Below are 144,179 nucleotides of genomic sequence, written 5' to 3'. Positions count from 1 at the left end.
CCTGCAAGCCCTGGCTGCTCACAGCCCTTGCAACCAGCCTGGCCTGAGGCTGGGGGAGGTTGGGGATTTGTGGCTGGGAAGGACATCCTTATAGGGCTCCTCTGGCACCCGCCCACCACTGGTGCACACAGCGTCACGGGGTTTTACCCACAATACACAGTTAAGATGTTTTTTGCCTTATCCTATCCTCTTCTTAGTTTTGGCCTTTCTCCTTTAAAGCTTAACAGCCTGCTTTCCTCTTGCCTTGCTTACGTAGGCATTGATGAAAAATAGACCCCCAGACTGAAGGCACTGAAGAGCTGCTGCTTTTGCAAAGCATGGAATGGGAATGTAAGATGCAAAGGAGAAGGGATTAGGGCAGCCAGAGTCCTCATTCCCAAAACTGAGCCTGGATGGCTTTACCTTGGCTGCCCTTTTGCAGACCCGCACCTCATTCACAAGCCATTTCCTTTATTCTTTTTTAAAAAGAACTGAGATCACATCAGCCAATCCCCTTGACACTGGGGCTGGGTGGGCCTACCTTCTCTAAACTAATTTATTTAGAATAAACTTCAAAACCATCAAAAAAGTCTGCCCTTCTTGCAAATGCGATTGTCGTTGTTGGCGGACATCGATGTGCTGTGAAGAACACGTGCCTTGACTTCAGAAAAGCATGAGAAAACCCTTGCAGCCTTCCCTGAGATAAGAAGCCACAAACAAATCAGAAACAACAAGCGAAAACTCAATTCAAGGTTTACTCCAGGATGGACGTCTTGCTACGATAAATTAAGGTGTTTTTCATTATTAAAAATAAACAAAGCAATGAAAGTGAACCATGTCACCATTCATATGCTTAAAAAACATCTTTAATCTGCTTGGGAAAATCTTTTTCTCCCCCTAACAGGAAAAAATATTAGTTGTCCAGATAACAAGCAAAACAAAATCAACCAAAGGGCATCGAGAGACTTCCTGAAACTGAAAAACAATGTTTTGTGTAACAAGTTAAAAAAAAAAAAACAAACAAAACACACACACACACAAAAACAAAACCACATACAGCAAGCAGAATGATTCCTCCAGCTTCTTCAGGTCGTCAGTGGTTTCAGGAACATGAGGAAGAGCCGCACAAGCATTCAAAAGTTTTATTTAACCTTGCAGCATTTTACAGCTGCCCTAAGCCTCTTCCCTTCTCCCTTTCCCCTCCCCAACCCCCCCGGAAACCATTTGTCTTTCTAGTGCCTTATTTTTAACAGCTCAGCTCGGCCCCAAAGGGACACTTGTAAAAACAACGAAAGAACTGAATCTGGCAGCTTTGGGGTTCCCAGGACTGAAATAGCAAGCCTGATGCAAATCAGGATAGAAGCTGCTTTGGAAGAGGGAGCAATACCTCCTCCTCTTGAGGGAGAGAGGGATGGAAGGAGGCAGAGCCAAGATGATGGGCAGCCCAGACACGCTCATCCACCGTGAGACTGGGAGATGTGGGCAGTGCTGGGCTGGGTTAGCAGGGATGCTCGGGACCCCATTCATCCTGCGGTAAATCAGCCCCTGGAGATGCACGGGGAAGTTTGCACAATGTCTGCCCAAACTCTGCCTGGATCCCTGCCAGGGCTGGGAAACTTTCGTTCTCAGGAGTTCACAAATTTCACCTACAAGAGCCTGATTTAAACAATACAGGAGACACTGTGGCATTCCTTCCCACATCCCTCTCGGCCACTGTGCTGTGAAACCGCAGGAAATCATTAGCTGTGCCTGCTAAGAACTTCTGGATCAAACAAATTATTCACATTTGATGAATTCAGAGATTTTTCCCTTTGTTTAAAGATATCTATGATTTTCACAGGTTCATTTGTGATGCTGGTTTATTCAGTTTCTAATGTTTGGCTGTGTAGTTTAAGTGTAGCAATACGGGGTTCAAAGGCCTCCCCTGTTGCAGTTACCATGGTTTTAAATATCAGCATTGCTTGCAATCAGGTAATTAAGGCATTGATGTGTATCTGCTCCCTAATAAATCCACAGAGTGGCAGGTCCAACCCTCACACACTTAGGACCTAGTTTCAAATGTGGCCTCTGAAATGCTGAAAGACCTTTCCTGTGAATATTTACAGCAGAAGTCAGTCCATTGAATGTTTGCAAAGAGTAATCCCCAGACAGGTGTAGCAGTAGCCAAAGCAAATTGCTTTAGAAATGTCAACATATATTCATGGATTATTTGCCCAGCTTAAGCATTTATAGTAAATGTCAACACATCTGGCAATAAGGTTCAAGTTGCCAGTAAAGAAACCCTTAGCCTTGCAGCGAACTCATGTACCACAACAGGAAAGCAACACAAGCCTCCTGACAGAAGGAAACCCACCGAGGAGGGCGATGGGAGGGAAAAGCTCCATGGAATGTACATCCACCTTTCCTGGGGCTGCTCCACCAGGGCAGGGTTAGCAATCTGTGGTGCTTTCAGCATATCTGATCCTCCTTGCCAGCACAAGGTCCCTTTGTTGAGCAGGGTGGTTTCCAGCAGCCCGGAGCTGTCCTCCAAGGCAGCCGCAGGGTGAAAGGGGCACATTTCCCATATGGGCGTGCAGCCTGTAAGCATCTGGGAATGCTCACCTGCACCCTTTGGCAAGGTGACACTCCCACACCTTTCCTCCTCCGCCAGACATGGCACTTGCCGGTGTTCCACCAAGGGACTGATTTACCACATCACTCTGCTGGCCAGGAGCAAGAAACCCTTTAACGGATGAGTCAAGCAACATTACGGCATGTTTGTGCTGCATCGAGTACTTCCACTCATGCAAACAGGAGAAGCCAGCCTCAGCACCTTTTACAAAAAACCTGTCTTCAGGACAGAAAACCATCCTGGGTTTCGATTTCGAAAGCTGTTTGCCCCAAAGCTCCCTCCCAAGGCAGAGCACGGGCGGCGACGTGCAGCCCAGGTCGGCTCTGGGCTGGCTGTGCACCACTGCATCCATTGCTGACCCTGCCCTCCCCGTGCAGCCTGTCCAGGGCAGCAGCAGCAGAAAGAGAGAGCCTGTGTGTGGAAAAGGTCCCCAGGCTCACTGCTGACAGCAGAGCAGCAAGCTGCAGGGTGCTCCTCTAGTAACTGCAGAGGTTCAGCCATGTCTGCCTCCAGCAGCTGCTAGAAGCCTTTCCATGAAGAAATAAGTGATTTAAGGAGTCATCATTAATAACAAACAATAGATTTATTTTTTTAATGGGTTTTCTAGACCTGTGACACATCCTGCCCTTGGGTACTGCTCCGGAAGCACAAAGCTGCCGTGCTCCCACTGTCCCTGTGGGCAGTGGGCTGGAGGCTGCTTCTAAGTAAACTTGAACACCCAGCAGACAGCTGCCTCTTTGTCCATCTCAGTTTTGTTATAGGAGAAAAAATACGACAGAGATCCCAAACCTCTGCAGCAGGCACAGTCCTGCAGTACCACTCTTGGCATAAATCAGCTCGGTGCCCATTGCAGCTCTTCCCTGGCTCAGCTCAGCCACAGGAAGGCTGATTTTTAATCCCACTGACACCCTGTTTACACCAGAGAACCTGCTTTGATTGCGGCTGGCTTCCAGCTTCCCTTTGCCAGGCTTGCCTCGCACCGTGCCCGACCTTGCAGACCTTGTGGGAAGCGTTGCCCTCTCCACAAGCCACAGCTGCCCAGGTGGACACCACAGAGCCATGGAACACCCATCCAGCCAGGAGATAAAGTGCACAGCTCTGCTGCCTCCATTTGCTCAGCGTTCCTGATCGAGAGCTTCTTCCTGCAAAGTCACCAGGCCCATCTTGAGCCAAAGTGCGCTCACTCAGCTGCACCATATCCTGACAGGATGTCAGCAGTAAACAGTAGGTAAATACTCATGCTTTATCATTGGTTAGTATTTGTTGTTTTTAGACAACTGGACTAAAATTCCCACCGAAAAAAAAAATGTGTACAACAAAAGTAGCTTCTATTTTCTGCCCACAGGAGAACCATGTGAAGAGAGCCATTTCCGCCATCATTATTCCCTCCCCCCAAAAAAAAAAAAAAAATTGATGACGTTTGTATTGGATTTTTAGATCTTTGGCATCTATCTGCTTTATTGTTTGGGAAATTATTTTATTTATTCGCACACTTATATTGTGGATCAATAAAGAGCTATCCAGTCCCCACAATTGTTTGCCCTTTGCAATGTGGACTTTCTTGGATCAGCGAAAGCCCTGCAACCCTCCCTCAGGTGCAGAGCAGCCACTCCTCAAGCATGACTATTCTCACACCCTTCAAAATTCGTTTTGGCAAATAATTGCGGGTGGAAGTGAGCTCTCGGCAAAAAGCACACTCCTTCAAAAATTAAGGGGTAAATGAGTACAGCAAGCAAAGCCTTATTCTGGCCTGACTAAAACACAAACAGCTATTTGCTGGAAATCACTGGCAGCATTTTCTCAGCAAAGGTTATTGTGAGAAGATATAATTGATATTAATGTCTAGGGTTATCTCATCTGATTGTATGAGCAAAATATGGGATCACTTGGTAATTACTTTTAACATGATTTTCGCAGGAGAGCAGTCGACGCTGGAGAACAGAGTTGTCTTTTTAAACGCAGCAAAATACTGCCTAATTATGAATTAAACCCCAGCCTGAGCCAAGTTAGCAGCCTCTGGATTGATTTTGAGCTAGCAGCACTTTCCCATTAAACTTTGGATGATTCTCATAGTCATTTTTCCATGGAAGTAACACTTTTCTTAAAAAAAAAAAAAAAAAAAAAAAAAATGTTGTTAGCCTGCAAAACATTGAAATGATACAATAGCTGCTTGCTTGGAGCTCACTCGCCACCTGCTTTTCCTTGTTTTGTTTTCTAGCCTCTAATTACCGAGCAGAGTCAATTCCTAATGAGGCAGTTTGATTTCCTGTTTTTCATACTTCTCGAGCTGCTTAAAGAGCCTGTCCAACATAAAAAGAGCCCTTTTCTAAACAGATTTTAAATTAATTATAATAACCTTGGTGGTTGTTGTTGTTGTTGCTCTGCATGTGTGCATGTGTATGTGTGTGAGTGAGCGCATCTGAGTTTTCCATGGCTGTGTTTCTCATTTAACATTTCCACGCGAAATAACCTTTTTTTTTTTTTTTTTTTTTTTTCCCCTCCTGTTTCCCTCTGCCCCCCTCCCCCCCAACAATGCAAACTGGAAACTCTTGTCCAGGAAATTGTAGCCACAGAAACACTGTGTCTGGGGCTGAGGAGGAAAAGGTGGTGATGTCATGAATAATTGGGCTGTGAGAAAAAACGGAGCGCGAATAAGGAGGGAAATATTCTGACGTCTGTCTTTAAAGCTGGAAGATAAACACTTGTTGTGAATGGTACGCGCTGCCTTCCAAAAGGGCTGGTAGGAAGAAGAGCGGTACTAAATGACTGCTCAGAAATACATGAATGATGCTAATGAGGTCTCTCGGCCCTCTCCGAGCCCGACCGAACACGCGCGATGCCTCTCGCTTCGTGTCTCGGCGCTTTCCCTGCGGATCGCAGCGGCGCCGGAGCGCTGCGGCGTTCCTGGGATTTCCAGCACCCCCGGCTCTCCTCCTGCCTCTGCTCCCTGCTCGGTGTCCCCGCCTGCTCCCCGGGGCCCTGCGGCACGGTGCCAGGCTGCTGCAGGCTGGGGCTGCTCGGGCTGCTCTGACCGTGCCCAAGGGCTTCCGCTGGACGCCGCTCCCTTCTGGCCGGCCGCACGAATCTCGCAGCGGTCTCGGGGCGCGGATGGTACAAAACACCGCCAGGCAGAGCCTCCTGGCACGGAAAAAAACCCCTGTCATCATCCACCTGCATCTTCCCAGCAATTCGACACCCCCTGCCCCAGTCCCAGGGTGGTGCTTGTGAGGCCACTCAAAAAAGGAAGCTAAGGACTTTGCTACAGTGCCCGTTCCCCCATCACCTTGCTCCTTTCATTCTCTAGCCAAGAACCTTTCCAGAGAAATTCCCAGTGGGGAGCTTTATGTGGAGCAGAGCCTGCCACCATGCCTTGGTAACAGGCCACAGGCTCTGCAGCACTGAGAAGGTGGCTGAGGATTGTTGTGTGTTTAAACAACAGCCACAACAACAGCCACAAGAACAGCCACAGAACTGTTGTGCTGGGCTGCTTGACAAGTGCCCAGGAGAAAGGCACTCCCTGTCCCAGAATGTCTGGAGAAAAACGCAACGGATTTGCACCAGTCAGCCCCTGGACCTACTACATTTGTGAGTGAATGAAGCTCCTCTGTGAAAACTGCATATGAAGCTCATTGAAAAATACACAACCTGCTGCTAGAAATGTAATGAAAGGCAGTCCATGCTATGGCTCTAAAAATTCTAGGGAGCCTTGGCTGGGGAGGGCTGCATTCCAGCCCCACCCAAATCAGAAAGCTGAGAAAACTTCAATGGGCTCTAGCTTCTGGATTATTATTATTATTATTATGACAGGGTTTTCCTCTCAGGATTCAGACTCTCTGTAAATGGTGGGAAAAAGGGTTTTATACAACCTCCAGTCTCCACATGACAAAGTGACTGCCTATTCCTACAGTCATCTGAACAGAATAGACGGAATAAGCTATTGTCTGTGCTCAGAAGTCAGCCACTGCACCGGCACTTGATTGGTCCAGGATGTAGAGGAACAAAAAGGTCATTGAATAAAAGAAGAACAATACTTTTCATGAAACAAATGAGCTTTTGCTAATTTATAACATGTTTGGATTGGGTATCATATACATCAAAATGATGTAATTAGTAAATGTCATTTTCTGGAGAGAGAGAGTTCAGCAAACCCTTAATGATGGGAATTTCCTGCCCTGGGCTGGAGTCTCTGGACTACCAGGGCATCATAAAGATGCTGTATTTCACTAATAATTAGAATGGGCACAAAGTGGGACCTAGATGTATGACAGGAGGAAAAAGGAAAAATTTCACCTACTGCGAAGGTTAGTTGCACTGCGGGATTAATGATAGGAATACAATAGGCTGAGAGTGATTAAAAACCATCTTGCACGTTTCACACTCAGTGTTTGAAACCTGGAATCTGAATTGTTCCTCCCTCCAAACACCCACATCTCTCAAACGTGTCGCCACTCGGGTGATGGTGCTCCTGCAGCAGGCACAACCATGGGCTCAACTCCCAAAGCACCTCAGTCAGAACAAGACAGAAGCTCTGCAGTTTGCACAGCGCTCTGCTGAACACATTAAACTGCAAGGGTGATTTTCAGTGGGACTTCCATATGTTCAACACCAGCTTCAGAAGTTCGGAGTGTGTTGCTCCCCTGCACGTACTCACATGCACACGTGGTCACATTCAGAGTGCAAGGCAGGATCACACCTGGGGTTACACTTTCCAGGTCTGAGAGAAAAACTGCTCTCAAGATGCTCTTCACTCAGAAGGGAGTCAAGAGTACTGGAGACCTTGTGTAGGAAGCATTTCTCAAGCAGTGTCATTCCAGGTTACTTCAGGCGAAAAACTCATGACATTAGCAAAGCCAGACCTAGTGCAAAACATGAGGAACAGGCAGAACCTACTTGTTAAGGAAAGAAGTTTTTTACCCTTTTTTTGCGAGTCAGGCTTGACACTAAGCTGAGGGTAGACTTGTCCAAGCCCACCTGAAAGAGCAGCTGGCTGCAGCAGTGAAAGCCAAAAGGTCTAAACTCGCTCTTTAGATGTGTCTGCCATCTTCAAATAAGCGTATCACCTCCATCAGAACCGCCTTGCATCTTTTCCTCCAGATCCTGAAGCCAGTCCTAAGCTGAATGTTGATATAAAGACAGAAAAACACTGTTTCTGTTTGCAATATAGAATCATGGGATAGTTTGACTTGCAAGGGACCTTTAAAGGTCATGTAATCCAACATCCTTGCAATGAGCAAGGATGTCTTCAACCAGATCAGGTAGTAAGGGAAAAAGAGAGGGCAAATAGTGAGGGGTCTATCAGACTCAAAGAGTCTACCAAAAGGCCATGCCCTGACCTAGCTGCTTAGACCTGGGGGATGACAGAAAATCCACTGACAGGTTTCAATTTCATATATTGCTAACTCTTTGCCTCCAGAAGTTTTGCACCAGTTTTTTGACCCAAAGCTCCTGCTGTAGCATGAAAATCCCCAGGATGTTTCAAGAACAGTGTGGCACAGTCTGTTCTTCAGGGCTCACAGAAGCTCAGCTGCTCTCTGAAAGACACCAAAAGAGCAGGGCACTGAATTGAGTTACCACCTAGAAATTTTTTTCTCTCTGGTGAAAAAACCCAATAGGTGGGTTTATGAACAGGAATCTCCTCTGGCAATGGCCTCAGCCTTCTCTGAGATATGCAGTAAGTATGTTATATTAGTTCATGTTTCCTTCTTTGCAGGAATTGCTCAGGCACAAATGAAACAATTACATGATTTGGAAAAACTTCCTTAATTTGTACTGCAACTTTATTATTCACAGCAAATGAAACGCATGTGGGAACTAAACCAAAGACTCAAAGGTCCGGTAAACACTAATCACAGAACCTCTTCTGCCTGTAATGGGCATGTTTGAGCAGGAAATATTTAACTGTTAAGGGATTTTTGCCTCTCTATTAGCAAAGGAAGGACACCTCTAAACGTGACATTCTTGTCCCCAGGAAATACCCTTACATTCTCTGCAAGTTCAGAAAGGAAAACACTCCACGGCAAATAATTTACTTCACACCCGCTTCTTTCCTTTACTTTAATTTTTTTCTTTTTTCAAAAATTCCTTCTGCTGCCAATTTTTTCTATCTCTTATGAAGGTTAACCCAGCAAGTCCCACGTTTGTGAGCATCTCCAATGGAAATCTGCTAAACTGATAATCTTGAGTCAACAAAACCACGTTCTGGGAGGCCCTGGCTGAGCCAGCTGCAATTCTGTGACTATGGGGGGGAAGAACGAAAAAAAGAAGAAGAAAAAAAGGGGGGGGGGGAGGAAAAGAGGAAAAAAAATTTTAAAAGCTAAGTGTGAATTTTCTCCTTGGAGGAAGAGCTAAAAAGCAGAAAACGTTACCACACAGAGTCACCATTTCTGTGCTCCCAGGGAAACAACATCAGCACGACCCTCTGTAGAGCTGCGAGAGGTACCTGCTGGCACGGGGGGTAGCACTTCATCATAACAGGAACAAGGATGCAGCCCTTCCTGCACAGTCCAGCAAATGCTAGGCTATGACACACCACAAAGGTAGGTACAGGTGTTGACTCACAGACAGTCCACCTTTTTTCAGCAAGCTTCTTATTTCCCATAAATGAGTGCATACAGCCCACTTTCAGTTCCTCTAAGTTGCACTGCAGTTAAACTCTGCTTTGTGTCCACCAAATGATAAGATCAGGACGATAATCTCAAGGTGATAGCAGCTCTCTACAGCTTCAGCTATTACTAGAACAGCTGTAGCAAGACAAAACCAAGATTCAAAGAAACCACGTTAATGGGCTGAGTGACAGGGCTTGTAGGTGAAAGTGAACTTGCTGTAAACATCAATAGCCCATGACTCTGTGTGTGGGTGGCAATGCACCAAAGAAATGGGCAGCTCTTGCCTATTCTAGTGGTTTCCTATAGTTTTGATTTCTGAATGGACAGAAGAAATAAAGATATAATTTCAATTAAGCATTCATGCGCTCTCTATGTGGAAAATAAACCACTGAGCTTACCAGCCTCTTCCCATTGTTATCAGCCCAAGGTCATATATAATGCCAGAAACTGCATTGCTCAAACTTTGTCTTCAGATTTCACAGAGCGTGTTCTCACAGACCCCTCACTCCACTGCTGGCAGATGTGGATGGAGCTGCCGCTCCACCTCCTCAAATACTTTGCAGTTCTTTCCTGTCTCTTTCCTGTGGATGGAAAGACCAGAGCCCCGTGCAAAGCTCCAAAGATGACAATATTGCAGATCTGAAGTACAGGCAGTTGAGTTTTATCCCCAGATCTGTCCTAAAATCCTTTGAGAGTCATGTCACCTGGGATTCAGGCCCTGCCTGTGCACAGAGCAAGGGAAGAACTTTTATTACCACGCAGTATCCAGTAACGTCCTGGAAAAGCAATGAGTTTTCAGCCTGGATATGTACATGGTGCCGATGTGGTAGGGTTCTCTGCATCCTTTTGGAATGAGGGTGCACCAAAACAGACAGATTCCCAGGGTTAGGTGTTACCAGCAGTAACCCTGTTACCAGTTACTCACTGCTAAACTCCACAGAAATCATCACATATCTATAAACCTCTAGCAATTTATTTGAGCAACTCCCTGGTTTGGGGAGAGAGAAAACATACATTAACAATAGGTCTAGTAAGAAATCTCACTTGAACACTCTCACACGTCCACACACCCAGTTTCCAGGGAAATGGCCAGGGCAAAACCATCATTGCTCCCAGAGTTTTCATACTTTGGTTTACTCTGATTTGTGAGCTGCTTTAGTGATAAAGAGCTGGCACAAATTATCAGCTGTTATCTCCACAGAAATAGCTTCCTTTACTAGACAAGCTTTCAGCACTTACTCACAGCCACTGGAGACCTGGGTCTCTCAAAAAAACCCTCTCTGATCAATGCAAAACATTGATCCCGATTTGCATGTTTGAATTAGGCTTACAGCCTGCTTGGTGCTGCTCTGCACCCTATTGCCCAAATGCTCTCTCTCTGCAGATATCCCAGCAGGCAATGGCAGCCCAGCACCCCAAAGAGAGTAAGAGCTCTCCTAGGCAAAGGAGAGGAAAGTAATAGTATCTAAATCCTGATGGACAACCCTGCCCTGAGCCCAGCTAAGGGAAATCTTCCCATTCCTGTGGCACTCTATTAGGACAGAACAGAGACAACTCTGGAGAGTCAGGTGCTTTCAGACCATCCCTACACAACTTACCAAATATAGCCACAAACTTTGCATTCCACATTTCAAGGACTGGAAATTACAAAGGACACAAAACCAGAATTTACTCTGTGACTTATTAACCTTTAGGTCAAAGCAATGTAAATCAACTTCCATCTGTCAGCAACAGAGAGCTCCACATTTCATCCGACCCTGGGACTTTTTAGACTACAATGACCAAAGTTAACCACTGCTGAAAAACAGCAGCTCAGCAGTCTCAGCAAAATCACCAGCAGGACCTGCTGGCTCAGGGACTTGTGGCTTCTCTTCAAGTCACCACCCAATGTGTCAGCGACCAAAAGACACTGCCACCCCTACACACTACCTGTCTTGCACACAGTGGATTGGATGGCTTCTGCCATGGATACCAATCCACAAGCAAAGCACACAAGCAACTTTTCTGATGGGTGTAGTACAAACTTTCTAATGCTACTGGCTACCCCTCCACATCTCCATGAAGGAGCACTAGATGATGTGGTGGTTTTGGCTGGGACAGACTTTGTTTTCATCATAGTAACCAGTGGGGGACTGTGTCTTGGATTTGTGCTGAAAACAGCGTTGATACCATGGGAATGTTTTTGGTACTGCACAGAAGTGCTTACACGGTGCCAAGACCCTCCCTGCCCTGTGCCCAATCCCACCAGCACGTGGGCTAGGGGTGCACAAGCTTTTTGGAGGAGACATGGCTGGGACAAGTGACCCCAGCTCACCAAAGGGATATTCCACAGCTTATGACATCATGCTCAGTATATAGAGCAGAGGGGGAAGAGGGAAAAGAGAAGGGAAGAGGATATTTGAAATAATGGCATTTGTCTTCCCAAGTCACTGTTATGTGTGATTGAGCCTTGCTTTCCTGTAAATGGCTGAATACCTTCCTGCCTATGGGATGTAGTGAATTAATTCCTTGTTTTGCTTTGCTTACACCTGCAGTTTTTGCTTTGCCTGGTAAAATGTCTTTATATGACCCCATCAGTTTTCTCACATTTGCCCTTCTGATTCTCTTCTCCCATCCCACCATGAGAGAGTGAGAGAGAGGTGGGAGTTAAACCACAACAGATGAGTGGCACAGAATATCTTGCACTTCATCTGCTTGTGCTGTAATGGATCCATTATCAAGAGAGACTTTCAGCCTATAAGGTTGCCTGTCAAAAATCTCCCAGCTGCACTGAATTCAAGAAAAATTAGTTTGGGGCCTCACGAACCTGGTCTGAACCATGACCCACTGACACAGAATTTGGTGGCTGCTTTCATTGGTTTAACAGTGTCTGATAGGATTATGGGCAGCACATTTCCAGGCTAGCTAAGCTCTACACAAAGCACTTCAATAAATATGGCAGTACTGAGTTCGTTGTTAGAGGTGCTTTGGTGTCCACAGCAATACAAGGCTTTGACTCTCCAGCACATTTCTAAGCAACAAAACTCGCCAATCTCTGTTATTTTAGAGGTGAACTGAAAACACTTTGGTGTTGATATACCACAAAACTCAACCATACTGTGAACATTGCGATGTTTTGCTAAGAAAATGTTTCTAAGTATTGTACTTGTGCAGCAGCTTTTATTGGCACTTCCTCATCCAGGCTGCAGCCACTCCGAGTGTGGGGATTTTTGTGAATTTTCTAATCACCCTTGCTGGCTGCCTCTGAATGACTGTGCAGATAAAAGTAATGTGAATGAAAGTAATGTGAACAGCAGTTTTAGACTTGAGCTTGATTTCATCCATTTGCTAATCTGGTAAATAAGAAGAGAAAGAGTCAGAGCTAAGAACCTGGTCTGAGAACTAATGCAAACCAATGCACAACAAAGGCACTCAGTTGTTGATAGTTTTTTTTCCAAATGCTTCCCTTCATAAGAGCAAATACACCCATATCTGGGATATCATGGTTTTGTGGGCTAAAGGAGACTTCCTGGGCACCTCTTTAAATCCAGTCCCCCTCCTTCTCCACACCACACAAAGAAATTACCTCCATACTTTTTCTCCTGTTTCTGTTTTCTTATGTCCTTTCTCATCCTTCCATCATTCTTTATGCTGAGATCTTAGCAAATATCGCCTTCAGCACCTATTGAGTGCTTGTTCTCCATCCAAAATATCCCACAATCTCTGGCCTCAGCTGCAATCTCCAAGCAAAATTGTACCAGCAATAGACGAAGGATAAGCGTCTTTCCTGTCACACAGCTTTTCTCTCTCTATTTCACCGCTCCTATCCTGCTGTAGTGGTGGCTAGCAGCAGAGCTCAGGCCAGTGCACATCACATGGAGCACCTGCCTCTGGGCTTAGGAAGAGCTTCCTGGCAGGGCTGCCTTGCCTCAGGTAAGAGTAGTGATGCCACCTTCAGTGAGAGCCTCATGAGAACCACAGAAGTACATTGGCAGGTGAATATAATTCCAATTCTTAACCATTTTCTCACCATTTTCTCACCATCTGTAGCAAGAAGAGATGCTTTGGAACAGGTTCACCACAGAGGATATTTTGCGGGATGTTATGGCTCCTGTGCCACCTTCCCCTAGCGTATAAGTGAAGTGAGCTCCTCCCAGGCAAGAGGAGCAGGTGGGAGACAGCAAGCAGAATTTGGACTGCCAGTTGCCTTCCTGGCAGACTTTTCTCTTCAGCATCTTCTGTCATTGCTTCCCTGTTAGGCCTCCACTGGAGGCAGTCACTGCTGGAGAGCTAACGTGGAGCGAGTTGTCATATAGACTTGGTCTGAGAAAAAACAGATATCATGGTGGTTAAAATTCAAGGCAATAGGACATGGACTACCCTCCTGTTGCAACTCCTCCTACCCTTCCTGAGGGAGGAAGGAATGGGAAAATATGAGGAAAAAGTCTCATAAAGGCCTTGCAAAAATTAAAATAAAAAAGCTACAGCTAGGAATACTTTGAGGTTACAATTAGTCCTTGCAAACAAATGCTTACTGTTTTCATCAGATTGAAGAGTTAGCAGAAATTAATTCGCTGTGAATTGTTTCTAAAATGGGACCAGGGGATCTGAAGCAAGAATGAAATGAAACACAACATGAAAATGTGGCCAAAGCTCTTAGATGGGGATACAAACAGGTACCAAAATAAGCATATAAAGTGTCTTTACTGATCAATTCATCATGAACAGAATAAGATGTCTCCCAGCACAAGAGTTAAAGAATCCAATTTGGTGATGCTATCCAACAACTTGAGCTGCCACCGTGTATGATTTGAGACTGAAGGCTAAAGCCTCTGCTAGACACTCGATAATAAACACACTGGACATCTAAATTGTTATATATCTTGGCACCTGACCAGCAAAGCATCCATGTAAAACCGTATGCCAGTAAATCTGCCTTCTGCTTTTAAGCTGATTATTCAAGGGTTAACTATGAGATCCCCTAATGAAGTAATAAAACCCAGACATATTTTAAAAGCTATTGATTCCTCACACGATCAGTTTTGGAGAATTCTCAATGTATAAAAAAGAAAATGGAAATGCTCTGTAACCTACAAAGAGCTCATTAATTTTGGTACATGTCATTTGAAAGATTCTTTGCGCTACCTTTACTGCAACAACCCCACATTTTATTAGGAATGGGCCTAAACCAGAATCCTGCATAAGACTCCCCTGCTCCCAAAGTTGAAAGGGTGCTCAAAATCTAATCCACAGTACACAACCTGATTTTACCAATTAATCCATTCAGCACCATGATTGTGGTAGAGATCCCTGGCTTAATCCAGATATCCCAGCTTGCACCCTTTCTGGGTTATAGTGATGCCTTTTAGTCAGGTATCCTGCTGTGGCATGAGGCAGGTTTCAATGGAAATAGTGCCAAAATGCAAGCAATCGATGAGACTGTATTTATTTACACCTTTTATCTAGTTCTGCAAGTTTTGTCGTAAGGATCGTGCTCTTGACAGAAATAAGACACTCCTGATCCTAATCTCAGCTAGACATTCCGAGCACTGGCCAGTGGCTGATGCTCAGATTCCACCTGGGCTCTTGTGCATCAGGGTAAGCCACATCATCCCTGCTCTACTCAGGCTCCAAGGAAGGGATCAACTTCACCTTGCTTTAGCTTTCTAAAAGAAAGGGGTCTCACCTGATCAGGTCGTGTAGGGTGCTCTGGAGTCAATGCAGAGGGAAAGGTTTCTGCAGATGGTGATTCCTCTTGTCTAGCTCAGAGTCCCCTCCCAGAATGAGCAATATGGTCCCACCTCTCAGTGTTGATTCAAGAGGAAAAGTAGGTAATAAATGTAGCCTGAGTGCCTATTAGAAGTCTGGTAAAGACACTCTGAGAAGCAGGGTTTCCACACAGCTTTTGTGTGTGTGTGTGTGCGAGAACCACACAGGATGGGCCCTTGCATCGCTCGAGGCTTTTAAAGAAGACAGTATGTCAGCCTTACCCAACTGTTTAATTTTTCCTTCAGGACAGCTTCAGGACAGCTTCAGAACAGCTTAATTCCCTTCAGGATGTGATGGATGTTGCTGTCTGCCCTCCCCCAGATGATCAGGTCACCTCGAGAGACTTTAGTGGCCAGCCTCTGACAAAGGGCACCAGGCGACAGAAGACTTCTTGATCCCTCTCTGCTGGCTAGGGGTGGCAGCATAGTCCTATATAAGGGCACTTAAGAGCCTCATGAGAAGTCCTTACAGTTGCTCAGTTCAAGAAAGGCTCCTGTGTAGGCTGCAAAAGACGACCTCTGTGACCATCCTTGGGCACAGACCAGGAGGAAGGGGTTGGTACCCATGCCAACAGTGTACCACTGCTTTACATCTTTCAACACTCACAAATGAAGCGTGTATTGCTCATCCATTTGAGGCTCACTATGTGGTCAGGTACCAGCTTTTTTCAGTCTGCTAAATTACCTGATGAAACTTCTGATTTAAAGAATAGAGCCGGGAGCTCGGGCAAGCTGGCCTCTTACCAGTCAACTAGATTTGCTGCCACATACGAGTGACAAGATATTTATGCTGAGAGGTCAACAGACAAACAGGCAGATTCGTTAATTTTCTTCTCCCTTGTCTCATTATCTAAGCCCCTGTGCCATCCACAGCCACTGGAGAGAACGTTCATTTCTATTCCACTGTCATACTAACTACTGCTCTAGTTTTAGTATTCTTTTGAACCCCAAGAACAATGTGCACAAGGCGCAAATCCATCCCGCTCCTCCATGGCTAAGTAGGGCCATTAGACAGGAGAAACAATAGAAACTCAGCGGGTGCTCTTGTTTGCTCCCTGCATGGCCGCACACAAAGACAAGAAAGCAAGGAGGGCTGGATGGTCCAGGGATGGGTATCGGATACCCCGATGCACTCATTTTCCCAGCATCCCCAGATCACAAAGGAATAGAGGTTTTGCATGGGCCTGCAGAGGCTACATCAGTCACTGGGCACAGGACCTCATTGTCTGGTTTGTTTTGTTTCCCTGAACAATATGTCACATATTTACTTCCCTCTTGGAAGGCTGAGGCTCACATAAAATCATCGCCACGTTACGCCAGAATGTCAGCGTGCCACATCTCCACATGAGGCTGCCTCGTGGGCCCCCGGTAGGATTTCTGCACCCAATCATTTCCCATAAGCAGAGTTTGCAGGATGCGAGGTCTTCTTAAAATAGGACAAACCCAGAAATCCTGGAGCCCTCGTTCAAGCCTCCGCCTTGAGTGACTCCATCTGGACAATCTAGGACTGCTTTTGATTGGCTGTGGAAGCAGCTGGTCCCGGTTAAAACCCTTTTTTTTTTTTACTAGAAATAAATATAAATGCTAGGGATATAAGTCAGGAAGGTCTTTCTCTCCAGTCATTAGCAAGTTTTACCTCTGGTGAAAGGATTTCAAAGTGGATTTTCTTACTTAAGTGGCCAGATGTATTTTAAATACCTTTAAGTTTTACCAGTGTGCAGCTCTGAGGTGTTTGCCGCTGCTGCTGCCTTGCTGCAGCTTATCCTGATGCACAAGCAGGTGCAACTCCACTGAGTCCCACAGACTTTTTCCTGCCAGTACTGGCCTACACATCTCTCCAGAAATTCAGCCCTGGACGTTCAACAGGTTCTGCTCAACACCAGACCGCCAGAAGAGTGAGGAAAGCAGAGCAGCTCAGCAAACCCTCGATGCAGCCACGATGCCTTGATGGCAGGACACCTCCTGTCACAAGGGATCAGCCCCCAGCCCCGCGGGGATGATGGCACCTCATCAGCCTCCTGTGCCTGCGGGGCTGTGTGCCATGCACCTCTGGCCACTCCAAAAGTCATTCCCAGCTCTCCTCTGCTCTCCTCTCTGTCCTCTTGCACAGTGGCTGCATTGAGGCCATACTCTGGGATTTGCTCTGCCAGCTCTCACATGCCAGAGGTCTGAGGCTTCCTCCTCTGACTGTCTGAAGCGAGCGCCACAATGCTGGGCCCCTACCAAACATCCTGTGGGCTCGGGACTGGGGGACGAGAGAGGAGGGACTGGCAACACAGGCAGAGTGTGGATCCACGCCGCTCCCCAGGGGAAGGGTTAAAACTGCCTCTTGCTGTTTTTCGCTGACAGATCTCTTTACTCAGTGCTATATAATATAGCCCCAAACATATTCTAAGTAGCCAAGGGCTGCCTGGCCATCTGTTTGAAGACACAGACCTTCTGATGCAGGAGTTCCCAAAGCTTGGCCCATGGGACATTTACTATGGAGCCTGCAAAGGGAATTCTTCCCCTTTAAGAAGGCAGCCTGTACTTGTTTTGTTATGCTGCTTCTGGCCACCGTCCCATCCATGAATGTTGATCCATACATGACTTGTATATGAAACAAAACGTGGGAACTTCTGCTCCAAGTGAGAAATCTCCCCTCCAACTCTCCCCTGCCAATCTCAGCCACAACTCTCAGACTGAAAATTAAGAGAAAGATTTGGTCATCTCTCAGGTAACTACTCACAATTCCTGCCATAGCTTCCAGGGTTGCTTTTTACTAGAAATCCCAATTTTATCCAACTATCTTGGGTGAAAGTGCCAAACAACTGCATGACTTTTTGTCTTTCAAAGCAAATTAGGCTTTTGCAGGTGCATTTACAAATGGTATCCATGGCCTGCACTAAATTAATTAAGAAAGAAACAGACCTACATACCTGAAATATGTGCATATCGCTAACTATTTTTGCATTACGTTTCATTTTATGTATTTATTCAAATTCAAAGCAAAGGCACCTTTCAAAGGCTGTAAGCACAATAAATTATACTACAAATGCAGTCAAATAAAATCCCAGCAGCACTGAAATCACTTCCTCTGGGGGAACGAAGCTGGCTCAGATCTGCTGACTTCCTCCATGAGAAGACAGTCCTGTAACTTCCCCATGCTATATCATATCACTTTCTCATATCCCCAGATGCTGTTTTCCTCCCATGAGACCCCCCTGACACCTGGAGAGATCCACTTTTCCCTCTCTGTGTCAGCTTAGCAGGGAAGGCGTTTTGGGGCAGCCAAAAGGAAACCCAAGCTTTGCCAAGGCAGAGCGGCACATGGGCAAGCACTCACCTCTCCTTGCTCTTCCCGTCGGGGACTGCAGGCTGGGGGGGCTCAACCTTGATGCCCATCAAAGTGGCCTCTCAAAGAGGGGCAACCTCCTGAAACAAGCAGAATGTTGGGGGTCTCTCATCCCACAAGTTCCTGTGAGGAACCTTGCCCCATGTCATGGAGTGATAAGCTGCATGCAGTGTCTTTGTGTCCTTAAAACACGAAATTCCCTGAAACATGCAAAGTATCTACTGGTGAGTAAAAAAAAAAAAAAAAAAAGGGGAACCAAAATGTCACCAACTGCCCTGATGCCTGTGACCCACAGGAATCCCAGCAGCACCCGTACACCTGCCACTGGCAGTGAGAACCAATTGCCACTTCCCCAGGCATACAGAAACCACGGCATTAAAGAAAAAGGCGAAATCGGTGAGGTTAGTGGGGTTTTTTGTTATTATTATTATTTATTTGTTTGTTTTTGTTCTTAATAAAGACGCTTTTTCATATTTCCTTTACTTTTCAACTCTGCTCCACACCCCGGCAGCAGGTTTCTGCCAAGGCACAGCCCCGTGCTGGGCGGCTGTGCCGACAGGGCGCTGGGCTGGGGTAGAGGTTTGGAGCTGCTGTGGCATCTGGCATGAAAAAATGTCCCGGGAAGCTGTTACATTAAATGGCCAAATCGATTTATTGAATGGCAGGTGTTAGCTACAAACAGATGGAGAACATAAAGGCATAAGCAGGCATTTGTATGGAAAAGAAGCCATCGATTTGTAGCCAGAGACTCAATGGTGATCGTTACAGCCTTTAACAGAAATGTGCTTTTATTTTTTTTCCCCTTTCCAGGGTCTGGGCGCGGGGCGGCTCGGGGTGAGCGGGCGGCGGGGAGCGCAGCCCGGCCGTGCCCGGGCCCGCCGGCGGCGGCTGCCGCGGGCTCCCCCGGCTCCCGGGCCGGCCCGGCGCGGGCGGGCGGGCGGGAGGGCGCTGCCCGGCGCTGCCGCCGCCCCAGTTGCGGCTCGGCGTGTCCGGGCCGCCCGTGGCAGCGCCCCGCGGCAGATGAGGCACGCGCCGGCCTCATTACAATGAGAATGGGCAGGCTGGAGGGGCCATGTGGCAGCAACAGTTTGCAAATCCCCCCTCCTTCTGTGCGAATCGGGAAACATTTCCAAACATTTGTACCCCAAATCGACCACATTAACACCCCTCCGAGCGGCGCTCCCTGGAGGGCTGCTCCACGCTACGGGCATTTAGGCAGAAACAAAACAAGCAAGAGAGATTCCACACACACCCACACCCCCCCCCCCAACCCACCCCCCCTTCTTTTCTAGCTCCCTTTTTTTTTTTTTTTTTTTTTTTTTTTTCCCCTTCTTCTTAGAGGCTCTCGGGGTGTGTCAGCGCTGAATCGATGCGCAACTTTCTAGCTAAAGGGTTTTAAAGCCATCGGGGAATCCCTCTCAAAAAGCGGGGTTGTGCACATGGAAGGGCTGGCGAGCGCTGAATAAATGGGCGAGTCTCTGACTAAGAGATCAAACTCACTCCGTGATCAAAAAGGAGACCAGCGAGGCCAGCCCCGAAGCAAACCGCAGAGCCAGGAAGCAGGAACGCTCTCGAGAAAGGCGCGCAAGGTGCACAGGAAAACACCGCACCGCGCTCCTGCGGGCGCTAGGGATGCTGCGCTGACCGGCAAAATCGTTATGACAAACTTGAACAAGTGTAGGGCAGCCCGCGGGGCTCTGGGGTTGCGAGGGGTTTCTGGGCGCCCCGCAGCCCACGACCCTGGCGGTGAGGGGGTCGGCTCCCGGGGAAAGGTGACTGAAGGGCTCCGAGGCATAAGAGCGCTGCTCCCGCTCCCAAATGAGTGCGGAGAAGGGGAGGTGGGTGGGCAGCGGCTGGCGCTGAGGGCAGGGGAGGGGTGCGAGCAGCCGTGCCCCTCGGGCATCCGCACCGCTCCCGGGCACAGGGAAGGTTCAGGAGCTCGCCCCCCTCGGTTAAGGAAAGGGGAAGAAGGTTCAGGACTTTCCCAGCTAAGCTTGACCCAGCCAGGAATCCAAGCCAATCTGGCTGTGGCTTTACGTTGCTTTAGGCGACAGTCTGGGACACCCGGGACATAGGGGAGGCAGGGGCAGCGTCGGGCGTGTCCCATTCCGAATATCCCGGGTAGCACCGCGGCGCGGCCGGGGCATCGTGCAGGTGCTGCCCCAGCCGTAGGTACGGGTGCTTTGTGTCTTCAGGACATTAGAAACAGCCCAGCAGAAGCCACGCAGAAAGCGCGTGGTGGCATCGACATTACCGGGAGCCGCTTTCTCCCGTGGGAGATTTCCCGCGTGGGTGAGGAGGGCACAGTAGAAAGCAGAAAAAGAGAAAAGCGGGGCTGATGGTGGCGATGCAGGTGCTGCTGGCCGCGTCTCTGCGGGCGATAGCGAGCCGCTTCCCCGGGGCTTGGCAGGCTGAGAGCAGCAGGACACGGGCGGCCGGGGGCGCGGGGGGGGCTCGGGCTCATCCCGCGGGTGGGGAGCGCTGGACATCCCCCCGGGAACGGAGCGGGGCAGCCTGGCACGAGGGCTCGGGGGGAGGGAAGGCTTGGGCAGGCTGGCAACTTTCACCCGCCCGGAATTAATTAACGTTGTCTCGTTAGCGAGATGCGTTTGGCCCGGCCACGCGTATGTTGAGCCGGGCCAGCCTGGAGATAAACCGGCAGCAAATGGGGCGCGAAAGAGGGGAAGAAAGCGCCCTGACCTCGAGCAAGTGAGCTGGAGAGAGGGTGAGCAGGGTGGAAAGGACGGGGAGGCAGCGACCACCGGGTGTGTCTGGTCCGGTCAGTGCCCAGCATCCCGACAGAGGCTGCGGGCACCCCGCCTTGGCAAAGCCGGGGGCTCTGCGGGCTTTCCCCCCGTCCCGAGGACAGGTACCCCCCCGAACTGAGCCGAGGATCTTAGGGGAGGTAGCTGGGCTGTTGCTCTCCAAGTGAGCCAGGACGGCATGTTGGGCACAGGAAAGAGTTTGCAGGAGTTGTGCTTCTACTCTGCTCTCGGCCGACTTTCAAGCTCAGCTGTTTGATTCTATTAGTGAAACTTTTTTTTTTTTTTTTTTTTTTTTTTAATCTGAACTCTCTCTGCGTGTGTGTCAACATGCAGCAGGTGGTTTATTATTCCCCTGTTATTATTTTATTACGAACTCTTTTTATAGCTGCAATCAAAATAATGGTCTGGAGTTTCGAGGAGGATTTAGAGTCTGTTTTGCGCCACGCACTCGATCTTCCGAAAATACTTGGTTTGGGGGTGGGGGGGACGGCACGTGGGGAGCTGGAGCGACTTGTGCTCCCGCCGGTAACAAGCAAAGCTAGGTGCAAAGCTTGGCTCGAAAAACAGTGGCCAGCCAAGGGCGGTTGAGCGGGCTGAGGAGTGGCTGGGGGGCTTGCACCTCTTTCGTCAGATTTGGGGAAGGCAGAGGTGGCAGCTCTTCTCCAGCCGCCAAGGCACACTCCGCCAGGATGGCAGAGAGGTTTGGCGGAGCTGTGAAAAGCAGAGATGAGCTTGTCTTGCTTTAACCTACATTAGCTCCGGGTCCATATGGTAGATGCTGCCTGTGGATCCTCAGCACCAAAGCAAGGCCCTATTCTTGCACGCCGCCCTGCTTGTGCCAGATGGTGCTTGGACCAAGTGGCCATGCGTGGGGTGGCTCTGGTTAGCCTAATAAACGTCCAATACAAGTCAAAAATCAAAACACACACATACTAACATCTGCTAGAGCCTGCAGTACCCAGCTAGCCTTTCAATACTGAATTAAAGAGCCCCACAGCCCTTCTGTTCCCCTAGGTTAGACACTCATTACCATTTATCAAGCACTGATGTTATCTGGCCTCTCATTTTATTTAGTACCGAAGCTATTAGCATCAGATTTGATTTTGACAGTTGACGCTGCTGCTGGTAAAGCCGGGATCTGGCCGGGTGGATCGCTGCAGAATTCCGAGTTCATCAGCGGCGACACATTCCTCCTTCCCACTTGTTTACGAGGCCGAGACAAAAGAGCTCCTCGCCTGTGCCTCTGTGCCTCGCGGTTTATCTCCACCACGGACACGGCTCCCGGCCGCACAAACACGTACCCCAGGCGACAGCCGGGCTACCCGGGACGGAGCCACGCCAAGGGGGCCCGGCCTCGGGTGCAGTCCCCCGACATTGCCAGAGTTTGTGCCTCCCGGCTCCGGCTTTCACAGGCGCAGTGGGCACCGGGAGAAGTTTTAATCCTATTTTGGTGGCGACACCGATTTCTAGCCTGCTCCTCTGCCCAAACCGGTGCCCGTGGCTTTCCCCCACGCTTTCTCTGAGAAGCCGTGCCGTGTTCCCCACCCCCTCACCGGCCCCCGCGGTGACACCTCGGGCGTTTGGACCCTGACCACGTCCTGGGCCAAAGCCGGTCTCCAGGGAGAGCAGCCGCTTGAATTGGACGAGGGAGCGCGACGGACTGGGAAGTTTGGCCGGAGTGCGCCCTCCCCGTGCTGCCTCGCCTCCAGACGGTCCAGACCCCCGGCTTCCCTTATCCCCCCACAAGAACTCGGAGCGGGGAAGTAACGCTGCGAGAAGAGACCCTTTGGGAGAGCAGAGGGGCGGAAGGGCACCGGCAGCGCTCTGCGCCCCGCGTTGCTCCCCAGGTGACCCACGCCGCGGAGGCCCACAGCCTGGCGCGCCGGGCGCTGGCAGAAAGGTGGCAAGACCTCATTACCATACAGCTGAGGGTTTATCTCTCCCTCCCTCCTTCCCTCCCCCCTCCGGCCTCCCATCCATTTAACAAGCTGAAATAAAAAGCCACATGAAAGGCCTTCTCTGTGCTTGGCTTTAATGAGGGACACGCGACCCAACAATAAGCGCACGCTGCAATCAGGCCAAGGGCTTTATGGCACACGCCAGACCGCAACCCGGCCGCGGCCAGGCGGCCAGACACGGCCCGCGGCCCCGCTCCCGCCCCGCTCGCCTGCAGGCGCTCGAGTTTTCCCCTTGCCCACGTTTCTGGGAGCCGGGCAACCTCGGGAAAAGCCAGCTCCGTCCCCGCTGTCGACCCCGGCCACCTCGCAGGAGCGCTCGGTCGCCACCGAATTCGGAAGGGCCACCGAGCGCCCGTCGATCCCCGCCGCTCCCGCCTCCCCTGCCGTCACCCACCCCTTCCCCGGTGGGCTCCGCTAGCCGGGGTCAGGTACGGGGCCGGGCGCGGGCGCCCCGGGAGCCGCCCTGGGTGCCCGCCTGCCGGGCAAACGCCGTTTTACTTTTGGTTTCTACCCGGGGCCAGCCCCCGCCGGGCAGGGCAGGGCAGGGCAGCTCCTGCCCGCCGGCCGGCCGCGGCTGCCGGGCACCGCACCGCCCCGTCCCGCCGCCCGACACGGCCCGGGAGGGGGGACACGCGTGGAGCTGTGGGGTGGAGGGCAACGGGGAGCAAACGAACAAACAAACGAAGTAACTAACAAAGCGTATTTTTGAAACATTTCGTCCTCTATTGTTCGGCCGCCGTAGAAAGCTGCCCTGTGGAGAGGCGTCTGATTTTCGAGGGAACTCTCTCTCCCAGTGTGAGCGCCGTAAATATCTCAACAGATGCTCGGCTCGTTCGTAATCAGCTCGGCTCCTCGGCGGGCAGCGCGGCAGCGGCGGCGGCGGCGGCGGCAGCAGGGTATTAATTCGGGATATGAGGGCTCTCCGCAACATTTGGTTCTTTTTTCCAGAAAGGAAAGATGGAAAAGGGGAGGGATCGCCCGCGAGTCTGACTGACAGTTTACATAATGAGCTTGTGAGGATGCGAGGCAACTATATAAACAGCTCGAAGCGAAGCAAGTTTTCCATTTACTGAGCGCTGTTAGCACCGGTTAAAGGAGGAGCGGTTCCACACTAAGCACTCCCCTCCGCGTCTCTCACCAAACCCACCCGGCTTTGGAGTTTATAAAGGCGACGACAGCGATCAGAGGTCGGCGGCTGGCTGCAGGATTAATTCCCAGAAGGGGACGGATCGACACCTGGATTTTACCTTACGATTTCTGCTGGGGCTCGGGGAATATTTGGAACAGCAGGTTGCTCCAGGAGAATCGCCGTGACTCCTCTCTTTTCTCCCTCGACCGAGAAGCGCTTGCTTGGTCCGTTTGAGGAATACAGAAGGAAAACTAAACCCACTAAGAACTGGAAGCTCGAGTAACACAAGGATGACAGCCTTGCGCATCTTTGGCTTGACGTTTCTGTTAACGATTTTGCAGCAGGTAATCGCACACACACGAAAAAAAAAAAAAAAAAAAAAGGGTTCGCGAAATGTAAAATGGGTGTTGGAAGCAAGTTTGCATGGCAAAGCCGGGTAAGGTCTGATTTGGCTATTTTGTGTGTCTCCCCTTTGTGCAGAGGGTGTCCGGCTCCGGCGTCTTCCAGCTGGAGCTACACGAATTCGTGAATAGCCACGGGTCTCTGGCCAGCGGGAAGCCCTGCTCCCCCCACTGCAGGACCTTCTTTCGCGTTTGTTTGAAGCATTTTCAGGCAGTGGTTTCCCCGGGCTCTTGCACTTTCGGCAGCATCATCACCCCGGTTCTGGGAATAAACTCCTTCAGCGTCAAGGATACAGAGATATTTGACAGCCCCATTAAGCTGCCCTTTAACTTCACGTGGCCGGTGAGATTCTACTTTAAACTCGATTGCGATGGTGGGGCAGGAGGGTGGCAAGAGCGGGCTAACTGCGGTGGGCTGATAACCTGTAACGTAGACAAACTACTTTCGCCTTTAGACTTTTTTTTCCCAGAACTTCCCTTTAAATAACGGGGGGGGGGGGGGGGGGGGGGGGTGTGGGAAAATAGCAATGAAAAAGCTCATCCAGATCAGAAGCACTGGGGCTAACCAATGTTATTAAGAGAAATAAAGCAAGGGGCTGGGGGGCTTGGGGGTGGGGCTGTGTATCCGTGGAGGGAGGGAAGAAGGGAAGAGCGTAGCCGAGGGGAGAGAGCGCAAACGCGGGGCCCGGCGGAGCAGGGCCGGGCCGGGCCGGGCCGGTGTGCGGTGGCGCGGCGGGGCGCGGCTCGGTGCGGCCGGGCGCGGTGGGTGCGGGGCTGACGCCGCTCTCTCTCCCGCAGGGAACCTTCTCCCTGATCATCCAGGCCTGGCACGCGCCGGACAACTACCTGCCGGAAGGTGAATACTGCGCGCGCCGCCGGCAGGGGGCGCCCGCGCGGCGGGGGCGCGCTCGGGCCCGTCCCGCGTCCCCCCCGTCCCGAACGGGCCCCCCCGGCTCAGCTGTTTATGCGATAACTGCGGGGCCGGCTTTATCCCACCATCAGGAGCCGGTCCCCCGACGATATCCATCAGGGGCCGCTTTGATTCTGCCCCGGCCTAATCTCCAACACAATTGCGTTTCCTCCGGTTTATTTTTGGCGTGGGAAAGCGAGGCGGGCTGCGGTGAGAAAGCCGGGAGCCTGCCAGCAAGCCCCGTCCGCCTTTTCCTGTATTTTACACCTTGCTCGAATTCCGCCCTTTGGAAAGGAATAATGGCTTTGGGATGTTTTTCTGAGAGGAGAGGAAAAGGATATTTCACAGCAGCCCTCCTTTCACAGGCCCCTCGGCCGAGTCCCTTTGGCCCGAGTTCGCACACCCTGGTGGCCGCCTTTTTGTACCCTTGCGTGCATCAGTATCCACACGCGTGCCCGTGTATATGTACATATATGCATGTGCGTATGTAGATAACGTATGCGTGCGCGGTGCTCATATATGTTGCGAGCGGGGCATCCCGCTCCGCTGGCCCGGCGGGGTGGGACGCGGCGGGCCCGCAGCCGCTGACCCTCGCCCGCTCTCCCGCAGGCTCCCGGCCGCCCCCGGAGGAGTGGCTCATCAGCCAGGTGTCGATCCAGCGGTCGCTGTCGGTGGGCGAGGACTGGTCGCAGGACGTGCATCAGGGCCCGCTGACCCAGCTGCGCTACTCCTACCGCGTGGTCTGCAGCGAGAACTACTACGGCGAGAGCTGCTCCCGCCTCTGCAAGCGCCGGGACGATCGCTTCGGGCACTACGTGTGCGCGGCGGACGGGAGCCTGGCCTGCCTGCCCGGCTGGGCCGGCGAGTACTGCACCGACCGTGAGTGCCCGGGGCGGCGGGGCGGGGGACAGCGCGCCGGGCGTCGGCTCTAAAGCTCACGGGGGCCTCCCGTGGCCCGGGCCGCGTTTTCGTGCCGACCTCTCCGCTCTCTGTCTGGAGAGGCGAGGTTGCGCGCTGAGGACTTTGCCCGCTTTGGCCGCAACCGCCCAGCGCTGTGCTGCACCTCTGCGAGCCTTAGCAGCAAAGAGCGAGCTGGCAGGGAAGGGACCTTGGCTGATGGCCCTGAATAGCAGTAGCGGTTGCAAGGTAAAAGGGTAGCAGCTTGCTCACGCGAAGTCTGCCACCAGCCATTCCTGCAGCCAGAAGACATGAGACAGGTGTTGCAGTGTAGTAGTGGGAATCTTTACTCCGGGCTCAAGGTAAAAATCCGTTGGGTTTTTTCAGCCTTTCAGCAGCACAAGCCGAAGCTGTTTTCTCTTGCCGCTTTTCTAGCAAGAGTTTCAAGAGTTCATGTTTGTTGCATAAACAGAAAAACTGAAGGACAGCTTGTCAAGTATTGGCTCTCCCTGTTCACTTCCTCCTGCTCCAGAACTCCCCGTACCAAGAAGTTTTAAAACAAAGCTTTGAAAGTGTAAAACTCCTTTTTAAAGTGTTTTTTAGAAGCCTTTTATCCTTTAAAAGTGTCTTCTGTAGCGCCATGTGTATTTACCTAAACATTTATGCTTTTTTATGTTCTCTTCACAGCCATCTGTCTGGCCGGATGTACCGAGCAGAACGGATATTGCAACAAGCCTGGAGAGTGCATGTGAGTAGATGGCAAATGCAGACTGAACATCAGTTAAAATATCACCTTGTAATAGGAACTTAAACTCTTCTCCGTGTCATTAATGTTTTAATTGGACTTTTCTTTCAGCTGCCGTCCTGGTTGGCAAGGCCGCTACTGTGATGAATGCATTCCCCATATAGGCTGCCGCCACGGGACTTGTAAAACACAATGGCAGTGCATATGTGATGAAGGATGGGGTGGCCTCTTCTGTGATCAAGGTTAGTTCTAAAGCTTGCACTTGCAGCTCTAGGTTGGGTACTCCTTAGTGCTGTGCTAAGGAATCCGACCCACTGGACCTGGAATTAAATATCCCCAAGGCACATCTTCACAGGCATCAGTTTAGTAGCGCTGCAGCCTTACATACCAGTTCTTGTAGTAATTTTGTTTGAAAATAAGGAAACCTTTCTGGTAGCTGCAGTTTTTCCTCTTGCAAAAGAAGTTTCTCTTGGAGAAACACCTAACAATCTGGATGAGTGTTGAACAGACAGGTTTTCTGCCTTGCTCAAGCCAAGTTTAACTTATTCCTTGTACGAGTATAGCAATTTACTAAACAGTTTCCAGCAGCAGTAAACAGCATCATTTGGGCCTTCCTTATTTTGCATATGAGGAAGTTAACTCATGTGATAAGTCTGGAGCATGAGAGAAAAATCATGTAAGCGAGAATGAAAAGTACAGGTTCCATTTTAAGGTACACCAGACCACTTCCACCTATTCAACCCGCTGAATCACTGAACCGTAGCCAGCTGAGCAGTCATGTCCTCAAGGCCATATATGCACTGCTGGCACCAAGATCATTAAGTGCTCAAAGCAGGCTAAGTGTTTCCAGGACAGTTATAGGATTAACAGGGTGAAGGCTGAATTAAGCAGGAAAAGTAAAGTTGAAGGGGTTTTTTTTCTGCTTATAGTTATCTATTAACCAGTTGCATTCAAATTACTCTATAATATTTATAGAGATAATAAAGCTTTTCTTGCTTACGTTCTATGAACTTATGTTTAACCTCTGTCTCAAATTTAAAGGAAGAAAAAACAAAACGGTCAAGCTTGGCAGAGCATTTGACAGTTTAATCTACTAACATCCATAACAAGAGAGCAAATAAGCAATAAAAGATTTCTAGTGTTTGTTTACATCTCAAAGCCAAAACATCTTTTATTTTTTCTCCCTGGCTTTCCAGAATGTGCCTCAGAGCACACCTTTTAAAGATGGAGCTCACTCTTTTAGTGTAACATGCTGTACGTGAAGTGTCCATCGTGCTTTCATGCGTGTTTTGGAGAATACACGCTTGTGAAGTACATTTTCCAGTTTTGTTCCTAAATCCCATTGCAGCTAAGAGTTTTATGTCCACAAAAAAGGGAGAATATACCAAAACGCCTAGAAAGTTATATTTTTGCCAGCTCTGTCAAAATTCAGAGCTCAAGTGATGGATGATAATCTGATTATGACTGATAATAACCCGGATAACAATCTCCAGTGTTTCCATCGATCACAAAATGAAACGCTTCATTGGAAATTCTGTCTTTTTTCTTGACTACAGCCTTTTTGTATCTATCTCTTTTCCCGGCCGCCAAAGACGTGTTCTCCTAACTCCCGGTATCTTTGCAGATCTGAACTACTGCACTCACCACAGGCCGTGCAAAAATGGAGCAACTTGCATGAACACTGGCCAGGGCAGCTACACGTGTGCGTGCAAACCCGGCTTCACCGGCGTCGACTGCGAGCACGAGATCAGCGAGTGCGACAGCAATCCCTGCAGGAATGGCGGTAGCTGCACGGTAGGGGCATTTTAAATGTAAAGCCTTTGTGTGAAGCAAGCCCCGGTGTACCTTTTCAGAAATGGTTCTGTAACAGCATAATGGGAATTCGATAGGACACAGGTTCATTACTGACACTCACAACTATCATACTGAACCCTTTCCGAGAGGTGTCAGGGGAGGAAGTCTGTTACAGGAGGAGATGTATCATCTAGATTAGAGCTGGTCAACTGATCCTTGGGTTTCTGTGGCAGCCATTATGAGAACTTGGCAAGATGCAGGGTTGGTGAAGGAGCAGATCTATTAAAAATAAGCTTGTCAAACCACCGTTCATGCAGAAATGCACCAAGTCTGTATTTTAATAGCACATAAAAGAAAATTTTGCTTTCCGCTATGAGAAGATAGTGTCAAACAATATGAGGACTATCAGCTGAAACTTTCTGTAAAACAGAATTCCACACTTTTAGATTCTTGTAGTTTAGTGTTTCAGCCTGGTTTTGGTCACAGTTAATGATGGATTCTTACCAATGATGGATTGATAAAGGCCGATTGATTACAGATATCAAATGCAGTCTGATGCATGTTTAGATTAAAGCCCATGCAATTTTTAAATTAAAGCACAAGACCCTACCTCCCTCTCCCAAGGCCTTGTACATACAGTACTTGGAAAGAAGAAACTGTTATGATTTAAGTGGTGGGACATACCCAAACCAAAGCAACTTAAACCCTTGTGAAATAAAAATGGGCTCTCACACTGAGGATAAACGGCCTGATCACAGCTGTGAGGTCAACACTTAGCACTCTGCTCTGGGACGACCTTTGGGAAGACCTCTGGATCCCATTAGACAGTAGTGGTGTTAGCAATGTTTTTGTCTAGCTGCCTGAGTGCTGCCTATAACTGCATCTGCTCTGCATGTGTGGCCGCACATTTACCCCGTACGCGGAGTACGGCTGAGCCACCACTCTGTCCCTCACTGTCCAACCCGCAGTTCTTTACTCTACCGGTGTCGCTTTTGCCACATCAGGCTACGGATGAGAAGGGACTGGACAGCGCTTGCTGCTGACCAGAGCTAGGCGTGCAGGGAGCTATCATTTGTTTCCATTAAATAACAGTGGCCTAATGTGTTTTGCAGGATATGGAGAACGGTTATCACTGCCTGTGCCCCCCTGGCTACTACGGCACTCACTGCGAGCACAGCGCTCTGACGTGTATAGATTCTCCGTGCTTCAACGGTGGCACGTGCTTGGAAAAGGAGCAAGGGGCCAGCTACGCTTGCGTTTGCCCTTTCGGCTTCACAGGGTCAAACTGTGAAAAAAAAGTAGACAGGTGCACAAGCAACCCGTGTGCAAATGGTGAGTCTTTTTATCAAAAAATCTCATGAGCCTGACTCATTTGTGCTTTTCAGTGCAGAAGTGATAGAAATCCAATCTGACCTCTACTCTTCCTCTAGAACATTAGTCCCTCTCCCCCGCTGTATTCCACGTCCACCCTAATTTTAGTCTCTTGCTGAGGCGGGACTTTCACCGGCATTTTCTATGCAACAAACCAATGCATGAGGTTTATCATGTGATGGGGAAGATGGCAGAATTAAATCAACTCTATTACATTTTCAAAAGGGGCATGATTTTAAGGCACGATGATACAATTAGGTAAAGTAGAATAATGAACTTTCAGATGTGCGGTTGTTTGGTAAAATAACATCTCTCGAGGTAGTATAGCATGCTGACCAGGGAAAGGTTTAGATTTCTGAGTGAAGCGCATTGCAAACTAATTTTTATTTTACTTTTTTCCCCTCAGATGGTAGCTGCTTTTACCTTGGGCAGATTCGCGTGTGCCGCTGTCGGGCTGGTTTCTCTGGTCAGAAATGTGAGATAAACATCAATGATTGTGCCAGAAACCCGTGTTCCAATGGGGGAACTTGTCATGACCTAATCAACAATTACACCTGCACATGCATGCCAGGCTACAGTGGCAGGAACTGTGACATCAAAACCAGAGATGAATGTGCTTCTGGGCCATGTGAGAATGGAGGCACATGCTACAGTGGACTTTATAGTGCCAACTTTGTTTGCTACTGTCCTTCTGGCTTCATGGGCAACCGCTGTGAGTTGCCAGTGTATTCAGTGCCCGTTACACTTCCTCCTAAACCAGTCCCCTGGATTGCTATATCCATGGGGGTGGGGCTGGTGGCTTTGCTCATACTGTTCTGCATGATAGCAATGGTCATCAGGCAGATGAGGATGCACCCAGAGCAGGAGTTGGAGACAATGAACAACCTGTCTGACTTCCAGAAGGACAATCTCATTCCAGCTTCCCAGCTGAAAAACACCAATAAAAATAAAGACCTTGAAGTGGACTGTGGGCTGGAGAAATCAAACTACAAACCCAAGAACCATAAACTGGACTACAATCTGGTGAAAGACCTGACAAGTAGAGGGACACCGGAGGATAAATATTACAAAAGTGAAAAATGTTTAGGAGAGAAGTCTCCCCTCCGACTACACAGGTGAGAATGCAGTCTTTATTACAGTCTTTCTTAAAGCCACACATCTGCATATCAGTCTAGAAGCAGGTGAGCATATGAGGGGAAAAGAAACCTCGAGCAGATAATATACAAAACAAACCACATCAAAGCCAGGAATCTTCATGCTGGAGTACGTGTGTCTCAACCAAGCTGTATACTTAGCTAAGTCACTTCATTTGAGTGTTTGTGCCGGGTGCCGTTGGTGCCAATACCGTGAAGGAACCCAGAGTGGCTAGGCCGGTGATGAAAGTAAGAAGTATCTCTCCTTCCTCAGTAGATCTTGGAGGAACAGCTGTTAAGGCATACAGTGATTAAAAATAAGTATTTCATTATGTAAGAAGGCAAGATGATCTGCTTACTGAGGGGAATGATGGAGTGAAGACAACTCATTTTCAAAAGGAGAAAAGGGCGGGTATTCAGTGGCTGATCAGTCTTCTGGGTCATATACTGAAGGTCTTGTCTGGGACCTGCGTGTGGTTGTTACAGCCAGGGCTCTGAGGAACGCGCTGTTAGGCTGGACATGGCAGGAGCATAGGAAGGCTTTCTCTGTTCCTTACTTCCACTTCTCTAGCATAATATCCCGACAGACACAGAACGTGTGAAACTTGATCCCATGCACTTCCCTTCCACACCTTCATGGCTATCTCGTTCCACCGCTCCATATTCATGGTAGATTTTGAGAGCCAGGCTTGTTGGTAGTCATCTAATGCTCTTTTTCTCCACCCTGCCTTAGTGAAAAGCCAGAATGCAGAATATCAGCGATATGCTCTCCGAGGGATTCGATGTACCAGTCCGTCTTTGTGATAACAGAAGAAAGGAATGAGTGCATCATAGCCACAGAGGTAAGTAAGTACAGAGGTGGACAGGCATAAATGCACAAAGTAAAAGGGTAAATTATCCTTTAGTGTTGCATCTGAGAAGGTTCCTTTATTTCCAGGGATCATGATGCTTCCCAGCGTTTTCCTCTCCTCTTCTGTGGCCCACACAGAACAAACAGTGGTGAAAAAAAAAAATTAGCTGCTCTGATTTTATTAAACCAAAGGTTTTGAGCATACATAAGTCAGTGGTAGATGAAAACACAGAACATCAGCCCATAAAAAATCAGCACATTGTAGGATTATTTCCTCTTAAATAGGTGGTCAGAAGAAATGGAAATAATAATCTTTCTTAGGCCCATTGATGTAAAGCCACGTTTTTTCCTGTGACTACAATGGATAATCTTTGTTCTGTGGAAACAGGCAAAGCTATAGATTTCTAGCTGAAGATGGAAGGTTGCAGAATCTGTTAGTGGATAGGCATAACAGCCATTTAGGAAGTCTGTTAAAAGGTAATTTCAACCTCCTAGCATTTAGGCCCCAGCTAAATATTATCTAACTGAAGTTAATGCTGTTACTGGTAAAAACGTCTCGATTCTAACGTTACATTGAAAAGTTGGAAACAGAAAAGCAGGAAAGGCCCACCACTGAACTTTAAAGACTTTAAAAAACAGGTATTGAGGAACCAGCTACTTCCTGAAGAATTACCAGTCTTTTGGAAAAAGTCTCAGTGGAGGTTAAAGGCAATTTGATGTTAACCAATAGTGTCTTCTTCGGTGTAGCCGTCTTTAGGACTGCTTTCGCCCTGTAGGAAAGAGAAGCTTGCTGTGCCATACAGCAGTGATCTGTGAAGTCAGATCTACAGGATTCAGTCTCCCTTTCCAAGGTGGAGAGGGATCAGATTTCCCCTTGAAAGCAAGCTGGAACACAAGTCAACCAACAATATTAAAAGTTTAAGACTAAGTGAAAGGATTCAAAGATACCAATGACAGCTAGACGCTTCATTCCCATTAAGTGACCTAAATACTGTATCTTCAAAGATCTTGCTGACCAAAGCTAGGCTCCCAAATTTACATCAGGCGTCTCCAGAAATGTTTCTATTTTCAGAATGACGACCCCTAGAATTTCTCTCCACATCATTCAGGCTTAATGCTTCTAAACACAAACTATTTAACTATACCATGTACTTTTTACAGATCCCTAATGTTAAGCACCCAGGTTGGTAAGCATTCTCCCCCTCAGGCCAGGTGGAGAGGCCACTCATCACACATTATTTTTTGCTGGTGATTCTTTGCCTCTGGACCCAGCTGAAAGCATTGAGTACTGAGAGTTAAACTGCAGTAATGTTTGGCTTCAATTGCTTTGGCTCGACATTGCTAATTATAGTTTGTTAGCAGCGCACTACTCTGCATGCTGTGATCCCTTCTCATTCCTGGTGTTATTTCATATCCTGACAGGTATAAGCCTGAGGATCGGCCCGTTTGCACCTCAGCTTTGGTGATGCCAGTAGATGGACATTCCTGCTGCATTGTTTACAATTCAGAACTGGATTGGACTGTTTTTAATTACATGCAACTTGCTGCTCTCAGGCGGAGGATGGAACTGAGTGAACTGGACAGACTGTGAATTTACTGAAAGATGCAATACACCTTTTTGTTCTTACTGCCCTTGTTTGAAGTTTGATACCAGAAATCTTATTTGCTATTGGAAAGGGGAGGCGGAGGGAAGAGAGAGGTTAAAAATGTTGGTGTTTTAAAAGATGCTGAGGCCAGTTCCTCATGGACAGACCCCTGGCTTTCCAGAACTCTGGTTATGGGAGGTGCTGGTAGATAAGGAGGCACATAACTGTCACAGATGTTGCCATGGAAGGTGCGAAGCAAGACACATTGCTATGCAGATAATGGATACAGTATAAATGAGGTCTCTCTTTTTTTTTTTTTTTTTTTTTTTTTTTTTTTTTTCCCTGGGTTTAAAAGTGCCTATAATGTGTCAAGAGAATCTAACAAACCCAAACAGAAACTTGACTGCTCTTTTTGCAGTTACCTGAACAGTACTGGGCAGAGGTGGTTGATACTTCCTGCTACACATCCATTTGCATCTCCCCTCTCCTGCTGCATGTACTGGAGACTGTGTAAGGGGGGAGAGGAGGAGGAAAGAAGAAAACCGAATTTACATGTCATCTCATTTGGTGATGCTTTGGAGAACTGATTGACTCAAGCCACGATGTGGGACATGATTTCTGTGGAGGTTGTGATAAGGAATGTGTACTGCCTCGTCCCCATTGATAGGGAGGAGGTGTGATCCCAGCTCTATATAAAGCCTTACAAATGCGTTTAAAATCAATCAGCTCCTAGAACCTTTGTATGCTGAGCTGTCTCAGCTGTTTTCATGCCCTTTGCACTACCAGTGATTGTGAATAGACATTGCTTCTTTTCTTCTCCTTCCTCATTCTCTTCCCCCTGCCTTATTTTGACACAAAATCGGGGGTTTATGTCGTGTTTCTGAATTAGGTGCCATCTTTTACTGCAAATAGTCTCAAAATTGCAGCTGTTACTTTCCGAAGAAGCAGCAGCAGTGTGACACAACCCACTTACCCCCCTATTTCTCCATCTGGTTGCAAAACTCCAACTCTCGTTCTTCATCCCGGTTCTAAGTGCCCAGTAGTGAAGCACCCACTGAGATGCCCTCTGCCAAGGCAGGTGGAGATTAGAGTTAGAAGGCTTTGGGCTCATCCTGTTTCTTTCATACCCACCCACTGCTACATGGAAAATACGCTCTGTCTGTCCCTGGAGAGCAGAGGCGGGCAGAAGCTCCTTTCTTCTATACATATTTACAGCAATAATACCGGACACCCCAGTGGAAAGTGCCGTGACACTCCTGCATGAGACCAGGGCAGAATGAGGAGGGAGAAACAAGATCTCTTAGAAGAAACCCGGACTGTGCTGTCTCTCTGACAGCGATATTCCTGCCCTTGTAAAGCCTGTTGTTGGACTAGCCCATCTACTCCCTTGAACTGTGCAGACAAGACCCCCCCCGTATTGTCCACTACTGACCTTCTGCTCTGACCACGTAGGACCGTTTTGAAGATGACCTTCAGAAATCAATAATATGGGTTTTAGTTTGTCTGTTTGTAGTTTATTTTGAAGACTAGTATTTCAGTAATTTAAAAAAAAAAAATCAGAAGCACTGAACTTTCTACGTTTTATAACATTATTTTGTATATAATGTATATTTATAATCAAAACAGAAGTGTAAATATGTTTATTACTTCTCATGTAATGTTTTTAATGTGATGACAAAGTTTGAATTTTATTTTTTTTTTCGAGCAATGAAAATACTTTCCTGCTACTACCAAGTTTGTTGTGGTTTGTCCTTTTACACGTGTCATTCTGTGGCAGCCAAGGTTAGCGAAGACCCCCAGAAGTAACCTCGCCTGCCTGGTCCCTGCAGTCCTACATTTACATTTTGCACACCAACTGATGTAAGCTGCTTTTTATAAAAACAGTTACAGTGTTAACACATGTCAGCAAAGTTATTCAGCTGAGTGGTATTCACCTGACATTTTGAAATGTTATACATATTTATATTGTGATAGGTAATATTTAAATTACATATATATATATAGATATACATTCTCTTGCTAGGGTGTGGGACTGAAGTGTCAGGAAAGTTATTTTTATTAATGCTTCACTCTTCCTCTCCCCTGACAACTCATGACATGAAAGATGCAGGTTTAATACTATTTCAAAGTGGCTTAATAAATGCATCGTCTTGGGGTTCACTTAGAGAACAAAGCACTATTACTAATTTTTTAAATCCTATTTCTTTAAAAACTTTTAATAAGATCCAAATCTTGTCCACAGGTTACCCTGGCACAGCATCTACATGTACACATGTAAGATGGTATCCTTGTTTGTTTGTTTGTTTGCAAGGGGTAAGATTTGTCTTTCACCTGTGGGATTAGAGGGAGTTTCAGGCTTTCTCCTCCTGAGTTCCCTATGCTACATCAGCAGCTGTGTCCTCCCGGGGAATCACAAAGTCATTATCCTCTACAGCCCTTTTGGAGGACATTTCCACAAAAAAAAGTGTAAAAAGCGCACTTGTATAAACACTCCCAGCAGGTTTAGTAGCTTTTGAAGCACATACATTTACAGGCAATTAAGTCTCTCACTAAACCAGCTAGGTGCAATACAGCCAACATCTGAGTGCACAAAAGCAAAACTATAAGAACAGGAAACTACTGCTGCTCTATTTTAAAATCAGGGGGTTTTGTTGTTGTTGACAAAGTGCCAAAAAATCATCTGAATATTGGATGCCTTTTCTATCTTCCCCAAAATAAAATCTAAGCAAAAATTGCTACTTTTTTTTCCAAAAAATGAAAAATTAAAACCCCCAGTGACATTTAAAAAGCACCATAACAAATTCTTTTTGTCATTAAAATACTGCAAATAATGATTCATAAGAGTCCTTCTGAGTGTATTATTAAGGTTACATAAATACTGTTTACTTTGGGTGGTTTTGTTTCTCCCTCTTTAGACCCTTTCACAGCGAAATTAACTTTCAAATCCCAGCCAATTTCCCCAGCTACCATAAAAAATAAATTTAAGACAAAACTCAGAAATAAAAAGCCACCTCCCCCTCCCCAAACATTCACCCTGTAGAGCAAATTATGAAAAACAAGCCATTGACAAAAAGCTGAGCAGATGCTCCCTGCTTGCAGTCCTTCCTCGGCAATGTGAAATAAACCCAACAGATGCCTCTCTTAATTGAGCACATGGATTACATACACACATGCACTCTGTCCTGCTTAAAACAAAACACACACAAAAATCAAACAGGAAAATAGACAGAGAACTCTTCCCAATGCCTAGGCAAGCAGGAATGCTAAGACCAAAAAAGACTCGGCTCTTCCTGCCCAAAACATGACAGGAAACCGTACCCATAGACAGAAGGGACATGAAATACATTAAAACCCGTGGACCTGATTATGTAGATCCCATGGGGTAGAGCAGGTACGACACATGCCTTTGTGTATCCAAACAGGAGAGAGGAAAAAAAGAAAAAAAGCATCATCTTACAAGGAAATCTGTGAATATTTACTGGAGGCAGCACTGCACGCTGCAGCTACCGGAATAGATCACAGATCCTACACAGGAAAAACAGGAGCGGTGCCTGCTTCCACACAGGGGGAGATGGAAAGCATATGTGAATCTATGCACGTGTGCACATCCCCAAGTCCCTGCCAAAGAAACTACAAGCAAATTAGCTGAACACATGATAAGACCTGGATTTAACACTACATCTTTGGCCAAAACCTTCCTCACCGAGGGCCGCTGTGCTCCGACTGCTCAGCAGCCTGGCTCCCCCCAGGTGAGTCCATCTCTGAGCCACAGTGTGTGGATTCACTAGGAGGAGCTGAGATACTTCTGGCTGTAAAGATTCCTCAACCTTAGTTTCAGAGATTCCCTCTTGAGGACCACAGAATATGTCAGGACCAAAATACTGTGATAAGCAGTGCCTTTTCTCTTAACAAGTTCTTAACAAACTTATAGACTTCTCAGATCAAACTGTACAATTTATTGCTTTCAGCATAATTTGCAGTGACTGTGGTAATATTATGGGTCTGTCTCAAAGGCTGCAGCTAAGCCTGGTATTCAGTTTTAAAAGGCTGAGCAAATTTGCTTGAAAGCCATGTGACAAAACAACAGTTATAAGAATGGGCTCTGCTTCTGAGAAATTCTGTCATGTTTCCTTGTATTAGCCCCTGTTAAGAACTATTCCAGAGCCACGGAGAGTCCTTCAGTCTAAGTGATTTTGGAGCTGGAATGAGTGAGACGGGTACTGACTGCCTCGGGCATCACTTTCCTCGGACGACTCCGCTGATGAAGGGAGACAGATGCCGGGATATACCCGTAGCTATAGCACCCACTGGTGCTGAGACAACATGCAGCAGGACACAGCACAGGGCACAGAGTTTACTTTAGTTGGTGTAGGTGAGGTGTGCATGTAGAAATTGGGGTCGATACAGGATGTGCACAAGACTTGACCAGCAACAGCTTTCAGCCTTGAAAGAGCTGCTGAGGAGGAGTAAATTAGTTATTGTGCAATTGCAGCCACCTAGTCCAGCAGATGAAACTATCTCTGTTAAAACACATACCAGGTATTTTCATTGCTCCTCAGTCTTTTCTTTCATTAATTTATGCTAAAATGAGAAAGGCACCCCGGGTCACTAACACACCTTCATGACAGCAGCTTAAGTGACAGTTACGTATCTGTGTTTGCCTGTCATTCCCTTATCTCCCATACCTGACCCATAAATACACACTGGTTTTGCACAGCAAATATGACACTCCCAGCACATTTTGCTCTCAATCCAAACTCCACTTGTGGAGAATTGACATCACTCAATGGCCCTCTGCCATGCTTCACTGTTTTCACAACTTCAATTTTACTCCCTCTCCCTCAAGATTCCCTGCCCTCCTTGTGCCTCTCCCTCCCTAAGCCCTGCTCTCTCTTATTAACTTTTGCCAGCTCAGCTCCCAGAGCTGGCAGGTTGGCCAGTGACACTCAAAGCAGTGAGGTTTCTCCTTGATCACTCTTGCGTCTGCTCTAAACCATCCTGTTCCACCCTCAGACCTTCTCTGAAGGGGAAAAGGTGTGACCCAACACCGTGAAGCTACCCTTTCTCTTTCTCCTGCCTCTGCTGAGCATTACCACTGCCGTCCTTGCTCCTCTTCCCCTGTACAGTTCTGGGGCGTTTTTCTGCAGCACAGTGGTCTATCATGCAGCAGGGGTGGGATGGAACTCTCTGGTCCACCAGGTGATTGACTGTATACACAGCACAGATTTCAGATGCCAAAGCAATTGTTCCACTCACAGCATTTGATTCCAAGGACCTTTGTACGTGGAACGCACCTTTGTTTCCTCCCTTTTAAATCTTGATGATAGACCATCACCTTCCCAGAGGTGCTCCATTCTCAGACACATCAGCTGTCCCCTCCAACGAGCTTTTCAGCCCTGGGGAGATGCAAAGGGGAAGACAGAACACTGATCTGCTTACAAAGCTCACCCAGCAGTTACTGCCACCCAGAGGTGTTCACCGCCTTCCAGCAGCACTCCTCACGTGTCCCTGAGGAGCTCGGTGGTGACAGGTTCTGTGCAGCTCCTCGCACTGCAGGAGCGCTCCCCTGGACAGGAAGAGTAGGTCAAGTTTAAAAGTGCAGGGCATGGAATAGACTGGAAAATAACTCCTGCTGCCCGTGTCTCTATCTCACCGTGCTCCCCTCTGACTGGGTCACTTCTGGCTGACATGTCATGTGAGAGGGGACACCTACAGCTAGGGCACACAGAGGGGTCTGTGCCTGGAGACAACACAGCCCCGGGCGTGGTGTGACCTGCCTAACACACGTGATCCCACGACTGCTCCATCTCTTACACAGACTGTAGAGTAGCGATGGATTTGCCCCTCTCAGAGATGGCAGCGTAGCGCACAACCACCATGGAAGGGCTTGATTCTTCTTCATTGCCTCTGCAAGCATTCCATCTTCCCTCTTGCCAACCCACCCTGCTAGCTGCTCAGCATGAGGATCAGGTCATCCCCAGGAAGAGTCCTAAGGTTCAAAAGGAGCACCTTGCTCATAGTCATGTTTTGCAAATACACATTTAATGGAGGAAAACATGCAGTTTGAGGAGAGGATGTTTGGTGAGGAGATCTTCCAGGTGTACTTTACAGCTTATTTTTTGAATTGTTGCTGGCTTTCACAGTGGTTTTGGTGATTATATTTTTAACTAACTGCCTAGAACATCACAAAAAAAAAAAAAAAAAGTTTGTTTTTATAAATGAAATTCAAATAAGTTGTATTTAACACCCAAACAGATCTGCTGAGTGTTAGGTTTATAGCAGGAGAGGCCTTCGCCAGTCAGAACCGGATTTGGCCATTCCTGGCACTGTGCAAGAGTTCTGATGATCCCTGTACTGGGGCACATGGCTCCCACGGAGGTTTGTGAGCAGGGCTGAAATTCCTGGTGCAGATATGAATCACTGTGCATTTGAAATTACTTTTCTATTAACACTGTTTAATATTTGCCTTACATTTTCTGCTTTGGCAGAAAATGCCAAAGCTTTGCCAAAGCATTTTGTTCTTGATCATAAACTCATTTGTTCTCTGGAAGACTGTCAACAAAGAAACAAAAGACAATCTGAACAAAATGTATCTGGGGGGTAAAAACCCACGTGAGATAAAAGCATGGTAATTAAAAAAGAAATGGCCCTGTTCTAATCCTCTCTTTCAATTCAGCCTACCAGGTCCCGGTGTTAGTTTCTTCATCAATAGCTTCCCATCCTCTTGTGTCTCTTCATCATACAGAGGCTCTTTTCTTCCTCCCAATCCTCCCCCTTCACGACGATTACACTGATTTTCACACTATTAATGGTATTTATGATTGTTGCTTAGGAGGAGGTTTTTAAAGTGCTTCAAAACTCTAGATACAATTCACAGTGCCTGTCCACATTTCTGGAGATAGAGTTTGCTTACATCCTAGGAAGAGGTAGAAATACCTGTGCGCTTATAATTCCAAAAATCTCCATTTTCGTGGAGACAGCAATGTTAAGGAACCCTTGCATCAGACACACATTTTTTCAAACATGAGGAGGAAGCATTTCCTTGCCTTTTTGGCAGTTGCTGCACAATCTGTTCTCAGTCCTCTCCAGCAGATGCAGATTCATCTCACCTCACTGCAGCCATCCAAGCGTGAAGCGTCTAGTTTAAGCCGACCGTGTGACTTATCTAGGGTTCACAGAGAAAGGTAGATCCGTCCAGCGTTTGCTCCTGGAGAGGCATCTGAAACAACTGGGGGTGAAGGATGACTCTTGGAAGGGTCAACGTCATTAACTGAAACCTGACAACTACTTTTAAGATGGTTTGAGCTGTGCAAGAGGCATCCTTAAGCATGAATTTGAGGAGCAGGCAGTGCTCCTCTGGAGGGGGTGGGATGCGGACACTTAACCCCCACATGTCCTTGGGGAGCTCTCCATTTCTATGGCTGGCCATTTCTCTCTCCTGACACGGGAGCTGGAATTGTTAACGCTAATGCGACTCTGAAGGATGTTGTGAGGGCTCGCTCATATCCTCCAGTCTCCTCATGGCTGCGGAAGTGCAAATAAGGCTTTACCGGTTCGGTCTCATTGTTTAAGTAGCTGCTGAGGATAAGCAGCCTCTGGGCGCACCGAGCCCTGGTACAGGGCCCTGCAGGGCAGCCACAGCCACTGCTCCCGCCGCCTCTCACGCGGAGCAGCGTCTCCTTGAGTGTGAGCCCAAACCGCGCCGCGCTGTACTGCCACTGTGAAAAGTGCATATTATATGGCTCTACGCAAGATATTTACTATATGTGTTACGTTGTGCTAATTGTTAATGTGGTATTAATATTTTGATAGTATGGTAAATGTAGTTTCGTAGTTAAAATGTAGTTTTTATGTACTAACCACAGGAAAATGTAAATCTTTCAAAGAAGAAAAAATTTACTACTTTCTTATCAGAAGAGACCAGCTCCTCCTGCTTCTCTCAGCCTAGTGGACGCCATAGAGATTAAAGGAAAAAAGTGATACTAACCAGAGACAATTCTTAGTTAGAATAGAATTTATGTATTATATATGAATTGTATGAATATTCAACAGGCCATTGCTTTTAAGAGATAATCCTTTGTTAACAGGGGTCCTTCTTCAGAGCTTGTGGCTCGGGAGAGGCACCCAGACGTCTGTAACTTTGTTTTTATTGTCTTGTATTGTCCTAACTCTAAAACTGTTCAATTTTTTTACTCTAATTCTGTTTTTATAACCATCTTATTTACTATTAAACTTTTAAAATTTTAAAACAAGTGATTGGCGTTTATCACAGCCATCATCGCTTCCTGCTTGTTACCTCACAACACCATTTCCCGTTTCCTGCCTGATTATGACCATGCCAACTGTTCTTCCCGGCCCTGAGCCAGCTTCCCAGCACCCCCGTTTCGGCTCATACCGAAACACCATCATGGACGCTGTCCTGGTGGCAGGGGGTGCTCCTGGCTGCCAGGTGAAGTACAGCGCTCTCCCCACACCGCCACCTTCCCTCTCCCTGCCCACTTGTGTGCCCAATCCCAAGCCAAAGAAGTGAGTCTCACACGTTCCATAAAGTGGGAGGGAACAAAACGAGGTGCTGACAATGGCCAGGGTTTTGTTGCAAAGCAGCAGAAGGCAGCAAGGGCCCCTGCAGACCACGAGTCAGCTGGACAAGGGAAGGTGGAGATCTGAGGGACTCACGGGGCCCGTCTCCACAGACACCCTCGGTGCCACTGGGCTTTCTGCTAACTCCGAGAGCTGGCATGGAGCTGCCCAAAGCAAACACCGTGGGAAATCACATGAAGGCAGCAGAGCACAAGGGATTAACCTGGTCTCCAGCCGCTAGTCCCAGCTAGTGTTGTGTCACCGCTTTTCAGATATGAAGAAAAGTAAATAGCCTTTGCAGACATACACCGGAGGTATGGTACTTTTATTTCCGTACATCTCACCTACAGTAGGGAAAAAAACCCCGAATAAAAACAACAAGCCTGTTCCTTCACCTTTTGCCTGTCCAGTCTGTTTATACTGTAAAGTATTTGAGGAAGGACGTGTCTTTTGCTGCAGCTTTCATAATATTCAGGTGTTTCACAGATGCAACACAGGAAAGACCCTGGGCATTCTAAACTGCAGAGTGAAGACATGGAAGTGGCAATAACTGATCTATGACATAAAAAACAAAAGCTATTTTCAATAGCTGACCCTGAATGAACACAATGTGCATGTTTGTACTAGGTGTTTTCTTACTAAAACACCTGGCAATAAGACTCTACCAGTACGAGTGGCCCCCTTGCAGCATAAAGCTTCATGACAATTCCATTTGAGTGTTCTTATGAGAAATCTGAGCAGGCAACGGTAGCAGGGCACCTTCTGTACGTTATATTTACAACAGACTCTCCCACAACGACTAACTGTGGGGCACACTGCTGGAAACAGGCTGGAGAGGAATGGATCATGCCAGCTGAAACCAAACTGGCAGCATCTGAGAGCGGAGAGAGTGCTGGTGTGGGAGGAGCTCTTCACCACGTACAGGCTGCTGCACTCAGATTTTGTGTTTGGAAAGCTGAGTATGTTCATCTGTACCAGAGAGTACAGCAGCAGGAAAAGAGAGTGTTTGCACCAGTTCCACCAGTCTTGCAGTCCCTCAGGAGCCGGCACAGCATCCCTGACCAGCCCCATTCAGCCACCAGAGGTCTGCACAGCCTGAGCCTGCAGCTGCGGGCTGAGAGAGCGCAGGGTAGGTGGCAGACTTACATCTGCCTGTCACAGGGCACCTTAACTGAGCTGAACTGCGGGTCTCTTGGAGCTGAAGGCACACCAGAGCCCTGTCCCTGTGCACTGTGGTTAACGGGGAACAGAATCGTGGGGCTAGCACAGGGTAAATATTGCCAGCAAGATTTATGGCTACGGCCATCCTTTTACTAATATTGGGAGTACAGGTGCATCATTGCATGGTCACAGTTTGCAGATGCCTGGCCAAAATGGGTCTTTTAACAGAGTGAAAAGGCTTTGCACAGCTCTGAACCCCAATCGCAAGGTCACAAGCGGCCGTGGAGAGTGCACCGAGGCATTGCAAAACACTGCCTTCGAGGGTTGGAGCCACGGGGGGAGGGTGTGTGGCACCCAAACCCACGTTACAGCACAAAGTATCAGAACGTTCCACAGCAGCCAAGGGAAGGCAACTCGGGCATTTTCAAAGAGCCTCAATGTTAACACCCTCTCTAAGCTGTAAGAGACAAACCAAACTCTATCCTTTGAGAAACCTGCAGGGGTCAGGGAAGTTTTATACCCTGGCCTGCAGTGACTGATTTCTGCGTGGCATGTGATGCAGCACATCAGGTAACACACTAATTCAACGCCAGCATGCAGAGCCAGGAAGGGCATCTCTCTGAAAGTCACTGCTCTGGTTTCAGCTTCAGCCTGCAGCTCCAGATGGGGAGCATTACTGCAGAGCAGCAGGCACAAGGAGAAAACAAACAGCACAGTTTCCCCTCAGTACCAGATTCCCACCCCGGGACCCCCCTCTGGTGTGCTCCCTGGCCACGAGCTGGACTGGTGGGCTGCAGCTGTAGCACCAGGAGGAGATCCTCAGTGACAAAAGACAGGCTAACACCGTGTGGGAGACAGCAAGTTGCATCTCTCCCCAGCCCACTATCACAAAACTGACTGAAAACAGCTGAACCAGAAGGCTGCAGAGCAGCCACCCTCCAGTTGGTTCTTTGAAGGCACAGAAAAGCTTTCTACTTTTCTCAGTTGTCCCTTTGCTTTAGAGGACACCTGTACACCTGCTTCAGCAGCAGTAGGGTCCTTGGCAGCACTGGAGCCCTCAGGAGGGTAGGAAACAGCTCCAGACAAGCAAAGAGCAGCCTGCACACGCAGCACTGTGTTTCTTGTCAGAGGCTCCATAACATACGGATATTTAATCGGTGCCTCAAAGGCAAACTGGGAGAGAGGCCATGGAGTATAGAGCTTCCGAAGGTTTTTCAGGAGAGGCAGCACTCCTGTCAGTGGAGTCTGACCCGCGTGGCAGCCTGAAGACACGTGGGAAGGGCAGACCATGTGCTTTTTTAGGTGTGGTTAAAGATGTCACCAGAACCCCTCAGGGTCCAGCACAGTTAGTCACTTCTGCAGCACTGATGTTTTGGGTGCGGCTGGTTAGCTTTCGTTTTCCTTTTCTCAGGCTCACACACATGCTGGAGTTATACTAGTGAAAGGGCAGTTAGAACAGTTTAAGGGGTACTTGTAAGCCTGCAGCAGAATTAGATAACAATACCTGATGGAGAATGTGAGAGACAGAGAAAGAGGGTGAACTCTGCAGTGGACAGTTGCAGAGCCTGGTCAAAAATAGGTGTCCTATCTCTGGAAGTGTTTGGGGCCAGGCTGGTTGGGGCTTCGGGCCACCTGGTCTAGTAGAAGGTGTCCCTGTCCATAGCAGGACAGCTGGAACTAGATGGTCTTTGGCGTCCTTTCCAACCCAAATGTTCTAAGATTCTGTGAAAAAGCATCAGAATGTTATAACAAATATCTGCACTGTGTACCTTTACTTTGAAAAGGATTTCTCACTACCTCTGCTTCTCTTTCACTTTTGTTTCATTGTTTCAGACCCGGTTCCCTCCTTCCTGAGTAACTAACTGCAGCTCTCCAACCCTTTTGAGTCATGTTCCAGAGCGGCAGTCGCATTCAAGGCACTACGAGGCAGCCACGCAGGACAGATAGCTCAGGAGAAAACACCATTCCAGACCAGCAGAGATCAGCCATTTCCCAAAAGGGTGGATGTATCTTTCTGTGTCTTTCTAAGTGCAGTTGTTCACTCCCATAAACACCACCCGTGTTTTAATGCTGTTAGTCCAGCCATCTCTCAGTGTCCTGAGGTGGCTAATGCCACAGGGTTGCAGTTGCCAAATGGAAAAGAACCCCTCTTCATGCAGGCACACATCTGCCTTCAGGGTGCAGAGCAGCCTCACCTGTAATTTGGCAGAGCTGAATGATTAGGTCAAAATGCTTTTGCATTAACCTGTGCAGTATTTGATGTATACTTCTTGCATTGTTTTTTTGTGCTATGCTTTAGTCTTATATAAAAAGCAGTGCTAAACAGTTGCAGCATGTAATTTCCTGGAAGCTGGATGGAGTGTGTTCTGGAGTGTGAAGAAAGCTTTGCTAGGAGTACAAAGAACAACTGGTGAAGAGATGTGGAGCTTTTTTTTTTTTTTTTTCTTTTTTTTTTTTTTTTTTTTTTTTTTTTTTCCCTCTGCTAGCTTTCCTACTAATGTAACTGCACTGACTCTAACAGTTACATTTGTGTAAATCAGGAAAAGAAGGATTCAGGGTTAGGGGTCCATTCCCTCTCAGCTCCTACTGCACAGCCTCTGCAGCTGCCCTCTGCAGAGGCCCCGTTTCTCTGTCCACCGTGTTCTCCACCAGGTGTTATTTATCCAGCGTCGGTTTGTACAGCGCTTGGAGATTCCCTGTCGATGTGCTAACATGAAGGACAAACACCTCCCCGCAGTCCTGCCCTCCACCTCGCTGTCACCTAGCACCGTGTGGGACGTGCCCGAGAAGATGGCACAGCTCCTGCAGCGACAGGAGGTGGATCCTGAGGCGGCTCTGGGGAGGTTCCTTGCGGCGGCAATCCCGGGCCGCTGGAGCCGGCTGCCTGTTACGGCCGCATGGCGCCGGGCGTCCTGCGGGCGCTCCGGCCGCTCCGCTCCCGGCGGGACCGGCTTTATACCCAGGAGACTGAGGAACCAGGAGAAAACAAGAAGGGTTGGTCTTTATCTGCTGCTTCACTGGCTTCAGAAGCTTTCAGCGCGAGTTCGTTCTTTGCCCCTTCATCCGCGTCTCGACAAAAGGTCTGAGGACGCCCACGCTGATAGTTCCACACGCAAACAGAAATCTCCACAAAGAGGAGAGCAGCTCTGCCGCCGAGGACTGTCGCAGTGCACAGACTTTTTGCTTGCCTGATGTGAGATGCACACATTTCCCGTGCTCAGCTGCTCCTTTAGGGAACAGTTAAGGCTTTTTCTAATATTTTCCTGCGAGACCGTGCGGACCGCTCAGGGGATACGAGTGTTGTTAAGCGGTCACATGAGTCTTTTGAATAAGCCCACAAGGAATTCACCGTTTAGGTCATAATTAAGGGCATTATATCTTCATTACCATCTGTGCCATGGGGTCCCCAACAGGCCGCTGTCACTGACACAGGACTTGCTCTCTAAATTGTTATGAATGCCATAAAGAGAAGATTTTTTGCATGGCTTCTGCTGGAATTCACCAAGCTCATGTAACTGCTCAGTACATGATCAGCTGTCTAATTATAATGTTCAGTTAAAAAATTCATCCACCATAAAGGATATTTATAAAGGGAGATATGATCTTTGCCAGCTATGATTTACCACAGATACAGCGCAATTAATAGGTATTTCTTGGCATGCACTCCAAGGCTGGACCGAGAAAAGCAGAAGGGGTGGGGGTTTAGTTCTGTTTTGGTTGGTCGGTTTGGGGGTTTTCTGGGTTTTGGGGTCTTTTTTCTGTGGTTGTTTTGTATTTTTTGGTTTTAATGAATACCTCATTTCTTCCACACTTTGTCTTCATATTCCAGGTCAGCAGCTGGCGGTGAAGCTTGAGAACAACCTTGAAGGACGAACCTTTATGCTCTTTGGACCACAGAGGAACTCACTTTTGATCTCTTTAAACCCACTTGCTCACACTTTCTTGCAGAAAAATTCCTAATACTTCCAGGATGACATTCCTGCCAGACTCTTGAATGTCATCATATGGAGATCTGCTCCCACACAGAAGGGTGCAGAAAAAATGATGTGCTAATGAGCTACCTTCTTATCCCTGCTGTCAGTTCAGTGACTCTCCCTCCTCCTCTTCACTTCCCCTGAGCTGCAAATGTAATTGCTTTCCAGCAGCACTGCGAACAGCCCGGTCCATCTGCAACCCTGGAATCCCTCCAGAGGGCAAAGTCTTGGCTTTTTACATCAAATTATCTTGTCTTTTCTTTAGAGGAGAAGGAAGGAAATACCAACCAGGGCACTGATGCAGCCAGACTGAGCAGCTGAAATGAGGCCAGCATCCCTTTTGCCATCAGACTACCCATGCTGTCCTCCTGCCAGTGCTCAGCAGGCCACCGCGAGCCTGTTGCCTGACTACCATGTCACTAGCGCTGTTATTCTGCTTGGCAATGCAGCTTGTGCCCCGGAGCCCACTCCCCTCCTGCATTTCTCAAAGCATTACCTAGGACCCAACAGGAAATACAATACCTAACACAGAATGTCAGCCCAACACTTAACTCCTCTCCCAGGTTCTGCAAGGAACTTCACCATTTCTGCATGCACAGGGCTCGGGTGCAGGCAAACAGGGTATTTGACATTGCTCACGCTGGCTGCCAATTAAACTTGGGCCAAGCCACTTTCCCCTCCCACTCTTCCTAGGTGTAAAGCGGGGCTGGTACTCACTCATCTGCCGAGAGGGATAGTTAGACTCAATTAACTGCTGCAGAAAGAGTTCTGCACATTACTAGAGGACACTGATGCAACAGCTGAGCTTGCTCAGGCAAGAGGTATGCTCAGGCTAGAGCACTCAATAGAGCAAGGTCAATACAAACTTTGATGATGCTTGTGGTCTACTAAAGCCATAAAATAATTTCAGATGTCATGGTCATCAACATCTTTCTTTCACATCACCTCTCCATATGCAGATTAGAGCTTGCTGAGAGGCACGTGATGTGATTCTTGAGGCTGTCCCGTGCAGGGCCAGGAGTTCAACTCGGATGTTCCCTCGGATGAACCCCTCCTTGGGGTTCCTCCCAAACCAGAATGTTCTGTGATTCCGAGTGGTCCTGCTTAGGGCCCTTGGAAGTGAGGAGAATGAGCGTTCAGCAGAGGAAAAACCTGCATGGGAAGAGGAATTTGCCTGCTCAGTTTTCTTAAGAGGATCCATTGGTACAATATTTGTCAAATGACAGTATCCAAGCGGTTGCTTTAACTTGTCTCCTACAGAGGCAACATACCAGGAAAAAGATTTATCAATAAAAATTTGACAAAAAACAATGATGCTTTCAAACTGGGTTGTTCCCCAACTCCCTTTGTTTATAAAATCTATGCCAGCCTTTTATAGCTTTTTCAATTTAAAGGGTCATATTGAGAGCTCAGCTCTGTTTCCTGCCCTGCCTTTGTTTCTCTGTTTCCCATTTGTAGCTGTTTTTTGACTAGCCTGGTCACAAAGCATGAAATCAATTGTTTTCAAAACCAGTGCACTGTGTTCCCAACAAACAGAAAAACTGGGCAATTCAGTTTGTAACTATTTTGATCTGATATCTTCTGGGAAATGCCACATGTAGCCACCAGCTGGCCTTCCCACATGGATTTCTCCCACTTAAAGGCTCTTCAGATGCTCTTTAATGCTAATGCTCAGCCATATGATGCAATCTTTGCTACATATATCATGGATGCTGTAATATGCCACAATGACCCTACTACTCAGGTACTGAGTCCTCTCACCACCATGAGCAATGCCAAAAGTGTGAGGCTATTGCACAATCATATCATGACGCCTTCTTTCCATTACCTCCAGCACACCACCTTGAAATTCCTCTTTAATTGCTCTCATTAGCTTCCTCTACCACATACATCTCTAAAGAACAGCCAAAAATAGCTCAAAGAAAATAGGCCAGCTCTGTTACAGGAAAGTGGCTGAAATTTGCCTGAGGGGTTACCTCTCAGGCTCAAGGCTCCAGAGAGGATGCTATGGAGTCTAGCTTTGACTCTTTTTTGGTGCATAATGCAATGTTATGACAGAACTAGAAGACCTCACACCTGCTGATGTTTGGAAGAAGACACGTGGCAAAGCTATATTTATGTTCAACATACACCAAATCACCCTGGCTCGAAGGGAGGAAGATAAGAGGCAGTTCTTGGCTTAGATGTGATCTCCCATATTTGCCTTGCTTGACTGCAGAGAAGTGCAGAACATGGGCTTTGTTAGATGAATGGAGCCCGCTTCAGCTACACCATCACAGCTAGGTGCCATTCCATCACCTTGCAGAGAAATCTAAATCCTTTCTGCTGCTGCATTTAACCTGCCTGTCCTTGTGTGCACCCACAACTGCTCTTTCACAGCCAAGCCCCTGACACACAACTGTTGTCTGCTCCCCTTCCCTTTGTCTGCACACCCATGGAAATCCTAGGGTTAAGAAATCCTAAGGCTCTGCCGTGATGCTTTGCACTACAGGGAAGGGAAAATTCTGTAAAGCCAGTTCAGTGAGGCAGTTAAGGGAAAAGAGGGATTCTTGGAGGTGCACTCTAAGCTACCGTGCCTTCAGATGTAATCTTAAACTGCTGAAGAGCAGTTTGCTTGCCCTACTCATTTAGGATAAAAAATACACATAGAGCTCTGCCAGCAGGTCTGGAGAAGCAACAAGAGAAGCTGGGGCTTTCTCACCGTCTGGATTTAGAAGAGAACAGCCATCCACAGCCTTTGTTTGAGGAAACTTCATGCTAGAGGCTCCCATTTCAGCAGAGAAGGTAATGGATGGGGGATAGGAGAAGAATAGGTGATGATGATTCAACTGGAGATGCAGCATGAAACAATCCTTGGGCAAAAGTGTGATTGCCACAGCCATCCTCAGGACTGGAGAGAAAAGGCACTGGCACATTCAGACAGATTCTTTCTACCTCTGACTCTGAAGACCTCTCATGCATAGGCTCAGACTCAAATTAAAGGAATCACTAACTGCTTAATCTTATGCACATTATTAAGTTCAGCAACAAGTGATTTAAACACATTCTTATCAATCTTCAATCAGGAACCTCTGATCCTTGTTTTCTTGTCTAAGCTTTAAAACATAGTGGGGTCTGATCATTACATTTTACACACAGATGGCCAGTCTGTGAGAGGGCAGCACTGTGACTGCCCGTTCTGCAGTTTTAGGCAGTGTGAGATGGGATAAAGCTAAAGGCTTCGGCATTAGCCTGCAGTGACAGACTTTAGGAATGAGCTCCTGCCAGCCAAGGTCCTAGAGAGGAGAGCACTGCTGTCCTTCCACCCTGCATCCACCTCTGCACGAAGCCTCTCTCCTCCAGAGTGCCCAGGTGCTCCAGCTGATGCTGCAAGCTGCCTGCTGCTAGGCTGGGGTCTTGGCAGATTATTGCAGAGTGCTGTAGGATTGGAGGTTGAGATTAGGAGGTGATTTTAAAAAGAGAATATTATTATCCTGAGGAATCATTAACCTCTTATAAGCTTTAAGGCAACAGCCTTCCTATCTTAGCTGGCACAGATTTCCTAAAATGGGTACACAACTAGAACAGATTAAAATACATTGGAAACCAAACACAACACGACATGTACCTGTAAAATTAAGAATAAGCTGTACATGTCCCAGCACAGCTGATAGCAATGCCACATTCGTCAGAAACTGGAACACAAGCAGCTGTACAGCCACTTCGTTATAATGGTCTAGAGGCTCTGGGGTAAGACCTTATTTATTTTCTTACTGAAAAGATGTACTCAAGGAACTGTTTCTATCCAAAACACACAGACAACAGGACAGTGTCTTCCCTCAACAGTGTGATCTGTACTGAGGTGGGATTCACACGTCGCTGAGGCTTTGAAATACATGTGTTAGCCGAGAGTCCTGAAATCTTATACTGAGGATACCATCAAGGGAACATTTCGAGGGTTTTCCTTGAAATGAGGGGAGAGAAAGACCTCTCAAAAACAGCTGACACTGTCAGCTGTTGTCCTGGCACCAGTCTAGTGTTTCCACCTCATGAGAATCTGTGTGCTCTTTGGCCTGATGTAACCTCAGGCTATGTGTAGCATCAGAGTTAGTAAACAGGTGGTGACGGTGCCTCTGCTTGTGTACAACATTCCAGCCCAGTCATTATGTAACATACCAACCACTCAAGCTGTGATTTTGATATTCCACTGACACACCAGTCATCAGTTTCCAGTGAGCATGCGACCAGAGTGTCTGCAGCTTTACTCTGCCTCAGGAGAGGATTCCCCATGGTCAGCTCTATATCACTCACTGCCAGATTCCACGCTGGCCATTAAAAGGGGAGGGTGCCCTGCTAAAATCTGGATCTAGATTCAGCCAAACTACATCACCCTTTACTCTGTGCTGTTACAATTGGCTTTGGAGGAATGAGTGCTACAAATGCTGTTACAGGGATGCAGGTAGAATTCAGATTGGATTAATTCAAGCAGATTACTTCTAAAAAAGCACATAAGCCAAATCAATCTTACTTCTCCCTCTTTTCCGCCTCCTCTCAAAAAAGTCCCATGGTTTTTTAAGAGCCAAATGGACCCAGATGCACATAGAAATGCACCCTACACTATCCTTTACTCCAGACAAGGCAGATAAACTGCACCTACATTCTGTTTTGGTGACATTGTTACTGTCTCCACATAGAGACAGACATAACTAGGCAGGGCATTTGGCACTGGGAAAGATGCTGAGAGATGTCGTTAGAATGGGAAGAATGACAAGGAAATCTCTGGCTTTGACATAAAGAGATGAATTTACTGAATTCATCATGCCTCACCTGAGCTTCTGCTTTCACATCAGTTCCAAAAAACTCAGCATGTAGCAGGGTTTTGGATAAGACATGGTTAGGAGCCCGAGAAGAATTAAAACCTGCAATGGAGACGTGTCATGGCAGAGCTGGAAAAGGTTAATGCCAGAACAGGATCAATAGCAGAATCAGACCAGACAGAGAAAAACAATCTCACAGGGTCAGCCAAAAGAGCAGCAACATCAGGACATGGTGAGTTCAGGAAAAAGTTCAGACTGACACTGCAGTTACATGCACAGAGAAATTACACAAGCAGACAGTAACAGTAAATACCTTGTTCTGCCAACACTGGATGCTGTTTTTGGCCATAGCTGTTAAAACCCTGGCAAAGTGCTCTGGACGGAGCACAAGTCTATTTGCTGGTGCCCACAGGTCACTGATAGCTGAGGAACTCAGCTGACTTCAGAGGATCTCAGATGACTTCAGTCATGATCTTAACCAGCCAAGAGCTCGGTCACTGTCAGCCTATATCATTTTGCTGTCAATCCCACAGCTTCTGTGCGGTCCAGTGCCTGTTCTTCAAGTCACCATGTTGCCCTCACACAAGAGGATGCAATGCCTCATGAGTCACTTTCCTGTTGCCTCCCAATTAGGAGCACGGCCCGCAGAACTGCGCTGTCAACACTTCCCACACACTGCTTACACGGAGAGAAGGTGCAGCAGAAACATCTTCTCTGCACCTAGAAAAGCTGTTGAGTTACCCTTCCTTACCACACATTCCATCAAAAAGCTGGCAGAGACCTTCTCGCACACGCACTGGGAGCAGGGAAGTTATAATTGGTTCATGGAGAGGCTGCTCGGGGCTGCAGGAGCCCTGCTCGCTCAGGCATTCAACACAGCACGGCAACAGAGCTACCACTGCGCACAAAGGACACCCGTGACTTATGCCCAGAGAACAAAAGCAAAGACACAGCTTCTGGGTAGGGTCTTCTGGTTCCTGCCTGGAGGAGGGAGGTGGAGGCCGTGCCTGCAGGCATAGGCATGTCTTGGTGACACCAAGCTGGGGCAGAAACACCAGTGGTCGCTGTGAGCCGGGCTGCTGGAGCCGGGCAGTCCAGAGCACTGCGCTGACAGCGCCGTGTGTCACCAGCGGCGCAGGTGAATCAGCCCGGCAGCTCCCAGTCCGATACGTGCCCGGAGTCAGCTTCCCCCAAACACACCCCCTTACACACTGCAGCCACAGGGAGCTCACCTCAATTTATGCTAGTGCTCTGACTCACCCTGTTGATCGGCTTCTCTCTTTGCAACCACTACAGCAGTGGTCTTGGCCAGGCAGTCAAATGCCTGAAGCCTGGACACTGGTGTTCCCCCACCTACCTTCTGTTACCACCACCGCCTATGACTTCATAGGAATATGTTCTCAGAAGCCTTCTGTTTCCATCGTAGTGCAGGACAGCAGAACCCATCTGCTACATGGCCCCAGTGCTCCATATGAGGCAGAAAGGAAACCTCTCCTCCCCCAAAAGAGCACAGTAAGACACACATGTTGCTGGGGTGTTTGTAAAGCCAAACCAGATTTCAAAAAGCCAGAGCCATTGCCTGTCTGGTGACAAGACCACAAAAATAATGACTTCTCTTCAGGAGAAGTATTCATTTTATTTCACTAGAAAAATTCTGTACCCCCATGGGCTAGAGCTGCACTTTCAGACCTCTCATTCCAGAGGGCTTGGAAGCATCGTATCTGCTAAAAACTCAACTGAAAGAGGTTTAATGTTGAAATAGTTTTATCTTCATAACCTGCAATGGTTTTAAAGTATTTGAGGGTCAGGATATCCCCATGATGGAAATGATAGCGCGGAGCTTTCAAACGCTTCTGCAGCAAACTGCCACAAAGGTTATGAAGCATGGAATGCACCAGGACAGCCCAGGAGCGGCCACAACCAACACGCACGAGAGCTCTGTCCAGGCAGATGCTTCTCCTGTTTTGATCTTGCACGTGGTTCAATGCTGGAGGACAATGCCCATCGTCGGCCATACAAAAAAATCCAACAGCTACTGATTATTTTTGAGTATTCTCAGCTGTCCAACCACACAAGTTTTTGCTGTCCCCACATGCAAGAAGGCGGCAGGCACTTGGCTTCAGGGAGCAGCGTGACTGGTTACAGGCAGGAGTCTGCCCAGCTTTGCAGGGATGCTCCAGAACTGAGTGCTGGCCCGCGGGGTGGGAAGGATGGTGTGGGCCAACTGCTGGGCAGCACATGTTACTTAAGCATTTGTGCTCCAGGCTGAATGAGAAGTGTTCCTGTGGAACCTGCGTGTCTTCACACAAGTTCTCATGCCTGTTATCCTGGCACTCATTTTTGTCTTCTGGGGCAGAGACAGCACGAGCTGATACACAGATGCTCTCTCTGAATTAAAGAGCTGGCAGATCTTTGCTTATCATATTTGCCAGGGCACCACAAGGGAGACAGGCAACACTTAGCAGGTGTGTGAGTCATTTCTTGGCTTATTAAGTAATTTTTTTCTGTGGCTTTTTTTCTAAATAAATAGCATTGGGCTTTAAGGAAGGTGGTGATCATTGGCATGTTCTGTTCCTCTTCTTTGGGAAGAGCACCTGTTATTAGGAAGGACAGGTCTTTGGATCTACTGGCTAATCGCAGGAAGATTCAGAAAAGGAAACTGCAGACCTAGGTTACCAAATTAAAGTGCAAAGAAAGCAGGGTTTTATTTTGAGACAGCTGAGAACTAAGTGCTCAAAACCTAAGTGGACATGACTTAGGAAATCACAGAAGGAATGGAGCTACTGTTGAGACAGAATCTGTCCTGTCAATGCCACACAACCAAACATGCTAGATCACATGCAGCACATCTACACCTATTTTTCAAACCATCAGCAGTTTTCAATGTAGGTGCCAGAAATACTATAATAGAAAACCAAATATTTTCAGCAGGACTGCAAATTTTCTTCAGACAGAGATACAGTCTTTGCATCAGAACACAAAATTCTGCCCAGCATGGCCACATTTAAAGCAAAATCTTTCAGTACTTGTCAGTAACAATAATCTCAGGACTATTTGGGGTTTTTGGTCACAGCAGTGAGGCTTTTAGTCATTCTAGAAATAAACAAATCTCATTTGCTGATACAACAGCATAAAGCATCTGTCTTTCTCTGCATTAAGCATCACATTGGGTAGGTCATTTGCTTGCAACTCAAATGCTCAAGAGAGTGAAATACAAAATAAGCGAGTCTTACTTACACATTAAAAACCATAAAGGAGAGGGGATGCAGTGCAGGAGGGAGTTCTTATCAAGATAACTACTTATTACTCTTTCTCCACATTGATCCATAAGTCCCACGCACTGAGTGGCTGGGTTATTGCTTTGATTGTGCAGTCAACACACATATCTTCCTGCCCTGGAGCAATCAAGAGTATAAACAGAAGCACTGCTCTTACTCTCCTTTTTCCCTTGATAAGGACTTGTATGAGTGGGTAGCAGGTGGGTTTGCTTGCTCTCTCAGATGAAGACTATTAGTGACTAATCCAGGTGCAAATACATCCCTCTGGCCGCTGCAAAGAGGGGCAGGGCTGCTAGGAGGCCGGCTCTCTCCTTACAGTGGGGTATGTCATCATTACCACTTGCCTGATAGAGGGAGGACTTGGATCCCCTTTGCGCTGTTTAGTCTTGTCGCCGACTTTGCTCTTACTCTCTCTTTACAGGCCTCTCTCTTATCTCTTTACCTATGTGTTTTATGGGCTTTGTTCCCAAGGAGAAACCTCTTGTGCCTTTTTTACACTTGGCAGCTTGCTGCTTCCTCTCTTTGAAAAGCATGCTGGCTACTTGTGGTCCTTCCTTAAAGCCTGGTGGCTGACTTTACAGCTCACTCCTCTGCTGCTAAGTAGAACATGAATTTCAACTTCCCTCTACTCCTCAGAATTCCAGATAATACTGTATTGTTGCTTTATCTGGGGTTTCTCAGTAGTCAAGGGATGAGATGGCAATTCAGGGTTTGCATATGTTCTGCAGCCCTTGCTTTGCCATCAGTGTATCAGTCAGATATTTCAGAACTCTCAGTTTGTGCTTGTTTAGGGCTTTGTGGTCGTACTCTAGCTAGCTGTGTTGTAGAAAATTAATCCACAGCATCTAAGCCACAGAGAAGCGATGCTTGTTATGGAGACACTGTGACAATCTGGGTAAGAAGCTGCAAGCACGTCAGAACAAAACCTTATCGCTGCAAATTGATGAAGCCTCTCCGACACTACAAACTTGTGGAAATTCTGGTGCTTGGCTACACTCCAGCTACTTCCTGTGATACTCCTGAAATGAAAACTTTCTGCTCACCAAACAAGAGCACTGGATGGAAAGGCAGTAGGTAATAGAGGTAACGACATCACGTAATCTCTGTTGCAGTTAAATCTACATAAAGAATTCATTTTTCTGTTATTGGCTCTACATATGGAGGAGTTGGGGGGAGTGGGGGTGCAGTTTTAAAAACTTGCTGCTCTGCAGGTTAGGATATTCTTCCTAATCTTCAAGCTAAGCCACTCATGTCCAATTAATGCTCATATCCCTTTCTGTGAATTCAGTTTTAATAACAGGGCTTTTGTTTGCTCAATTTTTCATTTCTCAAAGTTGCTATTTTCCAGTCGTGGTACCTGCCCCACTTATATATTTACATTCTTTGCTAATAAACTTTTGGTTTGTGTCTCTTTTTTTCACCTTCCTTGACACGAGCACCAGGAGTTCTAAGAACAGTGCTTTTCCTTCAGATGTGGTAATTTTTTAGAAGGACTCACACCAATCACCATCCCCTCTTTTATTGGTTTTCATCGAAGGTATCTTTCATGTTGGCAGTCATATCCCGCCTGTAATCTCGCTTCTATCTTGATCCTCTTTTTATTTGACTAGAAAGCTTCTTACTGGGCCTTAAAGTCTTTACAAATGTGCAAATTGGCCCAGACTTCTGCAGCTCTTACTTCATTACATAGCTAAGTGCCAAAAGAGAAGTTTCTCTGTTACATTATTCCTTTTCTATCTTGTATGAGTTTCCTGTTATTTCTCGAACTGTTCTGGAAATGAGCTGGTTACTTCTTCCCTAAACAGTTATCCTTCCCTATTTAGGATGCAAATCATAGATTTGCTTTCTACCTTTGAATTAAAATTTCCGTTGTTCTTCCACATTCTGTCTTTGGACTCTTCAGTCTACCTGCTTGTATCAACCAGTTCCTTCAGGTTTTTCCTCAGACCTGTTAAAAATTTTAGTTATAAACCCATTTTTCTTCTTTTTATACTGGAACTGAAACTAAATCCCTTCCTGAAGTGAAATTAAGTGAAACTACCTCAGCACAGATAAGATGCTGACTTTCACAGCCAGGGCTGAGGCTTCCAACCGTGGCCTTGTGGGTCCATGCCTCCTCCACCTGTGTCTCGCCTTAAAGCTGCCAATGTGGACATCCACATGACTCCTCAAAATCTCCAAATGCCCCTCTGGTGTTTGGGCAGCAGAGTGAGGCCATGGGGAGCAAAGAGCAGGGAGTTATAGTGTACCAAAAGATGAGCCAATCTAGTTTATGACTTACAGCCTGGCACTCAGGTGAACTCCTAGGTTTGGGATGCTGTGGGCTTAAGCAAAAGAAGTTTCCACAAGTCTGTACTCAGATTTTAAGTTCAGTGTCCAATTTGTTCAACCCTCAAGCTAAGCTAGTAGCTTGTAGTAAGCTACTTCCTAAGCTAGTAGGAAGTGTTTGAGCTTCTTTCCTACCCTGAAGAGAGGAAAGACAAAATTCCCTAAGCTCCTGGTATAACTCTGCACAGTTTCCCCAGCCTCTGCTTACTATATCTACCTCTAACTAGTAAAAAAAAAAAAAAAAAAAAATCTGAAATTGTAGCTCTGATTCTTTAGAGAGAATTTTTTACATAAAAGTGCTGGGAAGGGACTTTGTCAGCAGCATGGAATATGAGAGAGGGACAGGATGCGCAGAGCAATCAAGTCCAGCTCCTGCCAGGGGAGTCAAAACTGCCCACCAGCTTGAAGTGAGAACAGCATGGGGGAACTCAGCAAAACCATTTGTGTAGCAGATCACTCTGGTGTACAACTCAAAAGCCAAAGTGATGGTGCTGGGTTTTCTTAAAGGACCCCTCAGCCAACTACCAGGCCACCGGTAGGGTATTGATGGCAGATGGACTTATCTTTTCCTCTCATATAACTAATTCAAATACTAATCAAGTTTGTCATTCTCATCTGTGAATTGGGCACACTGCAAAATCTCCCAGCACAGCTGACGACAGCCAGAGCTGTAGCAGTCATGGGGTAAACAGACTAAATGTGGAGTAGGTCAGCATCAGCTGAAGTTCTGTCCTGCAGAAGAACTGCCCAAATTACCACCTTGTCCTAGACTTGTTTTTCAGTCTGATGTCCTTATGGTGCTTTTCCCCCTGGGCTTTACAGTAGTTCTCTTTAACGTACTGGTGTGTCCTTTGTCATTTTTAGTTCCCTTTGCTCAGGACTGTATTTAGCCTCGAGTTGATGGATTTAACAATGGAAGTGTGCTTCCTTTGGATGCAGCAAATTCAAATACACCTATTTCCTACTGTTCTGTATGTCTTTCCTGATTCCCCAGGTTTTAATACAGGAGCTTTGACAATGTGGCTTCTGCACTTCCGTGTTTGAAACAAGGCTGACTGCATGTTTCTATGGTAAGTGTTCACATCTGGAGGGGATTTGTAAATGCCATAAGAATTGGATTCCTGAAACAGAAGTGAGTAAGACCCCTGGTGATGCACGTGGATGTGGCTTTGTGAATATATCAGGTGAATAGCACTGATTTACATTGCTTCATAGAGTCTCTGGCATTGTTTGAACTTCATCTCCAATTCCAGTAGCTTTAATCTTTACTGAAGCCTTCAGGAAAAGAGGACAATTAGTTTTTAGATTCTCCTGTGTGCTCACTGTAGAGAGGAAAGCAGTGCCAGGCTGTTGGAAGATGTGTAGTATCTGGAAATGATCTGGCAATTCTCCTATCCTCAGCTGATATCTTCTGAACAGAACAACTTTTGGTAAGACCCAGTACGTGCCCTCAGTTTATTGAAGTAAATAGGAGCCTGACACACAAGCCACTGCTGTGTGTCATACCAGCCCTGTTGCTGGTTCCCCTGGCTCTAAGGTGATTCACTACTATCCTGAAAAACAGGCAGCCCTGGCATCACACACTAACATGGGAACGCTTGCTCTGGGGAAGCACAGCACATACTGCTAGAGAAACTAGCTCCTTCTTTTCCTGAAACATGGAAAAGCTTGCTTCAGGAGTAACAAATAAAGCTATGATTGCCTTTTTCTCTTTCCCAAAGGCTCCAGGGCAAAGCAAACATTCTTATTGCTGTTAAGGTTGTTTTTTTGGTTTTGTGGGGGTTTGTTTGTTTTGTTTGGGTTTGTTTTGTTTTGTTTTTAATTATTATTATATTAAAAGAGTATGACCATTATATTCCATTTCTTTTTCTCTTAAGTACTTTCAAACTGCTGGAATTCTATTTTGTTTGCTACAAAATCTACATCATATTCCCTAACAGTTCACTCCACTGCTGCTCCACATCCTCTCTCACACCTGTTTGAACTTTCCTGTGGTTCAGTTTGGCGGGCTGCTCCCCTGGCCTTTTGAACACAAGCTCCAACCATACCAAGAGGCACTAAGCCCTCTCCTTTACACCCACCTGCTCTGCTTACACAGCTGCACCTACACTGCCTGCAAGACATCTTTTCTGCCCAGGCATTTGCCCCTGGTGATCCTCACACCCTTAGTTTATTTAACCAAAGTACAGTGAAGGCACAGTCAAGATAATAAATGGATGGATGAAAGCTTGAAACAACAACAACAAATTTCTTAATGTCCTGCTGTATAAGCTGCAGCTTCAGTTACTGTCTTCCCTCAGGCTGTGCTCCTAATGATGGAGCAATATCCCAATTTACACAAGAAAATCAGAGACTTCAAAAGGAGTTTCTAACCTCATAGCTCATTGATCTGGTTGTACAGCACTGCAGGGCACAGAGACCTGTAGTGTTTAACTGGTGTGGGATCTGAAGTTGGTCCCCTAAGGCTTTTGCTGTACACTGCAAATCTGGCTTAGCCACGCAGCAGAGCCTTTTGGCAAAGGCAGACACACAAATGAGACTGCTCTGCAAAGGAAAGGAGCAATTTTTCTCCCTCACCAGTAAGCATGCAGTCATTGCCCTGTGGTATAATTTTGAATTTCTTGGTCCAATTTTCCTTAGCTTAGTACCAGCAGATAAGATACCTAGAGCTTTGTTTGTCGCACATGCATAATTCAGTGCATTTCTCAGATCACAGAATCACAGAAGATGTGAGCTGGAAGGGATCCATCAGGATCATCGAGTCCAATTCCTGGCCCTGACCCCAAGAATTACATCATGTGCCTGAGAGTGTTATTCAAACACTTCTTGAACCCAGACAGGTTTGGTGCTGTGACCACTTCCTCGGGAAGCCTGTTTAAGGTCTCAGCCACTTTTGGATGAAAAACTTTTTCCTGATATCCAATCTTAAATCTCCTTTGACTCAGCTTCATGATGTTTCCTCAAGTCCTGTCCCTGGTCATGACAGTGAAGAGATTGGCACTTGGCCCTTTGCTTCCCCTCATGAGGATGTTGAAGACCACAATGAGGCCTCCCCTCAGTCTCCCCTTCTCCAGACTGAACAAACCAAGAAAATGGATAAAATCCACATCCTGGGGAAAGATGAAGAAAGAGGTCAGATTTTTTTTTTTTTTTTTTCAACCAGTGTTACCAAGACCAGAACCTAGCAAGACCTTCTTTATCTTATCTTTTATACTGATTTGTCTCTTTTTGTGCTCTTAATAATGAAGATGCACCTACACACAAGTGTTTTAATGCTTTTGTTAACTATATATTGGGAGTTTGCTCAAATTTCCTTGATTTTAGTAGGAAACAAAAAGTAACTAAATATGAAAAATGTACACTTGCTCTACATATACAGTGGGACACAGAAGACTGGTTTATTCCCAGAGGACACTGGTTTAATTTGATTGAAGGGCTACATCATTTTAGCATTGACAAACTCCTGCTAAGGCAGGAGTCTTGTATGTCAGGGGACAGGAACCACAAGACTGAAAAAAAATATAAGACTAGAGATTCATTTCTTTTTTTGCCAAGTGGAGCTTTGATACAGACAGCTGATAAGAACAGTTTCTGGAGCACTTTCTGGTCTGACTATGGACTCTGAATAAAGTAGCTGTACAAACAGGTGACAGATTCACCTTCTGTCTATGGAAAGGGACCATCAGAGAAGGATTAAGAGGCTGCAAGCCTGTGCCTGCATGGGTGTGTGGTGTGAAGGGCCGGGAGCACGCCATGCCAACCCCATACCTTTGAGCCTGAGTAAGAGAGAGGAGGTGACTGGGAAAAGCGCAAGTGGAGAGGAGAATGGAGCTTTGGGCTCCGTTACGAGGCTGACCTTGTGAAGGGTCATCCACGGTGATCAGTCAGAGTCAGAGGCGCGGGGCAGGAGAAAGGATGTGCTGTGTAAGGCACGGAGCAGCAGGACAGATGTGAGAGCCGTGCAGACTCTTGTCACCCGTGGTGAACACACCACAGCACAGGGAGCACCCACCACAGGCTGTGGGTGTTGTAGCTGCAACGCCCTGCTAAGTGGAATGGAAAGGTGGGTGCCAGTCGGATGGGGACCGACAGGAAACTAAGTAAAGACTGCTTAGATTGATTAAGTGCAAAGGACAAGAACAATAATGAGAAACACTTCGGTGGTTTTGCTTCTCATTTTTTCTCCTCCTCTCCCACCAAAATGAGTAACTTTTGATGTAAAAGTCCACCTCTAGTTCCCACAACCTGCCTAAAGCTGGTTGACAGCTGGGCGTCTGTCCCATAGACAGACAGCACTTGCACCCCTCCATGTAACAAATGTTACATATTGCAAGCCGACACTCCAGCCTGGATGTAGTAGTAGGGGAAAAGCACTCAAGTAGCTGAATTCAGCACCACGTCCTTGCATTAGTGTGGATGTCATTATTCTGTTCCGCCTACGTGCCTTACGCCTTGGCCCTGCTGACGCCAGGAGCTGTCGCTTCACCTTGTTAAATATTAACTGCTTGGTTCTCCAGAGCAGCACCTCAGGTTCTGGGACGAGGCCAAAGCCGGGAGCGTGTGGCAGGCTCCCGAGGAGGGCTGGCTCGCTCATTCCACCCCAGCTTCTCCCTTTGGGGCACGGCGCGCTCCGCTCCGGCGGCCGCTGGCTTCTTGGCAGCGGCTGACGCCCCGGCATCCCCAGGCGGGAATGCGGCACCCAGCGCCGCCGGACAGGCCGATCCCGGCCCGGGCAGCCCCGCCTGACGCAACCCGCGCCCCGCTTTGCCGCACACCCGGCTCGGCGAAACCTCCCGCCCCCGTTGCATCACCCGGGCGGGGCGGGGCGGGGCGGGCGGCCCGGGCCGCCTTTAAAGCGCCGCGGCGGCCGAGCCGCCCTACGAGCGCTCTGCGGCCCCGGCAGCCCCGACGGCCCCGACATGAAGCGCGACCCGCAGCGCCCCGAGGAGCGCCCGGAGCCGCCGCCACGCCCGCTCCTCTCCTCCTCATCCTCCTCGCCCCCGGGGGAGGCGGAGGGCGCGGAGCTGGCGGCGCCCGTGTGGATCTTCGGGTACGGCTCGCTGGTGTGGAGGCCGGGCTTCGAGTTCACGTCGCGCAAGGTGGGCTTCATCCGCGGGTACAGCCGCCGCTTCTGGCAGGGGGACACCTTCCACCGCGGCAGCGAGAAGATGGTAAGGGGGCGGCAGAGGCGGGGGGGCCGCGGGGCGCCGGGGCCGCGGCTGGGCTCTAACGGCGCTGCCTTTTCTGTGCCCGCAGCCCGGCCGGGTGGTGACGCTCCTGGAGGACTGCGGGGTGAGTACCGGGGCGCGGGGAGCTGGCCTGGGCAGGGGCAGGGGGCTGGAAAGGTGTGGCGGCAGCCGAGTGCTCTTGAGCCCCGCCGGGATCGGGGGGAGGGGGGTCGTGCGGAGTGTTACCCTGCTCTGCCCTCTTATCAGTTGTGCGGGGCCCCCCCGGAGTGAGGGAGCCTTGATTTGAAACACTAGCGGGAGGCTGGATAGGCCGCTGCTCTTCCAGCATCCCGTAACCACCTGGCTCTTTCGCTTTTAGGCGTGCACGTGGGGCGTCGCCTATGAAGTCCGTGGGGAACAAATTGCTGCGTCGCTCGAGTATCTCAACATGCGAGAAGCTGTCCTGGGAGGATATGACACCAAGCTGGTGAAGTTCCACCCTCAGGAGAAAGATGCAGAGGAGCCCATCCTGGCTCTTGTCTACATTGCGACACCCCAGAACCCTTCTTACCTCGGCCCAGCATCTGAAGAAGACATCGCAGCTCAAATAATTGTCTCAAGTGGTTGTGCTGGCCATAACATTGAGTACTTGCTGAGACTGGCAGACTTTATGCGCTACTTCTGTCCTCAAGCAGAGGATAAGCATCTCTTCTCTATAGAGGAGGCTCTGATTTCCATCCTTCCGTGTCTATACTACACAGAGGAGTCTCTAGAAGAAACTGCAAGTGTCCCTCAGAAGTCTAAGGGTTGAAATAGGAATTTTTTTTTTTTGCAGGTTTCAATAGAAGGGACATAAGAGAGAAGAAAGCAGTGAAGACAATCCTAACTCTGATAAAATATACTGGACTGAGTGAATAAAGGGAGAGCTAGCAAGTAGTTGGGGAGGGAGGAAGTGGAGAGTAAAACACTTGCCATAGGACTTGCAATTAGTACCTATTACACTCCTTATCTGTAGCATCACAATACCCATCACTGCTTTTCCATATGGAGAGCTGGGATCTTCACAGGAACTCTGCTCTGTAAGACTTGCTTCTGGGAGCCAAGCCTGAGGAACTCATTTTCTTTAGAGAAAGAGGCTCATCTATTCTGTGCACTTTCTCTCTTTTTTTAATTTTTTTTTTTTTCTTTTTTCTGTGAAGACTAGTTGAGCAGGACTTGACTGGGTTTAAGCAGTATATTTGTAATTCTACCTCAGACTGGCAAGAAGCTGCTTGTGTGGTGGTGGAGACTTTGGCAGATTCTGCCAAATAAAACCTTTTTTTTTTTTTTTCCCCCTGCCTTGTCCCACCTCCATTACAATGACCTGACACTAAATTTTAGAACGTTTGTGCAATATGAAGTGAACAGGCCTCTTTATGCTCTTGTGGATCCTACTTCCTTATGTTGTGAAGGATCACAGTAATGCACTTATTTTCTAAAATGTCATACTGTATTTATTATGTGTTATATTTCATCTTAGGAGGGGTATCTAAACTACTCATGCCACAGTGGTATGCAGCCCACACTCAACCTTGCATTTGTGCCTTCTAGTTTTAAATCTCTTTTCTGAGGAGCTAAGCCTGCTTTAATGACAAGCTTTTTTCCAAGCTTCACTGTCCTTGTGCTGCTCCAGATATAACTGACTCAGTAAGAAATGGTCCTGCCTGTGCAGCCTGCAGGAAAGCTGAAAGGATGCAGGAGAGTTTTAACTAGCCCTGCACTGGATAAACCCCTGGTGCTTCAGGATGATGTGGGTTTCTGTGGAAGCATTTGGGGGTTCTAGTTCCATACAGGGATGTCTGTCTGGCACACTTTCTTTACACTGCAGAGGACCATGACTGAGCAGACTTGTAAGCCTGTGAGCTGCTGAAAAGCCTGCCTTGATCACGTTGAGCAGGAGGCACTGCTGCGAGAGCAGACTTTTCAGCTTCACGTATTAGCATCATGAAAACCCACAGTATTTTGTGAGAAAACTGCTGCTACTGCAACTGCAGCAAAATAGCTCTTGAGAGCTGACCCCTGGGACCGTTGGCTCCTCCCAAATACCATGTGTTTTTTTAATTATAAAAAAGGCAAGGGACTGTTTGTATTACTGTGGCTTGTATGCAGATGAAGTGGTATGGTGCTGTGCCCAGTAATAAAACAAACTGACAAAGTCAGTCTCATGTATTTTGGTGTTGGTCTTTTTCATTATGGACTTAGAGTTCAAACTAAGGAGTCTTTGGTTTGGTTTTTTCTTTTTCTTTTTTTTTTTTTTTTATTTTTTTTTAATTTTGTTTTTGTTTGCTTGTTGGTTGTTTTTTACTGGTGATTTTTTTGTTTCTTTGTTTTTTGTGGGTTTTTTAATGGTGATTTTTTTTTTTTTTTTTTAAGCAAAGCCTTAACTGCTAATGCTGCTGAGGTTCCTATGAATTTTTTTGTGGCTTTGTTTTGGTCTTTTTAATCATCTTGCTGCTGAGCAGCATGCCTCTGTCAGTTCTAGTGGAAGAACCCCACCGACTCTCCCTTTGAGAAAAGGGGATTCATTGACTTTCTCTTTCCAGCTCTTGTTGATTGCGGAGTGCTGGTACTTACAGCAGACACAAGCCAGCCTTCCAAACTCCGCAGGGCAGGCACAGAAATGTAATTCTTCCTTGGCATGTCAAAGGAGTTTCATTCTGAGTATTATTTGGCATTGCTGCTTCCAAGAAGTAATAGTGGACGGGCAAGAAACTGCGGCTGCAGTAAGGGAGTCAGTTTTCTTCTGCCTTGTGCCCCATGTGATGTGTACAGGGGTAATGTGCACATTCCCACTCCTCTAGTGTGCTGCACCAGCAGATCACTGTACCTAGCAGTGTAACTGCTTCAGGACTTGAGTGATGGAGTCAAAACTAATTGAAACAACTAATTAAAGGCAGTTCAGTGTTTCAGGGGTAACAGACTAGAGAAAAGTACGCTTTCACTGTCCTGTGGAGGCTCTCACTTCAGCTGAGCAGCTGCACCGTGGGAGATGGGGTATCCTCCAAATGGAAAGTCAAAGGGTTAAAGATTGAACTTACCTGCAGAGAAACACTCCTGCACTAGTACAAGACTGGGGTCAGATTCCAGAATAACTGCAGATAAAACAAAACCATATTCACACCTTTCAAATCTTCACAGGCACAAAGATGCCACTGACAGGAATGAGTATCAGATGTGCACTGAGCAACCCACGCTGCCATTGCACAGGGAGAGCCCCTTGTCCTGCCTAGCCTGGCTTGAGCCCACGATCTTCCACATCTGGTAAAAGACAAGCAGTGAATGGTTGTGAACAATGCAGCTGCACTAGGAATGTTCCTTCAGTGGCTGTTTCTTCTTCCCTAAAAAACTTCACTGTTTTTAGCACAGGTGCACTACTCCACTGAATGACCATTTTCTTCCCAAGGAATTTGTTGTAGCAGACTTCCAAAAAAAGGACCCCATTTTCTCATCAGAAGGGGTGAATATGGCAGCTTGCTGCTGTCACCCTGTCACTGCATCTTCAAGTCAGTAAGACATTGAGGTAATCAGGTAACTTCTTTCTCCCAAGGCTTTTACTGTGTCCTTACTGTGGGAGTCTGGAAACTGGTCATGTTTTGGTCAGTTGATGAATTTAAAAGGTTAACATCCCATGTGAGTGAGGAGAAATGGCACCCTGCAAGATTTGCTACATGCCCAGACTTTGTACTGCTACACCAAGGTGGGGGTTGCTTTTCTCTGATGTACCAAGTGGGAGGAATGTAATTGCTGCCTGGAGGCAGGCAGTCTCACAGCCGTGGCACTTGGGAGTGCCAGGGTGATGGTGACACACAAAGACGGTGTTGTACCCCAGATTTATTTCACTATCAGTTTCCTCTTCCTGTGCCATGGCTTGCCAGCCCAAGCGGAGCAGATGCCTGTGTGTGCAGCTCCAGCTTCTGGCAGCTCTGCCACTGACAACTGGCCTGGGAAAAAACACTCATTGTTGTCACAGAGTGAGACAACCAGTATTGCCAGACACTTCTGGAGATGCCTCCCTACCCAGCAGCTCCCTCCTGCAGATGCAGTTTTCTCTGACTTCCCTATGACAAGCTTGTGCCTATCAGATCACCTCATGTTAGAAACCGATTGCAATGGAAACATTTACAAGCGCTATCAATTGCATATTTCCCAAGTCTAAAACCAGCACAATTCGTATGATTTCAGTTCCTTCTTTTCCATTTTCCTGCCCAGCAGTTCCCACACAATCTTGGAACAGGGGCCTGAGTCACCATTTCCTTGAGTACATTAAGACAGGACCTACCCAGCTGCTTTGCAGTGGCACAAGCCAAATAAATAAAGTAGATGACAACAGTTAGTCCAGCCCCAGCCTTCATATGTTAAAGCACTCCAGAGGGCAAACAGTTCTTAAAAGGCAGGGAAAAGGATAAGCAAACTCACAAATGTTAAAAGGATTCAGAGAAGGTCAAGAACCCAAGAGGAAAAATATCTGTTTTTTAGATGCTACGATATCATCACAGTTTCAAGGTGGAGTGTCCAGAACAGAGGAGACCACACAGGTAAACCTACCAAAGTGTTTCCAGCTTTAGTAAAAATGTAGTTTAAATATAGCATCTCCAAGGTGTGAACTTACCAGTGCTTCATGTACTTGTCCAGGTCAGAAAATCAATGAGACCAAACTTGTATTTGTGGCTGATGACAATAAATGCATGCAGCTTAGCAAGGGAAGGAGGCGGTAGGAGAGCGACGAGGAGAAGGAACAGACCAGATTTCCTCAAATGGGTGTGAAAGCAGCCAATGGCTTGGTCAAGTCTGCCTGAGGAAAATGTACATTTGAGCGTCCCAAGAATGGGGCCTGCACAAACTTTGAAGGCTACCGAGGAGCCAGCCCAGGATCTCAGTCCCTGGAGGAGCTGAAGGGGGAAGGAGGAGCTCTGCATGCATGCCCAGGGTTTGGGAGGCCCCCTGGGGCTCTGCCATGTGCGGCAGGGAGAGTCCTGCAGGTGGCCTGCAAGTGGCAGGGAATGGCACACGCTGGACATCTGTTACAGGAACCGCAGCTGGTTGTACGTAGCACAGGTTATCCCATACGTGTCAGCTTGCTGCTCGAGAGACAGGCTGAAATACGGGTTTAATTACCTACGGATGTTTCACGGGCAGAGGAATAGCAAAAGATAAAACCCCAGCGAAAGCTTATCGCTGCTGCAGGTGGGCCCCTGCAGGCGGTGCTGCCGTGTGACGGAGCCTGCAGGGGCTGCGCTGGCTGGCACCAGGGGAGCCCCTTGCAGCAGAGGCGCTTGGTGCGCGCTGAGCACAGGGTGCATATGGCCAGAGACCACGTCTGGCTCCGTCACAGCCTGTTCTTCTGCTCCTGCTACCTGGAAAGCTTGGAGGGAAAGGAAAGCAGGGGAAAGAAAGAGGCTCCACTGGGTGAACACTGCACCAGGACAAGGGAGATGGACTTGGCGTAAAGTATCCAGACATTGTGTGGACTGTGTGCTTTGACTCTTCTCCATGTAACACACTCCAGACAGTTCAGCGCCAGAATGGGGGCACAGCTGACACATCCCAAAACCTGGTAGTCAGTCTAGGGCTGAAGCTTTAAATCAGGTTTTATCACATTTAGTGTGGTAATTTCAGCCCAAAGGCAGAAGGGAAAACAAATGATCAGAACTTGGATGGGAGATGTTTCCTGAGTCAGACTTCTTTCTCACTTTGATGCCACCAGGATGGAGGCAGAAACTTCAGTAGCACCAAATCCAAATGTTTTTTAGAACTCGAGGACTGATGCAGCATAAAAAAGTGCAGTCCCAGTACACAACTGAGCAGCGATGTGCCACCAGCACTCAGACCAGCTCAGTACAGAATCAGTCCCTGTGCATGGGGGGAACAGGAAGGGATTAACAAAATTGATTTACAGTCAGGCCGTGGAAAAACCACACTTGCAGCAAAACTAGCTGCTGCTCGAAGGACTCAGTAAGTTCCTACTGACTAGTTGCCTTGTCTTAGGTGAAAACCTCTCTGATTTATGTGCTGTATTAAAATGACGAGAGAAGCCCCTTGCGGCTTTGAAGGAGCCTTGAGCCCTGGGAGGGGAGGGAGGGTGGAAGGAAGTGGGCATTCTGGGCAGCTCTGGGGAAGCTCTACATGCTTTGTTTACAAACCCTGTACACTTTTTGTTTGGCTTTTGGATGTGTTTTATCCTTTCTCAACTCCCTTTTCATCTCATCGTAGTGCCAGCCACACTGATGAGTGTTTATGCTTGTGAATTCCTGAAGCACAGCCAGTACCTTGAACTCTAGAGAATGAGACTGAAATAACGTAAAAGGTCAGGGAAGTTCAAAGACTGAGGTGCTGTTTTCCTAGCTGGGGACACCACACTGTTCCCAGACCACGCTGGGCTGCTCTGGGAACACAAGAACAAAGACTTCTCTCTTATGTCCTCCTGTTTACGCTGCTTTTTGCCTCCCTCACCTCACAGTTTTAAAAGGACTCATTTCCATGAAGTTTCAATTAAAACCAACAGGGATCCATTTGGCGTGAGCCCGACAACTGAAGAGACCCTTGATAGCTACCAGCACTTAAAACTCCTGTCTCCAAAGGAAAGGGGAAGTTTTTATCCCACTACTCAAATCCTGCTGGCTCGCATAGCAGAGTGCTGCTTTGTCCACAAGCAGGTATCAGCTATGGAGGGGCCTGGAAATCTCTGAGTTTCGCTCACAGAAAAGCAAGTCAGAGGGTGACTTTTGGAGAGTTTGGAGAGGAGAGGTTTCGTGTACCCGTGCTGGTTAGCGAGCCTGACCTTCAGAAACATGATGAACCTGCACCTGAGCTGGCTGGGCACCTGCTGGGTACGTGCAGCTCACCTGTGCCCCGCAAGCAGAGAGCCCTGGCGCACCGGCACCTGCCCACGCTCCGCACTTCCAGCGTCTCTGCAGGCCGGGAGCTTCCCTGCCACCTGCACACGGCACCAGCGCCCTCATCCATGGGCAAGGGGAGGCTAGGGAATGGTCCAGGATGGCGTGAGCGCTGCGTTTCACTACGTCCTGGCCTCAGTCCTCTGCCGTGCCTTAAACCGAGGCTGTGGACTGAGAGGCGCCGGCAGCACGGACGGTGTGGAAGCGGTTCCACAGGCGCACGTCCAGCCCACTCACAGCGATCACAACCCCGCCTACAAACGAACGGCCCGGGGGGCGACCACGGCCAGCCTCTAGAGATACTAAACTCTGACTACACAAAGCATATGTGACTTTTGAAAACACTTAGAAAACGAACTTTAAAAAGCAGCTTTTCATCCCCTCCTTGTCTAGACGGCGTCCCAGCCTTTCCAAGCGCCGAGGGAACGCGTGATGCCACGGGAGGGAGGGACGGAGGGAGCAGGCCGGGAGAGGCAGGGGCTGCCCCGCTCTGCCCAGCCGTGGGCGCCTCAGGCGGGGCAGCGCTGGCACGGGTGCCTGGTGCCACAGCGCCAAGAGACAGCAAGTGACCTCCCTGGCCCGCGGCTGGCGTTGTTGGATGTGCTGGAGGTGCACCGGGGCGGGAGATCCTCTTACAGACAGCTGGGGCGGCTCCGTCCTCAGGGTGCTTCTGCCGACGTCATGGGCCGAAATCTCTCTTATTCTTGTTTTCCAGTGAAGTACTCATTTCTTTAAGTAAAATTAAGCCAAAAGTACGTTTCAAACAGCTAGCAGGTTCTTTGATTATACATAAATCCATTTTCGATTATACATGCATTCATTTTTTGTTCTGCTTTATAGGAGCGTGTTTTACTTCAAGTTGCTTCTCTCCACAAACACACAACCCCATTTTTAGAGAGGGAAAAGTGCAGGAGTGCCCAGCTCCCCACAGCTATGATAGATGCTGCTTTTCATGTTTCCTTTAACAGCAGCTGTTCAGAGTCAATTACCTCTGGACATGTTAGGCAGGAGCCGGATCAACAGTGTCCCTTGCTGCTGCACAGCACAGTTGATTCTGGCAGCATTTCTTCCTCTACACTACATATATATAGAATCTGTTCCTGGGAATACATCCTATAATTTGAGGGCAGATGAGTTCAGGACTGAGGAAAAATAGTAACTGTGGGACTGGGCTCATTCAGAATAAATATCCACTATTTTTTTCCCAGAGGATTGCTGCCTCATTTCATTTGATGGGAGGACATTAAAAATGAGCAGCAGTTCAATTCCTTTTCCTCTTGTACGGTCCTGTATTTGTTTATGGCTTTATGCACACAAATGCAGGGGGACTATTCCCACTTTGACTATTTCCCCACTTTTGTGATGTGTTTTCTCTGGCAAATCACAATAGCAACACCTGTATATCACTGTGGCACCTTGGCAAGCTTAAATTCCTCTTCATGGGACCTTTGTGAAGAGGTGTAATTTCTACTGTACAGATGGGGAGCTGAGACATCAAGAATATGACTTCAAAAGCGTACGACGACTTTCAAAGCACATTGTGAAATATTGAGGGATGATGTTTTTCAGAGTACTTGGAACTGTACATTGGGTGTTCAGTGATACCACAGTGGAAAAGAGATAGTGTGTGCTCCTGTAATCAGCACTACATCCTGATGCAAACATGCAAGAGTCATTTCATATTTTCATGAATACTCTTACGTTTGCAGTTTTTTCAGTGAGGATATGTGTGGTTGCAAGTTTAGGGATTTGCTCTCAGTATTCTAAAACTTTCACATACCAAAGCAACTAAAATTTAAGCTCAGCAGAGAAACATTTTTATATAGCTAAGGGTGTTTTGTTTTATAGATATCACTGGAATTTCTTGCAGTATCTCAAGCTCTTTTACCTGCTGACAGTTCCAAACTTCTCACTTGTGTTGATTCCTGTAACAACTCAAACATGAGATCTGGTCTAAATTAAACATTTAAACAACATTACTTTTCCCACATGCTATCAGTTATATCACTGCAAGGCAGAACTGAGCTTCTCTTATCTATCTGTGAATATTCTACCAAACCAGTTCTCACTCTTGGTATTTAGTTACTTGCTTCCAGACAGACACAATGATACAAAGGACAGCGAACTGCAGTGAAACCAAATCACACTAATTATACAATATATACCCCTGACCGCATATGCTAACAGCAAGTTATCAAAGCCAGGGAAGCTGCAAAGGCCACGATTGGTTATTTCAGAATCATATGAAGCACTTCAAAACAGACAATAAAAGGAATTGTCAGGACTTCCAGTCCCAAGTCAACACTGTTTTAGAAATCTCCTTGTGCATTAGAGATCCAGCATCACAATATCAGTTAGCATCCAATTAATCAATTGGAATTGATCTGAGTGCCAGATTACTAAAATACTAAGAAAAATTTGGTTTTTTATGCTAACCAGATTAAATAAATATCTCAGTAAAATTATGACTGCAGGTTAGTTACAGTAATTTCTTCCAGACTCTGAACATGCAGAGAGAATGATGAAAGACTGCAGTCATCTGGACAAACAAACATTATGAATTACTGTGTCAGGGGCCCTTGAAATCCAGAAACTGCAATGTCCCATTATGCACCTTTAGAGCTGTTTTGACATCCACTTCAACAAAAATGGTGTCCCTGCCATGGCAGAGGGTTTGGATCTAGGTGATCTTCAAGGTCCCTTCCAGCCAAAACCATTATATAGTTCTACGAAATACCATAGTACTATGATTGTAAATAAGATTTAATCAAAGAAAAATCTAGATTAAACGGCAAAGAAGAGGGAGGTCTGCAGGAATGCAGATATTGTTCAAAAAAGTGTTCAAATTAACTCTATGGAAAAACCATATGGAAAAAGGAGCAGCAAGAAAAACAAGACTCAGAAGGGCCCTCCCATTAGAACTCACCAGATGCACGGAGTAACTCCTCAAAACAGGGTTTTGGCTGTTAGTTTTCAAAATTCTCTGAAGGTTCATACAGCCTGAACCTCTCTTCTGTTTCCCTTGCTTGCAAAGAAGAACCTGGGAGCTTTGTCACGGACAATGAGGTGCCAACTCGAGGGTGTGTCGGGCCACATGCCATCGCATTTACTGTGCAGCAGCACGCTCCGCTGATCAGCACGTAGCTAATTGCAGTCACACGCCAAAAGCTTAATGTAGTTTAAAAAAGCCCCCGAGCAACATTCAGCCAACTACGTGTGAAATCTGCTGCCTGTCCCATTCTTAAACAAACGCCGTCGGCCTTCCGTAGGCTGAGTGAAACACAGACAGGCGCTCTGCGCTGCCGCTTCCCACCGACCGCGGGCACGGCAAGGGCTGCCAAAGGTGACTGCTTCGGAAGCACTTCCGAGAGGAACTCGGGTGGGTTTAGACCAATCCTGCTACAAGCTTTGACTGTCTGTGGAGGAAAGTCACTTGAATTACAGAAAGCTGTGAAATAGAGAACAGTCGTTCCCAGCAAACACCAATGTTCTTTCTCAGCAAAGAGCTTACCTGGGAAGGAAGCCCCTCTGGAACATTGTTGAAGAATAAGCATCACAGAACCCCTTGTCTACGCAGCAGCTGCAAAACTCTAACATGTACTCACTGAACTGAATAAAAATGAGAATTTCGGTGTTTGAACTCTACTGTAACATCAAGGGAAAATGTTAACACCACACTTGAAAAGGAACCTGAAGGACAGCCACCTGAAACCTGAAGGACAGTCACCTAACAGACAGATGACATCTCACCATGGTATGGACAGAGGGCTCCCACCTGTGATGTATTTCTTCCTAGAGGAAGACCCAGTTGGGAAGTTAAGATGTAGGGAAACTTCAGGGGAACTACAGGAATAGATGAGAGGTGAGATTAACAGGATTTGCTTCACCTAATAAGAGAGCACTCCTTAAACACACCTTCAGAAGAAAGCTGCTAGTTTCTTGTTAAGAAAATTTGAATAAATTTAACAAATAGTCCAAAAATCAGTTTTGTGAGAAAATCCAAAGCAATAGTAAATTTCCAAGTAAGTTCTAATGTCTGAGCAATAGTGAGTTTTTCTTGTATGCTTAGCTTTAACTTAATTCACAGTCCTCACAACAGAGGTGCAAGGCATTAAGGGTCTTGCATCTAAAAGTTAACACTTGAGACAGAAGCATTTCCCCTACCAAACAAAAGCACTGAAGACAACACGTGGGTCTTCAAAAGAGTTGGATAAGGTTGAGGACAGGGAGGAAAAAAAAAACAACTGCTTGCAAAAAAAGTCGCAGAGATGACAAGGGATACTGTAGGGCTTGGATGTTTAGAAGCTCTCACGGTCGTCTGTTAAATACAGCAGTCCTAACAGAACCAGCAATACTGACAAAGAAGGAAGAGACAGTCCACGGGAAACTCAAGAAGACAAAGTGGTGTTCTAATGTTTTCTTCCTTTCCATGCTCCAATGTTTTCATCCCTCATTCTATCAGGGATGCTCATCAGCTGAGGAAGGAAGGAGTCATTGTTTCATACCTGAGTACTGAAACACTTCCTCATGCTTAGGATGCAAAAGAATTCCCTCATATGCCCCTAGAAGAACATTCTGTAAATAGAGGACAGTACAAAATGCCTGGAAACCCATTAGCTTTGGAGTAACTTCACTTTTCTGAAGGGGTAGGCAGGAGTGAAGAGGAGGCTGAAGCTGGAGGAAACCCAACTCCTCTTATCATGCATTCCTGCATTTCAGGAGGCATTTGTTGGATGCTTTTCAGAGGAGCACATGCTAATGTGAGTACTCCAAGAACACCTTGTTTACTTTAGGGATCTGCTGGTTCAATCTGAGAGCATCTGAATTGTCCTAATAGATGCTCCTGAGAAAAAGGCTGAATCATCCCTTCCCCTCTCGTTCACCGCTATGCAACTGGTGCAGGCTGCAAATAAAAAATAAATCCTTCACAATTCTAGAGTGTAAGATATTACCTTTATTTTAGTATGTACGTCTCAGGTATTTCACATGCAAGCAGCAGCCTTTTGGGTAGAGAGCTACAAATTGTTTTCCAGCCACTCCAACAGAAATTTCCAGAGGACAGGAGGGCGTGCCCCACCATCCCTCCTGGAGCAGGAAGGGGAGCACAAGACATGCCTGTAAGGTTCCCTGAGAGTTATAATGTATGTTTCAGACTGGAAGGTCAACAAAAAAAGAAAGATGGAGGCAGAAGTGAGAAGCTGAGGAGCCTGTACGTCTATCTGGGCGCAGAAGCAGGCCAGCTCGCTCCACTGAGGAGACCAGGACAGGACATGCAGTGCAGCGGTCACAGGGCAGCACTTCCCAAATTACACCCTGTTCCACATCCTGCCCCAGAGTGATTTTATCAATTGTGTTCTTCCTCCTCTCAGCTGCAACTTGGCTGTTCCTGAGCTACAATCAAAGTAGTGCAGATCCCTACTCCTGCTGCATAGAGCCTTTCCCACTGAGCTTTGCGTGTCTCCCCCTCTGGGAAATGTTGCTGAAGGAAATACTTTGGGGACATGGAAATAAAGCAAGGTACAGCTCTAGGCAGACAGGCAGCTTTCTACAAAGGGGACACAGGACAGTGAAGAGCAGGGACACTGTGGTGGGGAAAACATGCGACAGAGGGGAGAAGGCACAGAAATAACACTACATTTGGACAGTGCAGCAATAATATCCTGAAGAATTAAAGCAGTTCCCGTTTCAAACCATCCTGCAGTAACCTGTTCATCTCTTTGCAGAACGAGGAAAGCAAATTTAGTGGCTAAATGGAAAGGACAGCAGACCTGAGCCATAACAGAAAAGAGAAAATGCAGGCTAGGGGACAAAAGGTGTTCTGGAGACCCTTCTGAACTAGACAACTCTTGCAGGCTAAACTACAAAAACACGTCTCAGGCTGGGACACTACAGCACTTTTAATTAAAAAGTCCTAACTTCTCAGGACCTAAGAAAATTATCACCTTGAAGTGTCTTCAATAGTAGCATTGAGCAGTGAACTGTATTTAACAGTTTTGTAGTAACCAGTGAGTAAAATCCTATAATCAACTAGTATGATGAATACACAGAACTCCCAACATCCTCCAAACCACAGGGACAGCTATTTCACCATTCCACCTCAATACACAAACTCAGTTCATTCAATCATTGTGTCCACCTTTAGCAAATACCTTGGTATCTTGGAGTAAAGTGACTTTCTCTGCTATTAATCCATGTAAGTGCATAACACACAGTTGAAGTGAAAAGATGCTAAGAAGAAATTATTAAAAACAAAGCTTCAGTGTGCACACCCATTCGCTCGCTTCAACTGAAGTGTTCCCCACGTATTGATTAAAAACTACCTCCGCCTTCTTAAAAAAATTCCCAGTTTTTGTCTTCATAGCACTACTTCCTTCCCCAAACCAAGAAATTAGACTAGGACAGCCATCACATGATTTTCCACAATTCCTTGATTACTATCACAGAATCATTTCTCCCATGGTGCATAATACAAAGAATGTTGAAATTTAATGTCTTATAGAAATTGAACTGAATATGATCTAGCAGTTCATTTATTTTACAACTATGTTAGATCTTCCCAAACTTCTCAGCCTGACACAAACTGTGCAAGCAGATGGGCTACCACTGCTTTTGCCACAACTTGTGATGTCATTTGGTATTTCTCTTGAAGATTAAATGATTTAAAATATATTTTATATTTATGTTATGTTAAATATATTTAATAATTTATTTTATAAAGACATATTAAATATATTCATACTCTTAAATACATATTTTTATTTTTATATTTATTGGTGTTTTAAATATAAATAATTTAATCTTCCAAAAGTATAGCATGTGACAGTACATATTACATTTTTGCAAACTTTTCAAATTATAGGGGTTTTTTTTCTCTCCACTTTGGATTATAAATTAATGCAACTGTCTAGCAGTTTGGAGATCAAGACTGTGCATAAAAAAAGTCCTTTTAACTCCCACTGGAAAGAAAAAAAGTAAAAAAAAAAAAAAAGAAATAACGTTGTCTCAACAATCAACTGTATTGAATTCAACCACTGAAGTTCAGGTACTGCGTAATTACATATGTTATGGTTGCTTCTGTTTTCTTGTGATCTGCTGCACACTTACTCCAAAATAGATTATGAGGTAATTAGTGAATACAAACATGGGATAAGGGTACAGTTGTAACTGCAAGTGTTACAAACATGATACTTGGCAGAGCACAGACACTCTAGAGCTTTACATTGAGCAGCGTTGGTCTCCAGAAGCACTTCCAGATGCACACCCCTCCATGCTCTCTTCCCTAATCCTCTCATTCATACAGCTACACGCATAAAAACCACAAAGACACTGATTTACATAAAATTATCTCACTCCATTTTATTTAAGATTTTCTCCTCCAGTTAGTAAAAGAAAGATGTGTCTCTCTTTATACATATGTACAAGTTCAGTTACAAAAATAGACAGCACATTCAAAGAGAAAAAAAGGCTTGGCATTTGTCTGATTCCCTCTAAATATCATATATACATGTGAATAGAAGGGGAAGGGGGAAGTCTTCATGAGTTAATTAAACATCACCTCCCCCTCAATTATCCCCTGCAAATCTGTTCAAAAATCAATCTAACTAAACTCAGTTCTGCTATTTTCAGGTGTGCAAATTAGAGGCAGAACCAACAGGAAGCACTCGCTCTACACTGTAGGACGCCAGGCAAAGGATTTGGGGTCAGAAAAAAATTATAATAATAATAATAATAAAAAAAATCATCTTCCACTGTCACAGCCCAGACCTGCAACTCAACTTGCTTCTCTCAAGGGATGAAAGTGCCCTGGCAGAATAGCCTCTTAATTCAATGTGTGAGACAGAACAACTGTCCCACACCTAAATCTCAGTGCAATGCAGACAACGCTTACAGCAAAGCAAGGGGCTACAGGCAGGGTTTGTGCATCAAGAATGGGGAAGGAGCAACCAGGGAACAAGAACATGGATGGGTGCTGGCAGCACTGCCTTCTATCAGCCTCATGGGACACAGCTACTGCCCGCACACTGCGGTGAACTCAACCACGCCAGTACGGGTGATGATCACAAAGATGAAGGGAAAACACATTGCCAGAACAGTCAGTGGGATGGCTGGGATATGAGACGATTTTTTTCCCAGGATTTGGCTGGAAGAAGGAATGGCACAGTTCCCTCTCTCTCAGCACTGTTTTTCATTGCTCCTCTCACAGCACTGCAAGCTGCAGATCCATGGCCCGTTATGGCACGGTGAGAGAAGCAGCACAAACTCTTCCCCAGTACTTCATTTCTCCTCCTCGAGATTTGTACAAATAGACCGTTATTTTGTTTCTAAGCTTTTAAGAGTTCTGTGCACCTCAAAAGTGAGAGAAATCATTCTGAACATGGTGAGTGGTCATGTTGATGAGAACTCTGAAATGCAAACCAATCACTGGTCTGTGGTTTCTTCCACTGTGTGAAGCAGAGGCTGTGCTGCTGCTCTCACGAGGCCGGACAGCATTCTCTGTATTCTGCAGCTCTGAACATCTTCCTGACAAATGGTGCTGAAAAGAGTCCGCTCCCTGGAAACAACCTGAGACACTTTTCTCTGATTTTCGAGACTTTAAAGAGAGACCCACACCAGAAGAACCCAAGAACTTTTTTGATCACACATCATCTTCAGCATAGCCCCCGATTACTCCTGCATGTTCCCTGACCAGCTGCCAGGACAGAAAAGTTCTCTGACTACAGGATTCTCCTAGGGTCCTGATACTGATTTCATAGGACAAAATTAATGCTGGGCTCCACCTCAGGCTACAAGAGAGGAAGTATACTGGTGTGACTTCAAGCACACACAGCTGCAGGATATTGCATGGAGTAGTTCGATGCTTTCTTACCCCAGACTCCCTTCCCTCCTTCTCGCAGTGTCTGCAAAGATAGTTTTTTGGAATACACATAATCAAAGTGCTCACATCAACCACCCACTCCCATTGTGCTTTGATTTTCTTTCCACACATGTGCTGGACAGCAACAAGGCATTTGTCAGCATGCCTTTGACTGGCAGGGTGGTCTACTCTGAAAGCCAACACAGTTCAGACAAGCTTTGGGGTTTCGAAATTACTACCGACCACCTGAGGCGTGGGCACCTTTGCTTTGCTTCCGCATTGAAGTTTCTGATATGAGACTGCTGGTCAGGTTTAAACTTTTGGGGGTCCCACAAACACTGTTTCCTTTGCTCAAAGGGGAGCTCAAGGGAGAGGAGGCGCTTGAAGGTCCAAAATCTGCAAGTCCGGAAGGCCGAATGATTGCTGTTTGTAGAGGGCTACTCGCAGACATACCTAGAAACAGAAAAGAGAATCAAATTCCACATGAGCATATTATTCCACTTGTGGTTCTTCAACAGCAATGTATTAACAATCAGTCCTAAGACCACTCTGTATTCGTGACTTACGACAGTTTAACGAAGAGGGGTGTCCTTAAGATACAAAACATCTTACAGTTCTACCCTGGGCTATCTTTGGCTGGTGTAAAGCTGCAGCTCAGTCACCAGTTTAGCAGGTTTTGGAATGTGATACTGTAACTTCAACATGAAGCAATGCAAGAAAAGCACATGGCATGAACAACACTATCTGATCTGTCTGAACACCACACAAAAAACCCCCCAACACCAACAAAAAAAACCAAGAGGAAAAATATTCGGTATGAGATAATTCAAAGGGCAGACAAAACTCAAGGTCATCTGAGGTAAAACTGGCTATCCTCTCACAGCCTTACCACTCTGTATTACCTGGATCTCAGAATGTGATGGACAAGCAGCACCACCCACACGACACCTCTAACCTATGTCCTGACAGGCTGTAAGCAGCCATCATGCAAGCTCACGCTGGCTGTGCCCTGGGCAGCCTGGAGCCCCACGTACCTTTGGAGACGTTGTACCCGTAGGCTGCGTACGCTGCCGCGGAGGCGGCCGCTGCCCCCGCCTTGGCCCCTGCCATCGCTGCTGCGCTCCCCGCTATCGACTTGCGGCTCCTGCCTTTGCCAGTGCCACCTTTGGAGCCACCTTTGGGACGGCCCCGGCTTCGACTTGACTGGCCTCTCGCAGCCAGAGACGTATCTTGCATTGAAACGCCTGAGCAAGGACAGGATGTTAAAACAGTGACTCCTACAGTGTTCCACGTGCCTCACAAGTGAGTGCAGCATCAAAGCTGCCTACCAGTTATATTAATACTGTTCCTGTGTGGCATTTACAGTAACACGGACACTGTTAGCAAGCAGCGGCCTCATGAAAAGAAATTACGTATACAAAACCTCACTCTTCAGCAACAGTATGTTATTAACTACAACTACTTGTACTATCATGAATCCAACCCCGAAAGACGTGGAGGATTCCAAGTTCTACTTCAGGATGATGCATTTTCTTATTGGAAATTGGAGATGCGGCTATCTTCCATCAGCTATCTCTGAAGAAATTCATCAAGAACTATGATTCTACTTATTTCACTGTGGAAAACTACAGTAATTAAAACCACTTGACATTATGTACTCCAAAAAAGTTGCTCCCACCACCCACTGGAGATAGAGAACTAATTATTAACCAACAGCAGATTCAAGGAAAAGCTTAGAGATTAATAGTTCAGTGGTTGTCTGCAATTTGATAAAAAACTTAAGGGAAGGAGAGCCCTCCATAACATAGGAATAAAGGACACAACGTTTTGAAGTAACTAACACAGAAAAGAGTAAGTGTGGTGAATGACAGACTAGAAACAGATTTCCTGTCAAATCAGAAATAACTTTGCAATGGAGACACAATTATTTTCCCCCAAAATCTTGCCAAACCTTCATATATCCTGAATAAAATGCAGAAAACCTATCACTTAGCCATGCAAAGTCAAGGTTTAATAAATGTTATTAATAAATCAAGACAAGAGTACTGACCATTCACGGTGTCTGAAACTGAGCCAGTAATGGAAGCAGGAGAGTTTGTTGCCCTTGACTGAGGTGCTGAAGAAGCTGGATCATCCACAATCACAAGCATATCATTACTGCTCTCATCAGGAGGGATAGAGCCCATATGTAATTCACTGCTGATGGATATCTAAACGTGACAGAGAACAAAGCCATTAGCTTCTTAGGCTAGGAAAGGGTACAAAAATAGTAAAATCTTCAAAACCTATACAATCACGAGTAATTGGTACTTGTTCTTTCCCATTTTCTCTACAATAGCAGCATGAGCATGAGAGCATGATACATCATCTGCCTGACCACACCACGCTTCATTTACATGCTGAGCTATTTAATTTCAATTCATGAAAATACATGTTAAGTTATGAAGCAAAAGACTAATGGGCTCAGCAGAGATTTAAGTAAATTGCTGTTCAACTGTGCATTTTCAACTGCAAAAGAGAAAATAGGATTCTTAACCCACTACTACTGCTAATAAAAATCTTGATCAATAAAGGAACAGTACAATACAGAAATCTTAATTGACCATGGCACAGAACAAAATAATTTGCTACTAAAACCGATTTGCAATTCTTTACATACAGATGAAGGAAAATTAGATGTGTGCCACTGAGAATTTTTTATTTAAACTCCAGAGGAGAAAAACCACAATAATTCAGAACCTGATGCAAGTGAGGAAGCAGGGACAGAGACCCAGAGGAGACTAGTGAGGGGCACTTAAAAAGACACTGACTATCGAGGAGCTATTTGAGGGATACTGTTTGGCTCAGGAGCAGTGTGGTTTATGTATGGAAGATACTGGTATGGGAGAGGGCACATGGTTATAAATGTGAGCATGAGAAAGGCAGGAAAAAGGGACAAGAAAGTAGGAAGAAAGTAAGTGGTACTCCAGTTAAGAGTGGAAAAATTTCACAAACTGGAAGGGAGGAAAGTCAGGGCATAAAATCACTGTAAGAAAAGGGAGGTAGAGAGTGAAAGACGAAGGGAATAATGGAACGTCAAATAACATGAAGAGCTGTAAGACAGCTTATTAGCAGCTGTTGCATTATCAGTAAACTACTTTCATTTGCATGGTTCACCTTTAAGACACATCACTTCCCCACACTCTCAAAGCTCTACAAGAGCTAAAGTAACAGACAGCAAGAATCCTACAACATGCAGGGCCACAACTGAAACATTATGTGGGTTAAAGCAGCAGTGAATCTTACCTCACTGAAAGGACTGGGCATGGCAGAGTCTACACTAATGAAAGAGTCATCCCCATCAGCAGACAGGTTGGAGTTATCAGCTGAGGGAACAAATGGGATCACAAGGTTCATGTTCTCTTTCTTTCTCTTCCCATCCAATTCATCCTCCTTCTTCTTCTGAAATAAATTAAGTAATACCAGGGATGAAAAGGCAATAAAATAGAAGAAAGGGAACAAGCAACCCAAAATCTCAAAATCTAGTGCAGTATTTTAACTTAAGGAATGCCACATGAAGAATTTCCCAAAACAAGTTTCTGAAGGATATGGTAACAGATCCCTTAAATGTTCCTTCTTTAGATTTCAGAAGGGTTTTGTTTGTTTTTCTTCAAAAATAGCTGGAATGATGGAGTATTATTCTTACAAAATTACTTTGATTTCTAGTACCTTTTGGAGTGAGCTTGAAATTCTTTACCATTACACAAAATTCCTACTAATTGATGCAAGGCCTCCCTGTCTTAAAAACTCAGAATTTTCATAAACTGGTTTTAGGGATGCTTTTTAAACTAACTGATCTTCCCCAGTTCCGCAGAAGCCTCATACCTATACGGTTATCTTGATAAAGTCACCAATTTAATGATCAGCTGATTGTCAGGTTTGCTTGGACAGGCAGTACTTTCCTATTTTTGAAGTTGCTAATGACTAAAATATAGGTAACTATGCGTTATTTGTTTAGTAATATCCCTCTTCTGTGTAAGGAACTGCCACAGACTGACTTTCAATAGAAAAGGCAAGAAGGTTTTCTCATTAAGAATGCCTTGGCAAAAAATGTTTCCACATGCCCTCACAGTGATCCTGAAGCTCTTCTGGCTCTATCACTGACACAGGCAACCTCTCTGTATCAAAGTACCTTCTCAGCATATTTTTCCCTTTTACGTTTACGTTCCTTCACACGATTTGTTTCTTCCTGCTGTCGCTTCTCTTCTTGACGCTGACGCACTGTTGGAAAGAAATACAAAGCTGTCACCATTGGAAAGGTATTTCCTATCCTTTTATGAATCTTACTAGAAGTCCTAATTCTAACAGAACTGAGAAGAAAAGTCAGTTGCATTGAATCTAAAACACACTGAAATCATTACTCTATTAAAACTATTTGTTTCCAAGTCATTAAAAAGTCTTACAGGGAAATTCTTCTTTCAAACAACATGAAAGACTATGCCTCTAACTTTAAAAATATGATGAAATACAGCACTTGCACTAATATTTTTCTTGTCATGACCTACATAGTTCTTGTCAAAGCTCTGTCATTCAGGAGCAATGTAATGATCCTGAATGAGTGCCAATAAAAACTTAATCACATTGTCATGTCTCATTCTGCACAACTCCATTCAGCTCAGCAGTGATATCAAACCAGCTTGTACTAACAAGAATAGGCAACATAAAAAGAGACAGGAAACAGAAGTTGTTATCAGCAATACATGTGTTTGTAGAGATAAAAACACAGATTTCATAAGGTAATGAAGTGGAAAATGAGGGGATTGCTGAAACACCAATTTCACATACATTTCTTTTCTAGTTCCTCATCATCCAGCAGAAGGCTGACCACTTCTTTTGGCTTCAAGGTGTCAGGTTTAAAATTGCCGCCTGAAATGACCATTCGTTGAATCTAGAAGGAAAAAAAAAACAAGTGAAGAAAAGGAAAAATTAGTCAAAGCAGCCATGAAACATCTCTCATTGCCCACTACTGAAAGCCAACTGCAAAAATCATGCAAGTACATCTCTCTAAGTCAGACTTGATCCAATTCCCCTATCATACCAAAGTTAGTAGCAAAATTTCAGGGTATAAAATATGAGAAGTAACTGAGATAGAAAGCAGAAAATTACCATCCCTTATGGAAAGTTACATTTTTTCTGAAGCCATATGTAATAACCTAAAAATTATAGTATTAATTAATATACTGCTGAACAAAACAAAAATACAGCAACAGTCCTCTCAAGTATAATTTACCCATTCAAATTTTCAAGTAACTGCACAGAAGATCACGAAGATCACATTCTTAAAGAGTGCAACATTTTTAGTCTCCTTGACTGAAAACAGTATCTCCATCCTGAGTTGGTGTTGCAGTTTAAGCAATTCACTTGGCCTCTTATTACTAAAACTCTATTTTAAAAACCCCAACAACTAAGAAGAGTTGTAACTCAACAGAAGAGAACAAGCTTTAACATAAGGCTATTTCAATGATTTGGATCACCAGCAAAAGACTACACCTAACTTTCAGGCTGATTTCAGGTAACTCTAGTGCAGTATCTCAGAAAAAAAGGTTTCAACAAGGGAAATGTGAACGCGTTCAGTTGCTGCAACATCATGAGCAGCATCCGAGTAAGACAAAAGCCAGAAGACAGTCCAAGTACACAAAACATCTGAATGTTGTATATAGTGTACCTACTGCTACCAAAAACCATGAATCTCCTTAGTTTTTTTCTTGCCAATAAAGTATCATGAGGTTTAAAGTTCCTAGTACACTTAATGCTTGATGCTGCAAGACACTGAGCTTTTCTGGCAACCCTCACACCTCAAATAATTTCCACTTGATTATCTTCCAAATGTCTTTTAGAAAAAATCAGCTATTGTGTAACATGAGAGGAATCAGTAACTCTGACACAGCAAAGACAGAAGCCTTAGTCTTAAAGACACCTGAGTAGTTTCACTGCAACATAAGAAATAGTTTTCATGAAGTCATACTGTAAATAATTAGCTTCTTGCCAGATGGTATAATGTCACTGGGCTCCTGCTGTGTTAGAGACGCTTATTTGAACAAAGACACTTCTTTTTGCCTTCTCTTCTGTCTCCCTGCAGACACTTTTTCTGTCTCTTTACTCATGTTGGTACGTGCTTTACAATACCATTCCTGTAACTTCTCGTTCTGGGTGAGTTCTCTATTCCTACCTCACTCTTTTCCTTTGCCCGCTGGAGGATGCGCTCCTCAATGGTGCCTTTACAAATCAAGCGATACACGGTGACTTGTTTGGTCTGACCCAGCCTGTGGGCACGGTCCATGGCTTGCTGGTCTACTGTTGGGTTCCAATCACTGTCATAGAAAATTACCTGCAAGGCAACACCAGAAAAGATTGAATAAGAACATACGTTGAGAGCACCTTGTGATTAAACAGAAACCCAATATACTCATAACAAAAAAAAATTCAGTCATGTTTCACAGAATTCCAGCCCCACTGTAGGCTGTGTTGAACTAGCCTTGCCCAGTCCTGTGAAGTCGCTTCCACTGCATTTCAAGTGAATTCAAACTAACTGACACTACGAATATATCAAATTCCACAGAACATCTTTAATATCTTCTTAAACCTGATTGGGAGGCACAAAATTCCCAAGTTTGGTATCACATTAAATCACTATCATGCAATTAATTACAGACTAACGGCATCATGGACACATTTTAGCCTTACTTACCATCGTATCAGAATTTCATGCAAAAAGTAATACTCCAATTTTTATTTAAAACCTAGATAAAGTCTAACATTTCTAGTACTTTGACTACAAAAAACTGAAATGCCACATTAAATTCATCTTGCACTATCAGTCTAATAGTACTTTATGCACAGTAAGCATAAAAACCAAAAGCAGTTTAAAAAATTTTAGACAGCAAAGTAAAGTATTAAGAAAGTTACACAGAAAAACATAGACCTAAAAGTGCCCATGCAAGGACCTTGCCTGAGCTTCCATCTGTTTATTTCTTCTTTTAAACCCTGGAAATCCTACAGATACTTGTTTTCATCTGATTTCTTGTGACTGACAGCAAGATATGGTAGGATTTTTTTTTGATTCAGATATCTTTGGTTTTGTGTGGCTACAGATTTGAGGTCAAATCTGCAAGCACACCAGGTGCAGGTTAGAAGCACAAGAATAGCTGTTAATGAAAAGATGAATGGTTCATCAGTATTCCTTCCCTAGTGATTAGAGGCAGCTGCTCCAGAGTGCAAATCCTTGCAATTCACCTAAATCAGTCTGTCTTTACACCTCAGGGGAAGAAATTTATCCTTCCTGACTAGTTGATCCTCAACTACAAATGGTTTCCTACTTTTGAAGGCATTATTTCATTTTTCTGGGCACAGAAAAAAGAGTAACTGACAACTGCTCCTCTGGTTCCTTTGCAACTGAACCTAGGAGCAAAGGATCATTCATACAGTGAATGCTGTTTCATCTATGCCTCATTTGCACCTGTAAACCCCTTCAGTAATCCAACTCCTTTCTGGACTCTGATACTGAAGGATGTGTGGAGTGGGAAGACATTTCCAACTGTAACCAAAAACTGTCTACCAAAATGTCCAATATTCTACAACTTTACATCAAGATAATATTACATTGCGAGGAACAAAGTGAACAGGCTATGCAATTTCACAATGTGAATGGCAGTACTAAAAATACTGATCAATATGGGCAAGAGTGCCAACTTTTGCACAGAATGACCGATTTTCCCACACAAATTGTTACCGAATTTCACTCACCGTATCTGCAGCTGTAAGGTTAATGCCCAAGCCTCCAGCTCTTGTACTTAATAGGAACACGAAAATATCATTCCTGTAGAGGAAAGAGATTAGATTAAACCCCCTTATTTTGTGCATGAACAAGGAATAACCACAGAAGCATTTTTTTGACCCGTATGAAGCAATCAGAGCTATTTCTATTACTTGAACAGTTCAGGATGCTTTGTGCTGTTCGGTCGTGGTCAAGAGAAAAAAAACATATGAAAGAGTGAAAAAAGGTAAACTACAAATGAGGACTGTCTGAACATGTAAACATTCATTTCACAACAGCAGTTTATTAACCTGTATCAAAACAAAAAGGGCTTGTTTATCTTGGCCACACTGGAAATTAAGGTTTCATATAGACAAAGAACAATCTATTGTTTCACAGAACTGATCTGATGTTAAAGAAAACTTGCTTTAATGATACTCAGCTGATAAAAAATATAAGTCAAAACTGTGTAGATTCAAGTTTTGTTCTAAATTTGGTGCTTTGAACAGAACAAACAAGGAGACGAGCCTACATGTAGCATGACCAAGTACTGATGAAAACTCAAGTGATAACAACAAAATCAAAATTTCTGCTAAGGTTGTGAACTGCACTAGTGTCTCTGCAGGGTCAGCAGTATTTAGAAATGTTCAACACCTTATGGATCTATGAACAGGCTGACACAAACAAAGCAGACAGTACACTAGTAACGACTCGAAAGACATTGACACATTGTCCTCCTCTGCTTAAGAGAAGACAGTCTGGAATGCCACATCCTTTTGTTACTGCACTGTCTGAACAAGTTGGCAAATGTAAAACCAGTAAAGTACCAGAAAATCTTGCTGAATGAATGGGAAGGAACTAAAACCAAGCTGTCAATCTCTGGACTTTATCTAGCAAGTAACAAAGCCGAAGGAGTCAACGGGTGCCTGTTTGCACTGAAGGTAATCCTTGGGCAGGTAATATTGTTCTCTTGTAACAACAGTGGGATGTGTATATAGACAGCCACCTGAACATCCAGCTGCGAAATGCTTCTGCATATGCTGTATGGGAAGGAAAGTGGACAGAGCCACTGACTACGTGAACAAATTATCATCCCACAGCCATATATTTTCAGCACCTTGCAAGGATATCCTGCAGAATAGTTTAGTCTCAGTCACACTTTTTTTTTCCTGGAAATATTTCTCATAAGTAAATCATGTATAAGAGGAACTCGACTAACGTTTTAATAGGAATTCTTGTTTAGACTGGCTGACCTACATTTCAAAGGGATTTCCTGCTGAAATTATTATTTTTCTTCAGTTGTTTTATTCATTATTAAAACCAAATTCTGTTTATTAATAAAACCATTTTTTTTCACTTTTGGTTAAAAGACCTTACAACAGGAGGAAGTGTCAGGATTCTAGGAGGACACCATAACCTGCAAGGAACTTGTTTCTCCCACCTGGTAACAGACAGAAAAAAAGCTAATCCATAGTCCTCTCACTTACTTCTGTGCAAGTTCACTAGAAGACTCATCATTGCAACACAGTCCTTCAGGTCCGGCAGCCTCGTAAACCAGTGACCCGAAAGGCCTTGAGTCCTATCTTCAGCTACAATACTTTGGGACCACTAACATAAGGATAGAATGTTGCTTTCACCAGGCAATAAACATCTATGAACCTAACTCTACTGAAATAGGAAAGAGACCTTCTCACAAGCTCACATCAACACACAAAAAGGATAACCTTACTGGTAGCTACCGTACCAAAATGACATCGTATCAAGCCATATCTCATGATTAAAAGGAAACTTAATAACCCTGAACTCTATCATTATAAGTAATGCACCCTGATTTGCTTATTAACATTGTCAGGATCTATTTTGATTTACTAAATGAGAAGAGTTACCCTACCTTTCTAGATAATAAAATCCCCATTTTATCTTTTGTATACTAGTTTAAGGTTTCTTAGTAAAATACGGTTAATTGGTTTGTTTTGCAGAAAACTAGGTCACTTTCAATACTCCAACATACGCAAGATTTTCAATCTCATCTGTACAGTGCCATTAGTCAAAGCATTTAACAACCACTGGACATTTGCTGCTTTTCTATTGAGCTTCTTTCTAAGCAACAGCCTATTTGGATTGGCAAGAAGTACAACAGATGTACACTAAAACTGCTTCCAGTATGCTTTCACAGATTCATATCAACACCACTGACTACTGGTCAGCAAACCACCAAGAAACTGTTTCAGATAAATTAGGTCAATTTGCTATAAGGAAAGATAAGTGCAGATTTCATTTATTTCCATTACATCTTACACCAATTTCCTAGGTACATGTATTTTAGCACACACACCTTGTAAAATACATTACCTGTTCTGAAAATCTGCCACCATGTCCCTTCGTTCAGAAATCTTTGAAGAGCCATCCAATCTCATGTAGGTATGTTTCCTATAAACCATGTATTCCTGCAAAGAACATGCACAAAAAAAATGTATTTGTTCCTGAAACTGTTCAATCTTGATTCTTTCAGAACCCCCCCAACATTCACAAAAAAAAGCAGGATTGCTAATTACAAGGTTCCATCACCAAATGTTCTGTAAGCAATACTTGATAATAATACAATCCATAAATTAAAGCTACTCAATCATATGTCAGCTTCTACATTTCATGTAAGAGACAAATGACATTGTCAGTTCAGAGTTTGGGATACATTTGCTGCACTGCAGACATGGTACATTCCTTTTCCTATAAATAACTAGGTAAGTGAAAAGAACTAAAATGGGAAGTTTGTTTTCACAGAGTCTAAATTTTTACTAAATCCCAAGTTTTTACTGTGCAAGCAAACCTTTCCAAACAAACCAATTGTACCTGCTCCCTGCCGATTTCATACCATTTGAATGGTAGCTTTAAAAACCTGGTGCTGTATAATGTCTGTCCAGGCTTTATGTCAGCAGTGAAGAGCCTGTGAATCTCTTGCATACGAGAACACTGAACATTACACTGGTGTGTCAGCCCACAGATCCTGCCAAGCAGTGGAACTGAAACCACCGCCTGAGACACAAATCAAATGGCATCAGCTAGGAATGCTGTAAGCAAAGGCTTTTTCCACTGAGACATTTTTCATGTTCTAAGGCTCTCAGCATTTTTTTGATAGCTGTGCAATTATCAATAAAATCTGAATTACAGACAAAGCTCAAATAACCACAGTTTCTCTGGAAAGATATCCTCTGGAGAGCTTAAACAATGGGATTCTTGTTTGGCTGAGAAGATGCAACATCACTAGCAACAAGTGGCAACAAGATGCAACGCCGACAAGCAATAACACTACTGGTTACATGAGCTAGGTTTAACCATGCTGGTGCATGAGGCTTTTTGAGATCCTGTGAGTGCAGATGAAGACAGAAAGGAACAGATAGTGCTTTAGCAACAGCTAACTGACACAGAACTGATGTGCTGTGAGAAGACACGGCAGTGCTTGCACTCTAATGAACCCTCTGACAGTACCATGCCCAGTTCTCCTTTTCACCTACCCTTCAGGGCTCCTGATCCCTCTGTGTTCTGCAGAATTAGTGAAAGAGCTGCCATATTATAAGGAAACTGAGAAAAAGACTGAATGTCCTAGGGTGACTTTATGATGCATGTATCCCCAATTGTCTATTCTGTTTATGCTGGATATTAAGTTCTGTACCTTTAAGACTGGTTCTGAGAGCAAAAGGGGAAAAAAATTATGCTTCCTGATGCAGAGGAAGCAAGTTTCAACATGAGGCAGATGAAAGAGAAAATCAGGTAAAGAAATCAGTGTGGAAATGGCCAAATCCATGCTTGGACTACCTCTATGATATGGAGCTCATGGCTAGTAGAATTTCTGGAGTACAACAAGAGAAGTTCAAAGCAGCGAACAGCTACTTCACCACACAGGTAAACAAATCCTAATTAACTATTAATTTATTCAATTTCTAGGACAGGTTTCTGTCACCAGCTAAAACCAGAGAGATAGAGTTGTCAGTTAGGCACCATGCCACCTTTTCTCCAGATTAGATCAATTACTTCACTATTATCTCAAGAACCTTTTCCTTTCATTTCTTTGTTATTGTCTTTATCTGCCTTTATGATGATTCAGCCTTTTAATCTTGATTTAGTCTTCCCTCATCTGTTAACCATCTTTTCATTATCTGTCTTTTAAACAAACCTCAGCACAAACAGAAAACATCTTTCATTCCATCAGGTGCATTTATCCTTATTCCAGACTTCAGACATTTTCACAAAGGCACAAAGTGCAAAAGAACAAGTAATTGTACACCTGCAGTACTTGCATTTATTCCCCCAGGTCTGCAAACTAGCTTTGTACATTCGCCCTTAGCTAATCATCTAACAGGTTCTGGTCTGCCTCCATCCACCTTCATCTGAACAAGGTGGATATTTCACAGTAGTGTAACAGTGCTCGTATGAAACATCCTTTTGCCATGAACTGGTTTTGTGCAGTACTTTTCCAAATATTAACAGTACACCCTTTCAAGTCAGAAAAAAAGTAAAAAAAAAATCCACACTGCAATTCATACTACACTTCTCAGCAATTCAGTGTTCTGATCACTCTTAGAAATGGCAAAAGAGAGAACCTTTTAGCTAAAGAGAGAATCCTGATGGCAAAGAAGGTATTTAGAAGGAAATAAACCTGGTCTCTACTGCAAATGTGGAAGGCACTTGATGACTACTCATTTTTCTAGTTCCCGACAAGGAATGATGGAGTGGGGTGGGGGAAGCCTCACAGGGAGGCTTCAGTCTCATAGAGAGATCCTTGTATTAGACCTGCTTGAAAAATCTACCTGCCAGTCTTGTTTAGTGTAAGGGGTCACCAAGCCACCAGAAGCATCCGTCTAGGACAAACAATGAAACCCTTGAAACAGAGCACCTACACAGAAAACAAACAGCACACCATGACCTGAGGATGGCAAGAATGCAGTAGAATGCAGCTGCTAAAGCCAGTGCTCTTCCGGGCTTCCACACTGATACTTTCTCAGGAAAATCTTTTCCCTTCATATTTTTTCAGAGACTAAATTGAGTATTTATGTGTTTTCACACAACTCATTGACTTTTGGTAGAGTATAACCAAGACATTTCACTTCATGCAGAACATAATTCAAACCCTCATCTCATGAATACAATCTGATTCCCACTGAAACCATAAACAATTACTCTTACAGAAGAAAGAAATCACATGGAGAAAAATAAACAAAATCTTAAAAAGTATGAAATACACTTCTGCATGAAAAAACAATGCTGAAATTATAATTTATCCTTTTCTGTTGAAAGAAAATAATTTTCCTCTTTGTATTTATATCTGCCATTTTATAACAGCTGAACTATGCAGCAGTTCTTCAGCTGAAGCTAAATAAAACAAACATGGTTTTATAACTTTGTAAACAATGTGCTTTGTGCTCTATGCCCTGCATAGACTAAGGTAGTGCAATATAGTCCAAATACTCTTAAAAAAGACATCCTGTGTTTTTTCATATTCAAGTAGGCAGATATATTTTGATAGATCAGGAAAAAAATAAATATCTACAGTTATACAACTTTTTAAAGGATTTTCTTATTAATTGAGTCCTTACTTGATTTTTAGCTTGCTTAACTTCAGCTTCTGTTACTTGGGTAGGGAGAAAGAAAAACAGAGGACTTAGTAGGTGGCTTATTTGAATAATGAAACACAAGTGAAGTTAAACATTCAAGAGATGGAATAGCGAAATGGTGTGCCCACAAGCCAGTCAAATGGAATGCTAAGAGAAAAGACAGAAGCACTAAACAGCTTTATGAGCTTCATGGTGCAATGCAGGGTATCAACAAACCTACACCATGTCCCATGTTTGCCAAAAAAAGAGGGATACAAAGCAATGTTAGGCAAAGTGCCAACATACAGAATTGCAACCATGCAAGTTCTGTTTTTCCTCACAGCAGCAAAAACAAAATTCAGCTTGTGATTTGTTATTGAACTATTAACTGCTGACCTTAAAATACTCTCCTGTTCATACAGAACTCATGACTTAGGCAGCTAATGATTCAGGCTTCTCACTTTTTCTCTTCAGTGTATTGTGGAGAAGACAGTATCCAAGCCCTTTGATGGCATGGCTGCACATCAAAAGTAATTTAATTTTTTTCTTCAGAGGCAAAATGTTTGTTTTTGAATTATAAGTTATGACTTCATTCCCTACTTCTTTCCTATCCCAGATGCCAGAGAATCTTTTAATGTTCACAAAACTTCTGCAGAGGAATCGGGTATTAGAGGGAAACGGTAAGAGTCTGTGAAATTACAAGCAACATAAACACTGTAAAATTTACCACTGTTCTCCTTCCTTCCAATAAAAGGGCATGTAGGCACCAAATGAAAAAAGAAGGAAGAAGTTCAAACCAGCAAAAGAGGTTAATTAAGCCATGCAACCCCTTGACACAGGGCAGTGCAAATGCCAACACCTAACAAGACGTCAAGATGCAAATGAACAGCTTCATGAAAGAAGAATCCATGTTGGACTAACTGAGTATATGGGAGGCATACTTGGTTCAGAAACCCCTTGAACTGCAAACTGCTGGAAACTGAGTAATGGTGAAGTATCACTATCCTTGTCCATTCTTCCCATACCATCTGCTGTTATGCACTGCTATCAGCAGAACACTAGGTTGGACCTTCAGTCTAACTTTGTGTGGCAGTTCTTATATTCTCATATTAATGAATTAACTAGGTATCCTCTGGTATAGTAATTTTATGTCAGGTTTGCTGCATCCAAATTATTGTACTTTCTCCAAAACAGTGTTGTTGAATCTCCACCTTCACAATTTGTCTTCTGTCAGCTGTAGCTCTCCTACCTCCAGTAAGTCAATCATCCGCGTCATCTGGGAGTAAATGAGAACTCTGTGCCCTTGAGATTTCAGCCGTGTCAACAGAAGATCAAGAGCATGAAGTTTTCCACTGTCAGTGATCAGACTCTCTTTATCTAAAAAAAAAAAAAAAAATAGAAGAAAAGCAGGTAACTAATAAAGCAAACCCAGATACAAGCAACAAGTTATCTTTAAGTTTTTCTAGCACTTCAATGCATTATAATCTCTGCAGTAAGGAGCTGTGATGGAATAAACTGCAACACTCCTTCTGGCTGATACTTAAAATCACAACGGTAACAATAACTTTTGTTTGCTGGGATGGGAGCATAATTATGCTCCACGTGGGAAAATCTCATTACAGACTGATTTCAAGTACGGGCTCAATCCTTTTTTTGGACAGCTATATCCCTCATCTAAGGTTTTATTCTGACCAGATCAACAAGCACTGTATGCCTTGACACTTAAAGAAATATTTCCTGCTTCACACACGAAAATGCTGTCCTTTGCACATTTGCTGCTACCTGCTGCTAAGCTTTAGACTTATCCTCTGCAGATCAAACCCTTCACTGTCCCAGAAAAGAAGAACAGTTGTCAGAGTCACTGTAAAGCAACAATCCCCTCACAGCACTGCCTTAGTCTTCCCTGCCCTCTCCTTTTTTTAAATTTTGTTTTGTTTAAGAAATGTTTCCAGATGGCAATCTTTTCAGTCACTTCAGATTTTATACTTCACGTCCTCTCTATTTCAGCACTGCTCATGAAGTGTTTTTCAGGAAGGAGATCTTCCTGTTTGTACATTCTGTACATAAACTTCAGTAAACAATACATTACTGTTGAAAGAGGATGAAGAGAAATATTCTTCCAAAAAGTTATCTGTTGGAAAGGCCATTGGTGATTCTCTATTCTTCTGGATGTCTTAGGTTTACAGCCAAAACGGAAAGCTGACAACTGCAGATGGGGTAGGCTAGTACAGAACCCAAGTATTTTCAACATGTCTAGCAGGTAATGTTCTCTAATGTCTAGCAGGTAACTTTTGCACACTTCTGCTTCATAGACTGAATTAACTCTTGGGTTGAAGAAAATCCAGTTTTCTGTAAGGCAGTTTACTGTCTCGCCCAATATCCCAATTAAAAATAAGTTATATACAAAATTAATTCCTTCATCTGACCACCATGCATTTTAATATAACCAAAAGCAGGTTCACACTAGTAGAAGAGAGGAGCACAGACCATGTAACAGCACTCCTAAAAAGATCTTAGAAGCACAGAGGCAAGACAGTCCATGAGTACCAAAGTGATGTGGTAGGTGTGCACTGCTGCGGCAAAGCAGTAAGTAGTTCCTCCAAGTACAGCTACAGGCTTGCTGAGAAAAGCAGGAATGCAGTTGCTCTCTTTCAAAAATATCTTCATCTTAACATCTTAACAAATAATGGGCTTGATCATGGAACCTACGTCAGAACACACAACCAACAGTCTCCTTTCTGAAATTCAAAAAATTTTGAGTTTCCATATGGTTTAAAATAATTAGCTATTGCACTTGCTCTGTAAATCAATCCTGTGAATGCTCTCTCCTATGGTAATTTTAAAGCCATGCACCTGCAATTCACTAGCTGAGAATGCAGGACAAGACAGGTCCGCTCCTTCTTGCTGGTCTGCCTATCTAGACAGTAACTGTTTTTCCCCCTTTTGCTCTTTCTTTTGGCAGTGATGATCTTGCTCTGTCCTGAGCAAGTACCACATCATTGCCTGATCTGTTAGCAACTGCCTTAGGGAATCCATTAACTGGAGAGCTGTGCCAAGGAAATACTGTAAGGAAAACTCAAGCCCACACATCAGGCTGGCATTTGTTCTAAGTGCAACATAATGTATAATGATGCACTCATCTCTAGAACAGCATTCAGTCTCTCAATTACACATAAATCATTAATAGCTTCTTGCATTCTTCTAAGGAAAAGCAAATTTTCAACTTAGGCAATTAAGCAAAATCGAAATGACTTACAGCACTAGTTAGTTTTAAAATACACCTATGGAAGCCAAAACCTCTGTACAACAGCAGTGTTTACTCTTTATACAAAATGTAATTTCCTTTAATTATAAATACAGCCATGACATTCTGCTTTCATTCTAATTGGTAGGCTTGCTTTTTCAGAACAAATTATATTGAGTGCAGCTACATGAAAAGTCTAGCTATACGTAACAAACTAACATGATTATTAACCAAAAGCTATCTAACTGGAAGAAAACTCAGAACCAACAGGATCTGTTCAAAAGTCAGTGTTGACAGGATCAGATTAACATATTAGCAAGTTTCCAAAAGCAAAATGCTACTGTTTTTTTCATAAAGGCATGAATAGGTAGAATTAAGCTTTGCTAACTGGAAATGATGCGTGTCCTCTGCTGCTGGCTCCTGAAGTCTCCATTGTGTAAGTTACTATTTTTAAATTGCAATGAAATGCAAATTACAAGTAAAGAATTTATTTGCAGATGATCTGAAAAGCTAGCAACTTGTTAACACTTCGTAAGTCATCCAATACCTTAGCAGTAGAGCAGACTGCACCGGTGAGAAAGTTTTTGAGGTTTTTTTAGGAGAGCAAAACAATACTAACAAAAAAGAGATTTATCATCTCTGGAAGAGAAAATCATTTCTCCTTAACCAGGCACCTTTAAGCATTCTATCCTGATGCTATTGCGTTTTCCAACATCAAATATTTTTCCATGCTGAAAGCCTGCCATCTAGTGCTTCAAACAGCAAATTCTAGAAAATGGTAACAGAAAATGTACTTTACTCATGCCATCTTCAGAAAACACCAAAATTATTCAAAAGATAAAAAACCCCCGTGTCTTCCACCTCTAGTTTATCTCACTTCTATTTCTAATTTTCTCTTACCTAGGACAAGAAAAAGACAACCTATTACTTTTTTAAAGGGGATTTGCAAACTTTGCGGTTTTACATGTTTTCTTTTTAATGATCAGCAACAACTTCAAATGACAAATTCTTTGTCAAAGAGCTCTCCCTAGGACACAATTTTTGGGTAAACAAGAAAAATGAACCAGACCAAATGGCTTTCAGTATGAAAAAACCACCAAACTCAGCTGCCTCCAGCCATGCTAGGATATGGACATAAATTATCTACAAGGGGATACAGTGGGCCTGGGAAGAATAGTTACAAATGATTATGACTCAGAATAACCTTTGTCAGGAGCTCTAGCCGATGACTGTAGCTAGGCTCAGCGCTCTCTAGAGAATGAGAAAAAGTGCCTCTGGACATGCAAAAAGCAGAGGAAAGAGAGATAAAGCCTGGGTTCCAGTTGACACCCCTGGTTCCCCTCCTGACGGCACAATGGGGTCAGTGAGGAGCTAGCTGGCTCTCACAGTAAACAGCCAGTGAGGCCGGTGCTTTTTATCGATACTAAAAGGACTCAGACACTTCCTGCCATTTAATCCAGGACCATTTTTCTTTCAAAGAACAGGAAAAACCTCAAGAGATTCCCACAGTGATCACAGCTGAGCCTGCTGCCAGGGTACTGGGAACACCGAGTCTGGGAGAGGAAAGATCAGGGTTTAGGAGAAAGAGAGAGGTGCCCCCTTTTTCTTCTTGTCACCTATTTTGCCACAAACCTTCACAGCAACCGTTCCATTTGACATTTGCTAGACTTTAGCCTTGCAAATGGCTCCTTCAGCACATCACTCACTTTCTGTAAGGCACTGTGCCTGTTCCTGCACCTATGAACACAGCTGTCCTGTTGTGGTGTGTGCCCTCTTCTCTTAGATAAGTTTAGGTTTGAACGCTACTTTCCACTTTATTAAAATACAGCCGTACAAAACTACTCTTTTACCCCACTTCTAGGTCCAACATTTCCTAAATTAAGCCAGCCTTGCATAACACACTCATCCCAACCTCCTTCTCATCCAATTTCTCATGTGATTTGACAACAATTTGCCTAACCTTGCACCTATTCTTTCACTCTTGAAAGCTTCTTGTTCCCTACCTTTACTCCTCTAAAATTTTTTTTGCTTGAAACGGAAGTCTTTCAAGAGGATGCAGCCTTGTCTCTTTTCAGCATTGGATACTTTTCTGCATGTCTCCAACAATGCCCTTTATCTTAATTTATCTCTTCAATACTTCTCCACTTTTCTGCTACAGAGATTCATTTTCTTTTTCCAAATAACTGGCAAACAATTAAGAGAACTCCAGAACAAATTATAAAATCATCAACTATGACTGTTAATCCAGTGCAAGCTCATGAAAAACAGTTTCTCTGTTACTTAGGTACAAATGTGCATTTGCTTCAAATTACTCCGAACACTTAAGAAGGTACCTTCTTGAACCAGACTGTAGCAAGCAAAAGGCCATTTTTCCTTTACTGTATTGACTTCCCCTGCCAAACATCCTTGACCCAAAAGGGTCTGGGAATAACTCTGCATCTGGCAGTGTAAGCTGTTTTTCCTCTTGGCTATCTATCAGATCTCTAGTACTTTCTGCAGACTTCTGCTTTCTGCTCAGGACCATCTTCTGACAGCTAGAGTATGCCTGGCCCATGAAAGTCACCGCAGCACTGGCAATCAAGCCATATGAGATCTTGGATTACTTTAGTCTAATTCTAAGAAAAAATGAAATACATTTATTTTACTGGTATACTGGTACCTTTTCCCACTTTACAAGGAAATATGAATAAGTCTTCTTCATCTTGATCAAAATTCAGTAAATCCCTCATGTCTTATTTCCCAGGCCAACTTTCCCTGAACTCGGTCCTCAAACCCATCCTTCTCATGGTAGATTTCTACAAGTAATTTTAACCTTTTCACTAGGTAGACCAATAAAAGATCTCTCAGGACAATATGAACCTTATCCAACACCTATAACTTTTTGTGCAATCTTCCTATCTCCAGCCTCAAAACAGTATTTGGTTGAGAGTAGACCATGCTCTAGTAAGCAAGTCTATCTCTTTACAGTCATTTGGAGGACTGACAAAGAGAGGTGTGTAAGCACTAGAAAAATATTTGATTTTTTTTTTGTATCCATTGAAGATTTACTTCAACCAGAGGATGCAAAATCATGATGTGTTTTAAGACACCAGAGATAACTTTCACTCAGAAGGAAAAACAAACACACAACCATCCCCCACACTTCAAAAAGCCCACAACCAAGCATAAATTACCACGAAATAACAGATATCCTTATTTATTCATCTCTATTCCACTACAACCTCCAAACTCACCTGGTATCCTGATGAAAGACCAGCCATTCTGAGGCCTGATCCCTAAGAGCCCTCCTGGATGCTCTGGGAAGAACTGGGAGCACTGCTTCAGCCAGTCAGCTGCTAGCTCAGGGGATCCATGCACAACACACTGCTTTGCTTCAAGACTTCCTCCTTCCCTTAGAGCCCTGCGCTCGTATTCTGCACTTCGGTCATTGCAGTAGAACTCCAGTGGCACAGCTGTTACCTACAAGTAAAATAATAACAATCAATATTCTTGTTCACATTTCTCCCTGTCCCCAAACGCCCAGTTCAAGTACCCTACCATGGGATCAAATTTTAGCAGTCAAGCCATTATGAAATGTAGAAACAGGAAACAATCTTTGGCTGGGTTTAAACCAAGCAAAGATGCAACATCTCTCCTGACCCCAGAAAGTACCATATGAACAACCAGGTACAGAAAACCTGACTTTTGATAAACTATGCCTTGTGCCATCTGCTACACTACTGGCATCCTTGCTCTACCTCTCCTTTTGCCAAGACTTATTTATTTATTTTTAGTTCCACTCTTCACAATCAAATATTTATCTCATTAGCAGAAAAGACGCATATTGTCCTTAACAGAAATCCATGTGATAAGTCAAAATTAGGGAGATTAATAAATTAGAAAGGGGAAAAAAGGAACAGCATATTTCTTGGGCTATACAGCTGCTTTGAATGAAGCAGGCCACAGACATAGTGCTCTTTTTCTTGTGGCATTCTATGAATCCTATGCCCTATTACCTGTTTCAGTATATACAACCCAGCTGGACCAGTGTTGCAAACACGGGAAGTGTGATTTCATGCCATGTGAGCTGTTCTGGAACAGCTCCACCAGTTTAACTCCCCCTTTTGCCCCATCCACCCAAATCTGTACAGAGTGGAAGGTGCATGAGCCAAACAGCTGAAGGCCAATGGCTGCAAGGTGCTCAAGAAAAACTCTGTTCCAGCAGACAAGGCTGGATTTTGCAAAATCTGCAGCTTTCTCTTATCTCTCCCTTAACATGGTAAAGGACAACAACCAAAAGCGAAACTGAGCCATGGTAAGCAGCAGGACAGACTGCTCTGCTGGATTTACTTCAGATACTTCACCTAGAGTTAAATACCATGATCCAAAGTAAACACAATTACAACACTTTAATGCAAATATAAATGCAAAATAATTCACTGTCTAGTATAAGAATTTAAAGAAAAAAAAAAAAAAAGAAAAGCATATTACCAACCTCTTTCTACCTTTTTTGAATGCAAGTCTGTTTTGGGAAAACATTCTAGGGTGTTTACAAAAACTACTTATAACCAAGTTTACAAAAGCTAGTAGAAGCTTTTACATACTACCTAAGGACTTAATAATGTGTTATAAACTCACATAGAAATGGAAATAAATTTCACTACTAAGACAACCTCACAGTACGGGCTAGTAACAGAGAAATTTGAAATGCTGTGACAATTTCTTCACCTTTAGAAGTCATTGTTGCTTCTATTTCAGAAATACAATGAAAAAAATCCCCCATGTGCAGTCATGTAAGTTAAAAACATTGTCATGAATCCTAACAGTGTGCAAAATGACATTCCCTCCAGGACTATGAAAAGCAATGTAACAAATGAACAACAGAGAAAATCAAGCTTGTGGGAGTTTTCACATTTAAAAGAGGCAAGTAGGGCTGCACAGGAAGAAACAGTACAGGAGCCTATAGGTTTTCATGGTGAAGAGTAAGCAGTGGACTTCCTGCAGAATTGAGATGGGGTAGGAATTAGGGTGATAATGGGACATCTGAAACATTAAACACAACAAAAGAACCATCTTTGTACTGCAGATGAAAATACCCTTCTGTATTTGAAGGGGGTTTAAATTTTTGTTCCAGCTTACTCTGGCGTGATGCTGCTACATATTGAGAATAATATATACAACATTGTATCATGCAAATGAAAATATTTTAACAGCTTATCTAAATGATAAGCAATGGACAGCTTAATTAGCACCAGTTTTAAACAGTGTACTTTAGAACTGTAAGGTAGAGAGAGCAACCCATACCTGAAGACTGTCTGGTATCTTAGATGTTTTGCTGTAATTCTCTGAACATTTGTCAGCTAACTCAAAGTAACAGCTATTACACAAGGTTACTAGCTGGAACTGTGGCCCGTACTAGTTTTACAGGAGCTGTTCTCATAGGAATAAAATGAATCTCATAGAGACTTCTCTTTACAAGGACCAAACAATTGTTTAACAGATTAATGAGCACAGTTGTAGCACGTAATAAAAAAACGCCAAAAACAAAACTACAAAAAAAGCACACACAACCTTTGCAATAATGGTAAAGCCATTGTATTTCAAGATGCCAAGAGCTATTTTAAAACCTGTCTATAGGTCTTACACACAGCCACACAAAACACTGTGAGGTGAAAGGGGCTGTGTTAAGACTTGGAACACATTTCCACTATCTAAAAGGTACTCTTTGAGCTGCTGCTATCCTGTACCGCCACCTGCAGTCACAGCCTATGTTTGACCTTTGCAAGAAAGGGCAAAAGCTCTTTTAAAATACGAAAAATTCAAAATGCAAGCAAGTTCTGTCACCTGAACACTGCTATAAACCACAAATGATGGAACAGACTTAGGTTAAGAGCCACTATTCACCATCACATTTCAGTTCATATTTCTACACCAAACACACTGGAACAAATACTCTTTTCAAGCACAGACAACTTGCCATAATGATTTCCAGGACCTGGATTTTCCACCCCCAGGACAGGCAGCCACTACACACAAAACAGAGCAGACTAACTTCTGACACATAAGCATATCTTTTCTACTGAAAAGAATACACAGATTTGTACACCCCGATTTTTACAAGACAAACAAAGTCAGAAGATTCTACAAGCCACGTTTCAGTAACACCTCAACCTAAGGAAGAGCTAGTAGGAAACAACCTTGAGACAAACTCGTGTGCCTCAGGGATATTTTCTATGTTAACAAGAACTAATCTTCCTACATATCCCGTGCAAAACTGACTGACCTCTGAGGACCTAAGATTATCTTTACCATCAGTTCCTTTTTTTTAGAATGCAGGCACATATTTCTAGGGCAGAGTCCTGTATCTTTTACATGCCCTTACAAGAGAAAACAACCCCTTTCTGAAACAGACAAAAAAAAAATCTATCATTGAAGTTTGTTCACTCTCCTCTTTTTTAGTCATAGCACATTTTCTTCAAATTCTTTTCCCCACAGGTTTTGTTTTTGTGGTTTGACTCATAACAAAAGGTAGAGCAGTCCTTAGTACTAAACCCTCTCTCACACATTATTGTCAAACTGATTGATTGTAAGCGTCATGGTTCAGAACTATATCAAAAATACAATGATGGGGATGTCTGAATGCATTTCCACCCTAAATTAAACAACTTAGTTTAGCTAAGGCAATTGTAAAATGCTTCCTGCATTAAACTCCATGCAAAGTTAAACTTTTAAGACATTGTGAGATGACCAAAATTGCTTCACACAGTATTTCAGTGTGGAAGAAATCTACTGAAATTAAACCAAACAGTATTACTCAAAAATGAATTAATTAGCTACTTAATGACAATGCAAGACCCATCCTCCAAGTTACATTTTTTATGACTGAGACATGTCTGTACTCATGAAAGCTGCCTGCATAGAAACAAAATTGACCCCCTCCCCCAGCTGCTACATAAACATACGCTCCTATTTCTATCATTTGCTCCATTAACTTCCCAAAATTCATCACAGGTCAAACAACAACAGAAGGCTATAGTTTCTGGGAACATATGTGCTCTTTCTGCTCTTTCAGGTCTTCTACTCTACTGCCAAAATTTTCTAACAAGCATAAAATTAAGTCTTTGTACTCCTAGAAACAAAAAGCCATGTCTACACTTAATCATTTTTATACACCAGCCAAACCAAAACAAATAACTTTTATTCACTAGAATAAACGTCAGATACGATTTCTTCTCGCCTTTCCCTTTATTTGCAGCCTTCTAAGCCTCTCTCCACCCTTTCTGCTGTAGGGGAGCAATTCAGCATATTCCTCATCCATGATGCAAATTAAGGTACGAAGAGGGACAAATCAAAGGAATCTGAAGGCAAAGTGCTTTTTACAATTTACTCTCAGAATAACCTCTTGTTCTCCAGCGAGGCAGTACATTGTCATGGGGAGGCGACGTGACTGAGCAGTTCAGCTGGATTCCCAGCCCCCAGAGCTGCTGACACAGATAAATTCAGCTTGAGCAGCAGCAGGTAGGTAATGTAATGAGCTTGTATTTGTGAGGTCCTGCCTGCCAACCACCCTTTGCCAGATGCAAAAGTATAATTGCACATCATTTGATGAGGTCTACAGCAATAACTTCAACAGCGACTAAAGAATATAGTATCTGGATGGTCTGATGATAAAATTGTATGTTGTCCACTTTTGTCAAGATCTGACAACATGGAATGCAATAGCAATAGACCTAATGAAGGTCTCTTGTGCCAGCCCAGGAAACTTCAACTGAATTAATTTCAAAATTCATTTAACAGATGATGGACAACCCCATACAGTAGCACCTAACATCCAAAAGATCTAGAAAATGCCAACTTGAGTAATCCTTGTATACTGCAATTTGGTGCTTCCCCTCTGGAGCATAAGAGAGAAACCAAACACCCTTTTCAAAAAAGCACTGTTTTCCAGCCCTCTTTTGTCATTAGAGTTGATCAAACAATCACCTCATTCTGTTCATATTATACCTGAATTTCCCCCTTGGATTATCAACTAATAATTTACTTCAATATCTCTTCTACAATTGCTTTAAGTATAAGGAGAGAAAGTGAAATCTCAGAACAACTCCTGCTGGGTGCATCTTACAACTTTCCTTTTCCCCTTAGTACACATTACAGTCACTTCCCCTACAAAAAACCCACTATTGAATACTGTAGAAAAAGGATATCCTCACAACAGTTTTATCCAACCAAAAGAAACTCATATATCATTGTGTTCCTAAGACACAATTCTACCAAGGTTTAAAACACAATAGAAAATAGATAATTTACAACTTGGCCTTACCCGTGGGCTGGCTATGCACAGGAAGGACGGCAGCTCAGTCACCTGGCAGCATCGTACACATGAGGTAGATGATCTCCTTCTGTATATGACATGGTCTGAATAGCCAGTAACTGCTTTACAGTGGCTGCTGAACACAAGGTTCTGAAAACAAAATTAAAATTAAGAAATTACTACATCTGTGAAAAAATACTCCTCTCAAGTCTTGTATCCACCCATGAGAAAGACAGATAAAGCACATTCTGTATGTATTTCTCTTTGAATAAGGAAAACTACACACCTTCTGCAGTGAATATGTGAAGAATCTTTGTGTAATTATCAAAACATTCAAATCTGGAAACACTTGCAATCAGAATAGCTCATATCAATACTTGTTTTGATGCTCAGCTGGAGCCAGAAACAAGATTTTCTGCCTTTGAACCTTATGACCTTAGCTTTTCTAATGAAGGAAGTCCGGGAATATTCTAGTATGTCTGATTCTCAGGGTGTTTTCTAGCTACTCATTTATCTATTCTGAACAAAAATGAAATTTTGCAGAGAGAAAAAGATTAAGAATTGAAATAAAGCTGGATTGGTAACTTTAGACTTGCATTTTTTCCAATATTTTCCTTCTTTCTTGTGCAAAAGGGCTCTAAATCTTATCCTGAAGATTTAAAAAGTGCTAGCAGGGTTACACACATGAACCTGGAATTTGCCAAAATGTCCTTCTGATACAGAAAAATATACTGACTCAGAAGTGGGGACATTCAGATGACAGTACAGTTTAAAGAAAGGAAAGCTCTTTGAAGATGCTCAGCTCTACATGGGAAAAATAACAAAGATTTAAATTTTCTTCACTTGCATCAGTTATAGTTCCTTTTTTATTGTAAATATCTGCATCAAACAATGAAATAAGCTGTATATAGACTAAGCCATTTCTACCACTTGGCTTTTATTCTGATTCTTCTACATCTATAGAAATCAATAGTATTGTATTATTGTTTTTCCCCTATAGTATGCAGAGCATTACTCTTCACACATAGAAAACTAGCAGTAATTTTAGAAGCATTAAGAGGTATACATCTCACTGCCATAGGACCACAGGATGTGCCCTCCTGCCAATTCCAGCACTTAAGTTCACTTAAGTAAAAGGTAAACAGGATCTCAAGTTTTGGTATTTTTCTGCCCCGTCCCTAATGCACAAAATTAATGGCATGCTACTTTTACTTTACAGAGCCTCTCAATTTTATGAAATCCCAGCATCTGAATTTGTAAACATTCAGATACATGATAGAAGCAGACACCCTGTATAGCATGTCATACCCTGGATATATGCATTCCTATGTATGTCAAAAAATGCTAGAAAACACCCACAGCAGGAGTCTACTATGGATCATGCATTCTGGGCCCTTTTATTTCCATTCACTGGGCAAGATGCAGATGGCAAACACACTTCCTTCATTTGGTACCTGCTTAACAAGAGAGGAAAATAGTTTGACTGTACATACAGGCCAGAACTACCTGCACTCACCTCTAGCCCCATAGCACATCTTTCAGCTGCTGCCAGTGAGACTCATGGTCTCAAGCTGGCAAAAATAAAGTTTATACTCTGACTAAACGTTTCCTCTTCTATATGTAAAAGGTGAGAGCCAAAAGCTGACAACAGTCTTTTACCAACACTCAGCAGAGCTAAAGAACACAGGTCAAAGCTTGGCCCACCCGGGATAATGTGAAGTGATCCCAAAACCAAGCTCTTACTCAGCTGACAACTCTTAATCAGTAACGCTGGCTTAAGCAACAACTGCTTCACATATTTACTGCAGTCCCCACAGAGCCCCTTCTTGTTGGCCTAGCTGTATTCATTAAGATGCTGATGAAGATGAAAACAAACCCTCTCTCCTCTGCTCCAAGTGAGTTTGGTGACATGCTTCACCACCTGGTAAAACAGGCCATGTGCTGAAGCAGTGTGGGAATCCCAGGGCTGCGGACAATGGATATGAATGCTGGCTTACTCATCCGAGAACCAGAAACAGTGGCAACAGAGCACCAACACTGCTGCTGAAAATGGCCAGTCCTTTCCCATGATATATTTGTGGCACTTCCTGTGCTAGTTTTGTCTCCTCTCCCAAAGCATATTTGGCTACACATCTGATCCAACAAAAATATCAACGGCCATGAAAATACAAGGTTTTCCGCAGCTGGCTCATGCAAGGATGTGTCGGGGTATGCCTGCAACAGCAGACACAGGGTTCTGCAGCTGAGACTGAAGAAAGGAGGGGGAACAGTGAACAACTGCTTTAGCTCAAAGCCTCTCTCTCTTCCCCAGCCCTGGACCCCACACTGGGAGTACAGCTGATTTTTTGAAGAAGAATCATCATTGCAGGCAGTCACGAGAGCTTTCCAGTAAATCTTATGACAGCAAGCACTGACATACTGAGTGTGGCCCTGGTCAACAGAGGGGTTTGGTAATTATTTCCTGGAAAATCAGAATACAAGAAATGGATAGAAAGGAGGTTAACAATCTGTAATTCTAAACTTTTGGAAGCTTGTTACTTAATTCTCTTTTGGAAAACAGTATCAAAGACCCATTCAAGATGACTTTAGAGCAGTTGAAGTACCTAGGAGGAAACATAAATAAAGCTTCAAGAAGATATCCAAAATAAGAGAAAAATATTTGTACCTGAGCATTAATCCAGCTTTGAGTGGTAGATCCCTGTGTACAAACTATGAGCAGGTCACATAAGAAACTCCCCTCTGAATTCTGACATATGCAGCTGCTAAGTATTCATGAATGGAGCAGTCACCAGATATAACAGGGACAGTGGAAACCCATTAACCACACACATGGAAAAGACTGGGTAAAGTTACAGAACTGAACACAGCCACAGCTCTGAAATGGCTCATGTACTTCAGTACAACAAAGCCAAAAACCAAAGAGGGAGACTGTTAAAACTCACAAATGTACACATCTACTACAATTATGCAATCCAAAGTAAGTCTTGAAAGAGGCTCTCCTATATTGCAAATAGAGCTACACATAAATATGGGTGATTGCTACCAGCATCTTAAACTCATTAACACTCCTAAATTTTTCAGTAGAAAAAAAAGTAGGAAAGGAGAAAAGGGTGCATGTAAGCAGAGCAGATTTTACATTAATTTAATGCATACAAATTAATACATATCATGTGGAGGCATTGAGCGGGGGCACTGAAGAAACCTCACACTCTGCAAGCAATTTCTGTATTTACATGATTAAACATATACTATTTTTAGACAGATGTTACTTCAATTTCAGATATATCCATTAAAAAAACATGGGTCTTTTCTTCTACTGACGTATTTTCATACTTTGTCTCTTACATCGGAAATGCTGATCTGAGCAGTTAAGAAAAGTCTTTCCAGATTTTTACCATTTCCTATTTCCTCTTTTCTCATCCTCCTCACTCCCTACATATTACTATCTTATGAAGCCCAAGAGGAAGCCTTGGGGAATATTATATAAAGCTTCTCCAGCCTGGGCTAAGGAAAAAGTTAGTTCATTTTCACTCACAATAATATGCAGTGCTAACAGACAGGCACGTAAAGAGCAGTTTGTTTTTCAACTCCTTTAGGTTTTGCACTCCTCAACTACCCTTTTTTTTTTTTTTTTCCCAAGGTGCTCTAAATGTAAGCTCTGCAAACAAAATTCTGTAAATATAGCTTATTTTGAAGTGACTTCAGGCGGTAATTTGTCTAACAGGCAGGTTAGAAAACAGCTTTAAAGTATCTGTCATAACTGCAGGGCCATTCATCCTTTAGATTTACTGGGTTTATCACAAATGCACTGTATTGCACACACTGAACTCTGCTCCTCAGCTGGCTGTTTTCTATATGGAATGTATTAGTTGCAACAGTCATTAGTTACACTGAGTCAACAGCCCTGGGAACCCCTAGGACACAAGTACTGACATCCTCAAAGTACAGAAATTATTTGGAGAAAACAAATTCATGTTTAAATCTTGCTACACTGTGGTATAAGTGGGTCTGTAGCCCATGATATTTAATTGTTAATATTAAAACCTACACAAGCATATTCTACATCTTATATTTAAAATCTATAATCTTAATTCAACTCCTGTCCTTCAGAAAATTTAATGATTTTCATTTTGATACTCATACACATCAAACCAAGGGCTGTGTAAGGACTTAGATGGTCTTTCTACATCTGTAAAAATGGATGCTACTTTCTCTAAATGCAGACAACTTCTGAAACCATCTTCTTTACTGCCACACTTTTGACACCACACAAATTCTCCTTAACCATACCAATGAGAGGACAGTCTCTACGGTCTCAGAGATAAGCACTGCAGGCACTACAGAAACAGCTGACTGTAATCTCAAAAAAAACTAACTGAAAGCAAATTCATATAGCATAGACATTTTATCAAGCTAGACACAGGAACACAGACCATTGAAATACCAGCACAGCCAGAGTTAACAGGCACACATTCACTTGGCTGGCTCTTTGTTTGATAACTAGGAAGACTCATTTTGTTGGCTTTGCTGTTAACGCTGCAAAACATGACACCAAGTCCAAGGTTGGTTTCCTACTGCTTATGCGTCTTCAATTTCAACTTCCTCTACACAATATTCAATTGAATTCTGCCTATCTCCTTTCCCCTTCCAGACTCATGAGCAGAAGCAATATTCCCTTGAGAAATTTGGCACGATCTCACTGTTTAAGAAAAGATTTTTTTTACTGCATATCTGCTAACTGCCCTAGATGCTTTCCTGACTCCACACTAGCACTTTTGTGAACTTATTTCCCAGTGAACTGAATCCATGGAGCCTTAATCTAATTCAGGAAATCAACTTCAATTTAGTCACAAAAAGGCAAGATCTTCATACATATCCTAGGCCAAAGATTAACAAAAATTATCTTGCATTACACAGTAATTTGAATACATCTGGATATACCAGACAGCAGCAGAAGCAAATTTCAGAGTAGAAATACATCACTGAAAATGCTTGTCCACCAACTATGAAACACTGTCAGGCTGGTCTCTGTTTTCTCCAGCTGTTGCAACAACGTATTGAATTTGGCAAAAGAGTAGTTTTAGCCAGAAAATGAGCATTTTGCATGTAAAAAACATTACAAAACATTACAAAAAAACTCTTAAGCTTACACAAATCATGAGTCTAGTTCTGTTGCTCCTGTATGTACTTTTGGCACGCCAGTAATATTTTTAAGTTTTCCAAGTCAACTGATTTATTCATTATAGAAAGTTTTGAAATGCAATGACACATGGGAAGGAGATAGGGCTTAAACTATTTTTCTGTTCAGCACTCTGAAGTCTCTTAACTGTATCTAAAAAAGCAGACAGTACCGTCATCCCATTTCCAAGTTTGTTTTCCTTGTTTTATAAGGAGAGAAAGGTTTTCACCATTTCTAACTCATGAGGATTTGCTACTGTCTCCAGATCACAGAAATTTTTCTTACCTGCAGCAAAGTGCAGCTGTGCAAGTTAGGGAAAGAGAGTGGGAAATTTACATCAAGCAAGAAATCCCTGTTCCTCAGAAAACATGACCCCTGCTCTTTGTCCTCTTCAGTCTCCATCCAGGAGCGCATGTGATGGAGCCTGTAGGACGCTTTCAGAGACAGGAAAAGAGCTAACCATCTGAAACAAAATACAGGAGATTTATTCACTGCTTTGTGACAGAAAGGCTTGAATATATTTACAGCATAACCATATTTGACAGAAATGTTTGTTTGTTTTCAGAATATCAGGCTGTAAGGATGTTGTAAGCATCCTGTCTTAGAGAAAGTAATTTCTGCTAGACATCTTCAAATTATTCTTACTTCAATTTTTTCTAAGGTGGCTTAACTGAATCTAAGTGATTAAATCAGGATATACTTTGACGTACTCAATCTAAAATGGTCAAGCCCCAGTCAGACACTACTACTTAAAACTGCCCTAACTTCTCTGCAAATTACTCTACATATAAATTATTCATAACAACCTGTGTAATGAATGCAGAATTTATCATAAATACCACTGAGACACATCAAAAGAAATATGAATTATATTACTGAAGTGCAGTCAAGAAACAGTAATTCAAAATAACCAGAACAAAAAAACAGTATTACTTACAAAGCCCTAAAGCAGAACATCTCTATTTATTAATAAAGACTTACTTTTAGTCTCAAATTTCTAACAGCCACTACTAACTTGACTCAGAGTCCTTTACAGAGAACACTAGTAACTTAAAGGATCACCTCTCCTTTCAAGACAATACAGCTGATGCTATAAATCCACAGTTCTATGCCTACACCTCAGAATTCCATTCCACATTAAAAACAAGACATGTGGAAAGTAGGCAATATGGCTCAGGGCTGAAGAACAACTACCACAGCACAAGCTTATTCCACGTGTGTTTAAAATATGCTCAAGTGCAACTGGTAAGAATTGCACTGAACTGGCCTTCCAAAGTCTGGATTTTGTGCTTGATAACGCCAGCAAACTGCAGCGTGACCCTAAGCAAACTCTCCTTTTGCCCTTTGACCATCTTGTGTATTTACAATGTCAATTCTTTGTAACACACAGTTTCTTGTGACAGGGGCATAAAACTTGCATTGCATAATGGTGCCCTATACCTGGAGGAACACTCTAGATGTTCTTGTATTAGATAATGATAGAGAAATGATAATATTAGGAGGCATAGAAAATACAGGTTTAGAGAGGAATGACTGACATCATCTACACTTTTCCTGTAATTACTGGAAGAGGAAAAAATAGTTGTCCTCACCTGGCTAAATGTCCCTGATTCATAAGGTTTGCCATTTCTGCTGGAGAGACATCAATAAACCGGAGGAAAGAAAAACAGCTTTCTTCATTGATGCCTAGGTCACAGAAATACTGAAGTTAGGCCAACACGTTTCACAGACACTCATAGTTGAAAACTAAATTTATTTCATTGATTCAGGATATACATACTATGAAACGTGACAAATCCAGGTGAGTAAACAGGAGATCCTAATTGAACCTAGATCTTTTACAAATACTGAAAATTCAAGTTGAATCTCTGTTGCCTAACTCCACATTCCAGCTCATTTTCCAGTGTGGGCAAGAGAAGAGCACTTACCAAAAAAGAGGAATACATTCTAGGTCCAAGAGCAGCCAGTAAGGACATTTGTTTCACTTACTAAGAACTAATAGGCACAGTATATATTTGCAAATTTGAACAAATACCTTCCAGACAGCTAACAAGAACATGCATACCACAGGATGCATGTCTCACGCAATCCCTCTCACCCAAGAAGTCAAATGGGTTAGAAGGAGATGTAGCTATTGGTAGGGGAAAGCCTGGAAGGACCCCCCATGTGCACTGCATATCCCCAACATCAACGGAAGAGGTTCATGCTAACAGATTTCAGCACAGTAATGCAGCCAGTATCTCTCTTGTTTTATATTTCTGAAGATTTTCCCAGTAGTTGTGTGATCTAATTAGCTCCTGTAGGGAAAATATTCAATCATCTATAATAAATTGTATCTGTCAAGATCAGCAGCTTTTCTGGGGTTTTTGCTCACTGACAGATTCTGGGTCACTTGCATCCCATCTAGTTGCTAGCTGAAAGAAATTTGGCAGTTTAAGATATAACACATCATGTACTGAAATGAATCCAATTTAATCTATAAATCAGAATTTAATCTGTGAAAGATTCACATTAGACTAAAAAGGCAGCACTAATCTCTTGAAGCAAGTTAAAACAAGACAGACTGAATTAAGATACTGCACTAGGATTAAGCAGTAAGTAAATGACAAGTTATCCACAGATTCTTCCAGTTGCTATCCATCCTTTGCTCTCCAAGCAAATGAAATTTATGTACAAACACTAACAAAATTCTAGTAAGTTCTGATCAGATTATCTCAGAGAAGTAATTAACCTGGCCTCTTGGTCCTTCCCCCTGAAGAAGACATTAAAATCCAACTTGCATCCTAAGACTGTAAACCTACCCTTCCTGTGGAAGAGAGACTGCTGGATGTGGTCTGGTGCAAATGGCGAAAGTAAAACCCGTAACCACCTGAAAATGAAAGGAACAAAACCAAACAATATCACTAAGAAGGTGTTTACACATAACATGTTCAATCACACAATCAGCAGAGGGTATAGGGTAGCCTCTCACTTCTTCAGTTTAAGTATTTTAGTATTCTGAATATCTTGAATTGCACAGCAGTAGAAGGAAAACATCATCAGTCTACAAGCACTGCTGATAATTTGACACTGAGACACACCACTGTTGTGGAATTGCACTGTATGTTCTAGAAAAGCTGATCTTGTCTCTATACATGTCTCATCTTCTTCCTCAGCACTTCTCATAACTCAATGAAGACAAAATTAATCAAGAATTGCCACGGTTGGAGAAAATAGAAAACTGCACTTAGGCAGATTCTCCTCATCCAAGGTGAGCACTAAAAGCTGTCAAGGCACTAGCAGATGCTCATGTTATACCATGTTGCAACACACAGATACTGATAGCTTCCTTGAATGTGAAAACTCACCGAAGAGAAATCAGGTGTGGGTTTTGCTTTTTGTTTTAAGAATCTTTTAAAGTTTAATTCTACTACACATCATCAGCAACAACTCTAAATTCCTTTTCCTGGCTTTCTTACTCAATCAAAGGGATATTCTGTGATTAGGATTCCCCCAAGAAAGCACACCTCTATCAGACGTTTAACAGCTGAATGACTGAAAGGAAATGGACTGTTCAGCCAACATCATTTAAGTATACCAGGTAAGGGAGCTAATTAGCACTTACGAAGATAAAAGAAGTGTAAGTAATAACACTAAATACGCTATACTGGATAGGAAGTGGAATAGGCTTGCCTGTCTCGTGAGTGGTTGAAGACCCTGATCTGTCCATGACGGTAGATGAACTTGGAAATCTGGTATGGCTTTAGGGAGATGTGAAATGGAGACCAAGTTTCTTGTCGCTCAAACAGCTCTGGGTGATTGCACACCTGAAAGACAGAGAGCACGTCAAAAGCTGGAAGGAATTCACTTAGTCTGATGCAGCACGTGCATCCCAAATCAACCACAACCAATGATCACTACAACTTCAGTACTGCTTAATATTGTACAGTTATTTTAGTGTATCTGCTCGAATTTGAATATGGCATCATACCTTTTGCTATTCACATAACAGCTGTTGCCTCCTCTTCCCAAGTGAATGGTTTCCTTCAACCAAACCAACCTTGGCTTCCTCCAACCACCAAACCAGATAGCAAATCCATGCATCATATGGCTAAAGATCTTCTTGACCCAACATCGTGCTACACTGCATCCGAAACACAACTGAACTGCATGCAAACTTGCTTGCCTATGCCAGTTTTTTTTTAATATGGTTTTTCCTAGACGCCATATTTTAGTTTTGTGCTAATGAATGAGCATACTTTTCAAAAATTATTATTTAAAATAGCCTTACCTTCCTAAACTGCATGACTAGATTCATGAGACTACTAGTGGTGGTCTGTGCTTGCTGAGTAGTGCCCATTGATGACTGCAGGAGGTCATCAATAGATATTTTGTTTTTCAGAGCTTGGTACAAGAGCTTCTGTCGACTTGTCTGCTGGCAGTACATAAGAATTTCAATCTGCAAAATGATAATGAAGATTTAGCCATTTCTACCCCTAAAATGAAGGATGATGACATCAGAGTATATAAAGTTGAAGCACACCTTGAGGAAACAGCTTTCTCAAAAAATACATTTATAGGCAGTTGCATTCAGATCTGCATTTCAGGATCTAACCTGGAAAGAACTTAACTGATAGGTGTGTTTAAGAAGAAGTAATGATGTAGGAGACAGACCTTTAAAATACAGGAACACAACTAAGTAAACAGACAGATTCTTAAGAAGCTGACATCCCACCTGCAGCTGATCAGTTTAAAATTTGACTTCAATTCTACAGTTCCCCACTTAGAGCCACAATAAGGAGTGTCAGGAGCCCACAACAGCGACAGGTGCATCACACAACAACAGTGTCTGTGGGAAGTCTACTGAAATGAGTATGTACATCAGAACAAATCACATGTCTCTCAGCCAATGGTGCCAAAACCTGAGGACTGTCGACCACAAGATCACCTGTATTGCTAACATCCATGTGAAATTAAGAGACTAGCAAGAGAGAAGAGCATGATGCTGCCACTATGTATTTCTCTGTACAGGCAAGCAAAAAAAAACACCAAATCCTAAACCCATGCTAAATCCTTCACAAAGGCAACTGGAAATGTTTATCACCCAGTCAATTGCTGTATCCATCTCCTTCACTGCCATTAGGAATACTTCTGTCAACTTAACCAAGACTAAAGATATTTCATTTTTAACTGGTAACAAAACGCTTTCCCAAGAAAAAAAAAGTTTGTTAATTAGAGGTTCTTCAGTTACATTCACATCTAATGACGTTGCTGGTATGTGGTGCAAGCAAGTGAAGGCCCAAGAGAAGTCTACAGTCAAATTTCAGGTATCCAGACTGACAAACAAAACTGTTTGCAAAAACCAGATCAGAGAACAGAGCTAGGATAATACAGCTGTAATACTCATTCTAGAGAAATACTTTTTCTCACCTTATCTGACAGTTCATTTTCCACATCCTTCTTGATTCTTCTCAACATGAAAGGCTTCAGGATCATGTGCAAGCGGGATAGCTGGTCTGAAATAAAAGGAAAGAAATAATAATTACTTCATCAAGGAAGAAAATTATATGGTGTTTTATAACAAATTAAGTCCCTTACTGCTCAGCCATTTCCCCCCATATGAATACTTATAGCATAGAGTTGATACTTCTTTGTTGATTTTTCTTTTTTAAAATGAGTGCTGTGATACACTGTTTTTCTATTCATATTAGTCAGAAGCTTTAACAATCGACCACAATCCAATAATATTCCAACCCCATTATTCATCCTCTGCTTTAGATGCCACATCTCATAGAAAGTTTAGCCATTACTAGTTCAAAAAGGCAACAGCTTCTTAATATAAAAATTACAGCAGTTACACACTGCACTCACTCTCATCAATAGCAGATTTGTTCTCTGCATGGCTCTCTATGTCCTTAGAAAACCACTCATTGAACTCTTCATGGGAATCAAACAGTGTTGGCATGATAAAATGCAGCAGGGCCCACAGCTAAAAGAAGAGAAAACACCGGATTAGCAAAAGTCATCTTACTGTGGACAAGGTAATTTCGGATTCAAAAATCTTGCAGCTCTTTATAAGCAAAATCACTTTATCAGATCATGAGACACAGCAAAAATTAAACAAAACCCCAGATGCATTTTCTCCATGCATCCCCCCAAAATGCCACAGATACCAACTTAACAAAACTCCATTAGAAAGCAGTAAAAAACACAGCATTATCACTTCAGCCAACAAAAGGAAAAGTCACTAGAATTAGATTTCATCCTGTAATCTAAGTATCCCTTCAAATATCTTTAGTTTTACTTTTATTTGAATGTGTGGCAAGTTTCCATATTTTCCCCTCAGAAGGCTAATCCACGTTTGTTTGCCAGTGGTTTGCTACAAGTGTGATCTCACAATCATACAAATACAACAGGTTTCTCAACTGTTCACATATATCTAGCATGTATTCTTGTTATAAAGAAAAATCCACTCTTGTGAGCTCCCAAATACCTCAGCCATCGTGTTCTGGATTGGGGTCCCAGTCAACAACAATCTGTTTCGACACTGGAACTGTAGTAGGATCTTCCAACGAACACTGGTGAATAAAAGCAAGAAAAATAATGTCTAGAGAAAACTGTAGAATTATATGCAACATAAGGTATTTTAAAGTAAATTGTTTCCAGTGAGTTTCCCAAATGATCTTTGAAAGTCACTGGACAAAACTATTACGGCTGTTCCCCAGTCTTTCAAAAGACAACTACAGGAAAATGTAGCCGTTTTCCAAAGGAAAAAAAAAGAAGTGTAATTTATTTTATTTTTTAAGTATCTTTTTAACTCATTTTTAAAACAAATGCTTACTAATAAAATCTCATTATCAGAATAATTAACTGCCAAAAAAACCTGGGTACTTTGAATCAGAATGCCATGTATTTTTCAGACTTTACAAGAGGAAGTGTGGATACTGTGGCAGGAGTGTTGAGCTATACATTAAAATCCTCTTAGAGGGGTGGTTTCCAACAATGCTCTAGAGACACACTTTGGTCAGAATGAGCTTGCATATAAAGCAGTCCTCAACTTACTGTGTACAGTGGCAACTTGGTCAGAGGTTATGGGAAAGCAATTACAGAAATAAAGACAGACAAATCCATTACTCAAAAAAGCCCAGAAAATTTTCTGGCACAGAGTCTCATGACACAGATTGTGCTTTACTGCAGCCAGCAGTATTCAAGGGGTTCTGACCTTCATTCTTGTCTGGAAGTGCCATTGAATAAGGAATCAAAATAATACATTTAATGGAGCTAATATAAGCAATATAACCTAAAGACTACAGACCATTCACCAGTCAGAATCTGGTGAGTAGTCAGGAAAGAAAGTGAACAGCATTTCACACTGTTTTAACTGTCCTGTGCTTCATACAAGTTTCTGCTCTAGAGCTACCATTTAATTACATTCTACATATTTGGAAAATCTAAATGCAAAAAACCATGATGGATCAATCCAGTGTCAGAGAGTTACATAGATATTTAACTAGGTTAAATACTTAAGGGGTGTTATGTGTGTCAATTTTAACTTCTATCAATTTATGTTCTCTTGATATTCCTCCAAGAGGTTGATCCACAGGAAAGATTTTGTTAGTTTATTACCTGGAGCTGCTCTTGAGTGCTTGTGCTTCATCCAGCACCATATACTGCCACTTGACCCGCTGGAAATACTTCACATCCTGCACCACCAGCTGGTAACTGGTAATTACCACGTGGAAAGGAGCATCCTGAGTATACAGTGTCTTCTATAATGGCAAAAGGAGAAAAAAATGTCCACATAATGAAAATACATTGTCAAGAGTTCACTGCCATTTCAGACTTCTGTTCTACAATCTTCTCATTACGATTGTGTTTTTCCCAGCTGACTTTTAAAATTAATTATATCACAGTTACTCAACTAGTGGACCTGGACTTCAAGCCTTGAACGATTTCAGACACTTAAACGTGCAAGACAAGACCTGGGTACTGAACCCTATCAAACACTATTGTTAAATAAGAAACAATCTTGACAGAACAGCAGTGATTCTGGATTGTGGCATCCTGAGTTAGGTTACTTAAGCAGAATAAACAGTCTTTCACAAACTTCCTGCTTTATTTACAGAGCTCTAGTTCTTCATCTCAGCTCCACACTGCATCGATTTGCCCTGCATGGTATTGCTCTTCAGCACAAGAGAAGTCTTCCACCTCATTATCTTAATGAAAATGCTATTACAGGAATGAAGAAACCCTGCATCCACACATTAGTTTGGTGATGTATAGCAACAGTTTCTGGTTGACTCCATACAAGGAAAGAGCCAAAGCACACATTCATGCTGGCATTACCTGACTCCAGAACTTTCTGATCACCTTTCTATCATGGGGATTTCCCCAGTAAGGTAGCACCTGAAACAGTAAAAAAAAGTAGAATGACATTATTTTCAAATAATGATATCTGGAATTTTATAGTCTGCCAATCTACAAAATGACATACCTCTTTCTCCAAAACAGCAAAAAGGGAAATTATCTTTTCTACCACTGAGAAAAATCAGAAAGCATTTAAAAATACTTTGAAAAAGAGCATTCCGGGAAAAGGTATCAAGCAACTTGACCTGACCAAACTATGCTAAGAATCTAAAAATGCCCATTAGCATTTACCACAAACCTTCTAGTCAGGTTTTTTCCAGAAGTTAGAAATTATACTTTGCTTAGGGCAGAAAGAGGTCTGCACTCAACTGCTATAGTTAAACCTAGACAACTAGAGGGCTTTTTGCCTGTTTAACAACCCCCACAGTCCTGTTGGTTTTCTGTTTCAGAGCTGACCCCAAAACCTTGAGATGAAGTTAAAATGTCTGGCCTGGATATATTTAATACAAGAATTTTAAAAGCAAGCACTCCTGCCAGAGAAATCTGTTAAACTGTATCTACGGTTCAAAATTGCATGGGTCCTATTACTCAGACCTTTGCAGGGCGCTGACTCCTGTCACTGGTTCATAACATTGTACTGCCATCTCCTGCCTGGTGGAAGGACTTACAGGCAGCTAAGACTGGGGGGTCTGGGAGGGAGGAAAAATACTGCTTTCTGGGGTGGTGAAAATTCTTACTGACAGATTCTAGAAGCCTTTAACTGAGTACTCTTCCTACTATTCTGAAATAAGGATACTTGTAAAACAACCAGGCTGATCGAAAAGTGATTTGTCTTTCAGTTTACATATTCTGCCATGGACATACATTCACTGTGATTTACTACAAGCAGAACTGACTGCACACTTCTGTATGATTAGAGGCAGAAACAAAACTGGCTGAAAAAGATTGATTGAGGTTGTAAACATGTTACAGTAAGTTTAGAAAACTTCTTTTTAGAATATGTTTTGTTCCATGGATGAGGTAAACATCAGCATGCAATAAGATCAGTATGCCAATGAATAGCTATACAATGATATAAACAGTTTGGGGTTTAAGTCAAAAAAGAGAAAACTATCTTTTCACAAGCATCCTGACTGCATTTTTCAAACATTTGCTGTATTTCATTCCTAAGAAGGAGGAAGCATAAACAGTTGCTTGCTTATTCTATACAATAAACTGATCAAAGGAAGTGAGAGAAAGCAGATACAATGGCCAACAGCTCTCAAGTTTTCTAATCAAGAGTCCCTATTATTTTGAGCTATGAAAAGACATGAATGGATTATGGATTATTTTTAGGTTGTCTTGGCTTTTTTTTTTTTTTTTTTTTTTTCTTTTCTTTTGAGTACCTCCTCAATAAGACAAGTGTTTATATTTCTTCATTAGTTGCTTTAAAGGCATGGTAATGGCAATTTATTCCAAAATACAAGTCATTTGAATAATCCAGTACTGAACTATGCTCTAGCACAACTCCTCCTCATACAGATACCTCAAACTACACGACACCACAACCAACTACAGTCTCATCACGGATCTCCAAAGCAAGCTATTTGGTAAAAGCTAAGTCCGTTAATTTTGCCCTGCCCCAGATCAAAAATGAAGTATCACTTATAGTAATATATTCAAAGTCCCCACACTTTTTTAAGTAGCCAAGACATTCAAACACTTAAGCTGATGTTACTGGCATACTGGTGTCTTCTACTTTTTCTGTAAAAAGGAAAATCTGATGTTTCAAAGAAACCAATCAAGACTTCTTCATACCAAAGGTCACTATGTTAACAACCCAAATACTTAAACTATGATCTACTCCTCTGTACAGATGCAACTGCAAGCTTCTGACAGTTTTGTCTATCCTGAATTCTGAAATTAAAGCACTGGTTTAGCAGTAGACATTTCTTTTCAAATTTTCCTTTGCAACACTCCAGTATTTTCCAGCAGCTTGTTTTTCAGTAACTGATAATTCCATGCTTTCTAATTTACTATTTATTATGTTTTCACACTCACAAATACCTGAAAAACTCATTTGTTTTCTTCCAATCTTTTTGTTCTTATCTATTTGTGCTTCACATCACTCCTTTTTCTTGATTATTAATTGTATGTCCATGGTTCTTTTATTTTTCTGTAATAACTGCTTTTGCTTCCATCTTTACTGTTTAGCATTTATTCATGTACAATCTTTATCTGATTCAAATTCATATGAATGACTGAAAACACAGCTCTAACCCTAAAGACACCTATATAAAACTTGGTACATAATTCTTGGTTCTGCTGCCAGGCCCGTTAAAATTCTATGTCCACTTGCTGACCTGATACAGTTCCTTACTAAGAAGGTGTCTTTAAGCTGATGCAAAATGAAAGTCATGTGATTAAAGTAAGAATATTTTTAAGACACAGATAACTAAACACTCCAGAAAAAAACAGGATGATGGGAAAAAATACCAGGAACAGGCTCATTACCGAGTTTCATATTCCAAGGTCAGTAAGCACCTAGATGTTATACAAAACTCAAGAGAACAAAATGGTTTGCTCTTGAGAAAACAAAAAGAACTTCCTCGGACATGCTTATTACCTTAAATTTAGGTACAAATCTGGCAAACTCCTGGTGCCAATTGTTCAGAGTAGAGGCAGGTGAAATTATTAAAAAAGGTCCCCAGATGTTCTCTCTCTGGAAAACACATATAACAAATAAATTCAAAAAAAATAATTGATGGGAAGTAATATAGAAATGGTTTGACATGGCTTTACATTTACTAAATGACAGTGGCAACATGAGAGGGAACTGTATGCAACACAGCAAAACTCCCCCAGCACAGCAGGGTGATACAAAATCAAACAGCAGATCTAATGTTTAACCAAGACTTATTTCATAACAGCAAAGTTTTTCCCAGAACAAACTCCTTTGTTTCTGAGAGCGGCCACATTCATGTTACAAACAGCCCCTGTCATTTTGATAAGGGAAAGAACTTCAGGTGGCATTGAAATCTTTCCTCTGCCACATCACAAATAACAGTACTCTGGTGAATAACTGAGTCGATCCATTAACACACTAGCAGTTACAAGCCGCCCGTCATAAGGAAGAGGCAGAAGAATAAAGCCCTGTTTAACCTTCCAAAAACCTCAAGGTACAGTGTCACAGAAAGGCAAGCTTATCTTGTTATTCCTTCCATACAAATGAGCTCAAGAACTTTCAGCTCTGCACACCTTTACAGTATTTTGGCCAACAGTACCAGTAACATAAAGAAATGACTTGGTCACTAGTGCAGCTAATTTTGCTTCTAGTATCACTTCATTGGTATTTAGGGCAAGTGACCAGATTGCAATCAAGACCAAGATTTAGGGCATTGATATTTAGGGCTTCTAGTATCATCTTCATTGATACTTAGGGCAAGTGACTGGATTGCAATCAAGACCTTTATTTTTTGAAATAAATGTATCTGTTTCTGCATTAAGAAGTAAGCTCCTGTTGCTTTTTCTGTTTTGTTTGCACTGTTTTGAAGAATCACTACACTTCCTAAAAACCCCCACTAGAATATGGAAATTAATGCTAATTGCCACAAAGCTCAGAATTTGAGCACTTTGATCTGTAAACCTCAGTGAACCATCAAGTGTACAATTTGTTTTCTCCTGAGGCTTTTACATTCAGTGCAAGTGAGAAAATATTACTTTGTGAATAAATGAAAACTCATACATATTTATAACTATTTCAATGGCTCCACTTGAAAACAATGTATAAAATACCTTTTAAGACGTTTAAGCTTTATAATCCAAAATTCATTTCCAACATGTGAAAAGTATGCATCTTCTATCAAGCATACTACCCAGGAACAAGCTATAATCCACCTACCTCAGCCAGATGTGCAAGGAGAGCAATACTTTGTACTGTTTTACCCAGACCCATTTCATCCGCCAGGATTCCATTGATGCCCTACAAAAAGATCCATAAATGAACACCTTTGCTTTTCTACTTTTTAATCTACAAAGAACTGGCAGAACAGTTGCTACTGAATTGAGTGGGAACAGCCCCCCTGTAATAACTCTGTCACTCTGAAACTTGATCATCTCTTACATCTGCTCCTGAGAGGTAATGGATCTCAACTGTATTTCACTCACCTTTCAGTCTAATTTTTCCCCTAAGCCTCTTTGTATTTCATGATCCCACTGTGACCTGGGCACACTCACAAGGACAAGACTGCCTGCAGTTTATCAGCTGACCCAAGCCTGAAGCTGTATGCAACTCCAAGCAGGAAAGATCTCCTCCATGTATAATCTAAGTGATAAGCAGTTGTATAAACCACGCAAAGAATACTGAACTCAATGCCCCATTCAAAGCTGTTAAGTCCTAAGTAATCAAGAACACTGGTACATGGCCTACCTAATCTTCTTCCTTCTTCCAAATACATTAAAGATCAACTATAGTCTATTTTTAAAACCAGTAGATTCTTCTGGCCAACTTTACTCTAATGACTTAAATAATCCCAGAAGTTATAAAAATTAGCAAGATGTACTAGTATACCTGCTCATATAGGTTGGCCAGCCAATTCATGCCTTTCAGTTGATAACCTTTCAGTTTTCCATTGAAAATGGTAGGCTGTGGAATATCTTCTCCTGCTCGGATAGATGGGTTTGCTAAACTGTAGCTCTCTCCAAACCCAGTACCAGACTTGTTAGCAGCCCGTAGAGCAGCTGCCCGGCTCTCCTTTGCATCTTCATCAAATGATCTGGTCTGAACAGGAAGAGGAAGGTATGCATAAGATGGTGAATATATTAACTTATCAAGAAACTGTAGAGTAAAAGGCTTTACAATTCACATTAAGACACGATACTCACCAGAAACAAAGAGAAAATGAGCCTGTTCCCATAGCCCAAATTTTATACTCTGGTTTTCTACTTGTTTAGCATAAAACATGTCAGTGGAATTAAATTCAAATCTGGCCACCAGATTCTCCTATTTGACTTGGCTGCCGTGAAAGGTCCTGGTACTGTGGCCTCTGCCAATTACTTTGCTTACTCTTCTACTTCATGGAGCCAAAAAATACATACCCGGGCTTGATGAATCTGGTAAGCATCCTCAGCATTCTTCAGGGCTTGCGCCTTGTAATAGTTGCTATCTGAAAACAGCACACCCATGTTAGAGCTCTGCAGCAGGAAGCACCCAAACACACAGATAAATTCCAATAATTGCAGTAGTCCTTCTTGCAGAGAAGGATGCTGCACTTGAAATTGTTAAGTTTGCACAGTAACACACAGTACAGTAAATTTCAAAAGAGGAAAGGACTGTAGATGAACCACTTACCATAATCTTCTTGGGTGATGTTGACCACTACTCCTCCACCAATATCAATTTGCCTTTGGGTAGAGCTGTCTTCCAGTTTACGTAGGATTTCCTCCTGTATCCCATCATGTCCAATATCTCGTTTACGACTCATAAAATGGGCATATAATTCAGTTTGTGTGATCAGGAAGTTAAGTTTGCGCTGCTGTCTCTTAGCCTAAGAGAAAAGCATTTACCAAAAACAGAAGAGGAAAGAGAGACAAGACAAGAGTTCAATGTTGAAAATATAATTAAACAAACAAACAAAAATGTAATCTAATAAAGTATCAACAATTAATCTATCTAGATTATGTTAAGCACATCACTTTGCTAAGGGCTACATTATTAGTTGCACATAAGAACACTGACCAACTCTGTAAATATCTATATTAAAATATAAAATTGTTGTAAATGAAAAGTTTTTTTTTTTAAATTCAGTAATCATGACAAAACTCATGACAAAACAATCTAATAAAAGAAAGTTTAAAAGTTTTGTTTATACTGAAAAATTAAAATATCAACAAAAAAACCCACATCTTTAGTAGTCTATAGTAAAGAACTCAGGAATTAAGAAATGCTTTCATGGCAACCTCACTCCCACATTCTGTTACTTATTAGTAGAGGGAATTATGGTAGTACACAAGAAATACATCAACAGGTAATACAGCTGAGATATTATCATTACTCAGCACTCATCAAGACCTCGCAGAAGCTCTGTTCACCCCTAGGCTCTGACAAAAAATGCAACAGTTAAAATCTTCCTATTAACCTAAATGAGCAGAAAACTTCGCAAAATCCTTATGAATTTGCAAGAAAGAAAGGAATACAAAAAATACAAGCATAATTTAAGCATAAAACTAAATATAAGGCATTCTAAAGATCCACCCTTTCCTCAAATAAGGAATACACACCTAAAGTAACAACCACAGATTCATAGAGAGCTTTTACAAGGAAACGTTCTCAAATTCAATCCCTTTTACTCTGTAATGGAGTTCGAGAAGTTGTTTGTTGGCCAGCTGAAAAGCAAGCACAGAAAAAATCTGTGCCCCATACATAAATTACAGTATCAGTTTCCAGCAGGGAAAAAAAGGACAGGAAAAAAATCAATGTCAATGAAAGTGTCTTCCTTTCCGGACCCAGAAAGACGTATAAACCATCAAAAACCATTGGCCCTTACCAACACTGAGCTGCGCATGCCTGTGAGACATGCCCTGCTTCTCTAATTCCTTCCTCAATTTCACTCAACTATAAAGAATTTATTCACATTGAAGGATTTTTTTTTTTTAACCACCACTTGCTAACATTAGAATAATTACATAAAGAAAAATAAGATAACAGAAGAAATACACGGAATAGCACTGAAACAGAACAAATAACTGAATTTCATGGCTTGAATTTAGACACTCAAATTATCCAGTCCTTTCTGTGTCCTCTCAGCATATTAAATATCAGCGATCTGTGATTTTGCTGTACCTCTCTCATCTCCTCATCCAGTTTGCGTTGTTCCAGAGCCTCCTTCTCAGCTCGTTTCCGATGCTCTTTTTCCACCTTCTCATACTTCTTCCAATAGAGAAGCATCTCCTTGGTGAGACGGCGCGCTCGTGGTAGTGTTTCCTTACAGTTTTTCTGCGCTTGGATAGCAGCTCTGCGTACCTCCCTCATGCACTGGTGGGCGAGCTAGAGGGAAATAAGGTTTGGAAACAGTGGTAAAATGGGCAGATTGGAAAGAAAGCCAGCAATAAACAATATCGGATTCTTTTATAACCAGGTCTGTTACTTCAAAAGAGAAAAAACTTTTGATACTTAGCAGCAATGCTTCTGAAATGGCATGAGAGAATGCAACCTTCCAAAAAAAATTCTGAGACAGCTGACAAGACAAAATCTGAAGACAGTTTTAGCATGGCCTAATACTTAAAAGACTGATCTGATGGATAGGTCCTTGAAAGGGACCCAGAAGAACAAAATTCAAGGCCTGCCTACAGCTCTGACTCACCTATTTCTTGACACTTTTCTGGGGTTATTTTCTTACTTTTCAGTAAGAATATACTTAAGAATACTGCAATAGCAGAATTGGTGGAACACAATCCTGCTCACATTAATACACAAAAAAGCGAGGGAACATTATACAGTTTTGCTACTACTTCATGAAGCATAAGAAAATGTAAATTTTTTTGTTCTAGTAGAAATAATTTGATGTCATTGTAATAATGATCAAAATTGCTGGGGTTTTTAGTTTGTGACAGTTTTTTCTTCCTCTAAAATTTGCACATCAACAATTCAAACATACAGATTTCAAATGATAAAACAAAATGAAGGCAAAAAAGCGTGGAACTTTAAAAAATGTAAATCCTACTTGCCAAGTTCCTAAACATACAAGCGAGTCCCATTTTCTGCATCCCTTACATAGAAAATGCTCCCTTTCTCCATAATGTATATACAGAACAGGAAACTTCCTACATCACCTTGTCTCTAACAATTCTCAGTCATATACTTGATTACCTTTTCATCATTTGCCACATAAATGATAAAAGACACATAAAAGACACTTGAGCATAACCCTTGAAAAGTGCTCAGAAAGCTGTTACCCAGTGTTTGTAAGTAAAGTTCTCTAGGTAGAAACAGTGCTGATTCTCAGAGAAGACTCTGATGAGAAGATGGATTGCTTTCGCAATCACTTAAGCTGAAAACTGCTCTATTTTAAATCTCAGGTCCTCTACATATTTATCTAAATTAAAGTACTTCATATTCCAAGAGCCCCTTTGATTTCAACCAGAATGCTTAAAACCAGCAAGTTTTAAGTAGTGGATAGATGGGCAACTCAAAAGTTGAACACAAAAGTTGGACACGAAGTTGAACCAAAGCCACTAGATCAATAAATTCAAAATGTTGAAACTAAATCCTTCAAAAGCCAAAAAGATCTCATGAAAGGAACTCATGTTGCTTGTTTCATCTGTTGCTTATGAAACAAAATGACACAACTAAAAAATGAAAAGCCTTATAATAAATCACAAACACTCGTATACAGCGCTTTCTCCTATACTGCCCTGCTAGTACAGTCACTATTGTAAGAAACAGATGAAACATAAAGAAGTTAGTTTGTTTATTACATCCAGTAGGAGGAACAGTATGAAACTAAACACCACCTACCTTTTTGCTGTTGGTTAGGAAGAGGTTACGGGCTGAAGCTTTCTGTTTGTATGCCTGTAAAAGAACACAACCTTGAATTAACTAAAGGGTAATGGCTTCACAGTGTTTTAAAAAATCACTGTCTAGTCTTCAGCAGGTACATGCGCCAACTTCAGTCATACACACTACTGTATAATTGAGAACTCTAAGTATTCATTTTGACTGAAACAGCTTTTCATCCTTTAATTACTGAAGGCATATATGAATATATTCCAAATCCTGAAGGAAGAATGCAAAACACCTCTTTTTCCACAACTGTTTCTTTAATTACTTCTGTTGCAAAGCAGTGTTCTTCTGTTTCATTTTTATCACTAAGGCAAACAATATTTTCCACTATTTCCCAAAGATGTTAGGAGTTTATGTATATCCTATGTTCTTCACATGACCAAAATTAATCTTTTGAAAAAATATGGTCTCTCTCACTGCACATATCCTTTGTTTGGCTTTTAAGTTCATAAAGGATGATACAGTCATGACTGGTTGTAACTTCCGAGAATTCAAAGTCTGTTAACTGGGAACTTCAAAAAGCAGGTTCTAATGTCCACTCCGACCAGTCAACAGTGAAACCAACTTTCTGTTTCATATGCACCTGAAGCTTGTCCTGTAAATGATGCAAACATTTTTCCCTAGTCTGTTTCTGAGGTAAGATTTGAAAAACACTGGTGCTGTGACTGAAACACCCCTTTTCTGACCTTTATTGTAAACCTAGATCCTGTTTTGCTCCATATTGCCATCATGTAGATCAGTGTGAGTACCTGCTAAAACTTACTGCACTTTTCATTGCCAAGGGTTGAATAGCCATGGCAAAGCACTGCATGATCCATTTAAGTACCACTGGTGATATTTCAACTAAATGTTGCTTATGGATTACAGAATTCCAGTGAGGTCATTAATGACCACCAGAAAAATCAGATCTTACTTTACTCTGTTTTTCTAAGTGTCAAGTCCCCACTAAGTTAATTCTCTATTTCACTTTTTTTTATCATCACTGATCGACTGCCATTAGCCAAGCTCACCTTCGGCAACTCCTTCTTAACAATGCTAAGCCACACTTTCCGCCGACGTGCATTAAGTTGCTCAATAGACAAATGCTTTTTCTTGGGCCCAGGTGGTGGTGTGTCGTGGGAAAACTTGGCAAAAACTTTGGTCTGGTGATGGTGACGTCGTGGTGACTCCTCTGACGAGAGTTCTTCATCCCGTCTCCTCTTTTTCTTTACTTTTTTCAACTTGCCTGCATGGCAACAACAATCATAAAAATACATTTCTATTTTTGTGGCACATTTAATCAGGCACTTTTCCTGAGTAAGTTCTCCTAGTCAATTTATATGTGGAACCAACAAAAAAGCCAAACGTATCCACGTTCACCAATTCTGGTACGATTAATTTATACTATTAGATATTTCCTCATTACTTTATAATGGAAAGGTTTTCCTGTTTAACAGAGAGGCGAAATGCAATTACTTCCATCCAGGGAAACAAGCCTTGAGAATTAAAATGTCTAGGACTTGTTGCAATGTTTCTTGCTTTGAGGTAAAATACCTTTACTTATCTTCAAGTAGCAAGACATTTAAAAGTGACAACATGGTCATTTGGTACAGTAAGTCTCAAAGCAAACTTCTCAGCAAAGAGAAGATTGCATTCAAAGAGATTGGCATGCTGTCATGTCATACCAGCTTTCAGAGGAAAGTAATACCGGTATCAGATATTAAAAATGTTCACTGTGAGTATGCAAAATTATGGGTGCTGCAAGATTAGTGGGAAAAAAACCCCACAGTTAAAGGAAGTTGCAAAAAGAAAGGAAGACAGCCTGAAATAAGCCCTTTAAAACAAAGCTCAAATTTAAGTATTTGCACTAGGAGTTCACCTTACACTGACAGTTCATAGCCTTCTCTGCTTCCTTACAGATTTACAACTACCCAGCCCAAAGAAGAAAGGAAACCGCTTCCTGGCAAATGTGCATCTCAGAAACTCCAGCTGTTACATCTGAGAGATATAATTCTATTCTAACTGACATCAAACATCAACTCTGAGTTCCCTCTGTTATCCAGAAAACACTCTCAACTGTAACTTCCTGATCACTAAAACTACATATTCAGGAATAACTGCAGCAGGTACTGGGAAAGTTCTTAACACTTTTCAAGGACCTATTATGTTTTCAAAATACTCTTGAGTAAATGGACCATGATATGAAACAATGTTTATGGATTCCAAACCACCGAATAAGGTCCAAAAAGAAGATCTTAAGCCATGCACTCTCCAGTCACACACTTTTCTCCCACCCTAGCTTTCTAGGAGCCAGACGATAAAGCACGATATTTTCTGACGACATTTTTCTTTATCAGAACTTGGTATTTCCTCGCAAAACCCACAAGTTTTGAACATTTATGTTTAGTCAAAGCAAACAACATAGGAAAGAAGTTAAACCACAGCAGCCATTTAAAAGCATGAGGTTAATGCCTTTACCTTTTATTTTTTTCTCTTCTTTAAACTTCTTTTTCTTGGGCCCTAGCAGGTGGCGCTGCTGCTCGTAGTAGGGGTCGTAGGTAGAGAGCAGCCCTGCACTGTAGTACTGGTACTGCTGCAACTGAAGGGTGAAAGTGAGCAGGTAACAGAGACAGCCCTAAAAAAGCTCAGATCCTGAACATAAAGAAGAGATCAGGAAGCATGCACTTCTCCATATTTTGCATTTGTTATCAACTATCAGAGAGTGTCTAAAGTGAAACCAACTGCTCCCAGGGGTGGCCTCCAAGTTCTGCACTGGGAACCAAGCCCACCTGGTGAAGTAAGAGGGAAAAGCAGGCAGTGAAGGTTGCACTTTTAAACCATGCTGCTCTGTCTTTTCCATACAGCTGCTGCCCAGCAAGACAACACATTACATGAAGAGGTCCAATTGTGGACCTAATATTTGTTTTTCTTGCATTCCCAAATTACATACATGTTTTACTTTATCATTCCAAAGGATTTAAAAGCACAGGTTTAAAGAAAAGGCATTTAAAAGATTTCTACAAGGACAAACAACTTGAACACTCAGATTGTCAAGTAAAAATATAGCTGCCTCAGCATTTTTCCCCTGAATGATGAAAAATGCCAGTATATTCCCAGCATTGTTCAAATGAAGTACTGTAAGAACTCCACAGAGGTTACACATAGACAGGCAAATTAAAGGCAGTACCGCTCAGAAATTAACTATTTAAAACCTAAGCATACTTTTAAGTTAATAGAAGATTTTTGAAAAGTGAGACCATGAGCATAAACAAACTTTTCTGATATATGTTCCCCTCCCCACATAACTGCGTACTGCTGATCTGACAATACAGTCACTGGTTACTTTTACTGGGTATTATTTCTTACTAGTCTGGAAATAAGTGTTTGTGTAAAATCTAACAAAATTATGACCTGTGTAAAAATGTGGCATATGAATATTTGTGTAACTACGCAATATTTCAAGAAGGTAACATAATATTGGTTCAGAGCTTCACAAGTAAACAAAGGAAAGAAGTAGAGAGAAGCAAAGACCTGTGTGAGAAAATATTTCTTCACTCTTTTGGAGGAATTTGAAGAGAATACAAAACAGGAAGACAAATTTTAACTTCAGACATTCTCTGATAACAGAATAGGATAACCTAATTCATCTGAGACTTTCTGCTACAATTCAAGTCAGCAGTGAACATTTCTGCAAAAGCCCTTGTAATTTGAAAAAATGTATTATTAGAATCAAAGCAGCCATAGAATTTGGCTTATTACTAAGAAAAATGCAAAAATGCAGCAGACTATTTTCTTACAAGGGAAAGAAAGCGAATATCAAAAAAAAATCCAAAACAAACAAAAAAAGGCAACAAGAAAGAAAAAGAGTCAAGCAAAACCTCAAATCATGACAGAAAATGACAAGGTAGTAAACTAGGCAATCCCTTTCAAGATTGTAAACATAACCTTAATATCCATCACTTCAATGGTGATATAAATACACTTGAATAGCAGCTACTACCTGTATTAGAACTTAACTTTCATTTTCATTTTCATATACATTGCATATATATAATCCAAATCTTGCATTCTTACACCCAATATTTGTTCCAGTGACTGGGACAGAGCACTGTGGAAGCTGTATATAATGTTTCAGTACCAGTTACATACATCACTGACAGATTCACAGCATCTTTCATTCTGTGTATGTAATTGACTAAATAACCCTTGTCTAAAAGTGGTTAGACAGTTACTGTCTACCAAAGAGTGTATTTTCCAGTACACAAAATTCTGAGTTTTGATAAAAACGTAAGAGCAGTTAAAATAAAGAACAGTTAAGAATAAAGCAGTTAAAGGAAAGAATAAAAATCAAGGAAATGTAAAAATTCTGACTTTTTACCTCTTTGTCTTTGCTATATTTACTTTGATGCAATTTTTTATACTTGTGTAATCGCAGCATATCATGAAGTTCCTCCCTTGAAAGAGAAAGTTCTTCCTCCTCCTCTCCATCCTCATCACTTGGTGATTCTGTGTCACTGGAATCATCACTCAGAAGGATACTCTAACAAAAATAAATGAGAACTAATTTAACAGTCCCAAGTCCCTGGGCTGAATTGTGTATTTATGCAAAGCACTCTTGAGCCTTGGCCTAATAAAGGCCAGCGGGTCTGGCCCTACAATGATACTTAGCACTTACAAAGTGTCCATCTAAAATGATTCATAGAAAATAGTGTTCTAAGGAGCACACCTGTGTAGCAGTGAATTCAATACACATTTTCTGAACTGAAGGCAAGTAGTTTTCTGTTAGTTCGTGATACTTAAATCATTTTCGTCCACTTTGCCTGTTTGTGGTCTCAGAAAAGCAGCAGTGGGAAAAGCCAGGATAACAGCAGGGGTATATTGTGATGTGTGGTTTGCAGGTGCTTCCCTACCCCATTTGGAGTTTGTCCTATTCTACCACTTCTACCCGCACCAGTTTCTGCAACTCTGGCTCTTGCTCGACCTCTTGGAGAACATGTTTCTTCTAACTTGAGATGGCTACAATACAGTGAAAATGCAAAGATGGCATAAAGCCACCATTCCACTCTCTTCTGCCATCCTCACTGAGACCTTGTACTGAGTTCAATTTAAAAACAAATTTTCAGTCAAGACCCAAAACTCCATTTAATAAATTTTATAATAGATTAGTTTAATTTGGACAGTGTACTAAAATTAATTCAGATTCTGAATGTGAACTAACTGCCAAGTCCACCACTAAACTGCATTCCTAAGTACCATATTTACATGCCTTCTGGACATCTCCAGGGATGGTGATTCCAACATTTCCCTGAACATCCTGTTCTAATGCCTGACCATCCTTCCCAGTGAAGAAAATTCTACCAATATCCAATCCAAACCTCGCCTGGCACACCTGAGGACATTTCTCTTGCCCTATTGCTTGTTACTTGGGAGAAAAGACTCATCCTCACCTCACTACAATCTCCCTTCAGGGAGTTGTAGAGAACAATAAAGTTCCCCCCAAACCTCCTTTTCTCCAGGCTTAATACCCTCAGCTGCTCCCCACAAGACTTGTGCTCCAGAGCCCTCCCCAGCTCCACTGCCCTTCTCTGGACCTGCTCTAGCACCTCAATGTCTTTCTCACAGTGAGAGGCTCCAACTGGACACAGGGTTCAAGGTCTGGCCTCACAGGGACACCAAGTACAGGGAGACAATCACTGCCCTGGTCCTGCTGCCCACACTACTGCTGATACAGGCCGGGATGCCATTGGCCTTCTTGGCCACCTGGACACTGCTGGATCATGTTCAGCTGCTGTCAGCCAGCACCCCTAGGTCCTCCTCTGCTGAGCAGCTTTACAGCCACTCTTTCCCCAGCCTGTAGAGCTGCATGGGGTTGCTGTGATCCAAATGCAGGACATTCACTTTGTTGAACCTCATGCAATTGACCTTGGCCTGCAATCCAGCCTGTCCAGATCCCTCTGCAGCTCCTTCCTGCCCTCCAGCATATCAACACTCCCACCCAACTTGTCTGCAAGTGACTGAGGGTGCATCTGATCCCTTCATTCAGATCATTAATAAAGATAATAAACAGGACCAGGCCCAGGGGCCTGGGGATCACCACTGGAACTGGCCACCAGCTGGATGTAACTCCAGGCACCACCAGTGGCCATCCAGACAGTTTTTCTCCTGGTAAACCGTACACCCACCCAAACATGAGCAGCCACCTTGTCCAGGAAAGTGCTGTGGGAGATGGCGTCAAAGGCTTTACTGAAGTGTACACAGACATCCACAGCCTTCCCTTCATCCATTAGACAGGTCACCTTGTCACAGAATATGATCAGGTTGGTCAGGCAGAACCTGACTTTCATAAACTCATGCTGGCTGGGCCCGATCCCCAGGTTTTTTTATCTTGCATGTGCTGTGTGATGATACTCAAGAGGATCTGCTCCATAACCTTTCACAGAGTACCAAAGACAGGCTGACAGTTCTGTAGTTCTTTAGGTCCTCTTACCAGCTTTTCTTGTAAATGGTTGTCACGTTTGCAAACTTTCTGTCATCTGAGACCTCCCTGGTTAGCTAGGACTACTTGTAAATTACTGAGAATGGCTAGGTGGGTAACCCTGCTCACAGATTCCACAGTAATTACACAAATTCTTTCCAATATTCTTACCTTCAGCCACTTTCTGCTTTTCTTCAGTTTGGAAAAATTATACAAGCTCCCTTTTTCAGACTTTGGTTCTGTTTAGAGAAAAAAAAAAATAAAGTTCTTAAGAAAAATGCTTTTCCAGACTAACCCAAAGAAAGCAGAGATTCAACCCAGTACATGCCTACCTGGCTGGAGTACTCCATTCAGAGAATGTGTGTTCAGCATCCCAGAATTCCCTGCTCCAGAAGGCTCTCCAAGGAAGGAGTCTGGAGGCTCTTCCTTAACTTGCATCAGGGGATCCCCAGACTGAGGCAGCAAAGGATTGTCATCCAATCCATCTTCACTTTCATCACTGCAAGAAGATCCATAATACAGTGACAATGACAGGAAAATACTCAAAAGAGAAGATGCCCATCCAACTTTCTTACATATGGGCATTTGTCTGAAGGCTTAAGAATTGAGACAGCTTCAGATGTAATTTTACATTAGAAATACTGCAGTTAATCATCTCCCATGAACCCCATAGCAACAGTTAATCATCAGACCAGCCTGGCTATGCTATCAGCCTGCACCTCCAGTCTTGAACTAGGTATCCAGTTTTAGAAGCATGAACTATGCAAGTCAAACCAAGCACAATATTGTCATACACATTGGGACATGTGAGAAATATAGATATACCTTTTCTAATGCTTTTGTGGGTCTTATTACATACTTGTAAATATATCTGTTGCCCATTCAGTTACCAGTTCTGTAAATTCACAATTCCAAAACACTGATGAAATTAAATATGGAATTGTTTTGGGATAGAAGCACACATTGATGATGTCTCATTGCTACAACTTACACAATTTTTGCATCTGACAAACAATCTTTCCATTTTCTTTATAACTAAAGACTGTAAGTGTCCCTGAAAATCTACTTAGGGCTTAATAACCCTACTTTTTGCAAAGAAAGTTTTGGCCTCTCAGCTACAAAAAGGAGCTTTAAAACATTGTACTAATTTGTACATGAGCTGGTAAGACTCTGTATTATCACTATGAACTGAGAGAAGCACAGACCAAAATCTTTCATATAATCTAGAATACCCCAAATTGGAGGGCAGTCACAAAAATCTTTAAGTCCAGCTGCTGGTCCTGCACAGGAGAGTCCCCAAGAATCACACCATGTACCTGAGAGTGTTTTCCAAGTGTTTCTTGAACTCTGTCAGGCTGGTGCTCTGACCACTTCCCTGGGGAACCTGTTCCAGTGCCCAACTACCCTCTGGAGAGAGAATCTTTCCCTAATATCCCACCTAATTCTCCCCTGACAAAACTTCATGCCATTCCCTCAGATCCTGATAGTGATCATCAGAGAGAAGAAATTAGAAAGGCTTTGTTTCAGAACTCAAAGCTAATGCTAGATTTATTATTAAATTTTATAGTATTTTTTTAGATTTCCTCCTCTCTAGGCTGAACTATCCAAGTGACCTCTCCCCCTTTAAAGCAGAAGAGTTTCTAATGAACAAGTCACTGATAAATTCTTAACATGGTGCTGGCTGGGAACAATTTAATAAAAATGCTTGTATTTCCTGTATTTCCTTGACACTCCCGAGGGAAAGTAGAAAAGCTTTTGGTACCTGGATATACTCCTGTTAAAGATGGCAGACGTCTGTCGCAAGAACTGATCCAGTTGCAAAGCTTTTTCCAGGTATTGCAGATAGAGGGGTTTTGCCAGCTCTGAGCAGCCGCCATCCTCCCTGGCACCCAGCTCTGAGGCCATAGAACAAACTTCTCCTCATGCACAGGTGCCTCTGAACACACAGCTGAAAAAGGAAACAACGGCCATCAGCACCACAACTCCTCTGAAAGGAGCAAACCTGGGCAGCAGACAGATCCACCAAGGCAATTCTGGGCAAAAGCTTAGGTTGCAGTTAATAGGTACAGTAAACAAACAGAAATTGCCATTCAACTTTCCACCACAGTGCTACCACAGCCAAAAACCAGATTTAGTTTTCTGGTTTATGACTTTGTGGTCGCTATTTCATAGGAACAAGCACAAGTTTTAACCTAGTATGATAATCCAAGTGGTGACATAGAAATTCAAAGTATTATGAAGATAGTCCTCAAGTATGTAAAGTAAGCTTTCAACATTATTAAAGATAACATGTTTAACCCTTAACAGGGGATATATATATATATATATATATATAAAAATAACTAACTCCAAAAAGGAAGAACTACTAAAAATATTGTCCCTCTGTTGTTTTTAACCATCCAGTTCACAGCTGTAGTCTACTGAATACTTGTAATATTTCTACCTTACCTTTAAAGCAATGCTACTCTTTCAGCACTGAAAATATAGCTGTTACCTGCTGGCAAACAAGCTATAAATACTTGATCAAAACCCCTTCCATTCTAAAGTGCAATTGTTATTTTATTAAAGAAAAATAACACATTGCAATTTGCAACATACTTTTTAGTATTTACAAATTTAGAATGTATTCTAGCATTATGTTTTTCAACTAGTAAAAACTGTCCACTTGATTTTATTTTTCTGAATTTAAGATTCTTAAGAAAGGCAAATGCAGTCCCCTGAATATTTACACAGTACATACTCTAGAAACAAAGGTATCAAAACATGTTATTGCTCTGTCAACTGCAGTTTTCTTCTCCTTCAACTACAAACGACTTTGCAACAACAGTTCCAGTAATAGCTCTGTCAACTCAAATTTTACTTTTCTTTGACTACAAAAGATGCCATCACCATTACACTAGCGAGAAAGGTACATGATTTCCAAAGCCAAAGTTGTTACTGTACAAGTGAAATTGTTACTGTATAAGTGAAAGTGCTGTCAAGATATTAAATATCTACAAACAAATATCTTAAGCTTTTGCTTCTGGTGGAGGACCAAAGTCATAGAATGGTTTAGGCTGGAAAGGCCCTTAGAGAGCATCTAATTCCAAACCCTGCCATAGGCAGGGACACCTCTCACTAGAACAGGTTGTTCAAATTAAAACCAGTTAGGCTTAGATTAATTGTACTTCTGAAGGATTCTTCTGGTTTCTATCGCTTTCTAAAAATACTACAAAACCTGAAGCAAACTTCACATTAATTTATTGAAAGATATTTTATATTTGTTCAATTGTTAAATCAGTGACTAAATTGTTTTATTCCTATGTAAGTGAACATACAGATTGAGTATCCAATCTTCAAGTTCTTCTCTCTTCACATATAGAGATCCAAACCCCAGCATCTAACCTTCTCTAAGTCTTTTATCTTCCAAAATTACAGAACTGATTCAGAACTTCAAAGTTACAATACAATATCATAAGTGATTCTCATCTTAGGACTAATGGCTGTGCTTGAACAAAAGCAAATTGTATTATTTCTTAATAAATACTGGGTCTCGAGCTACAACATTACCCACAGAGAATAACCAATAACACACCAGAATTTTTTAGACAAGGTAACAGCTCTGTGATAAAAAATACCTTTATACTGAAGCTTTCTACATATTAGGTCTTTGCATACCTGACAGCAATTAAATGACTAACCTCTGTTACCAAATACTCATTTCTAGCAGAATGTAGCAACACCTGAAAGCCTTCCCTATGGTAAGGGTAGTAAGATGCACATTTTCCAAGCAACTTTCATCTACCTATGTCATAGTGCTTAACAGGCATTTGAAACCAAATCAAACAAACAAAAAAACTAAAATGAAGAATTGTGTTCCAAGAGAGAGGGCTGTGAACCACAAAATAATTTAGGCTGGGAATGACCTCTAGGATCATCAAGTCCAGCTGCTAATCCAGCACCGCCAAGTCCACCACTAAACCACGTCCCTAGGTACCACATCCACACACCTTTTAAATACCTCCAGGGACAGTGACTCAACTTCTTGCCTGACCAGCCTGTTCCAATGCTTGGCAAACCTTTTTGTGAAGAAATTAAGTAAAAGGGTTAAAAAATTAGAGGAAACATGAAACTTGTGCCTCTAACGGAAGAGATCATTCATGAGGTGTTAGAAAAGAACACCTTGAAGGTGAAAGGGGTTTGTTTTCCTTTCCTTATGAGCACCAATAAAAATTACATCTATTACAAGAGCAAAAATCACTCTCTAGTATCATAGCAAAAAAAGTATGAGAATTCCTTTTCTCATGCCATTTCAAAATGTATCCATCAACAAGAGCATATTAACTGAGTTAACTCAGAACATGGCATCTTTCATTTGTCTGCTCCTTGCCGAAAAACACATTCCCAAAACTCAACCTTGCATTTCCACATTTAATAAAGTGCTCCTTGACCTGACATAGTATAACTACTCTGCATTTCACCCATATAAAAAGACATGTTTTTGCTTGCCTTCCTATTTTAATTGCTCCACAAGTCTCCTGTACATACAACATCAATTACTCTTGTCCTCAAAACAATTATTAGTCTGTATCCTGCCTACCAAATAAACAAATAAGCAAACAAATTAACAATACCCTTTAAACATATTTACAATGCCCAAAAGAAATACAGTGTTACACAAGCATACTGAATAGTGAAAAACTCAAGACATTTAATTCAGCTTTTCATTTATTTATATGCTGACAGTCATAGAGTGCATCTCTGCTGATCAAAGTAATATTAGAGAGGCTAAATGACAGATAATTCATTCTCCATTCTTTCATTTCCACTCTAAGTTTTAACAAAGATTTCCAATGGCAAAAACTGATTGAACACTGAAGTTGGAGACGATAGGAACAAACAAATGAGAGGCACACAGACTGATGCACTACTGTATGCAACTGTTAACAACATCACCAGCATACTGCTTCAGTGGATTTACATGGTGATGACATTCATTCCACCTTTGACATTTTTGAAACAAATCTATCCTTTTGACTACTCAGTTTAAGGGCAAAGCACGGATTTTCTAAAAGATTTCACTACTGATGGTAACATTTAGGTAAATACTCATATGTCACAGGGGTAAAATGAGCAGAAGCTGCAGAGTAATCCTTGTGCCATCATGACTTTCTTACTGATATATACCAATTTAATGTTAAGTTTCAGTATCAAATTCAAAAGCTATTTCCTTTCTCCCTTCCTCTCCCCTAGAGTTTTAACAGTTTAGAAAACCAGAATTTGGAAATAAATAGCTTCTGCAGTGCCAGGCTGGCACTTTGAATCTTCTAGCATTCTTAATCAGAAGGTCACACTTAAGCCATTTAATTGCATCATATGGACCACTAAATTATTAAAAGCACAGGTAAAATATCAGCAGGAATGTAATAATTTCATGCAAATAACTTTCATAATAATTGTATTTTTTTTAAATATCTAAGTTCAGTTCTGAAAGAGCCTTCCTTATCATGTTTTAATTCACACTGTTTAGTTCAATGTTAATGTAGGTGTGGAGTTTCTTCCCCCACTCCTGTGTTTTCAAGTCTGCCCATTTATAGCATCCAGTCAGTAAGTAAACAGGCCACACTGGAGAAGAATCCCCCAAGGACAACTTTTGAGAGCAGTTAGGTTTTATAACAAGGTTTCTAAATTTTATGCTCCCTGACATGCAACAACCAAACCACAAAACCGTGGTCTCCTGAAGCATTTTAGCTTTAAAAGTACGTTCTCCCAATCTAAACAAATATCCACAGCATATTTCTGAATGGAAGTCCAGCAAGCTTTTCTTACTGGTATCAAAGAGGAATCCCATAAGTGCTAAATGCAAAATCTGGCTCTTGTGCCTAGCTGCAAGCTGGATGGGGTTTGCTTTGCAGAGCTGTTTGAAAAAGTACTTTTTCATCCATGAGTTTCTTGTGTTTTTTCCCTTCAGCTGCTGCCACCTCTGCACCTCAGCTGGGCCCAGAGGATTTGTTTTTCTGCCCTTTATGACTAACATCAACCATCATAGTAAATAATGATAACAACTCCACTCCAGCTGAGGGCACACACACAACCACGAGCTGGCATACATGTAAAAGGTACTGGATTCCAGCTAATGCACAGTACCTCTTTTTAGCAGGGCAAATCAGGGAGGTAAAAGTAATTCAGTCTCGGCAGCCACACACGAAGTGCATGGATATTAAGTGTGATCAGCTGGCAGGTGAGCACCAATACTTGTTTAAGTATTTCAGCTCACAGAAATAGCTTCTTTCCTCTATTCCGTCCCATCACTGTAAGTACATTGACAAAACATCCATGCGGACAAAACCTGAAATCACAGAAAGTTTGTATTCCTCATTTATTTATAGCATTGAAGGTCTTATCCATAGCAGGATTAAAAACTGGGCAAAAATACAATCTTCTATGCCACCTTAGTTGCTTTGCAATTTCAGCAGTTTTCTGGGTTTTTCCCACACATGGGGTTTTTTTGTTGCTTTGCAATTTGACACCATCTTATTAAGACAAACTTCTGCAAACCCCTAAAATACTTTTCCTTTTCAAAGAAATTTAGAATTGAGACATACAGGTCTCACTGGAGCAGCAGAATAGTTAATAATGTGAGATTTTCCAGTAGTAGTATCTCCAGAATAAATCCTGACACAAATATATATATATATATATATATATATATCTCCAAACAGAAGATTCACTCAGTCAAAGTCTGTGTGGAAAACGTAGACTAGCACAGTAATATTTTTGTCAGACTTCTTTATATGCATATAATCTCCAATAGAGAAAATTGTGGCGGTATAAAAAAAAAACTTGAAAAACTATTTCACTTGAAGGAGAATTACATGTTCTCCTTTCCTCACTCACATTTTAGCTTGCTTTGGTAAATGTATAGTTACATTAACAATTTCCCAGAGCTACAGGCCACATTTTAAAGCAAAACATAATTCCCATATGGGTTTGTTGGCTTTTTTTTTTTTTTTTAATGGCAGTGTCTTAAATATAACTGGGCACTACAGCTTTTCAAAAAGCAAATTCATATGAACCTAAAGCCCTCCACTAACCTCAAGCTGAACAAATAAAATTCATGTATACACAACTGAACTCTGAGTTCACCATTTGAGTTTGAAATTTTAAAAAGCCATTTTAATTGCTTTTCTGAGTAAAAAAACCTAGGTAAACTAGATGCTTTACTTTGCTGTTCTGCTTTTGTGGTAAGGTTTCATATTGTTTTCCAAGGAATGAGACAGCATTTCAGTGATCTGTGTTCCACATTTTAATCACTTTTGAATACAGAGAAGAGCCAGCAGGGCACTGGTTCTGGATTTTACAAGTCCCAAAAGAACCCACTTACAGATAGGACCTAATTTATTATTTAAAAGAAAAACTATACAGCAGTGTATCAAAAGCATATACAAAGTAAACAGAAGAATGCCTTCAAACACACTGAACACAAAAGTTGGCATGTCAGAGTTCTGCTTCCAAGTTTAAACTAGCAGAAAAACAAACCTAATTATTGAATTGTTCGATTAGAGTATTCTTGTCCCAAAAGAGCAACTAATAGTATTTATGGAGGCCTCTGACAAGGCATTTATACTCTCTGCTCTACACACCAGCACCAACAGTTATCCTAAAACTTTGCCGTTCTGTGCACACAAAATAACAACTGCATGGATATTTTCAGTTTTGTTTGGTTTTTACTCCCTCCACCCCAGACCACGAAAAGGGAACTATGTCCAAAAAAAGCTCTAAGAGGACTTGCCATCTGAACCAATCTCTAACATGTAAGCCTAGCCTGTCAAAGAGCATGCTTATTAGAGAATTTACAGCTTATTATATTATACCCAAATGGAACAAAACTTGCTCATTTGAACCGTCAAGAACTGGGAGGCAGTATTTTCAGCAACTTCAACAATATACATGTGAGAAACAAAAGAACTACAAGCAATATCCTTTAGCCGTGGAAAAAGGTTCAAGCTACAGTTGTTTCTGGTACTTTTCCCTCACTATCCTACAGCCTCTCAGTGTTACTCTCACAGGTACACACTAAAGTAGTGACAACACACATGATTCGTGCGAGTTAAAAAAGGTGCTGGTCACACCCATGCAGGTATATCAGATAAGCAGTAGACTTTTCTCCAAGAGAGGAAACTAAAATCCGAATTATACACAACTCACGATAAAAAACTAACTTGACTTGCACCATATTCTCCATGCAAAGGCATAAACTAAAGGCATCTATTATTATCTGCAACACCATAGAGGGGAAAATCTTCCATAGAAGATCGGCAATCGCGTTAAGAGCGTATAAGGCTAAATCATGAACAGAAATTGTATCGAGTGACACAGAGAAACTGCACTAGGCTACCTGTTTGCAGTCAAACAGGAGCAGACTTTACAGCGCAGCTTTAGAGAAGCGCCCATTCACCAGCGTCGAACACTGCGCTGAACTACGTTTCACGGGCACCGGGGAAACAGTTTCCATCAACAACGCCACGAGTCTGGCAGGCGGCCCCTTCCTGCAGGTGCCGGTGGCTATTCCGGCAGGGCAGGGGCAGCCCCGGCCCGGCCCGGCCGGGCTCTGCGGGCAGCGCCGCGCCACGCGGCCGCGCGCACACGGGCGGCCCGGCCCGGCCCTGCCGCGGCTCCCGGCGCGGCCGCGGGGCGGAGGCCGCGCTCTGACGGCACCGGGATAGACGGGGGAGGCGGGCGCGTCCCCGCAGGAGCGCGCCCCCGCAGGCGGCGGCGGGCGCGCGCTCCCGCCGGTGACGCGGCGCTCCCGGCCCGGCCGCGCCGCCGCCCTCGCCGCGCGCCCCCCCCCCCCCCAGCCCCCGCCCGCACCCGCGCACGCGCCACCGCCCGCACGTGCGCCCGCAGGTGCGCGGCGGCGCGCCCGCCCCCCCCCACCCCGCACGGCCCCCCCCCCCCCCGCGCCTGGCGGGGCCCGGCCACTGCTCTGGACGGGGGCTGGGGGGGGGAACGGCGGATCCACGGCCGCCGGTACCGCGGGGCGCATCCGGCGGGCAGGGCGGGGAAGGGGCCTGTCTCTTTAAGAAGAGGCCCGGCTGCTGCGGCCGCCGGTCGGCGCGGGGGGTGAAGCCGCGGCCTGCCCCGCCGGCGCCCCCGCTGCCGCCTCCAGTAGCCCCGGCCCGGCGTGCCCTTGCGCAGTGGCCGCGGTGGCTCACCTGGGTGGCGGGCCCGGCGGCGACGCGGCGGCGGCGGCGGCGGGGGGCTGGGGGTGTCTCCCGGGCTCGCTCCCCCGCTTGCTCCACCCGGCCTCTCGCCCCGCGTTGCCGGGGCTGGCGTTGCCTGTCTCCTGCCGCGGGGCGCTCCCGGCTCCTGCCTCGCCAAGATGGCGCCCGCGCTGGTGCTGAGGAGGAGGCGGCGGCTGCGGGCGCTGGGACGGCGGCGGCGGCCACTTTCGCTCACTGAGAGGAGAGGAGCAGGGACACGGGGAGCCATGGCGGGGGGGAGGAGAGGCGCCATGCCCAGGCCTGATCAATCGAACTCCGCATGCCTCCCCGCCGCCCCGGCCCCACGTTTGGGCCCCGCCGCCCCGCCCGCGCTGCCGTGGCCGCGGCGCGAACCCCACGCCCGCGCCGCGGGGCTCAGCCCCGCAGGGACCCCGCGGGGGGCCCTCGCTCATCGATGCGCTCCTGCGGCGGATTGGTAGAGTCTGGCGGTGACGGAAATTGCCGAAGGGACTCGGCCGGGCGGCCGGGTGAGCCAGCGAGTCTCGCGCGAGGCGGGGCGGGGTCTCGCGATGCTGGCGCGAGGAGGCGGGTGCGTCCCGGAAGTGACGCGCTCTCGCCCTTGAGGCGGTGCGGGGGGCGCGGGGTGGGCTCGGGGCCGGGCGGTTCGCTCGCTGCCGCTCCCGGGCCCGGGGCAGGCGGGGAGCCGCGGCCGGGCGCGTGTGTGTGTCGCGGAGGCCGCCCACGGCAACCAGGCAGCTTGTGCCGGCCTGGCACCCCTCAGCTGATGAGAGCGGTGAGGGGCCGGCGGTGCTGGAACCGGGGCGCCGTCAGGGTTAACACGTGGGGGCAGTTGGTGAGGCTGCGTGCCTTGTACCGCTTTCGCTTTGTCACGCACTAAGAGTTGCAGCAGAGGAGCTCTGGACGAAGTAGGCCTGAAGGTTAATCGCGAAGATGCTCTGCACTGTAAAAGCGGCGTGGCCATCAGCTGTTCAGCAGCGCTGCCTCTCAAAACCCATTAACTAGTACACTTAGAGCGAATCCTTAAATGGATGATTAATAGAGATCACCTACTGCATAGCGATGAAAATCTGTATTTCATGACTAAGCTGAATCACCAGTGCGCAGTAGGTACCAGTGTCCTGGTTTTGGCTGGGACGGAGTTAATTCCTCAGTAGCTAGGACAGTGCTGAGTTTTGTATTCAGAATAAAAAAAAAATATGTTCTGAGTTTTGTTAAGTCGGGTTTATCCTAACTCGAGGACTTTTGTTGTGTCCTGTCCCTTGCCACTGAGGAGGAAAAAGTCTTGGGAGGGTGCACAGCCAGGACGGCTGACCTGAACTGACCAGAGGGATATTCCATACCATAGGACACCATGCCCAGTATAACTGCGGGCAGCTACTTGGAAATGAGGCCGATCTGGATTCAGAAAGGGAATCTGGCCTTAGTCAGCATGGGGTGAGCAATTGTATTGTGCATCTCTTGTTTTCCTTTTTATCATTCTTACTGTTTATTACTGTATCTTACTTTGTTTTCAATTATTAAACTGTTCCTACCTTAAACTACAAGTTTTACTTTTTATTCTCTGCCCCATTCCACTGGGGCATGGCAGGAGGGAGCAGCTTCATGGTGCTTAGTTGCCTGCTGAGCTTAAACCACCACACACAGTTGCTAGGATATAAAAACAACACCATTGCTACTGCTCCAGTAAAACTTCATTAGAGCTGTCCTTAACTAGTGGTGCTAATTGTATCCTTGAGTACAGCCGGGAATTGTGTTGTTTAGGAAGCGTGCATGATTTGGTTACATGTTAATACCATGCTAAGACAGAGCTGGCACTGAGCAGCATCACTATGGCTGATGGACCTTAAAAAAAGAACTCCTTTTTTCTTCTTTAAGAAAATAGTAATTTTCAATCTTGTGCATCAGTGAGTGATGACTCCATTCCAATATATTTCTTTTCTTTATGCTGTTCCCAAAAGAGAACCAAAGGCAAAGGTGTACTTATATTCACCCAAGAAAGTTTTGCTGCTTACATCATTACAGTGGCACAGATGCAATTAGACTGTGAAGTCCCTCTCTGGAAATCCTTATTCCATGATAATTCCGTTCCAGTCAGAGATTTAATCCTTGGAAGAGGCTGAGAAAGCAGCTCAGTCTGTTACTGAGAAAGGGTAGCCTCAGCAACTACTTTGTATCCTGTAGAGACATTCCATACCACTCTTCTATATCCCAGGCTTGATGCCTTCATCTCTCAGCTCCTCTTCCTCCTTCCCTTACCTGATGTGTCACCATTTTCTGTCTAGTAATAAGACTGGATGGACCCAGATGATTTTGGTTGTGGAAATACAACCTAAGTGCTCTTGATCTCTCTAACAGAAGAGCCTACATGTTCCACACTGTACCCCACAGATCTGTGATAACCCATGACTGCTTGGAAAAATCTTCCTTCAGTTAAATGGCAAAGAGAAAACCTTGTCAGTTTTTCTGTCACTCTGCAAAGTGAGCAAGTCTGACTTACAGTTTCAAATAAAGACCTATTTAAATACTGCAGATCTAGTACTTTGTGGGGAGAGGTAAAAAAAATCCAACACAACAGAAAACCAACAGGTTTTCCCTAAAATATTTTTTAAATGTGCAGATCCATCATAAACACATTCA

At 43.7% G+C, this 144,179-nt stretch overlaps 3 protein-coding genes across 6 annotated transcripts; 2 read left to right on the top strand and 1 right to left on the bottom strand.

Annotated features, from left to right (window-relative positions):
- Window positions 1-24,057: 24,057 nt before the first annotated feature.
- Window positions 24,058-34,121, top strand: DLL4 (delta like canonical Notch ligand 4). 2 transcript variants are annotated; one of them, XM_040068361.2, is made up of 11 exons: window positions 24,058-24,472; window positions 24,609-24,872; window positions 25,328-25,385; window positions 26,049-26,318; window positions 27,024-27,084; window positions 27,193-27,323; window positions 28,706-28,875; window positions 29,988-30,207; window positions 30,653-31,361; window positions 32,113-32,221; window positions 33,652-34,121. In XM_040068361.2, the coding sequence occupies exons 1-11, from the start codon at window positions 24,419-24,421 to the stop codon at window positions 33,655-33,657; spliced, it is 2,052 nt and encodes a 683-aa protein (XP_039924295.1). In that variant the 5' UTR covers window positions 24,058-24,418; the 3' UTR covers window positions 33,658-34,121. The 2 variants fall into 2 exon arrangements, with proteins under 2 accessions (XP_039924295.1, XP_039924294.1); XM_040068360.2 differs by lacking the exon at window positions 33,652-34,121 and having other exon boundaries at window positions 32,113-32,251.
- Window positions 34,122-62,828: 28,707 nt separating this feature from the next.
- On the top strand, window positions 62,829-65,308 carry CHAC1 (ChaC glutathione specific gamma-glutamylcyclotransferase 1). Its single transcript, XM_040068763.2, has 3 exons — window positions 62,829-63,103; window positions 63,189-63,224; window positions 63,480-65,308. The coding sequence occupies exons 1-3, from the start codon at window positions 62,852-62,854 to the stop codon at window positions 63,909-63,911; spliced, it is 720 nt and encodes a 239-aa protein (XP_039924697.1). The 5' UTR covers window positions 62,829-62,851; the 3' UTR covers window positions 63,912-65,308.
- Window positions 65,309-77,362: 12,054 nt separating this feature from the next.
- INO80 (INO80 complex ATPase subunit) lies at window positions 77,363-141,852 on the bottom strand. Of its 3 annotated transcripts, none has more exons than XM_040067734.1 (36): window positions 141,513-141,852; window positions 134,081-134,266; window positions 132,651-132,817; window positions 132,490-132,557; window positions 130,222-130,383; window positions 128,322-128,442; window positions 126,875-127,089; window positions 125,820-125,873; window positions 124,146-124,349; window positions 122,655-122,850; window positions 122,402-122,469; window positions 121,875-122,084; window positions 121,206-121,286; window positions 119,931-120,026; window positions 117,305-117,364; window positions 116,585-116,727; window positions 115,452-115,536; window positions 114,830-114,947; window positions 114,389-114,474; window positions 113,250-113,417; window positions 112,652-112,785; window positions 111,781-111,848; window positions 110,572-110,665; window positions 109,265-109,442; window positions 103,810-103,950; window positions 98,744-98,969; window positions 93,516-93,643; window positions 89,031-89,125; window positions 86,669-86,741; window positions 85,095-85,253; window positions 83,711-83,813; window positions 83,058-83,146; window positions 82,172-82,327; window positions 80,937-81,096; window positions 79,921-80,130; window positions 77,363-79,339 (listed from the first exon to the last, which is right to left on the bottom strand). In XM_040067734.1, exons 2-36 carry the CDS (start codon window positions 134,221-134,223, stop codon window positions 79,122-79,124), a joined length of 4,677 nt encoding a protein of 1,558 aa, XP_039923668.1. In that variant the 5' UTR covers window positions 134,224-134,266; window positions 141,513-141,852; the 3' UTR covers window positions 77,363-79,121. The 3 variants fall into 3 exon arrangements, with proteins under 3 accessions (XP_039923668.1, XP_039923670.1, XP_039923671.1); XM_040067736.1 differs by lacking the exon at window positions 141,513-141,852 and adding an exon at window positions 140,696-140,841; XM_040067737.2 differs by lacking the exon at window positions 141,513-141,852 and adding an exon at window positions 138,445-138,605.
- Between the last annotated feature and the right edge of the window lie 2,327 nt (window positions 141,853-144,179).

Source organism: Hirundo rustica, chromosome 6 (assembly GCF_015227805.2).
Source record: "Hirundo rustica isolate bHirRus1 chromosome 6, bHirRus1.pri.v3, whole genome shotgun sequence".
Lineage (NCBI taxonomy): Eukaryota > Metazoa > Chordata > Aves > Passeriformes > Hirundinidae > Hirundo > Hirundo rustica.
Note: the sequence above shows the minus strand (reverse complement) of the source record. Positions and strands in the feature narration are given on the sequence as shown.

Bases quoted from the DNA above. Each gene is read 5' to 3' on its own strand.
- DLL4 (XM_040068360.2), top strand. From the start codon at position 24,419: ATGACAGCCTTGCGCATCTTTGGCTTGACGTTTCTGTTAACGATTTTG. The intron at 24,473-24,608 runs GTAATCGCACAC...CCCTTTGTGCAG, and splicing joins TGTTAACGATTTTGCAGCAG to AGGGTGTCCGGCTCCGGCGT. The intron at 25,386-26,048 runs GTGAATACTGCG...GCTCTCCCGCAG, and splicing joins GGACAACTACCTGCCGGAAG to GCTCCCGGCCGCCCCCGGAG.
- CHAC1 (XM_040068763.2), top strand. From the start codon at position 62,852: ATGAAGCGCGACCCGCAGCGCCCCGAGGAGCGCCCGGAGCCGCCGCCA. The intron at 63,104-63,188 runs GTAAGGGGGCGG...CTGTGCCCGCAG, and splicing joins ACCGCGGCAGCGAGAAGATG to CCCGGCCGGGTGGTGACGCT. The intron at 63,225-63,479 runs GTGAGTACCGGG...TTTCGCTTTTAG, and splicing joins CGCTCCTGGAGGACTGCGGG to GCGTGCACGTGGGGCGTCGC.
- INO80 (XM_040067734.1), bottom strand. From the start codon at position 134,223: ATGGCCTCAGAGCTGGGTGCCAGGGAGGATGGCGGCTGCTCAGAGCTG. The intron at 114,948-115,451 runs GTATTTGGGAGC...CTCTTCTTTTAG, and splicing joins TCCAGAACACGATGGCTGAG to CTGTGGGCCCTGCTGCATTT. The intron at 82,328-83,057 runs GTACTTTGATAC...AATTTATTTCAG, and splicing joins GGGAAAAATATGCTGAGAAG to AAGAAGAAGGAGGATGAATT.